This window comes from Cryphonectria parasitica, assembly GCF_011745365.1.
Source record: "Cryphonectria parasitica EP155 unplaced genomic scaffold M406scaffold_2, whole genome shotgun sequence".
NCBI classification, from domain to species: domain Eukaryota; kingdom Fungi; phylum Ascomycota; class Sordariomycetes; order Diaporthales; family Cryphonectriaceae; genus Cryphonectria; species Cryphonectria parasitica.
In genome coordinates this window covers 4,526,633-4,660,342 of record NW_024468910.1, presented here as the reverse complement: position 1 = coordinate 4,660,342, position 133,710 = coordinate 4,526,633, and the positions used below count along the sequence as shown (strand labels likewise).

Genomic DNA, 133,710 nt, shown 5'->3' with positions numbered 1-133,710 from the left:
CAAGATCCCTCAGTGCCTCAGGTTTCTCAAAGCCTCTCAAGATCTCTCAGTGCCTCAGGCTTCTCAAGGCCTCTCAAGGTCTCTCAGTGCCTCAGGCCTCTCAAGGCCTCTCAAGATCTCTCAGTGCCTCAGGTTCCTCAAGGCCTCTCAAGATCTCTCAGTGCTTCAGGCTTCTCAAGGCTTCTCAAGGTCTCTCAGTGCTTCAGGCTTCTCAAGGCTTCTCAAGATCTCTCAGTGCCTCAGGTTTCTCAAAGCCTTTCAAGATCTCTCAGTGCCTCAGGCTTCTCAAAGCCTCTCAAGGTTTCTCAGTGCCTCAGGCCTCTCAAGGCTTCTCAAGATCTCTCAGTGCCTCAGGTTTCTCAAGGCCTCTCAAGGTCTCTCAGTGCCTCAGGCCTCTCAAGGCTTCTCAAGATCTCTCAGTGCCTCAGGTTCCTCAAGGCCTCTCAAGATCTCTCAGTGCCTCAGGCCTCTCCACCATCTCCCTCCTTCTCTTCTGGCTTCATCCCTGAAGCCTGTGAAAAAAAAATCTCTTTTTAATCACATTCCAAACGTAAGTCTTCCGAGTACAATACCCGCGCTATATATGCTGCTTAGTTGCTACTCCCTTAGTGCTTTATCTAAGCACTCTTTAGAACTTAAAGCTGTTTGATATAGATTGCAAGCTTTCTACTAGAAACTTGGTTTGCAGCTAAGAAGCTTAGCATTCAGAATAGCATCTCTGCAGCTATAACAGATAATTACAGCTTTCCATCTTAAAAGTTACTCTCTAGCAACTCTGAAGCTATTACTATGCTTCGCTTTACTGCTAGATACAGAAGAATAATTAGTTTGCAATCTAATATTCAAGCAATTTCAGTTGCTAAGCAGATACTTTACTTCAGCTCTGCACTCTCGCTTGAATAATAAAGAATATACTCTCGAAAACAGAAAATACTCAGATCTACTGCTTGCTTACTCTGCTCTCTTGCTCGAATAGCAAAGAACATACTCTCGAAAACAGAAGATACTCAGATCTACTGCTTGCTCACTCTGCTCTCTCGCTCGAATAGCAAAGAATACACTTTCGAAAACAAAAGATACTCAGATCTACTACTTATTCACTCTGCTCTCTCGCTCGAATAGCAAAGAATATACTCTTGAAAACAGAAGATACTCAGATCTACTGCTTGCTTACTCTGCTCTCTTGCTTGAATAGCAAAGAGCATATTTTGTTTTAGCTTAGCAACTCGAATGCTCTAAATCTCTTCTAAATGCTTCTTGCATGCTGCTTATATACTGCTTGCTTGCTATTTGCTTTAGCTTAGCAACTCAAATGCTCTGAATCTCTTCTGAATGCTTCTTGCATACTGCTTGCATACTGCTTGCTTGCTATTTGCTTTAGCTTAGCAATTTGAATACTCTGAATCTCTTCTGAATGCTTCTTGCATGCTGCTTGCATACTGCTTGCTCGATACTGCTTGCTCGCTATATGCTCTAGCTTAGCAACTCGAATGCTCTGAATCTCTTCTGAATGCTTCTTGCATGCTGCTTGCATACTGCTTGCTCGCTGTTTGCTCTAGCTTAGCAACTCGAATGCTCTAAATCTCTTCTGAACGCTTCTCGCACGCTGCTTGCATACTGCTTGCTCGACACTGCTTGCTCGCTGTATTCAAAGCTCGAAAGCTCGAAAATCGAAGGCTCGAAGATCAAAGGCTCGAAGGTTAAAGGCTCGAAGGTTCGAAAAGGATAGTAGTCTGATCGTTTGCTCTGCTTCTGCTCAGTGTTAGCGCTGCTCCTAGGGAAAAAAAAAGATAGAAAGCCTCGCCGGATTGCTTCCTTTAAAAGGGCCAGGCCTCAAACTGTTAGGTGGAAAGGTTGCAAAGGCAATGTGGCGAGGTTTTTCTCTCTTTCAGGAGCATACAACCAGAATAACATTGAGGCCTAAGGAGCTAAGTTCTGCTCAGCAGTGCTGATGTGGCTAAAAAGCCGCTTTATAGCCGCATATTGCTTAGTCATCCGTAATCCAGCTGGCTTAGCTGGCCCTGAGCCTTGCTAGCACAATCGGCCCTGACAAAAAGCGTTTTTAGCATTATTCAGATATTCATACTAATAACTAAGAAGATATTATTTCTTATTCATATTTCTGATTATAATGCTTAGTATAAGTAATAAGAAATAATAAAGAATATTATTACTAAGCTCTTCTTTCAATACTTGAATGCTTTATTCCATAATACTAAAGCAATCTGAATTGCTGCTGCTTGTAGTTGTACTGAATGTATAATCTCATTCTGCTATTGCTATCTGCTTATAGTATTTAGATTTCTGAGAGAACTATTCTAAACCTTTTTTATTCGAGAGATATATTAAGCAGTTATTATTATAGCAGAATATTCAGCTAAAACTTCTGTAATCAATAGGATCTGATACTTGTTTCAAGAGAATATTTTTGCTTAGTTAATTGGATTTCTATTGCTAAGCAATATTTGCTTAGTATTCTTTTCAAACTAATTGCTATTTATCTTTTCAAAGTTAATAGTAGTTGCATATTATATATTTCTATTTATTGCAATTATAGCAAGTAATACTATTCTTTCTGCTATACTGCTTATTAGCTATATTAAGCTCTATAAAGCTAGCATGCATAATACTGCTTTAAGCTATACTGCTTTATTAATCGCTATTTTTATATTGGAATTTCTTGCTTATATTAGCTAGAAATTTTCAAATCTAGCTTTTCTCTTTCTTAAACTTCTCTACTTATTATTTATATAAATAATTATTAATGCAGATTGCTTGATTAGAAAACATTATAAAATCTTCTAGCTAATTCTGCTTAAAGATTTCATTCTTAATATCATTCTTGAATCTCTTATAATAATATTCTATAAGATTCTTATCTTCCTATGAAAGCTTTGTTGAAAATTATTTAAATCTGATTATATAAGCAGAAGCTGATTTGGTTTGTTTAAGGTTTATAAGTTGCTAAGCTGTAATGCATTCTTTATTAGAATTACTAAAGATTTCTTTAAGAGCTTTTTCGAAGCTTTTAAAAAAATTAAATATATTTTTGATATTCTAAGTATATACATCAGAATTATCTTAATGCTTCAAGTAGTTATGCAGAGAAAGCTTATACTAGATAAAAGTATTCTTTTCAAAATGGATTCCTATAAGAATAACTTTCTTAGATTTCATAGTAAACTGAGTTATATAGTATAAAAAGTATGCTTTGCAATAAGTAAGAAATCTATATAGTATCTTTTGATTGCTATTATATATAGCAAGCTTATTTATTTTGTATATTTTCTTAGTACTATTAGTAGTTGCAGAGATAGAGTATATCTGTTGAGTCTGTTGAGCTAGTTAAGCTTATTAATTAGCAATAGTAGCGCTTTAAGCTTGCTATTATTCGCACAGATTCTGGATATGCTGAGTAAGCTAATATATCTGATTAATTAGTTCTTTCTAAGTAGAAGCATACAAGAACAAAGGAGTTTCTGGAAAAGCTATTGTATTCTATATTACTCAAGGGATAATACTGAACTATTCTTAAACAAGAATTATCAAAATGTAATGAGCATTATAATAATCTGAAGATTTCAAAATATACAAAGAGGTTTATACTAATAAGAGCAGTATTAAAGTATCAAGTTCTTGAATACGGAACTATACAAGTTTCAGTAATCGATGCAAGTATTTACTGCCTTTGAGAGCTACTTAGTATAGAAGATTGAATATTTAGATTAATAACTAAAGAGCTGTATACTGAGTCTATTCAAGGATAAGAAACGTGTAGTTATATATTCAGCTCTTCGATATAGCTTATCCTAGCTTACTACTAATTCAGATGATCCGAGCTTACTGGATTATCTAATGATCTAGTAATCCATCTCTGTTGTAATCCTAACTCTGGGTTATGTAATCAATATTCTATTAGAACGTTAGGTTCTTGATACTTGGTTCTTATTGCTTATGATCTGTTTCGTGACTTGCATGTTGGATGAGTCATAACAATATTCATTACTATTAGATAGATTCAGTATATAGCTCTTCAGTTGTTAATCTAAGTATCAGTCTAAGTATTGGATTACTCTCTTACTCTGATAGCTTCAAAGGCAGTAAACACTTGCATAATTATCTCAGTTGTATTTCCGTATTCAAGGCTTATACTTAGCACTGCTCTTGTTAGCATAAACCCCTTGTGTACTTTGGAATCTTCGGATTGCTGCAGTGCTCATTACATATTGCTAATAGAGTAATAATGAACCAGAACTAGGGCGCCGTCGCCCTCGAAAGAAAAAGGGACAAACAGCTGCCGAAGCAATGGGCAAGGGCTCATGCAACCCAAGCGTGCCTGTACAGATGAGGACAGCAAACTAAGGCCACACGGGCGCAAGAACAGGGTGAAAAACCTGTCTTAGACCTGTCCAAAGGGTTCAAAATTGAAAGGAAGAGAAAGGATGCTTCTTTTTTTTTTTTTTTTTTGCTTATAGCTAAAGAATTTGAAAAGTGGGTGGTATCCTTTATATGTATGAGGACCCTTGACCCACTGTACTCCATGTCCCACGGACTACCACCCTGGCCACCACAACAATAATAGAACTGAGCATTATATTAAATCTGTTTCTGCTAAGCAGCAATGATTTCTTACTGCTGTAGCTGCTGTTGCTTAAGCTGTTCAATATATTTGTCAGGTGGAAAGGTTGCAAAGGCAATGTGGCGAGGTTTTTTCTCTCTTTCAGAGGCATACAACCAGAATAACATTGAGACCTAAGAAGCTAAATTCTGCTCAGCAGTGCTAACATAGCTAGAAAGCTGCTTTATAGCTGCATATTGCTTAATCATTTGTAATCCAGCTAGCTTAGCTAGCTCTAAGCCTTGCTAGCACAATCAGCCCTAATAGATTATTCCCTCTTATCAGGCCTTATCCTTAAGATCTTTGAAGCTTCTAAGCTTTTATTGCTTCTAGGCTTCCGTTGCTCCCAGGCTTCCGTTGCTTCCAGGCTTTCGCTGCTTCCTAGCTGCTTCTACGCCTTCTCAATGCTTTAGGCTCTTAAGATCTCTTAGTGCTTCAGGCTTCTTAAAGCTTCTCAAGATCTCTCAGTGCCTCAGATTTCTCAAAGCTTCTCAAGATCTCTCAGTGCCTCAGGCTTCTCAAAGCCTCTTAAGATCTCTCAGTACCTCAGGCTTCTAAGCTACTCAAGGTTTCTCAAGATCTCTCAGTGCCTCAGGCTTCTCAAGGCTTCTCAAGATCTCTCAGTGCTTCAGACTTCTCAAGGCTTCTCAAGATCTCTCAGTGCCTCAGGCTTCTAAGCTACTCAAGATCTCTTAAGATCTCTCAGTGCCTCAGGCTTCTCAAGGCTTCTCAAGATCTCTCAGTGCCTTAGGCTTCTTAAGGCTTCTCAAGATCTCTTAGTGCCTCAGGCTTCTAAGCTACTCAAGATCTCTCAAGATCTCTCAGTATCTTAAGCTTCTTAAAGCCTCTCAGAATCTCAAGCTTCTCAAAGCTTCTCAAGATCTCTTAATATCTCAGGCTTCTCAAAGCTTCTCAATCATCTCCTTTCTTCTCTTCTAGCTTCATCTCCAAAGCTTGTAAAAAAAAATCTCTTTTTAATTATATTTTAGATATAAGTCTTTCGAGTACAATATCTGCATTATATATGCTGCTCAGTTGCTGCTCTTTCAGTATTTTATCCAAGTATTCTTTAAAACTTAAAGCTATTTAATATAAATTGCAAGCTTTCTATTAGAAACTTGATTTGCAGCTAAGAAGCTTAGTATTCAGAATAGCATCTCTGTAGCTATAATAGATAATTACAGCTTTCCATCTTAAGAATTGCTTTCTAATAATTCTAAAGCTATTACTATACTTTGCTCTACTGCTAAGCATAAAAGAATAATTAGTTTACAATCTAATATCTAAGCAACTTTAGTTACTAAGCAGATATTTCGCTTTAGCTCTACATTCTTGCTTGAATAGCAAAGAGTATATTCTTGAAAACAGAAGATACTCAGATCTATTGCTTGCTTATTCTGCTCTTTTGCTTAAATAGCAAAGAATATACTCTTGAAAATAGAAGATACTTAGATTTACTGCTTGCTTATTCTACTCTCTTGCTTAAATAGCAAAGAATATACTCTTGAAAACAGAAAATACTCAGATCTACTGCTTGCTTATTCTACTCTCTTATTTAAATAGCAAAAGATATATTCTTGAAAACAAAAAATACTTAGATCTACTGCTTGCTTACTCTGCTTTCTTGCTTGAATAGCAAAGAGTATACTTTATTCTAGCTTAGCAACTCGAATATTCTAAATCTCTTCTAAATGCTTCTTATATGCTGCTTGCATATTACTTGCTTACTATTTGCTTTAGCTTAGCAATTCGAATACTCTGAATCTCTTTTAAATACTTCTTATATGCTGCTTATATATTGCTTGCTTATTATTTGCTTTAGCTTAGCAACTTAAATGCTCTAAATCTCTTCTAAATACTTCTTGCATGCTGCTTGCATACTGCTTGCTTGCTATTTGCTCTAGCTTAGCAACTCGAATATTTTAAATCTCTTCTGAATACTTCTTATATACTGCTTATATATTGCTTGCTTGCTATTTGCTCTAGCTTAGCAACTCGAATGCTCTAAATCTCTTCTGAATGCTTCTTGCATGCTGCTTGTATACTGCTTGCTCGCTATTTGCTCTAGCTTAGCAACTCAAGTATTTTAAATCTCTTCTAAATGCTTCTTGCATGCTGCTTATATACTGCTTGCTTGCTATTTTCAAGCTTGAAAGTTTGAAAATCGAAAGCTTAAAGATTAAAGATTCAAAGATCAAAAGCTTGAAGATTAAAAGCTTAAAGATCAAAAGCTCGAATGTAATGAGCACTGCAGCAATCCGAAGATTCCTAAGTACACGAAGGGATTTATGCTAACAAGAGCGGTATCAAAGTGTTAAGTCCTTGAATACGGAACTGTATAAATCCTAATAAGCAATGCAAGTATTCACTGCCTTTGAGGCTACTCAGTATATGAAACTGAATACTTAGATTGATAACTGAAGAGCTATGTACTGGGTCCCTCTAATGGTAATGAACGTGTTCTTATATATCCAGCTCTTCAGTTCCTGCTTACTGGTGATCACTCCGGATTACTACTGATTACTGAGCACTGGTGATCATAAGTAATCATTCTGTGATCTGATTGGCTGAGCTCTGTAGTTCTAATTCTGAATTATCTAATCGTTAATAGCTGTTCGATGTTGGATTGTAACATCTGATCTCTTATTGCCAGGATTTGTTTCGTAATCTGCATATTAAATAGGTTATAATATCATCTTCCTTCTATCAGTTATTATTCTTAATGATTCTCTATAAGTATTCTAGCAAGCTGTTTGTATGCATGATTATGCTTTTCTAATCGAGATGTTGAATAGAATCCTTAATTTCCGTATTGCAAAGAAATCTTTCTCTGCTTTTTCTGGTTTGTTGCAATCGCATTTTCATTGTTTCAAGCATTTTTCATATATCGAATCTACTGATTACGAGATCATGCTGTATTCTTTTTATTTAGAGAAAGAGGTGCAGTATAAGATGGTAGATGGAATAAAAAGCTGTTCTTAGTGCATGAAGCGAGGTTGTTCGTATGATGCTGGTTGGATTCCTGTTTCTTCCTGTAAGTTTCCCAACTGCTTTCTTTTCTTGCGCACTTTTCCTGATAGCACTTTCTCAGTATTCTGCATTACCGATGAGCTGGTTCGTCTGAATAGTAGGGAGGTAGAGGAAGAGAAGCATCTGCTGGAGTATCAATGAGAGTTAGCTGATGCTCAGATCCGTTTGTTGGAATCTTTGAGTTGCTTGTTCCATCTGAAGAAGCAATGATGCTTTCTTTAGGAAAAGGAGATAAAACTGGTAAATGAAGGTTTAGAAGAGGAGAAGTGCAAGCGTATATCTGCTGAGATTTGAGCTGTGATTTCCACGGAGCCTGTGATAGTTGAGGAATCAGCTGCAGTAGCTAGGAACTTTTTCTTCGAAGTTTTTGATTGGAATTCTGTAAACATGGGAAATAGTATAGTGGATTGGTCTGGGTTTTTGAATGAGATGGTAGGCTCTGAGCTTCTCTCCGGGCTGGAGCGGTTGTTTTAGGTGCTAGCTTTCCTTTTCCAATATTCAGCTATTTTTTTCTGAGCGTTTTCAATGTTTTTCTGTAGTTCTTATAAGTTTTTGCTTGCTAGGTAGCCTTTTCATTTGATGAGGTATTCTCTTGTGCTATCTGTATTTCTATGCTTGAGGATTTTTTCTATCTCATACTCTGATTTATTATTTTCTACTTCTGCTGTATTATCTGCTGATATTTTCTGTACTGCTAGTTTTAGCAATAAGATGTGAAAAACTGAATATATTCTTATCCTATAAGATAATGCTAATTTATAATTAACTAGAGAGATTTGTTGCAAGATTTTGAAAGAATCCAACTTTTTATGATTGAATTTATTACTGGATCTGATTATTTTGATATTTTTTCGAAGTAAGTAGATCTTATCTTCTTTCTGTAAGATTAGTTTCTCAATTCTTTTGGAGTTTGCATATTGCATTATTCGTTCTTGAATAAATTATAATTCTGATTGGAGTTCCTTCTAAATCTTCTTAATTTTTCTAATTCTTTTGTTTGCAGCTTCTGCATCTGCTTCTTGCAGTATCTCGTAATAAGCTATTGAATTATATTCATAGAGTATGAAGAATAATAACTTCTTTATTATGCTTATATCTGCGCTATTATAAGTAAACTGTATAAGGAGCAATAGATCAATCCAGTTGTTCTATTCCTAGTTAATATAGTATTGTAAGTATTATTTAATAACTTGATTTATTTTTTTCGTTTATTCATTTATTTGTAAATGAAATGCTGTAAATATTCTGTAATATGTTCTAAGCTGTTTCATAAATAAAGTTCAAAACTTTGAATTGAACTTTCTATCTCTATTAGAAATTACTTCTTCTAGTATATTATGATTAGCAATAATCATTCTGAGAAATGCATATACAAATTCCTCTGCTATACTGCTTTTCTTATAGAGAAGAAAATAAGCATACTTGCTCAGTTTGCAAATCACTACTAGAATGCTATTATATTGCATCTTAATTAAGAGTTCTCATAAGAGAAGTAGCTTAATAATAAAGTTTAGACTGATGGATTGCTAAATAATCATAAATACTAGTAAGAAGTATAGTAGTTTATAAAGCTTATATTTTTCTGCTTTATTCTTCTTGCAGCTATTGCATTATTATAAGATATTTTCAATCCTTTTCCTAAGATCTAATGAATTCTAATATCTTTTGATATATTTGTAAGTTGCTTTAACTTCTTGATATTCATATATTGGTATATCATATATATTCTTAATATAGTTATCTTATTCGTCTGAAATTATTAATTCTGGATTTCTTTCCGAGAATTCGATTCTAAGAGCAGTATTCAGTTCCCTGTATATATTAACGAGATTTCCTGATTTGTTTTGAGCGAAGATATTCTATATATCTAAAGAGTTTGCATTTTGATAATCTGATCTTCTGCTGAAAGCATTTGCTCATCCGTTTTCTAAGCTTTTGCAGTATATAATCTTGAAGTTGAACTGTAAAAGGAATTCTGCTTATCTAACTTATTGCTTGTTCAAAATCTTAGTTGTTATAAATATAGTCAGATTCTTGTAATCCGAATAAACTATGATTAAGTATTGTATACTAATAAGATAGTATTGCTACTTCTCGAAAGCTTTTATTATTGCTATAAGTTTCTAATCAGGGATTCTGTAGTTGATTTCCGAGCTATTCAACTTCTTTGAGAAGTTGCTTATAATTCTTAGATATTCTTAGTTATCTTGCTAACTAAGTTGTTCTCTGAGTATATATTCTGATATATTAGTCTTAATTTTAAAAGATTTATAGGAATCTGCTTTATATAGAATTAGCTCTGAGATAATATACTTAATAATCTTATTAAAAGCTTCTTATGCTTTGGAAATCTATTCAAAGAGTTGATTCTTTTTAGTAAGATTTGTAAGAGGATATGCAATCTAGCTATAATTCTTAATGAACTGCTTATAGAAGTTGATATATTTGAGAAAAAATCTAATATTTCTAATGTTTCTAGGAATTGGCTAATTTCTAATAGCTTCTATCTTATCTTTCTATAGCTTGATATATTCTAGCTTGATTGTAAATTCGAGATAGTTAACTTTCTGTATATAAAAGTAATTCTTTGCGAGCTTTATAAGAAGTTTTGTATCTTAGAGCATTTGCAATACTGTTTTCACATATTTCTTGTATTCTTCTAGTATTCGAGAGTAAATAAGAATGTTGTTGAGATAAGCAATAATGAACTGATTCAGATATTCGCATAGCATGTAATTAATCATTTTCTGAAATGAAGCTGGAGCGTTTATTAAGCTGAAGAGCATAATTAAATATTTGTAGTGCTTATAGCGTATTCTGAAAGCAGTTTTCCATTCTTTTTCTTCTTTTACTCTAATTAGATTATAAGCTTCTTTTAGATTCAAAACTATGAATTACTATACTTCTTGCAGCCTATCTCATAACTTCTTAATAAGTAGCAATAAATATTAATTCTTAATTATAATATTATTGAGTTGCTTATAATTAATATATAGCTTAAGCTTGCTATTTTTCTTGAATATAAACAGAATAGAGTATTCTGCTAGTAATTGCAATAATTATATATATTCTTTCTTAAGATTCTCATCGAAATACTCCCTAAGTGCCTCTAGCTATATCTTATCTAGTTTGTAGATAGGGAAGAATTTGAGCTGTTTCTCTTCTTGTAGCGGAATTTTGTGATTGTATGAACTGTATTCTGGCAATCCTGTATTCAATTCTTTCTAGAATAGTTTCTTGAACTTGTAATATTCTTGTAGTATGTTTGCGAGTATTGGTTCTGATTCTTGTGCTGTTTCTGCTTTCTGAAGGAATAGTAAATATTGTTGAGTATGCTTCTTTTCATTTGTTATTTTTAGTAATATTTTTGAGAGCCTTGAGCGTTCGCTCTGAGCTAAACTGAGCGCTTGAGAGCTTAGTTTCGAGGTTTTTTCTGTATAAGTTTACAATCTATATTCTGAAGCTTTTTCTTATTGCTCTGGAGCGGACTGATCTGCTAAGGATCTCGCTTCCATTATTTTGCTAACCTGTTAGCGCTCTAGCACTATTTGGGTTTGCTTATTACTAGATTCTTCTTCTTGAACTGCTAGCTCTGCTGATTTGAAGATATATAAGAAGTTGTATGAAGCTTCTTTTCCTGAGTATTCTTCAATCACTAGCTTCGATCCTACGCTATTAATTGCAATTATCTCTCTGGATATAGCTTATTCTTATGAAAGCTAGCTAGTAGTTCAATCAATTCGAGAATTGTGCTTCTTAAGCTATGAAAGCTTTATAATTAGCTTATATTGTGCTATATTCATAATATCAAAAGAAGCTCTGATTATACATTCTAGAATCAAGATAGATAGAGAATCAGTCTTCTTATTAATTACTTCTTAATTATATACAATAGATTGTTCTTTTATAGTGCTGAGAGTATATAAGCATCTTTTCTATCTCTATTGTAGTTATGCCTGATTAATGATATATGGAAATATAAAATTTCTCTAAGCGCTATTATTCAATAGTATGCTATATTTATATTCTTAAATATATATATTGAACTTGATATAAGTATAATCTATTCTGAAAGCTTTATATAGAAACTGTTCCAGTTTGATCATCTGCAGTCTCTTTACAAACGATTCTGTTCTTTTGAAATTATTGAAAACTGTTTATTCTTCTAAGCCTGCTTTGCTGCTTCTTAAGCAAGCTTTTTAGCTTGCTTTTATCTGTATCATTGTTGTTCCTAATCTTTCTTTTGTTAATGCTAGTTGCAAATCTTATTATTAATATGAATTGTACAGAGCATTGTTTTGCACTGCTACTACTTTATTTTCTTATCTATGCATTGCATGGAATAATCATTCAGTAGCTCAATATATGCATTATAGTATTGCTTGTTAAGAATCTTTCTAAAGCGGAATTCCTATTCTTCAACAGCTTGAAGAATTTGTTCTGATTTTCTAATAGAAAACTATTTGTATTGCACTTTGTTCGAAAAATGCGTTCTGCAGCTATGATAGATGTAGGAAATCCAAGCTAGTTCGTAATATAGGTTATAAAGTGGATTAATCCGAGGATTTTCATCTTGTTGTATCTTGATATCTTGCAAGGGGATATAGATGAAGAGCTTCTCTAATCCTATCTTATAAACGAGATATTCAATCTATATTATTTTCTTGTTCTATCTAATGCTGAAGGGGAACTTTCCTGTAAGCTTTTTGAGTTTATTGTTTATAGGAAATTCTAGTGAACTGTTGAATTGCTCATTCTAGCTTAATCTTTCTATTGCTTGAGAAGCGTTTTTGGTATTGTTTAGATATTTATACTAATAATCAAGAGGATATTATCTCTTATTCATGTTTCTGATTATAGTGCTTAGCGTAAGCAATGAAGAATATTGAAGGATATTGTTGCTAAGCTCTTCTTCCAATGCCTGAATGCTCTGTTCTATAATATCAGAGCAGTTCGAATTGTTACTTGTAGAAGTGCTGAGCATATACTCTCATTCTGCTATAGCTATTTATCTGCAGTGCTGAAGCTTCTGAGAAAATCATTCTAAACCTTTCTTATTCAAAAGGTATATTAAGCAGTTGTTATTATAGCAGAATATTCAGCTGAGATTTCTATAATTAATAGAATCCGATATTTGCTTCAAGGGAATGTTTTTGCTTAATTGATTGGATTTCTGTTATCAAGCAATATTTATCTAGCATTCTTTCTGAACTGGTTGCTATTTATTTTTTCGGAATTAATAGTAATTGCATGCAATATATTCTTGTTTGTTGCAGTTATAGCAAGTAATACTATTTCTCTTGCTATACTATTTATTAGCAGTATTGAGTTCTATAGAACTAGCATATATAGTGCTGCTCTAAGCTATACTGCTATATTAATCGCTATTCTTATTTTGGAGTTTCTTGCTTATATTAGCTAGAAACTTCCAAGTTTAGCTTTCTTCCTTTTTGAATTTCTTTATTCATTGCTTATACAGACAGTTATTGATATAGATTGCTTGATTAGAGAATATTGCAAAGTTCTCTAGCTAATTCTGCTTAAAGATTTCATTCTTAACATTATCCTTAAATCCCTTATAATAGTATTCCATAAGATTTTTATCTTTCTACAGAAGTTTTGCTAAGAGCTGCTTGAATCTAACTGTATAAGCAAAAGCTGATTTGGTTTGCTTAAGATTTATGAGCTGCTAAGCTGTAATACGTTCTTCGTTAGAATTATCAAAAGTCTCTTTAAGAGCTTTCTCAAAGCTCTTAAAGGAATCAAATATATTCTTGATATTCTAGATATATGCATTGGAGTTATTCTGATGCTCCAAGTAGTTGTATAGAAAAGGCTTATACTAAATAAGAGTATTCTTTTCAAAATGAGTTCCTATAAGAATAATCTTTTCAGATTTCATAGTAAACTGAGTTGCATAGTATAAGAAATACGCCCTGCAATAAGTGAGGAATCCATGCAGCGTTTTCTGATTGCTATTGTATATAGCAAGCTTGTTCATCTTATATATCTTTCCAGCGCTACTGATAGTTGCAGAAGTGAACTGCGCCTGCTAAGCTTGTTAAGCTAGCTAGACCTGCTAGTTAGCAATAGTAGCGCTCTAAGCCTGCTATTGTTTGCACAGATCCTGAATACGCTGAATGAGCTAGTATATCTGATTAACTAGTTCTTTCTAAATGGGAATGTACAAGAACGAAGAGATTTCTGGAGAAGCTATCGTATTCTGTATTGCTTAAGGAGATAATACTGAACCGTTCTTGAACAAGAATTATCAAAATGTAATAAGCACTGCAGCAATCCGAAGATTCCTAAGTATACGAAGGGGTTTATGCTAACAAGAGCGGTATCAAAGTATCAAGTTCTTGAATACGGAACCGTACAAATCCTAATAAGCAATACAAGTGTTTACTGCCTTTGGGGCTACTCAGTATATGAAACTGAATACTTAGATTAACAACTGAAGAGCTATATACTGGGTCCCTCTAATGGTAATGAATGTATCCTTATATATCCAGCTCTTCAGTTCCTGCTCACTGGTGATCACTCCGGATCACTACTGATCACTGAGCACCGGTAATTACAAGTGATCATCCTGTGATCTGATTGGCTGAGCCCTGTGGTCCTAACCCTGGATTACCTAATTGTTGATGGCTGTCCGACGTTGGGTCGTGACACCTGGTCCCTTGTTGCCGGGGTTTGTTTCGTGACCTGCATGTTGGATGGGTCATAACATCGAAGATTAAAAGCTTAAAGATTAAAAGCTTAAAGATTTGAAAAGAATAATAATCTAATTGTTTGCTCTGCTCCTGCTCAGTATTAGCGCTACTCCTAGAAGAAAAAAAAGATAGAAAGCCTCGCCAGATTGCTTCCTTTAAAAGAGCCAGGCCTCAAACTGTTAGATGGAAAGGTTGCAAAGGCAATGTAGCGAGGTCTTTTCTCTCTTTCAGAGGCATACAACCAGAATAACATTGAGGCTTAAGGAGCTAAGTTCTGCTCAGCAGTGCTGACGTAGCTAGAAAGCCGCTTTATAGCCGCATATTGCTTAGTTATTCGTAATCCAGCTGGCTTAGCTGGCTCTAAGCCTTGCTAGCACAATCGGCCCTGACAATATTCCTGCAGCTGAAGAAGCTGCTAAACTAGCTCATTCTGATGAGTGGATGAAGAAAGGGTTGCAGAAGCTATTATATTTCTGTATTATTTAAATAGTTAATACTGAACTGTTTCTGAATAAGAATCATCAAAATGTAATAAATGCACTGCAATATCTAAAGATCTGAAGTATACAAAGAGTTTATACTAACAAGAGCAGTATCAAAGTAGAATCTACTGAATACAGAACTATAACTGAGTAATTCGTATAAGTGCTAATCATTTGCTTTTGAAGCTATTCAAGTATGTAATAACTGAATACTTAGATTAATAATTGAAGAGCTATATCCTGGTGGTCTATCTAGTGGTAATGAACGTATTCTTATATATTCAGCTCTTCAGTATGAAATAGCCTGACTATGTTCCGATTCCTCATAGTTGTTTCCTGACTATGTTCATAGTCAATATAGTCACGCTAGTAACCCTAACCCTGGGTTGCGTAATCCTTCTTTCATCACATGGGTGAGTGCTGCGCTTTCCGTTCTGAGGGGTCCACTTTGGGTGGCCCTGGTGCTGTGCCGTTTCTTTGACCTGCACGTTGGATGGGTCATAACAGTAAGTCTTGCGACTGGTCTCGAAGACAGCGACTAGATGTAATATCTTGCTCATAATTAAGCACAGATGGTATTAAGTTGCTGCAAAACGATCAGATTCCAGTTTCTATAGAGGCCATCTCCGCCATCGTCTGCTGCACCACCTTCTTAGCATCATCTGATGGCTCCAAGTATGGCCTGCGCGGTTTCATCTTGTTGACTGCGTCCTCCACCCCGGCCTCCTTAGCAGAAAATATGGCAGCTGCATACTTGGTGGCAGCAATGCCGCTCTTGCAGGGCTGCTCGGCCAACGCGGCCTTTTGGTGCAGCTCGAGGGCCTCCTTCGTCTTGCCTTCCTCCCAAAGCCTGTAGATGTTTGAGAGAGACTTGGGGAATACATTGGCGAATGCTGCAATGCAGCCGGAAGAACCACTAGCGAGGCCTCCCAAAAGAAAGTCGGACTGGCCCCCAAAGGTCGCAAATTGATCGCGTGGCAGGACAGCAGCTAGACGCACGATCTTGGCCACAGACCCGCAAGTGAGTTTCACGCCAACGATATTGGAGTGTTTCTTGGCCAGCTGTGTGATGGTGGCAGAGTCCAGGTCGACGCCGTTGCAGACGCCAGGGAAGTTATAAATAACGATGGGTAAAGAACTACTGACAGCCACGTCGTCAAAGAAGCGGCTGATTACAGCAGGGGTGGTAGCCTTGCCAAAGTAGCCTGGGGGCAGACACAGAACATAGTTGGCTCCGGCAGCGGCTGCATCCTCAATGAACTCGAGCACCTGTTTGGTGGAATGTGCTCCAACACCAGCCATGATTGGGAAGTCTGGCCCGCAGGCAGAGCGGGCGGTCGCGATCAGGGCTAAACATCATTCGAACATCAGTAACTGGCCCAAGAAGGAGGGAGGGGCTTGTCTCGAGACAAGAGAGAGTCACATGCCCTTGCGCTCCTCTCGGGTCAAGAGAAAAGCCTCGGCGTTGGTGCCCAAGATGACAAGACCTGCCAGGCCAGATTTGGAGAGATAGGCGTAGTACTTGGCCTGGCTTTCGAGGTCCAGCGTATCGGTCTCGGGGTCAAACATTGTGACCGCAGGGCACCAGACGCCCGAAGGAGGGACTTTTGAGGGCGCCATCATGAAAGTTGGGAAGCGGGGTTGAGTAAGAGTCTCAATGACAGCCAGACAGCAAACAGGCGTAGGTGCTGAAAGTAGGTAAATATGTAGACTGAAGCTGTTGAGGGCGTAGACTTCACGCTTTGTGGAAAATGGGATTGTTCACACTTTGTAAGGACGACGTTGGCTGGGGGATGCCCGGCTGAGAGGGATGCTTGCCGGGCCGGGAGAAGCACCCGCGGGGGAAGTGCCGGGGAGCGAGCTCGATAGCGGATAACGGAACCGATCAGCCGATCTATCACCGAAACCGGATAGAAGCAGGCTGAGGGATACCTTTTATACAGTAATGTATGTATGTATATATGGCAGAAGGGATGGGTGCTCATACCTATCTGCTAATAACATGAGTAGCGCACCTACTATTTGTCCAGGTGCGAATGGCAGGATAACAACAACAATGCACGGCCGTTGGAGAGACCTAGGTCCAACAGTCTACTTTGAGCATAGGGCCTGTACAGCAAGCGGTGCGTGTAGCCTGCGCTATAGGCTCTAGCGTGTAACGAGGGCGGTGAACCCAATGCAGTACAGCGCAAGGGTCCTTCTTTAGAAGGCGGCTGGGTATACCACAGTGGAAGGCTAGCATGTGCTTTACGAGTGTTGCTTGACAGCCCCCCCCCCCCTTTGGCAAAAAAAAGTTGAATTCTGCCGTCTGTTTGACATGGAATCGTGCCATTAGCCTGACCTCATCAGCCCATCTTCCACCACCTTTTTGTCTTGGTTTCCTCCCTCTCTTTCTCTCTCTTCGTCGCCCTCTCTCGTGTGCCACTACCCAAATCGAACCAAACTTCTCCGGTTCATTGTCTTCCAGTACCGGGGGCTACTGTCCTGTATTTCAAAGCCATCCCTTCCTGCCAGACGCGCCCATCAATCGAGCCGGCCAACATGAAGCGTAAGGCAGACCGTCAGCCGGGATCCAAGAAGCCGCTCTCGAAACGCTCAAAGACTAGTCAGTCACCACTGTGCCTCAAGTCCTTGCATAATGTAGTATTCTTTCTCTGACAGCTTCTTGCTTCATTACAGCTCTCACGGACGAGGAGGCCAGAGCCAGGTTCCGCAAGGGCTTGTTCGACCAAGATGTGCTGGATACGTATACCACGGAATACTCAGAGTCCTTCCCCTACAAGCACAGCGTCATCAGCGGCCTGATCGACGACTCCTTACTACGCAACGTCCGCCGCGAGATCAGGGACAATGTCAGTTTCACACCCAAAGAGACCGACATATACAAAATCCACCAGTCAGGAGACCTGGCCAACCTGGACGGCCTGGATGACGAGGCTCTCGCCAAGCTCCCCAGCCTCCTGGCCCTTCGCGATGCTATCTACTCCCAGGCCTTTCGAGATTATGTCTCCCACATTACTGGCTGCGGAGCTCTGAGCGGCCGTAAGACCGATATGGCCATCAATGTGTACACGCCCGGTTGCTACCTCCTCTGCCACGACGACGTCATTGGCAGCCGGAAAGTCAGTTACATCCTTTATTTGACTGACCCGGACAAGCCATGGCAGCCCGAGTGGGGTGGTGCCCTGCGCCTCTTCCCCGTTCTCGATCGTAAGGGCAAGGATGGTGCCGTTGCCAAGACCCCAGGGCCTGATGTCGTCAAGGTCATTCCGCCCGCGTGGAACCAGCTCAGCTTCTTCGCTGTCCAGCCGGGCGAGAGCTTCCACGACGTCGAAGAGGTCTACCACGCAGGAACAAAGGAGCAGCTGGAGGCAGACGGCGGGCGTGTCCGCATGGCCGTTAGTGGGTGGTTCCATATCCCACAGGCCGGTGAGGATGGCTATGTCGAGGGTGCAGAGGAGGCTCAGGTCAAGAACAGTGGCCTGATGCAGCTTCAGGGCAACCCGGACCAGCACGACGAGCCTCAGGCCAGCACCGTCCGCGTCGAGCATCCAAAGTCATTCGAGGACTTCGAGGAGGCCGACGTCGAGTTTCTGCTCAAGTATCTCGCCCCGACCTACCTGACACCGGACACTCTCGAGCAGATGCAGGAGCACTTTGACGAAAACTCATCCATCACCGTGTCTAATATCCTCAATCGCAAGTTTTCAGCGAGGCTCCGAGACTACATTGCCAAGAAAGATGCGGGCGTGCTGCCAGAAAAGAGCGGGCAGATTGAGGCGGAGACAGCGTGGAAGGTCGCAAAGCCCCCACACAAACATCGCTTCCTGTACCTCCAACCTGGGCAGAAACACGAGGAGGAGTCGCCAATAAAGGAGCTCATCGAAGACCTTCTCCCTAGCCCACAGTTCAGGGCGTGGCTGGCCACCGCAACGGACTGTGTCATCGAAAGCCACGATGTACTCGCCCGTCGCTTCCGCCGAGGTCTGGACTACACGCTGGCAACTGGCTATGAAGGCAAGCCGCGTCTTGAGTTGAATCTAGGTCTCACTACGACTCCAGGCTGGGGCGATGACGAGGAGGAGGGTGAAGAAAGTGAGGGGGGTGCCACTGTCGAGCAAAATGGCAAGACAGACGGGACCAACGGGAGCCAATCCAAGTCCAAATCGAAGCGTAAGAGCAAGAGCAGAGCGTTGGACAGGGAAGAGAAGGAGAAACAAGAGCCAGAAGAGGTCGGAGGTCATGAGGTGTACATGGCTGGTGACGACGGAGATGATGAGGATGCTGCAATCTACAAATCTTCGGCTGACGACGACAACATCCTGTTTTTCCAGGCCGCAGCCTGGAACAAGTTGACTATCGTGCTGAGGGATAGTGGCACATTGCGTTTCGTGAAGTATGTGAGCAAAAAAGCCAAGGGGGACCGTTGGGACATATCAGCTACATTTGACATCGAGGAGCATGAGGACGAAGACGAGGACGGCGAAGGTGAGGAAGCAAATGGAGTCAATCTGGAAGAAGACACTGAGGAGGAGTTTCAAGGCTTCTCAGACGATGGGAACGACTCGGATTCCGATTAACGAGATTCATATGTACATGGCCATATCAGATGGACCTCTGCTGGGAATCAATTACTCAAAATGACACCAACCCGTTACAGCCCGTCATTCTTTCACTGCCTTCAATGTGATCCGCACTTTGCTTAACATGTATCTCAGTGAGCTCTGAATGACATTGTTTCTAGTTCTTACTGACCAAGGAGGGCGTGGCCCATATGGACTCTACAGGTATCCGAGCGCGTGCTATTATCAAAGACAGCATGATTGTTGTGCAAAGAGATGTCAATTCTCTGCCATGTATTTCTACTCAGAGCATGAAAGGGCGGGGATTTTGGTGTTGTTACCAGCAACAGCCAGTGTGGACTCCGGAGAGTACGGACCTAGTACTTCATCACCCTGTGTTCCAGCTGTCTCAACGTCCTTGTCTGTCGTGTCCACAATGTTCAACGTCAGTTTGGCCTGCGCAATCCGGTGCTTGATTTCCGTCAGCGTAGCAGATGTCTTTGCTATTTTCGCGCTGCAATCTTTGCAGCGTCCACCAACCTTGATTGAGGCGTAACTGTGCTGCCACAGCTTGCCGCACGGTACGTCTGTTTGACCGCATTCATAGGCAAGTTGGAGTGAGCATTTGCGTACTGGATCAGGGCCCAGAGTCTGCGAATGGGAGCAGGAATCGTAGACAATGCGCCTGAAGAAGCACATCTTCGCTAGGATGGGGTATGGCCGGCAAAATTGTTGCGAAGGAGTCTAGAGGGATTGTGAGGATGTCTTCGGAGAGTGGTCGAGAAATAGGAGTATGTCCAAAGTATCCAATGTGTGTACAATATATAATAATTTCATTTATCGGAAGGGATATAAACACAAGGACTCTTTGTAGAATTAGGGCTCCTATGACCGTTGTCTGCCAGATGTCTTATATGTAAAGGTTGAAGTCTGTCTAAGAAATCGGCTTTGTTCCACCGTGTAAGGCACTTGTTCACGGACAGAGGTCAAACAGGCACATGTGCCAACAACATGCTGTGCGGAGGACTCGCCTGGCTTTGTGCTGTCTGATAGAGCCCGGCACGAAATCTAGCGACCGGCCCCCACCACTAAATGAGTGCAATTATCTTCATTAGGAGACGTTTCACACCGAGCTGTTGGTCTGGTTGACAGTCCCTGCTTGCAGATGCTTTGGGGCCCAGGAGCGTGATTGAAGAATCTCGAGGAAATTGCGCGCCCAACATATCTGGTTTCCTGCGAGCGTTGATGTACATTCTGTGGTATGAGGTACACGATGACCGAGTCTTCGCAAGGCTCTCACAAGGCTGCCTCCTCCCTCAGAGTCCAGAACATAGCCCCCATACTCAATCAAACACTCAAGGTCGGTGGTAGAGTCCCCAAAATAGTATCTAATCGGGCCCGGTGGTTTCGTGGAAAGATGCTTCGTGATGGCCAGTTTGTCCTCAGATACTGTGAAAGCGCTCGAATCTTTGCCAAGGATTTGGGCCGAACAATCGAGTGCTGCGCTGATGTTCCCATCCGATTGGACTTCATTGGCGATGACGGAGGAGATATCTTGCAGCCAGGGCTGGAGCACGCCTTTGATGTAAGAGGCAGAGAAGTTTACCGAAACAATGTGAATGCTGGGTGCGGGATCGAAATCCTCCTTGAGGGTTTTGATCCATTCGGAAAAGCCTTGTCGAATCGTTGTCGCCTTTGTTTCCCTGTCCCGCTGCCCTGCCTCGTAGAGTTGCTCCTGTGCGGCTAGGCCTGTAAAGAAGTGCGACTCTCTGACGCGACGAAGAGAAGCCTCTTCCATAGCTCTGCGACCGCGCAGGTATGCCAATTCTTGCCCAACAGTCGTGCGCTGCTCCTCGGAGGGCTGCGAGTCATCATAGGCGGTTAAGCCTCGAATATAGCCGTCCACGATGCGCTGCCACTCTGCTGTAACGTCTGTCCCACCACCCTCAGGACTCCTCCGCCACTCTAACACAGCCCTCCCGATATTGTCAATGGTGTCGCGCTCAGTGATGGTGCCGTCGAAGTCCAGAATTACCTGAAAAGGCGTGCACCCTTGTGGAAGTATGCGGGAAGGCGAGTCCGTGGCTACCTGGGGCATGGTGAGCAATTGAGACACAGATGTGAAAACCCGCTTGTGACCTAATTAATGTAGCCTAGCCAGAGCTAACAAGGTAAGGAAGGAACACTGGATGTCGAAGATGTTCGTGACTCAACGAGAGCAGCAACAAGGTCGGCGCGAGCGATGGTCCCTTACTCCCCAACAAGGCGTCGCTGCCGAAACTGGCCCGGCGCGAACTGAGCAAAAGACAACGTCAGAATATGAAGATGCTAGCTCGTTTACGGAAGCATAGGTAAGTGAGGTATGTTGGCAGTAGGCGCGTCATTAAACTGGGTGAGTCGGACGTTTGGCAAGACCAAACATGTGCAGGAAGTTGGAAGGTTGTAAGAGGCAGCCTCGCTAGTACAATATTTTGGACCTGGCATTTTACACAACTTCCGATTGCCAAACTCAAAACCACCCAGGAAAACAAAATCACACAGGAAGGACAGAAAACCCCCAGAACACCACAACAAAACTTCTTCAGCATCAGTATTTCCACTGAAATGTGTCAGGCTGTCATTTACGAGAATCGGCGTTGTCGATGCCGATGGCTACAGATCCACAGCCAGTGCATGCCCAATGCTGGATTTAGCCAGTGCGAGCAATTTGGCAAGTCGGGTGTCAAATTCCACCCGGAGGAGTACGAGAGCCTCCAGTGTCCAGTACACGACCTGCATGGATGGTACGATAGGAACTTTGTCCGTGAGTATGCTGGAGTAGAAAAGACGAGCATCAACGGGTACTGCTCAGATTAGAACTTGCTGACGGCAGCTGCTGTAGGTATGATCACAAAAGAAACCAATGGCTTCCGAATTGGATATGGACCTAGCAAGAAAGACCCTGGCTTCGATGTGAAGTGCGTCGTTATGTGAGATTGTAGTATACGACGGCGAGAGAGCAACACAAAGGGTAAGTGCTACCGAAGCAGTTAAACAAACAAGAGGGATGCAGCAAGACGCTCATACTGACCGAAAGCTAACAGAGATGGCGGGAGGAGGATGTAACGAGTCGCTCTATATGCTGCTGGCTAATTTAAAGCATAAGGGGTTTTCGGTGATTTTCTTCTCTTTCTTTAGAGACAAAAAAAAGACTATCCTTGTGGTTTTGCCTTCATATCTTCCCCGATCTTTCGTCAACCTTCTTACGCAGAAGAGAAATCACCTCGGCTGGATCCTGGGCCCCGAAAACAGCGCTGCCGGCCACGATCACGTTCGCGCCGGCATCAGCGGCCTGATCGATGGTGCTGGGACCCAGTCCACCGTCCACCTCGATGTTTAGTTCCGGATACCGTTTCCTCAACTCCTGCACCTTGGGCAGCTCACTTGCCATGAACTTCTGGCCTCCGAAACCCGGCTCCACGGTCATGATTAGCACCATCTATGGAGAAAGTTAGCATCGCCCAGTACCATCCGGCCTATGACAGCCTATGATAAGAGCCAAGACTTACATCGGGCCTCTCTGCCTCGTTGGGGTTCTCCAAGATGTCCCACAGCACATCAACACCGGTCTTGGGCTTGATCGCAATGCCGGCCTGCAGGCCGCAATCGTGGATATACCGGATCAGATCCTTGGGGTTTGTCTTCTGGTCGGAGTGGCCGCTCGGGGATTCGGCGGCGGTGGAAAAAGCAGCCTCGTAATGGAAGCAGTACAGATCACAGCCGGCATTTTGGAATTCCTTGACCCATCGCCTGGGTTCGGCGATCATCATGTGACAGTCGAAGGTGCCGCGGCCGTGGCGAACGGTGGGTTTCTCGACGTGCGAGCGGATCTTGGCCACGATAGGGGCACCGAAGGTTATGTTTGGGACAAAGTGGCCATCCCTTAGAGAGAAAGTATGGTTAGCACGGGGGGAGAGAAAGGCGAGAAAGTTAGCTAGATGGCGACATACATGATATCAACATGGAGCCAGTCGGCGCCCTGGTCCATTGTCTTCGCACATTCTGCCCCCAGCTTGGCGAAGTCTGCCGATAGGATGGAGGGTGCAATGATCGCGCTCGGTGCCATTGTGATATCTCGGTTCTCTGGGGAGCCTGGGTTAGGTGTTTTGGTGTGTTCGCACAGCTGACTTGTTCTCAGGAGCACTGGTGCGTGGAATTGAAGATTTGCATCTGCAGCCTATATCATGTCATGCCTCACTGGCTATATAATAGCGGGTCGCGGGGGAGGAGCACAGGGGTGAACTTTCGGCCTGTGACGTCGATCCTTGGCTGTGGTACTGGTACAGTACTCTTCTGTCAGTCGCTACGTAAGTGTTTGGCGGGGTAATCGTCTGTATGTACTATGTAAGGGTAGCTAGCGGGCAGGCAATTCAAGGGAAGGTCAAGGGTCCAGTTAATTCAACAGAAAACCGTCGGCAAGAGCGAATTGCCGACCGTTTTCTTATTTTACCTTAATGGAAACCATCAGTTTCATCCAAGAGCTATTTAGGATCAATTTTCTGCTGCGAGTTAGGGTAAATGGATTAGATCCTGCTGCTTGCCGCCCTGATCTCGCTGCGATTCTCTGAGCGCGAAGCGACAGCGCGGACGTCCCGAGTTACCCAATTACCAAGTAAAGCGCCTAGTAGGTTCAACTGGTCTGATCTGAGAAGTGTTGGGACTCGAACTTGGTGCAAACCTCTTCACCACGTCAAGCACGTTTCCGACCTTCGTCTTCGAACAACGCCCCATTGGTCCTCCGTTGCAAGCTGACCTATGGTAGTATGCGCGCATGGTGATTGACACGATTACCACTGCTACATCACCACCATCAAACAACATACTACCACTCACGGTGGCAAATCCCCTCTGCTTCCCCTCTCCCCTCACCGAAAAAAAGAAAGAAAAAAGGGAGTTAGTCTTGCAATCTCTCACTTACTTACCTGATCATTTTCCAACCACCATGCTATCCTACATCTACGGCCGGCTGGTCGGATCGTCTGCCCACCAGGCCATCCACCTCGAACCCGTCAAAGTCCACACTATTGAGTCCAACCCAGACAAGCGCCCTCGAACCCTCAAGCACCTCCTCCGCGCCAATCATGTCAACCACTCCATTCTCTACCACTCGCTACATTATCACAACCATCTGCCACATATTCTCGGCTCTGCTTACATCCTCGGCGCCTCGATCCCCCAGCTCCACACTATATACGATCAAGAGTCCAAGGAACTTGAACCTTGGCCCGACAGCCCCGAGGAGATCACCGAGGACGATTGGAGGGACTTCCTGGGCCAGAGGAGCTATCAGAGAGCCTTCGTCGATTTCTTCGAAGACCAGTTGGCCACCAGAAAGGCAAATTACGAGTGGAAGAAAGTCGTTCAAGACTTCATGTTTGCTCCGCCCGACGGTGGCGCGCCCCTCATCAATAATGTCGTTGCCGGTCTAGGCCACCCTCTGATACATCTGGGCTATGCATACGAGATAGACAGCAAAGAGGTCGCCATTGAAGCTCTGGCCATGACCGCCACGCAGTACGATTTCATGCACAAGTATCTCGACAACTCAAAATACTCGCGCCCGCCACCAAAGGGAGCCTTCTCCTCCACCTCGCCTTCAGACATCCTTGAGAGGATCCGGAGTGACAGCAGATTCAATGGTCTATTCGATGGGCACGAGGACTCTGGCGATATCGAGAGTCTATTCAGTGAGCATGAGGAACTGGTGTTGGAATACTGGAATGCCTGGTGTGTCGGTCAAGACCCTGTCCGACGTTTCCAGGAGAGCCAGGAGGCTGCCACTGCCCTGCTCGTCGCCACTGTTCCTCCTGGAACACATTCATACAAATTCCGGATTGTCCACCTGCTCACCACAAGCCATGCCGTGCGCATTCTGCTGCCGTTCATTCCGACCGAGTTCCATGTTTCACTGGTGCGGCAATGGTGGTTGTTGACCCTGGCCGTCTACATTGCCGAGCTGAGACCCAAGATTGATCCAGACTACGTCCCGTGGCCGGAGGGATCCGCGGCCAAGACATGGTCATACGTTGAGGATAAGGCGCTGAACTCGGGGTGGGCCATAGATGCACACTTTGTGAAAGCGGTCAGGGCCATGAGGGAGGCTGCCAGCACATGGGGAGATGTCCATGAGCGTTACCTTGCCTCCGCCGTCCGATTCGTGGATGACTTTGAAGGATGGACATTCTCATAACGCAGCTATTTGGAGCCCGGAGGAACGTCTAGCATAATTCTGTCGTGGTGTCCGTTAGTGAAAATTCTTTCTTACCAAATTGCAAGCCAACGAGGATCGAAGTCAACTATTTTCAATCACCACTGGTCGTGTGCGTCTGAATCATTCGAGGCATCCAGAGTGTAAAGGCCCGCTCAGTCGGCACCATCAGCCAGCTCATCATCTCCTTCGCAAGTCACTACTCATGGCAGATATGAGATGGTGCAGAATTCTGCTGCAAAGAAGGAACGCCTACGGTGGGCACGTGGGTCAGAAAATCCCATTTGTGCGTGTAGCATTGGTCCTCGTTTATGCCATGCGCACGCAGTTGGGAAGAGCGCGCGTCGGCTCCCCTTTTTGTCCTCGGAACGGCCGCTGCGCCTCGGCAGACATAGTGCTTGGCTCTCCACCAAGTGCTCAACATCCACTGCATTTAGGCCCCCACCCCCGCCTTGTCATTTTGGCGCCAAAGTTGGCTGATGCTACCAGTTGCTAAGCTGCTAAATACCAATGATCGTCGTAGCAGCAGGCGGAGGGCGTTCTCAGCTGTCAACTGGAAAGAGACAGAGAATAAGTCAAGTTTCCGACAGTCATGCACACAGCCTTCCTCTCCCTTGTTGGCGAAGCTTATTTCTCAGCTACAAGGCGGCCAACAAACGCTGCGGAGGACGGCCCCTCCTGTTATCAGGCGACGGAATTCAAAGGCTATGATCCTTCTGAATAGCAGCGGCCAACTTCTTACTTCACGGCAAGAGCGAGAAAGTATACCATAGCTCGGGTCGTGTCCAGTCCTCATAATCAATGATTCCAGGTGGAGAGTGGTCATTGTCGCTTACTACAACTTGTTTTCTCCCTCATTCATCTAGTACTTACTGCTTCCTTGGGCAAGTATCGACCCGAGGTGGCGTTTACTGAGACTGAAAGGGCCCCTCGATATCTGCGAGCACTACACGCCACAAGCGATTGCGACCGTTACTGAGTCTTTCTCTAAGCCGATACGAGCATATATTCAACCTACCAGCCGAACATCTTGCACCATTTGACGCTGTATAGCCGCCGATCCCGGTGCTGCAGACCTTGTGCTGTGGTTCTACCTGTGTCTCGGACCGATTAGCAGGGCGACAGATCCGGATCACGGTCGCAAACATGGGGCTGCGAGACATTCTGAAAAAGAAGGACAGGATAGAAGAGGGTCATGGTACTAGGAGGGAAGATGTTGTGGATACGCTGCAGGCGCCCGAGTTCACATTTCTGCGGTCCGACACGCATACACAAGAGGTCATACACCCGCCAAGCTCGCCAGCCAGTATGAATGACGGTCACGGAGCTGACTACCTGAGCGCAAGCGACGCCCACTCACCCTCGGGCGGCTCTCGTACCCGGCGCCTCTCCGATGTGCTCCGTCCATCCCGGGGCTCTTCGGTGTCGAGCAGGAACAGCAGCAACACGCCGGACAGGCCCTCAGTCGGCCGGCGTCTTTCGCAGCGCCTGCATCTGTCGAGATCCCCAGCGAGTTCCGAGAACGTTCCGGTCGACCTCCCCGAGATCACCACGACCACGGCCGACCAGGGCGCCGACAGAGATATTACTGAGTTGCAGTGGGAGAAGCGTGCTACGATCCTCGCCAACACCGCCAACGAGAACGAGATGCTGCACCGAAGCGGTCCCCCCTCGCCGGCGGCTCGAATGAGCCCGGCTATTGAGAAGGATGGCTTTGCGAGTTTGCGTGCCGTCAATGATGGGACTGGGGCAGACCCGCAGAATGGTGTGGCCAGCACACCAGGCATCGATAAGAACATACAAGAGGCGATACGCCTGCACGAGGAGGGAGACTTGCGGCAGTCTACTAGATTGTTTGGTGTCCTGGCGGATCCTAATGGGGCAAATAATCCGCTGAGCCAGGTTCTTTATGGCCTTGCTTTGAGGTGGGTGACAAGAGCGTGGCCCCCCAAGGGCAAGCTGATTGCTGGCGTGTCTACTATCGGATGTTGTCTGTTTTTGATCATCGAGGATTGACAGCAGTTCGAAGAAGAAAGATGTAAATGCTGATGACAGCTTACTACAGGCATGGTTGGGGCTGTGAACCCGAGCCTGAAAGGGCAATCTTCTTCCTTTCAGCGGCTGCGAAGAATGCTGCTGATGTCGAGAGCCTGGCTTTGCAGGCTGGTTTGAAAAAGGGAGGTGCGGCAAAGGGAGAGCTGGTCCTGGCAATATTTGAATTGGCCAACTGCTTTCGTCACGGCTGGGGCATCGAAAAGGATCCCCTCGCTGCCAAGCAAGTGAGTCGGAACTTCTACAGGCGCAGGATCATACCCGTGGCTCAAGAACCCACACATTGGGCACAATTTCTGAGCGAACATGGAACATGGCTAACGACATTTCTTTACGGGACGATAGTACTACGAAACAGCCGCGAACCTGGGTGACACTGGTAAGTGCAGGCTCCCACTAGACATCAACAGCCCGTAACACTGAACATACGGGCGAGTTGAAGCTGATCCTTTCTACTCAAGACGCGATGAACGAGGTCGCCTGGTGCTATCTGGAGGGCTTCGGCTGCAAAAAAGACAAGGTGAGGCATTCCGCTCTCATTCCTCTGCAACACGATATCTTGAATCATTCCAAAAGGCTTCCTCTGGGCATACAAACAGTGAGAGGGAGACAAGCAATCGTCTTCTGATGGCTGCAGACTTGTAACCCGACAGGGGTGCTTGAGAGTGTGCATGCGATCGAGATCTGCCCAGCCTCAACATCGGGCATCAACGAAGAAGCACTACTTCTACCCACTCGCAGCTGCAGGATCCTTGACCAACTATTTTATAAGGCTAACATATTTCTGTCGCAGTATGCTGCAGCTAAGTACTACCGGTTGGCCGAGAAGAATGGAAACAAGACATTGGGCAATTCTTGGTAAGTCCCAGGGCGGTCTCTTCATCTCCGTGTCTGGATGGTTCTGCTGCCACCCCCTTGTGTTTGATGGATACCCGAGCAGGGCCGTTACGGGAACAGCCGCTCAATGGTGAGGTCAATGGGAATGACCGTGGCCCGTGTCAGTGGCAAGTGCTCTGGCTTCTGTCACTATTGACTTGAGCAACATTTGTCTCAATCGGCTGCCTCGTACGACCAATGATAGGGGTGGGACTTCTTTTACTGCTCCCCAGTCTACTCTCCATGCACCATGCACCATTCCCTCCTGTGTCGCCTCGTTTCGGCGTCGCTTACCCCTGCGGTCCTTGGTAGGGCTCGCAGCCTTCGAGAAATCATTTGGTGCTGCCCTTTTGTGCACTGGAGGAACTGCCACCCCAGTTTGTGCAGGTGTCTGCTTGTGCACGGGATGATACAACCTGAGCCACTTTCATTTCCCATCGTTAGAAAATTTGACCTGGCTCAAGCGGATGAGCACTGAATTCGATACTGACGCGATGATGCAGGATTTGGAAGGAGAAGTACGGCCCGGTCGAAGAAGAGCGCGGCAAGAAATAGGTACGAGCCAAGCTCATCGGCCCTTCGGTCTCCCATTATTCTTCACGTCTGCGGTGTCCTTCCGGTCGCCAATGCGCTCCTATGGTTTTGAGGACCTCTTGAACTTGCCACCTGCGAGCTGGGCACCCCGAAGGTCCGCAGATAATCGTTCTCGGGCGGGAGTGCGTACGTCGGGACACCCGGGGGTGGGGGGGGGGGGGGCTTGAGTCTCTGTTGACCACCGGCCATTTCTCGAACCCGCGTCTTTCTCGCTAACCTCGTTGACCTTGCTGGGCCTCTGCATCGACTGCGAGGCACTGGTGTGTCGAGAGGATCGGTCCAGCCACGCAATGTCCCTAGCTCAATCATGTGGACAGGGCTCCGTTCTGTCGTGTGACAGAAAGAAGGTCCCACCGCATTCGAAACAGTTCAGTCATGCATGCCATGGCCGATGTTTTTGGATGCCGACATGGCACAGATCACTGCACTTCCTACACCAGGATCGCGGGAAAGATGCCTTGGCTCGCTAGACCTTGGAACATGGGCAGGAGCCTGTCTCTAGAAGGGCGTCAGAATTACGATGGTACTGTAAATTGCAGTGAGAAGAGAATCATTACACTTGTATCATCTAGACGTTTGTACCATGCCGTCTGCCGAAAGCAAGGGAAACCGCAGGTATGAGGCACAACAACCTTGAGTGTTCATTACAAATATGTTGCAATTCTGACCACTTTGGCCTCATGTGCTCCGCAGCTGGCTGGGAGAATCCGACGTCAATGAGCCAGTGGCTTGCCCTTCTCATCCACACCAAATCTTGACTTTACTGAACGGGGCGTAATAAGACGGTTATGAATAAACTAGATCAGCTCCAGGAGAGAGTTGGGGTTTTGATTTTGGTGCATCTTACGAACAGTCCCTCTCAACCTGGCTCTTCCGAATCCCATCCCTCGGGTTTTTGGGGGGGGGGGGGGGATTTTTATTATTACACATGCAGCAAGCTTGACATGTAGAGCGTCGCCGGAAAAACATACTTGCGCTGTGGCTGCGGTCATTAAACAGCACTTTGGGTTGTAGTGCTTATTTCTTGATGGCTGCAACGTGCCGCCTCTCTCATGCGGGTGAGCTGTGGATATCCGAACCAAATGTGCGTCGTCAGTGCAGCAAAGGAAGCCCGAGAGTTCCGGTTCGAGGTGTACGATCGCGATCTCTGGTGTTGCGTTCTTACTCTGATGACATGCCCGCTGACTCGCTCCTTCCTTCGCCCACTCTATGGCTCATGACGAATCAAACAATCGGGCGGCACATCACAAGATGAGAGGGCGTGCTACAAGGCCGTCGTTCATTTCAATTTCCTCTCTTTCCTCTCCTTCAGATGAGGTCGCAATCTGGGGGCACTAATGTCAAAATGAACACCGCGTATAAAGAAAATGGAGATAGAGAGAGGGAGGGAAAATGATTGTTGTGGTGAGCAAGACATTTTACGATGCACGGAAAAATATTCTCCGAGTTTTCTCCTGCGTGCTATACTATTGGGAACCGAATGCCTGCTGGCGAATTCTGTTGCAAATCGGCCGTCACTATATAATTAGATACATTCTTTACTCCTTCGCTCCCATGTGAGGCTCAAGGCGGAACAATACAAAAAGCCTGACGTGTGATGGATGATTGTCGATCACCTCCGGGAAGTCTTTCCCTCATCTGACTCAAAAGGGACTTGGATGCCCAAAATTGTGCCATCAGGCCGGTCCGCGGGTCGGTTTTGACAGCAGAGAAAGAGAGAGCTGTTTAGCTTGGGCATCTGCCTAGGTCACCTGGTACCCCAGGAGGACCACTCGACGCCTCACAAGACATGACGATACCGCACCTGTCCAACGTATCGTAGGCCCGCGCCGCCCTCCCGACCCATTGGGATGTAACATGAACCATCCCTCCTCTTTCACACTGCATCATGGAGGGTCGGGTTGTGGCCACATATATGACGGATGAGGGGATGAGTGACCTGACAACAGGATGCGACGAAGCCAGAAGACCCAACCCACCATCACCGCATCCTAGTTTCTAGTGCCCTTCTCGAGATGGTGTGGTGGCTTGCCCAATCATACCCTGACCCCTCTCTGGAGCAAAGTCAATGTCATTCCTTGGTTCGTGCATGTCTAAGACATGTTATCTTCCCGAATCGGGATGAGGATAGTTGATGCTGACGATGGTGGTGATCGGAAACCGGGATAAGGGACTGAGACATGGCTGGGTCAAATCGTATTTTCCTTGATTCCCTCTCATTTTGGGTTATTTCTGGTGGGGAGGGCCTGCTCAGGCTACGCAAAGGATGATTGTCTGCCTGCGGCATATTACACAGCAAAGGTCATATGTCATGTGGTGGCCTTAGCAGGCGGCGACCGAATGGAAGCAGGAATAATTACAAACAACAAGAGACGAATTCCTCGCCCTGCACATACCCGAAACTGGACTGGGCTGATGGTAAAAGAAATGTTGAGGTTTTATGCGTCGTATTAGCTTTGAAATTCAGCTACAGAAGTTCATCATTGGACATGCATTCATCCCAGAGCGCAATTCCCAAGTCTAAACTGGAAACCCACCGACGTCTATAGTCTTGGGCTCGAAGCTTCCTCCCTGCGTATTCAGACGTCCACTTGTGAATCACACCTTGTCTCGTTCTCGGGCCTGAGTTCATGAGTCCAGAGCAGACTGATTAGATCCCCCTCATATCGTCACCATGTTCAGGCTCTCCCTCCGATTCCTCAACTTGAATGATGGTCGAAATTGGAAATCCTTGTACATAAGAAATTTGTGATTCAAAAGAGTGTGCTCTTGTCGTGAGACGATCGAGTGAGATCCTGTAAACTGACGATCCCCGCCCCGCCCTCTACCACTTTTGCTCATGAGAGCCGGTGTGGATAACCAAAGTGTTATCCTTCCTCTGCCCGCTCCTCCGTGTGCGGTTGCCGATGGCAAGGCAGACTGTTGTTGGTGTTGATGATGATGTTGATGGTGATGTTGTCATTCTTGTTGTAGTTGTTGTTTCCGAACAAAGTCCTAGATAGGACTCTCTGATGGGTTGCACCCGAATGTGCAAGAGGTTGACCTCTGGACGTGAACGGTCCAAGAGCTCTGGAGATCTGTCCTGTCGATGCCGTGACGAAATTCCCGAAACCAAACCAGCCCCATTGCAACAGGAATATCGGCGCACTGCCATTTCCAAGATGTAAGAATCCCTGGCCCTGACCCTCTCCCAGATCCCAATCCCGCTATGAAACACTATGAATAAGAAAACAAAAGTAAACCCAGAGAGTTTCCCACAAAGCATCGCTAGAAATCAAAACGCTCGCTGAAGTGCTGAAAAGGAAATTAACGAGAACCATAGAAAACCTTACGAGGGACCCGGAAAAGGTCAAGCTCGCCCACAAAATCACTGAGCGAAAACCCCAAATTCTCAAAAGGAAATAGATAGGAAAATAAAAGAAATAAAGGGGGAAAATAAGAAGAAAGAAAAGAAAAGAAAAGAGATAGGAAAGATCAGGAAGACAAGTTGACAATCTTCGGGGTGTGCGTGAGCACAGTATGTAATGGCTGCGCGGGAGCGCTTCGAAGAATTGTATGTACCGCACATTGCAGAGCTCAGAAAATGCTGTAAAACACGCTAATGTAGTGGAGATATCTGCAAAACAATCGAACTGATTTTGGGCGGTGCTTTGATGCAATATCATGTCGTAATTTCGTTGTCATTCATGTAGTGGCGGCAACGTGGGCGGTTTCGACGAAAATGTCACCGTCGGCGTCGGCGTCGGCGTCAGCATCAGCGTCGCCTTCCCGAGTATTGGACTCAATCACCATTTTTGCGAAAGTCCGGACAACGTCGCCAGGGATCTGGTCCCACAGGAGTGATCGTGTATATACCTCAGCCTTGCCGTTCGACTTCATGGACGCAAGGGCCTGGGCGAGATTCCGCCTGCCCGGGCCGGTAGGTTTCTCCGCAGGCGCGTTCTGCAGGAAATCCTGTGATTGCACAACATCGTACTGCGCTGCGGTGAGACCGAACAGTTGCTCGTTCTGCTGCTCCTGCGTCGGCCGAGTAAGGCTGTCGGACAGATCACCGAGCACAGAAGAGACACCACCGTCGAGACCACATCCGAGAGCGGGCACGGACGCAGTGGGAGCTGCGGCCCAGGTCGTGCCAGTAGGCTGAGAAGCTGTAGCGTCCAGGTTGGCGGAGGCAGGCTGGGAAACGCCAGCATCCTTGAGGACGTTCTCGAGCAGAGTAGCCGAAGCAGCGCGGACATCGTCGGAGACGCGAGGAATGCTAGGCTGCCTGTTGGACAGAACGAAGGCACCGACCAAGAATAGCATGAAGAGGAGTCCACCCTGGGCAGACGACTTCTCGGAATCAGCAGCGAGGGCGACCTCCTGCTTCTTGGCGGGGACGACTTGCATCTCCTGCTTGACCTCGGGCTCCTCCATGGGGAACTCGGCACCGAAAAGGCCAATGCTTTCCCAGGGGCCATCGGGACCGTCCATGGCAATGTCATCCATGTCGGTCTCAAAGTGGCCTCCGTTGGCGTAGGCCTGACTGGGTAGGCCGCCACCCTGAGACACGGCAGCACCTTCCAGGCTCTGCACGTGGCTCGTGAGGACGCTGACCTTCTTCCGCAGCTCGCCGGTCTCGATGGTGTGGGTGCGCACCATCTCCTCTTTCTCAAATTTGAGCTGTTCGACAATCTGAAGATCCTGTTGCCTCTCTCGGAACATCTGATCAAGCTGGCCGCGCAGCTGCTCGATTTCTGTCTCCATGTCGTTGATGATGCCCGTGAAATGTTTCTTCTCCTCCTCGAGGCGCTCCGTGTGCAGCTTCTTCCTCTGCCTAGAATCGAGACTATGGGACACGTCAGTAGGAAGAATAATATGGGCCATGAAGTGGATCGAGTATAACTTACGCGGCCTGTCGGTTGCGCAGTAGACGTTTCTGCTGCTTCAGCTCCTTGATCTCAGCCTCATCATTGGACTGGGCGATCAGGTGGTCAATGTTGTTCAGTGTTCGTTCGGCTGGGATGTCAAACCGAGCATTCTTCTTGCGGATCCCATCCCCTCGTCTGAGTTCATTGTGCGACCGGATCGTGGGGCTGTTGTGCTTGCCGTCTTTGACGGTCGACATCCAGCCGTCCTTGGAGGTCGACTGCTGCATGGGCTGACTGTTAATCGGAGGAGGAAACAAGGGGACGTGGTTGGCGGAGTTGATGAAAGCACCCTGCCCGTGCATCTGTGGGCGTTGCTGGAAGAGAGGAGCCCCGTTGGCGTCATATTCGGATGGGACGCCGTCGTACTGGACCATAGGTGTGCAGGCGCCTGGGCTGTGCATGGACCAAGGGTTGGTGGGCTGGGAGATGAAGGGCTGGGGCTGTTGCTGCTGGTCCAGGCGGAGGAACGGGTTATTGCTGTGGTTCTGTGGCTGGGGTTGGGACTGAGGGTGCTGATGCTCCATGAATGGGTTGTTGGACGGCACAGACTCCATCTCGACAGCAGACCAGGCCTCGGGCTTGGGTGAGAACATGGAGGTTGAGACCGCGAAAGATTCCCTTCTGCTGTCAACAAGGGTGGGTGACATCTCGAGGCTTGAGTCCATTGAGGTCTGATCCAGGACGTTGTCGTCTAGTACGCAGTCGTCGTCCTCAAACAGCCTTTGCGGAGTTTGTGCCGTATCCAGCGTTACTTCGGAATTGGAGTAATAGTTCTGCATCTGGACAGGAGACCCCATGACAGTCTCTCAAAGTGTAATGACACTGAGACGAACCGAAAACAAGGCGGATGGTCTGTGAGGGCAGGCGTGTGTTAGTCCCCTATAGGAGTGGGAGGTCGTCCGTGCCAGTGGTAGGTAGGGCGGTGAAGGACGGGGAGTCGCAGACAGCGTGTATCTTAATTTATGTCTTGTGACACATGCATGGAGATGTAGAGGAGTAAAACTCTTGAGACTATGGGGATATGGAGAGGTATATATGACTGCAGGGTAGATATGGTGCAAGATAGAGGTGGACCGGGTAGGCGGGCAGCTTAAAACGTTGCAAAGCAAATAGGAGTGATGAAAGGTGGAGAGGGGAGGGGGAGGAAGATAGATAAATAGGTGCACTGGAGAAAGTAGAGTGGGTACTGATCGTCCAAAGCAGGACCCTCATGCAAATGTTCTCATGGAAGGGGATTGTTGGGACAGCACCGAAGGGAAACGAGATGGGGTCCGCAAGATAAAAGGAAAAGGTTGCTCACTAGATCCGCTCTGTTCTCTTTCAGTAGGAGGATCCTCGTCGTTGAAGAAACCGATAGTGGTGAGTGTCCTGACGAGGACTGCTGTGAGTACTGTATCTGTTGCTGGTGTATGGAATGGTCTCGATCGGAAGCAAGAGAGCTCCAACCAATGCGCGCAGAGAAGACGAGAAGGGGGTGTGTATGTGAAAAAATGGTTGTCTCTGGGAATGAAGAATGGGGCGATATGGGAATCAGAAGGCGGTGGGTGATAAATATCGAGAGAGAAAAAAAACAATATCTAGGATGGACCAAAAAACAGACGAATGAGTAGGGGAACAACTCTTCCGATCGGTGGGAGAGGAAAGCAGATAATAAATCAACCAAAGGGGCTGACGGCGAAGATGGCTCTGATTGCCGCTACCTCTCAATACGGCAGAGGTAGAATGATGTGTTTGTGTGTGTGTGTATGTGCGAAAGATGATTTTTCTGGCTCGGATGCTGACGAGGGGAGAAGAGTCGGTGGAGGGGCAGCTGGGATTTGTAGCTCTTGAGAAAACAACCGCGGAACCGAGCGAGAGCGGGCGTTGGGTGTGTCTGTGGTGGGAAGCCGGACAGGCCACTGACCAGGGTCAAGGTTGGGTTGAGAAAAGACGAAGTGATGAGATCGGTACGTACTCCCCCCCCAATGGTACCCATACCTCCTTCCTTACCCCAGCCCAGCAGGGCCGCCACCACCACCACCACCACCACCACGACGAACGAGCACGTCCGTGGAGGAGCCCAGGGCCTCTTACCTCGACGAGTGGAGCAGCACTTGCCAAAACGAATGATTACATACGTACTGCTGTACCACTTGCATGTACTCTAGGTACGATTGTACCATAGTACGTATCGAAGCCGTACGTATTGTGGTACGGGTCCATTTGATAAGTCGACCCTTGGGTCCTCGGACGACGACGTACTTGATTGGGAAGTCCGTGCCTTGTCCCCAGCGATGGACCTCAAAGAGGACAAACAGGATCACTTCCCCACGGCCCGAGGTGGGGTCAGGAAACGCCTATTCCGCATCGCTTTTATTCCTGTAGCTGCTGGTACGTAGAAGTTGCACTTCAGGCGTGGGTGTTGATACTTGCGAGAACCCCGTATTGTGTATGTATGTGCTTCATACTGACAGACTTACCCTTCATGATTGCCCCAAGGTGCGCAGGATCTGTGTGTCTTTTCTTCCAGTGAGGTACATTGTTTACCATATACGTCATCTTTGGGCGGGTTGCTGTTGCTCTTACCTTGTGTGCCGTGGCCGTGATGGTAAGAGCTTTAACGACAGGCTGGGATCGTGTCAAGCACGAACCGTTTACGACCTACCTCCCAGAAGCGGATCTCAATACCCAATGGCAGCTACCCGACGGACGACTTGTGTGGGGAGGGGATATCGGTTTTAGATAGTGCAAGACCTGACTGACCTCTCAGGTGAGGCTGCATCAGCCTTCACTTCATAGTGACTGATGCCCGACGTCCACTGACCAAGCAGCATACATGAAACGACTCCCCAGTAAGCGGCAGCGGCAGCGACAGCCCTAGAATCTGGACGCAGCGGCTAGCAAGCCCCCCCCGTCTGCTCCCGGTATGGCCTGGCCGGTCAAGCATCAGAATTTGATCTTGGGATGCTGTAGGAAGCCAGGAGGGTGCGTTGCCCGTCTACCATTTGCCAAGCGCCTCGTGCGCTAGAGTATCCCCATGAGATGATGACCCTTGCTGCGACGTCCAGGCGATTTCAGTGCTGGTCAGACCAGGACCCCGTCGAGGCCACAGGGGGTGAGGAGGCGAGAGAAAGCTCAACCACCAGCTCGACATCTGGGGGTTCCTGAGCTCGACCCATGCACGGGTGCGCCTGGTGGTATCAAGGCTTGGTACCATGAAGGTTGTGCGAGATAGGTGTTGCCCAGTGTGGCGTCTTGTGCGGCGTCTTGACCTGGTGGCAGGCACCACAAACCAGCCTGCTCTGCGCAGGGACAACTGTGCTTGCAGCCGAATACTGACTGCCCCAGCGAAGACGAATCAGACCGTGGCCCAGCAGCAACGACCGCTGGTTGACCCGTGGGAAGCAGGGGGGCACATATCCTCTGTGGCTGTCTTGTCGGTGGATCCTGCCCCCGGGGCCTTTGGGAGCCTTTCCGATCCCAGATCGAATCACAGATCGCTGATGGGATCTGGGGGAGCAAGAGCGACCGTGCGCAAAGTCCCCCACACAAGGGTAGCCCTCGATAGCCGCCTTCTAGAATGTCCTGCGTAAAACGGGTGCGTCTTTTGCCCACAACCACTGACAAACAGCACACTGGCATTTGACGGGCGTGCCATTGCCACCCCCCCAAATAGAGAACAAAAACAAAATCGAGTTCAAAGTCCACAACAGTATTGGGAGCAACAAGGGTGAGTCGGCTAGGAGATCGGCCTTGTCTGCGTATCCGGTTCTGGTGAGGGAGAAGATTGTCCCACAAGGAGGCGGCAGGTGGACACCAAGAGTCCCATGAACAGTCCACTGGTTCCCACACAAACGGCGAGGGCTGGCTGAATGGGGTAGGGTTGACTGGCTGAGAAGCCGTCAACGTGCAGTAGATTGGGCATCAATACCTACGGCCCGCAAGGCCGTTTGTGCCCAAAAGGTCCGGAGCAGCCATACAGAGCGAGTCGATGGGTGGCATGTGGGCCAACTGGGGGCACCTCCTGTCGAGACACTGGCAGGCTAACAGGCAGGCTATTGGAGAGTTGCGAGAGCCAAACCCGGACAGGCAAGCCGCATAGCATGCCACGGGGCACGGGCCAGGGAGCACTGAATCCGTAAAGCTGTTCGCCGGCCAGGAGAGCTAGGCTGCTCCCGAGTCTAGAAGCTTGCCCCGTCCTGTCGAGGACGGCTGGCGCACATGTTTTCAATTCTTCTTTCTGTCTCCCGGCCACTAGGAAGCTCCGGGACATGGGCCTCCCAGCCTGCCAGGCTGTTCGTCTTGTTGTTTTTGCTTCTGCTACTCCTGGGTCGTGGCATGGCCTGTCCATCAGCCCGTGTGCGCCGTGTGCCGCACCGCAGGGTACGGAGTACGTCTGCCGCACAACGCCGGCCACAGAAAGAGAGCGAAGACCGGCAGACACTACGACGTGATGGAGCTGGAGGATCCGTCGTCGTCCAAATTCAGGACTGGACGCAAGCTTGGCAAGCCACTTTGGTCGCTGGTCCTGTTGTGTGAGCAGACAGTAACGAGATAGCCACATACCCTTTTCAAGGCTCTACCCATTAGACCTGCTAATGGTCACACCTGCTAAGGGTCAAACCCGATAACCCATGTATGAAGTCTGCATTGCCCGACAGATGTTGCGCTGTCGTTGGAGAGCCCAAAAGTAATAATCATCAAATCATGATAATGTGACGCTCCAGCGGAAAGGATCATGAACGCGATCGACAGGCAATATGCGACTCTTGATAGACGGGACGATGGCCAGGGGGCGCCCCGATGACTTCAGGGGGGTGGGGTGTGGTGGCTCACTCTTTCTCTTGGTTTTCACGCACATGGTACTATGTACTACGTATGGACTGGGCACCTGAGCCGTGTGACCTGGGCTGCCGACCCAAGTGCCAACCTACCAGCATCCATTATAGTACTATAACCAGAGCCACCAGCATATAGTACCACCAGCAGTAGTTGTTCCAGGTCTGATACGGGTGATAAGGTGACAAGGGAAAGTGGTTGGTACGGTTTAGGGTGAAAGGTTATTATGTAATCTGCAACCTCCCCAAAGCTCTGAGACACCCAGTTGCCAGAGAACCAGACTTACAAGCGGTAGTGTGGTCACCTGTCGCACCTGCCCAGTGCCCACAGCCTCTTGAGTGTGCAGGTGCGCTACCTCACCTTCCTACTTCCTTTCTCTTCCTTTCCCAAACACGGCGCCACCACCTACAGCAGCTCATGCCCCAAATCGCGCTGCCCACATACAGATACTCCTCACATGTATAACAGGCTGTGCACGGATCTCTTTGTGTCCTTCGCGTTTTCCTGATGCTGTCTAATTTTGTTCCTTCTCCATTTCCCGAGACGGCCTCTGATTTTCACCACGCTCTTCACGATACCCGACAACAACATCTTGCACTGGAGCACCCTTGCGTCGAACCACTGCGAATGGGCAACGGGAGAAAATTCCGGTGGCTGGACAGCCAGGACTTGCATGAACGACCCGCTCAAAGTCGACTGCACTAAGGGCAACCGCGCCTGTTGTATGGTCAGTCTTCTCGCACTCGAGACATCCAGAGCCCATCTGGCCGCATAGTATGCGGCCAGGTCGTGGAGACCCAACCCGCCCCTCCTCCTCCAACCAGCGCCCAGCCCGGCCAAGGTCGCCAGCCAGAGAACACGCCAGGATCGCCAGCGTAAAGTCGGTGTGTCCTTTCGTCCCGATCTCGTTCGCCCAATCGCCTTCTGACTTTGCCTCCTCTAGAGTTCTCAGGAGCACAGAGCCCCACCAACCCGGCGCGTTCAGCACTCCGTGCTGCCATCAATGGATTGTTGACCAGCTTCCAGCTCCTGCCGCTCATGACACGCGTTTCCCTCGCGTCAGGCCAAGACCCATCCGCAGTCTGCTCATTTGAGGTATCGCGCCTCAGTTCTCAGGTGTGCCTCGAACACTGGCACATCTGGGTGCTGTCTCTGACGCCATCCACCAGCGCCACCCAGCGCCGCTCTTGAGACCGGGTATCGCATCCTCGGGACACACTCTCCTGCCTGCCTACCACCCCTCAGATGTCCGTTTCCGACTCGCGCCACCGGCGTCCCGCTATTCCAATCGCCAAGCCCCTTCTCCCGGAGCACGGACGCCCTCCGGCTGGCACGGAGTACGCTCGCTAATGAAGCCAGAGCCAGGTGTGTGGACTCTCTATCCTCCAAGAGTGACCCTCATTGTAAGCAAGATCACGCTAGCTTCTTGAGACGTCGGCTAGGGCCAAGTTTGATAGCCTTCATCCCGGGTTGAGCCACTCCTGCACTGGAGATCTAACCTCTCTACGGGAAACAGTCGCTTTGTTCTAGTTGTCAGTGGTACCGCAAGTTCAGGCGGCGACACGGAATACTGCAGAGTTCATGTGTCCGGCACAGGCGCTATGGACCTGGGGATTTATCCAGAGCGAACTGTAAGGCCTCGACTCGCGCGTCATTGTGGCTGCAGATTTTTCTCTCGTCTTTTTCTCCTTTAATTCCCTTCTATTTAGAGTCCCTGCTACTTAGCTCTCGGTTCAAGCTGCAGCCATTCTAATGTCTCAAGGTTCGCCCCGAGCCATGGGCCCTCGAATGTCTATACCTGGCAGTCTTTCCTTCGTTGTCTGCTGCTGCTCTGAGTCTGGTCGAGTGGTCTCCCTCGGAACATCCAACGAGGTCTTGTTATTGTGAGGCCTCCAGAACTGTCTGATCCACTCTGACTACGACCGCGTTGGCCCAAAATGTGAGAGTTGATGAGTTGGATGACAGAGATTTTTGCATCTGGGTTGTTGAGTGCTTTGAGACGGCGCATACAGCGCTTCACGTCATTGTGTATACAAGATACACCGGGTACACCACGGCAGCTTGAAACTTCTGCACAGCTGAGTCGGAGAGGCCGTCTTGTGTCACCTCGCCTGCACGACTTGCATGGCCAACAAGCCGGCGGGAGACCCTGTTTTGTGCATCTGCATGTCCCCGCGTCTCAACAGATCGACTGATAGCTGTTCTGCATACGGCTCTGCAGGTGCTGAAACGGGTCCAGGCTACATGGACACCGTATCGCCCTAACGTTCAGGGTCTTCAATTCTGTGGGTCTACCACCATTGTTTCCGATGTTCCATGGGCTCTCCCTTGGATGGACTCTGTCTGTCGGTTCGCCCCTTGCACGATGCTTGGCCTTCGAAGGCGGCTCAGAGACTCTTCTTGTCTCCCACACAACAAACCACCACAAGACTTTGTCCTGACTGACGTTGGAACAAGGTGAGGTCAGTGTTCACAGGGCATCCTTGCGCAATCCACTCGACGGCCCACCAGCCCACAAGCCCACCAACTCGGCTGCTAACAAGCCTGTCGAAAATCCTCCGGCGGCTTGTCCGTGCTCTTTTGCGGGAGCCCCATTCTGGTCGAAGCTCAGAGTCGAAGGCTTGCTTCCGGTGTGTATGCTGAAAAGCTGGCACTGCCTACTACTATGGTACTATGTGGTCTGTTGTATGCCTGCAAAGATATGACCCACGACCGAGCTTGAAGGATACTCCGATGAAACTATCTCGATATCGTACTTTTGTGGACCAAAATTGGCTGGGTCCCTCTGCCTTTTCCGGCTGTTGATTGTTTACTCTCACGGGTGCTCTGCGCCGCGCGTATTTTGCAGCAGTGCCAGGCTGCGTACGGAATCACGCCGTTGGTCCCAAGTTGTGAAGGTCTAGCGGCTGCGATGAGTCTTGACGAAGCCATTGTCAAAAAGCTCTAGCCAATGACAGGAAACAAGAAAGAAGCGTTGGTGCAATACGCAAAGCATTTCTTGGACTTTTGTCTCCTTGTGCGTAGTACGTAGTACGTAGTACGAATTTGCTTTCCGCCGGCGTGGTCGCACTTACTCAGAGAGTTCCATCTTTAAGACCCCATCATCAACAATCCCGACCCCCGGCTTCCAGCTCCGGCCCCGATCCCCCCCAGTTGCTCGAATCGTCCAGAGAGTAGATGGAGACTTTGTGATATGGCGGTGAGGGCGGCTGGGCCCAAGCCAGCCCTGCTCCCGGACTCTATCGCCAAGAAGACAGATCTGGGAGGGGGGGGACTTGTTGGGATGTGCAAACATGGAGACATCTGTTTGCCAGATCGCTGGGCTGCGATTGTCCAAAACGGGGTCCGTGGTCCCAGACGTGCTGCAGGCTTCCTGCACTTGCCGTCTGCATGTGTAGGCAGATTCCCCGTACTATGAACATGGATCGCCGTCTTCCTCCGCGTAAGCGAGCCTTTGAAGCAGCCGACCCCGTCGTCGTTGTCGTGGGATTTGGCATACTTGTTCGCCACGTGAAAGGTGGATCAGCTGACTGCGCGCTCGACGAACCTCGAGCTTTGCTCGGGGGCGCCGCGCTTTGTTGGCTTCTGCATGCCAACTTTCCTTGACAACACATTGCGACGCTGCTCCTCACCTGGCAGGTAGACGGACATCCTCTATCTCGCTGATAGTATTGAGGTCCAGTGGCGCGTACTTGGCCCGCGCTGCCAGACGACGAGCTGCGCAGTATAGTAGTTCTGTAAACAGGCCAAGTACTCGGTATCTTAACGTGCCTATCAGTATACAGTATGGAAGGGATAATCAAAGGTGGAACAACTCGGGGCCCCTTGATCGAGTGTTCCGAGTGGCTGAAAAGATCAACCTTTCACACTCTGCATGGATGTCTGTCGGGCGTTGATGCGGTGAAGAGCATCCAGGAGCCACTGAATCTCATCTGGCTGGAGCATTGGACCTTGCAGCGACAAATCCTGTCATCCTTTGCGGTCCCCAAAGACTGGATCGGCAGAGTGATCATTAAGTCTCCCCTCGGGTGATCCTCCCGTACGCTCTCGCTTGTTCTATGTTTAGCATCAGGATTCGAACGCAGTCTGTTTTTGCTGCACTCCGTATTGTTTCGAAACCCAAGCTTTTCCCTTAGGCACTGGCCCAAAGACAAGCACTAGGCATCTGTGCTCAGCGCAATCCATTAGGCCAAAATGTCCTATTCCGCACCACACCCCCCTGTAGCTCGCAATTCTGGTTTGGGCTGATTCCATAGCTCGGTAGGTCTACCTCGGATCACTACGTTTTTGTAACTTGTACTATGTAGCAGCTTGTCTTTTCCAACGGACGAGGAGCTCAAGGCCTGCGGAGGCCGAATGCATTACGCGATTCCCACAGCAGCAGGCCCCTGCAGCCCGTGGGTCCCCGCCCAGGCGCCTCTCAATACCTAAACGACTCTCTCGGGTTGGTTGTTGGGGCCACGCGCACCTGAAACAACCCAGAGCACTTGTCACAACTGCAGCTACGAAAAAGCAGCCCCAGCGCTGCCAACCACGTAGTAGTGCCATGCAGTGTGATGGCTCTCCAGCAGCGCCTACACAGCCTGGGCAGCTGATGCTGCTTAGCACTTGGTGTCTCATACCAGAAAATACCCATGTAGAAGGTCCGATGTTTTGCCCGATGCGAGGACTACCTGGATCTTCAAGTCCAAGTTGTGGTGAGGCATGTACACCGAAGAGAGCTTTTGAGCTGTTTATCAGGCATTGCTGAGGTCTTGTGCTCGGTGCTTTTCGGAGAGGGAAAAATCCCCCGATAACATGGCCATTGTGCATAGAAAAGGAGAAGCAATACGTTTGAGTCTCTCACGGGACAGGTCAAGTCAAGCAAAAGTAGTATAGCATGAGTTGCAAAATCATATCCATTCTTCTTTTTAGGATGTGTCAGGGTATCAAAAATCTGTGTATTCATTCTGCCATTGATGTTCCTCTCTACTGGAACTCCCAGAGTTTGACCAACAAGCCATCCTCAACCCCCGAACCTGCATCCTGAGGCAGGAACATCCTCTTCGGGATCTGGAACTCGACGACCGGAGCTTTCTTGACGTTCTTGGTCATTTCGGCTTCTATGAGACTCCCATATGAATGATCAAGGAAATCTTCCAGCTGGTAGAACTGCTTGGTGAACTGCTCCGAGATGATCTTGGCAATAGTTGCCACGTTGGGGTGGTAGTGTGACTGAAGCTGCACGATCTCCCAGATGCAGCTGTCGATAGCGCGAGTCTCCATCGGATCCTCCTCATCTTGCAAGAAGGGGTCCTGCATGCCCTCGTCAGCAAGCCTCTCCTTCTCTTCGTCCGTCCTCGGTATCCTGTGCATCATGAAGGTACAAGTTGGGTGCTTTTTGAACAGGTTGTACATCCAAGGCACGATGGTCACTATCGCGCTCGGCGGGGCATTCAGACTGAGCCTGGCGAGACGCTTGATGAAGCTTGCGACCAGTGCTGCCGGCAGATGTGATGAGGCTAGAAAGGTGTCGAGCAGGCGGAAGAATCTCGAGCGATATCTTGAGTGTAGTATGTCGGCATCGAGCAAGGAGTAGAGTTTGGTGTAGAATGCCGGATAGTCGAGGTTCCTCTCCTGGATGAGGTAGAAGACCCCAGAAAGGGCGAGCAGAGACATTGAGCCGCCGGTGTTGTAGCAGTCGGTAAGGAAGTCCATGAGGAGCTCGGGCTTGATAAACCAGGGTGCGACGACCCTCGACACGACATCCAGCAGCCGTTTCCTCTGGTCCTTGTCCATCTCAAGCCTCATCAGCGCAAGCCATGCCTCTTGTGCCTGTTTCTTGTGTTTTGCTATAGAAAACAGCTCGTGGCCCTTCTTCTTCTCCGGTGGGTCAACATAGAAGTCCTCGAGCTCTTCAGACGACTCCGGCACGCCTTCGATCGACGAGAGGAGCTCAAAGAGAATGTCAAAGGTTGAGTCCGGTGACGACGCTGCGCTTTGCTCCCCGATGATGTCGTGGACTGCCTTAAAAGTGTAGAGCCGCACATCCTCAAACTCATCGACGAAGTTGCTGACGAATTCCGCCCGCACGGCTGGGTCGACCAGAGACTGACACAGCGCACCAACAATATCCTTGAGGAACGACTTCGGAAAGCAGTAGGCATCCCTTTCACTCTGTGGGTACTGGCCCTCCGTCTTCAAGAGTCGCATGGACAGTGTGAGGATAGTCATTGCGTAGTCCTCGAGAGAAAACATGGATAAGAGGATCTCGTGGTACTCGGCGAGACGATCCCTGAGCCAGTGCACGACAACGACATCCTTTTCGGGCATGCTCTTCTTCCTAAGCAGAGCGCCGGCGGCTAGAAGTCGAACGAAGACCCTGCACAGGGCAATGACAGCAAGGAGCGCCGTATCCTCATCCTCTTCCAGGCTCCTTGCGGTGTCGAGAAGGACCGTGATGTTGTTGTAATTCTTCTTAGACTCGAGTATAGCGGTCTCGAGGGAGAGAATGTCGACCTCGGAGTTATCGACATGGTCGTCGTCTTGGCCTGCTCGTGGGCGCTTCTTTGGCAGGTCTTTCGTGGCAGGACGCTTGCGCTTCGTCGTAGGCTCCGTCACTATGGCCGGCATCTTGCTGCTTCGGATCGTCGCCCTGCTCGGCGTACAAAATCGTAAAAAGTCTCTCCCCGCAGGCCTGCTCTCTTTCGCACCTCAATGCAGCGCCTGCACGAAATTTCAGGCACCGTAGAGAATTGAAAAGTTGACGCTGGCCAATCACAAGCCTTGGCGCTAGTACTAAGATCTTCTCACTTTTGCGTCTGCTAAATTTGCTGGTGGGCGGAGCTAACTCTGTTAGCACGATCCCGGAACCTCCCCAAGCTGGTTCGGGAGCAAACCTCTCAATCAAACAACTCTCAAGCGTAAGGCCTCGGAAAGTGTCTCAAAGCCTCCAAGCTCAACCACCACAACCCACCACCACACGACCACCGCACATCACGACACAATGGCGTCCCGCCTAGCTAGAACCGCTCTCGGTGGGTAAAGTGTATTTGGGCTACTTATGGCCCTGGCTCTCTGTTCAATTGACGAGACTGACGTGACGTAGGGGCTGCCCGTGTGCGGCCATCGATTTGTCCCCGAACTCTTCCGGCCATCACCAGCCTCGCCACTACTGGCTCTCGCAACTCCTCCAACGTTCCCGCCGAGGACCCCAAGAAGAAGGCTCAGTCTATCATCGACGCCCTGCCCGGCAACTCTCTCGTCTCCAAGACCGCCATCCTGTCCTCCGCCGCCGGTCTGTCAATCTACGCTCTCAGCAACGAGTACTACGTCGTCAACGAGGAGACCGTTGTGGCCTTCTGCCTGCTGAGTGTCTGGGGTGCTGTCATCAAATACGCCGGCCCTATGTACAAGGAGTGGGCCGAGGGACAGAACAAGAAGATTGCTGGGATCCTGAATGCCGCCCGTGCCGACCACACCCAGGCCGTCAAGTCCCGCATTGAGAACGTCCAGCAGATGAGCGGCGTCGTCGACATCACTAAGGGTCTTTTTGAGGTTTCCAAGGTACGAGATATACATGTTGGCCCAAGAGGAGATGCCATAACTTACTGCTCGCATGTGCTGATGGTTTATTTTCTCCTTTTTCACAGGAGACCGCCAAGCTCGAGGCTGAGGCCTACGAGCTGGAGCAGAAGACCGCTCTGGCTGCCGAGGCCAAGGCTGTTCTGGACTCTTGGGTTCGCTACGAGGGCCAGGTCAAGCAGCGCCAGCAGAAGGAGCTCGCCGAGAGCATCATCGCCAAGGTGCAGAAGGAGCTGGAGAGCCCCAAGGTGTTGCAACAGATCCTTGCCCAGAGCGTGGCAGATGTTGAGAGTGCGTTACTCGTTCTCCTTCTCCCGGCTCGTTTCATTTTTATCATACCTGACTGACACCCTGCTGCAGAGATTGTCTCTTCTAAGGCTCAATAGACAACCCGATAGATATCCATGAACGCATGCCTGCCTACCTTTTCTTATGTATTATGTAAAAAGTCTAGAGCGTTGGATGCGCTGTGCAATAGTCAACTCATGATGCTCGGGAGAGGCTACCGATCGCCTGTGGGCAGCGGAACTGAGGAGGAGTAGGGGGAAGAGGGAGGACTCTGGTCGTTGCGTCATCCATAGACAAGAGAAATCCTGTCACAACTGTTCAGTGTCTTTTCGTACGTGCTTGCTTCTTTCCCTGCTACTACGCTCCTTAGACCTCTTCGTGTATCTGTGGGGTGTCAAGGCTCCTGGCATGCACGACATTCTGCTGCAGTCTACGCGTGGGCACTGATTTAAGTAAGTAACTCTTGTCTTCGATTCTATGAACCTGGTCAAATTCCTAATATGACCAGGGCCGAGCCTTGTAGCGTGGGTTGTCCTCTGGTTTACCGTCCTTGGGCCAGTCCACCTCGTCGGGGTTGATGTACCATGATGGATCGCCATCCGTCTGTGTCACGCTCCAGCCATTGCCCAACCACCGCAGGCTGTTTCCTGTTGGGTCGGAGCTCTCAAAGATGAAGTCCTCCCAGCGAGGCGACCTTAGCGCTTCCAGGGCGTGCAGTGTACTGCCAGGCCAGAGACCAATGATCCAGTTGCCCTGGCCTCCCTCGCTCCGATACCAAGATTTGCACGTGTCCATATACACCGTCTTGGCAAAGTAGGCGCCAATGTACTGCTGAAAGTCCCTGACCCGCTCCGGCCTGGGCTCGATGGTAGCGTAGTCCTCCTTCTGCATCTTTCGAAGGATCTTGACACAGTAATCGCACTCATTCTCCAGGATCTTGGTCAGGCTGCCAAATCCAATGGCGCTGTTGGGCCCAAACATCATCAGGTAGTTGGGGAAACCATCCACCATCAGGCTCATGTAGCTCTCGGGATGGGGATCCCACCTCTGCGCAAGGGTCAGCCCGTTCTTACCGACGACCTCGAAGTTGGGTGGCGCGGACGTCTTGAAGCCGGTGGCGCAGGCCAAGGCGTCCACCTCAACCATGCGTCCGCTTGCTAGCTTGACGCTCGTCTCGGTGATCTCGACGATCGTCTCGTTGGTCACGTCGACATTGTCCTCCATCAGCGCTTCGAGATAGCCTTTCCCAGGTGTCAGCCTCCGGCACCCTGGTGCGAACGTCGGGATGATGGCGTCCAAGAGCTCAGGCCGCTTGGCCAGTCGTTGTTTCATCGACAATGTGAAGTCGCTGACAAACTGCTTCTGCATCTCGGTCCCTCGGATGGTCGAGTCGTGGATAAGGTTTCCGCCATCCTCAATTACCTTCCTCATCCTGAGATATTCCTGGGGGTCACGAGCGAGGGCCTCCCGCTGCTCTGGGGTGACTTGGCACGTCTTTTTGTCAGCTTCTGCGAGCGCTTCTCAAGTCAATCTTGAACTCGGTACTCACACTCGATGTCACCTGGATCCAAGCCGAGTGCCTTCATTGCGGCATCACCGAAAGCGCCGGAAATCCACGTCTTTTGACCAGGAATTCAAAAATCATACATGTTAGTGACGACCGGGATTTTGGCAACAGTAAAGGGGTTGTTAAATGCCTACCGGCGAGCGCATGAAGACTGTCATCTTGATACCCTCGAGAGGTTGCAGGCTGGGGACAATCTGGATGGAACTCGAACCATTTCCAACAACGCCCACGCGTTTGTGTCGAAAATCGTATCTTTACTTCACATCAGCTCGCTTCTAAGGGCAAAAGATCACGCGTGCATAAAGTCAAGAGGCAGCAAGATATGAATGACCAAAAAGGGGTCCGAAAAGACGGAAGAAGACTCACCCATCATCCCATTCTCCTGAGTGAAGAAGTTTTCCTTGGAATTTGTCCAAACCAGGCACATTGGGCCACGATGGATCATTGAGCATTCCCCTGGCAGTTATAAGCACATCCACGTCATCTTCTTCAAAGATCTCACCCGAGGCGGTCCTCTGAACCCTGATCATCCACTTCCTACGCTCCGGGTTCCAGACGCTTCGCAGGAGCTTGTGCTGCGTCTTGATGAATCTCGTGGCCCCAAATTTGTCTGCCACATTCTGCAGATATCTCTGGATTTCTGGGCCAGGGGCATAGAGAGAAGACCAATGAGGATTCGGAGCAAATGTATACTGGTAAGAATGAGCTGCAGTCTGTTAGATGAGTATTGGAAGAGTGGGCTGCAAGTAGACGTACAAGGGATATCACAGGCCAACCCTTTAGCAATTTCGGATTAGCATCAATACAATCCACCACTGAGAGGTGGAGAGGGCATTTGATCCATACCTGGGTATTTGTTCAACCACCTTCCTCGATGTCAACGTCGCGAGTCTTGCCGGTGTAGATATCAGGGCCTACTTACCATACTCCACCCACAGCCTCGTTTTTCTCGTACACAGTCAGGTCTATATTCCTCAGACGCTCTGGAATCCTGAAACTTGGTGTTAGATGAGCGTATATGTATGGTGTGAGCGACATCCCCTCCCCTCCGCTCTTACCTGATGGCAGCTAAAATTCCCGAGTATCCTGCTCCAATCACCCTGACCTTGAGACGCCGCAAGTTCTCCAAGGGTTCATCCTTCAATGTGAACAACTTGTCTCCATTGGCATTGTTGTTGATATGAGCCATCTCTATTTTGTTCTGTGTGGCAGCAATATAGGTCTTCAATAAAGATATTGGGTAGGCACTCGTGCGAATCAGTCAGGAAGACCGTTGCTAAGCTTTTGCCAGGAATCGAGCAATCACTTAACGCTGTAATGGACAAGGCAAGTTGTTCCTGCGTGTAAGCTCCACGGATTTTGAATTATATATAGTAATCGAGCGAGGTAGCCTATGAAATGAACCTATATCCCCCAAAACGTCCCGCCTTGGAGAACCGACAATTTAGTGGTGCCTCATGTGTACCCGGAAACCCCTCTTTAGCAATTCGCTTCGCTTACTGATGACCAAAATTAAGGAGGGCGACGAGCTTTTGGGGGTCATGGCATTAAAGTTGACCCGAATTGGTGGTGACCAGGACGTCGACTACCATAACGCGGGGAAGTGTGGAGATCGGCAAATCCTGCGTCGGGTCCTGCACCTGGCGCCAGGCTTGACTTTGATCCTACTTGAAAGCCCTCTACTTATACAGGCTTACCCTAAGAAGTTTCTCAGAATAGCAGGCGGTCGGCCACTCGATGGGATTCCGTCCATGGATCGCGGACTGGGCCCTTGAGGTGCGGGGCTAGGAAGGTGAAATTGGTTTTCTGATGTAGAAGTCTACCTTCATGAGACTTGGATGAAAGCTCGTTTCTTGACACCACGGCTGTCATCTTCCTCGGCCTCCCAATTTTCGTCCACATAGTCCTTGATACTCTTTTCTTGGATCTGCATCCCCACAACTTTCAAGGCCGCAATGTTATATCCCATCTCATCCTTCTGTTTTCTCAACGCCTGTCTCAAGTTGGTCCGTATGCTGTCCAACATAGCCCGCATCGTCTTGCTAGCGACGATCTGTTTGTGGTGTGTCTTGAGCATGAAGAACAGTATCCGACAGGTCAGGGGGATATTCATCGATCGCAAGGCGAAGATGTCGAGGAACGTGAAGAGAAGTGGGACGGTCGAAAATGGCAGGACGAGTAAGGCATCGTGGAGCGCGGAGGCCTTGATGCGCTGGAGAGTGTTCATAACATAGACCTCTGCACTGATACCTCCCAAAGCCATGAATATCGGATCGCGCTGTGGCGGCGCGACGTTTGGGTTGCTCAATTTAGCTTCTTCCCAGTCTCGAACCACGCCGAGATCGACCATACCGAGTTCCAGCGACTCCACGATCCTCTCTCCTGCCATGAGGGTCTCCACCGTCTGTTTACTGGCAGCTGCTACTTCACCGTTCTGGTCTTGCATGTCTGCACCATCCTCGAGTGTCGTAGCTAGCGTCGTCTCGTACAGCTCCTCGATCTCCTTCTCCCGCTCCTCTTCAAGGAAGATCTGCTCGTCTGTCTCCTCCCAGACGCGGATGCTCTTATCATGGCTCGCACTGATCATGAATGTTCCGCTGTGGCCCATGGCGAGAGCCCATATCTCGCCGTGGTGGCCATCGATCCTTTGGATCTGCTCGAACTTGTCGGCATCCCAGTACTTGATCGTACGATCCTTACTGGTGCTGAAAAAATGATGACCGTTCCCGTCCGAGTTGTGAGGCACGAAACCCACTTGCAAGATGCTGTCCTGGTGTGCGAATAGTGCCTTGTGACAGTCTCCGAAATCCAAGCCCCATATCCTGACGTTCTTGTCTGCCGAGCTTGTGACAATAAGTTTGCTATCGTAGGAAATATCCATACTCAAGACCGGAAGCTTGTGACCGTAAAGATTCAAATAGAGCTTGAGCGAGTCGGTGAAAAAGACCTTGACGGTATTGTCGAGCAATGCCACAGCTAAGAGTTTCGCATCCGGAGAGAACTTCAAGCTCAAAACATCATCCGACACCTTGAGCGCCCTCGACTGCACAAGCTTGAGCTTTGGCGTCGTTCTTGTGGTGCCGAGGACTTGTTCCTGGACAATCTTGAAATCCCAGAACTTGGCTGTCTTATCAGCACTGCCCGTGACAACCGACCGCCCATCAGGATGCACTTGAAGAGACCAGATCGCTCCTTCATGAGCTGATATGCTGTCGATGAGAGAGGCCGATGTAACATCGAACAACTCCAATTCACCGCTCTTGGTTCCCACGATGACCACTTGTTCACCTGGCAGAAATGAGCAGCAGAGCGCATACCCACACTCGAATGTTCGGACACAAGCCTGGGTCCTTACATTCCAGATCTTCAGGCTGCCATTGGCCGCGGAGGCAAGCATCTTATCGTCTGAGCTAAGCGACAGGGCTCGAATATCTGCCCTGTGCCCAGGAAGCTCCACCGACAAGGACTTTGCATAGTCTGGCACATCCTCCTTTTTTGACTTGCTCGTCTTCTCCTTCGTTGCAATGTCGTACAGCTCGAGCTGGTTGTTTGCCGTCGCGACAAGTAGCTGTAACTGCTTGTGCCCATGACTGACTGCCCAATCGACTGATCGAACTTTACCCGTCGTTCTCACGATGACATGCTGTCCAAAGACATCTGTAATGTCCGCCTGGACACCAACGGCCTCTTCATCAGCCTCGGTCTCGACATCCACCATATCAACATCCCTGTCTGCCTTGTCTTTCTTGGAAGACGCAGACTTTTCCCGCCTTCTTCTCCGTTTTCGGGCCAGACTTTTTTTGACTTCGGCGTCGCTCCGAATCCGCCAGATCTCGACGGCCTTCTCCACGCCGTGGACGGCAAAGTAGTCTCGCCGCGGGTGAAAGGATACCTCAACTGCTCTGTCCTTGCTCTGCCGGTGTAGAGTCCCACGATCCTGAAGAAAATGTGTTGTCTGCGGTGTGTCGACTTGGTGGGTAGCAGCGGAAAGACCAGCGGCATTGAGAGCCCACACCTTCAGCTCCCCATCGTTGCCGGCCGTGACACAGCCACTCAAGTCAGGTGAGACACCGAGAGCCCAGCATTCTCCGTTGGTCTGCGCGACATGCGTCTCGATACAGTGTCGCGAAGAGAGATCCCATAGCTTGATGAGCGAGTCTTTACCCGTTGTTAGAAGATAGCCGTCCCCTGCGCCTTGGCCATCCAGTGCCATTAGCTGCTGTGTCTCCTCATCTTCTGCTTGCGTGTCCGGCTCAACGAATTGCAGGCCCGTCACCTGATCCTTGTGTCCACGCAGTTTGTACTGGCCAACCTCAGCCACAAGATCCCATATTATTACGTCGGTGTCTTTGGAACCACTGGCGAGACGGACGCCTGACTTGTCGAAAACAAGGGTAGTGATTGCGGATCTGTGACCATTGAAATTGAGGATGACGGTTGCGATTTTGCTGTCCCATAACCGAATAGTGCCGTCCTCGTAGCCGACAGCGAAGACGTCCTTGTCGGTCTTGCTCTGGGCAATGGCAGTGACCTGCGCCTTGCAGTTCTCATCCCGCCAGCGAGCCAGAAGCTCGCCCTTCTTTATGTCCCAGCATAATACCTCTTCGTTAGCTGCGACGACAGCCTGACCTGCTCCGGCAGTGGTCTTGTCTCGAGAGGACCAGACGATGTTGGACGAGCTGGACGTAATTAAGCCGAACGATTTGCAGTGCTCATATTTCCTGTGTGCGACAATTGTGAGTAGGCTTCAAAAATCAGTAGGATGGAGCGTATGGCGAGAGACATACAGGTATGATTTGACCATGATTGCAAGGCCGCGAATTCTACTGTCAAAGAGCTTCGAATGCGCTGGTCGGCAGTAGCATTCGAAATTCTGAATAAATCAACTTTTTTATTTTATTTTAAATGATACGATAACGATAAGAGTTTTGAGGGAAGGGGGGTCGTACTGTAGCTTAGTACCAAGTTCTAGGACCGTCCGCAGTCCAGGGGTGCCTAGCTCCAGTTTGGCATCATCAGCCCCACCATCTGGGCACGACCGCAGGTCATCACTTGCCATACAGCACCTTCTTGATACCCTTGCCAGCACTGACCGCAACCCATCGACCCCCTCCAACCCCCTTCACTCTCTCAGCTTTGCACACAACAAACCAGCAGCATCGAGGCGGAGGAGTCACCATCACGATGCTTCTTCTCGACTACCAGAATGTGCTGATTCAATCAGTGCTGACTGAGAGGTTCTCCGGGTAAGCGGCTGGAACCCTACCTCTTGTCAACCGCGGCGGGCCACTGACGTTGACCTCCTGAACTGCCAGCTCCCCTCCCGTCTCCATCGACCAGACCGTATCCGACTTCGACGGCGTCATCTTCCATATCTCCACACCAGAGGTCAAGACGAAGATTCTTGTATCAATTCAAATAAAATGCTACCGAGATCTTGTCAAGTACGGCGCGGAGCAGGTCCTCAACCGCGAGTATGGCGAATACGTAGTGCCCCCGGAGCCAGGCTACGACTTCTCCATCTTGATTGATCTCGAGAACCTCCCCGCTGATAAGGGTATGTCGAGAAGGATGGTCTCACAGGGGTTAGAATGGAGAGCTAATTTACTCTGTGCAGAAGCCCGTGACGAGCTTGTCAAGAAGGTCTCCCTGCTCAAGCGCAACGCTATGGCCGCACCATTTGAGCATGCCTACGAGGAACATTACAAGCTGAAGGAGGCTGCGTCCAAGTACACGTCCGAGGAAGCCCCACAGGGTGTGCGGGAGGGCGGAGAGGTCATGGCCATCCACTATCGAGAGGAGGAGGCTATATATGTCAAGTCAAGCCACGATAGGGTCACTGTGATCTTCAGCACCATCTTCAGAGAAGAGACGGATCGAGTGTTTGGCAAGGTCTTTATACAGGAATTCGTGGATGCTAGGCGGCGGGCTATTCAGAATGCACCTCAGGTGCTATTCCGGACCGATCCGCCTCTGGAATTGCAGGGCGTACCAGGGGTGCAGGACACTGGCACGGGTGAGGTGGGCTACGTGACATTTGGTAAGATTATTCTTGTATTGAGGTTGACTCTTGCAACGCCTTGCTGACCAATTTCCAGTCTTGTTCCCTCGGCATCTGACGCCTCAACGGATGCCCGATGTCATCTCACACATTCAGACTTTCCGAGACTACTTCCACTACCACATTAAAGCCTCAAAGGTGAGCGATACATCTTTCAGGACGAATTGGGTTGCCCAAAGCTGACTTGTGCCAGGCGTACATCCATTCGCGAATGAGACGGCGCACAGCGGATTTCCTCCAAGGTAAGCTAGATGCTCTCGACTCTGGATCAATATATTGCTAACCATAGACAGTTCTCCGCAGAGCCAGGCCAGACAGCGAGGAGAAGGAGCGCAAGACCGCCAGCGGGCGGACGTTCAAGGTCCAAGGCGCATGAGTGCTAGGTCGATCGACTCTTATTAGCTAGATCTTACTGCAGTATTCAAACTCAAGTGTGCGTAGTCGAGGATTTGAAGGGAGCTGAGAAGGGGATGTCAGTGCTATAGATAAGATTACGTGCAAAGTCGATGGTGCGACTGCTAATGGAGAAAAGCAACGCTCGTACTTTTTTTGAACATCGCAGTCAATCGTCCTTTTGTGTTGTGTGACCTCGCTCCCATTCTACTCTCAGTCAGGAGGGCACTTAAATCTCGGGCGACCCCGAGCTGGTCTTTAGCCGTTTTATCCAGACCCACTTCCTTTCTCATCTCAGCCCCTGTCCCTCTCCTCCCCCAGACCCCACGGCCACCACATCTCCACCAACCCACATGATGCGTGTCGACCGCCAGCCTCCATTGTGACCATTCGTCACGACGACAAAATGCCATGGCCATGGCAATCGGGGTCAGCCTTCGTTTCCCCGAATGGCGCAAGATATGAGAAGGCTTCCTTACTGCCGTCCTCGAATTCATCAAACAAGACGAAGGAACCGGTCAGCTGGAATGATTCGCTGAACGTGGTACACTTCAAAGACCCTCGCTCCTGGATCCCGGCCTTTGCCATCACAACAGTTCTCTTTGGTGGCCTCAAGTTCTATAGGACCTATTTGCGCCGCATTCCCAGCATCGAATACGTCCTTCCACACTATTATCGCAAAAGGCGGTTGTTTGGCAAAGTGACCAGCGTCGGTGATGGCGATGGCTTCCACCTTTTCCATACTCCTGGAGGACGCTGGGCGGGCTGGGGCTGGTTAAGGAAGGTGCCGACAGAGAGGAAAGCTCTGAAAGGAAATACTGTAAGTTCCATCCACTTACAGTAATGCGCTCTTGGGGCGCCAGGGGGGCTGCACTCGCCATGTCTCTGCTTGTGCATGATGAAGCTTGCTGACCACCTCCACCCAACGCTTCAGATACCTATCCGCCTAGCCGGTGTAGATGCGCCAGAAGGCGCGCATTTTGGCCGAACAGCTCAGCCTTACGCCACAGAGTCTCTAGAGTGGCTACAGAACCGGGTTCTGAACCGCCGCGTCCGAGCTGTCATTTGGAGACGGGATCAATACGACCGTGCGGTCGCTACCGTCTACATTCGCCGCCTGTTCTTCTTCCGCAGCGACGTCGGCCTCGAGATGATCCACCAAGGGCTCGCGACAAGCTACGAGGCCAAGACCGGTGCCGAATTCGGCGGGGAAGCGATGGAAAAAAAGTATAAGGCTGCGGAGGCTGAAGCCAAAAGAAAGAAAATTGGCCTCTGGAGTGCGCTGGGCGGCAAGAACAAGAGCTGGTTCGGGCTCGGGACGACAAAGACACCCAAAGAGCCGTTCGAGACGCCTAGGGAGTACAAGGACCGGATGAGGGAGGCTGAGAGGGCAGAGAAGGGTTAGTCCAATCAATATTTTGTAAGCCGCCGTGGCTTTACGAGGCGACGAAGTCTCTACGATATAATGTGCTCATGCAACAGCCACCATGCTGGTTAACACGGTCTGGACTTGGCCTCAGAATTACTAGAGACCTGTCAACGGTATGTAGGTGCTGAATACTACGAAGAGAATGAGGCCGTGGGTAAAACAGTGGATGCGCGTTTGATCGTGAAAGAAGGGGAGCAGAATAAAAAATAGCAAAGCATTGAAATGACTGTAAAGGCTTTGCAGATGCCAGAGCCTGGATGCTTTCCCTTTTCTTCTTCTTTTTTTTTTTTTTTTTTTTTTTTTTTTGTTCTTGAACGTCAAGTGTGTGTGTGTATGTGTGACGCCTCAAGACCACTCATCTCCCCTCTTGCTGGAAGTACGGCCGTAATACTACATATTAGCAGCCGCTCTGGGTACTGACAACAGAATAGTCACAGATCGCCAGGCCGTCGGAGAGCAGTGGCAGTTGTGCAAGGAGGATACAGCCATCGGTAGCCAATGTTCCGGACGCACACAGGATGCCGACGCATGAGAACACAAACGGATACGGAAGTGTACCCTGAGCGACTGGAAGGTTGTAGATTGTGTGTTTTTGCGAGCGCGTTGGGCAGTCTATCTGGGTCAAGTGGAGCTGAAAGCTAACTGCAGGAATCATTCTGATCTTGCTTGTAGAGGAGATGATGTCCTTCGTCGCTTGGATCCTGTTTCAACCCTATAGATGACACTCTCACCGTGCCGTCTAGTCCGTGATTGGTCCAAAGAGGAGGCAAGTAGACATGTGTTGGTGGCCTATGAGGCTGGCCGTAAGGTATACATGAGTTCTATCTACGGAACTTCGGACCCGTGCCTGCCACGATTGGCTCCATATGTCAGGCTGGAATGCCGGGCTAGACGGGATTCATCAGTGACGCGGAACCCTGGTGATTGATGTTGAATAAGTGCTACGAATCGCTCCAGACAGCCTAAACCTCTACATGAAACCCCCCACCCCCTCCTTTTGCGGTTTACTACTACAAGGTATAAGTAGGCGGAGGGCATCCCATTACCTTCCGAGTAGAGGTTGGATATAGACGCGCAAATGGGTCCTGAGAAGGGGCGGAAAGAAGCAAAGAAGAGAAGAGAAGAAAAAAACACTAGCTTTGATAGCCAATGCCCGTCAATTGACAGGCGCTAATTTGCGTTGCACGTCTCAAAATCCGGAGGCCTAATGGCATTCATCGGTATCGCAAGCCCCTTGACTACCGGGCGGGTGTATGATCATGTAGCACTGCATATATTGAGTATGTGCCACGCCTTGCAGCCAAGTGGGAAGGCGCAGAAACAAAAGGGGCGCAGTAATATCCAGATGCCTTGCCTCTTTCGTCTTTAGGAGTGGCTGGAAAGTCACCGTCACAACCCGTAGCAGCAAAGCACCACGCAGTCAACCGTTCAGCGGTTTCTCGGGATTCCATAGCACGTGCATGGCTACAGGAGAAAGTTTTAGTTGCCCCTCGCTGGAGGGATTCGGCCCTCTGGGTCATACTCTTGTTTTATATTTCGGGCGCTTTGTGCTACACGGTACGACTGACGAGGGGATTACCTTCTACTAAGACCAATGCTGGCGGTGATCGCTAGACAAATCCCGATGCACATGCACAGGGCTGCATGGCAACCTGGTTCTAATTTTCTGAAGAGACCCTGATCCTTGAGGGGGTAGGGGGAAGGCAAGGCGATTGGGCATGCTACTGGGGCGATTGGACAACCAGATTCTGACATTCAGACACTGGGAGACGCATACAATTCTGGGGGAAAAACGATACTGCTGCTTATGAGGTCGACAATGTCAGTATGTGCCACTCGTGATTCGTAGCAGCACCGTCAATCTCGTCATTATGCTCGTTCCTGGAGCTCAAAATTCTCTGACACACTCTCTCTGGCAGTGTTGTATCAATCTACGTAGTACGCAAGTGCAACCTGAGACCACAACCAAAGGCCCCCTGCAGGCCTGCCCGATAGGCCAAGCGCCGTAGGCCCAGCATCGTTAGACCATCGTATTTCTATGATACATGGTAGTACGTTGTACGATGGGATCCTCTCCAAGGTTGTCCCTGCACAAGAGTCTAGCAGTCCAGAGACGGGATGGCGTATTCGGACGGTGGGGATGGATAGTCAGGAACATGAGCCACATTAGAGACGGGGGCTCCACTCAGTGCAATTTCGCTCATTTGAGAGCCAGGTCAGAACAGGACCAAACATCTCAATGGAAAATGATACCAAGGCTGCTCTCATCTGCGCTCACTCAGACTCATGCCCACTCTGCCTTCCTGAATCGGCAAACGTAATTGAACTCTCACCTTCTCTCTCTCCCTCTCTCTCTCTCTCTCTCTCTCTCTCGCTCTCATCGTTGTTGCGGTCGTCTTCTTCAATAGCTTGGTTGACGTTTGACCGCTGATTAGTAACGGGAACCTCCTAATCACCGCCACGACTGCAAGTGCGGGTTCACCCTTCATTTCTCCTGAAAAAGGCACCACGGTGCCAGGCCTGCAAGGGGTCCCACCAGCGAAACCCAGTCGACACCACCCAATTTGGTGACTGCCAACTCGAACCTCACGATTGAATCACCTGGTTATCCATCCACCACGTCACGCCCTCGGAAATCTTTTCATCGTTTGCCCAAGCGAGTCTCGTGGGGGTTTATCCGCCACTTGCCCCGACTGTCTCGACCTCTCTGAACTCTACTGCACACAGCCGTTGCGACGGGATCAGATTGGAAAACCTACAGGTTCTACGTCTTTTCTCAGACGCGGGGAGGAGAAGGAGGAGGCACGGCTCATTAGCAACACCATCATTACCGATATTTCACTCCTACTCGATATCGTCTATCTTTCCTTCGTTTGTCCTTTTTGTTTTCCCCTGTTTACATCACGCTCGCTTTGGCATTCCATCATTCGACGCCTCCCGCTCGACCACAACCCGCGATCGATCGACTCACCGCAGACCCAAACGATACCGACCCCCACCGACTTCGACGCGTTTGACATGGAGTGCGCATAGAATTCTTTGTTCTCCATCCTCTATATCCACGATAATCCGACCTACCGTTGCCTCCAGCTGGTGACCGCGGCCCATGTGGATGATTGACACCATGGGACACCACCCTCAATCGCGACGCCGAGTCGCCCGTCGACGGAGGCATCCTTCTCCTCTAATCGGTCCTCTTGTCGCCATTTCCTTGGCCGCATCCTTTCCTACGTCACAAGCCGTCAATTTTACCGCCGCCCCCGCCGCCCATCTTGATTTGTCGGGCCTTGGACAGGTCGGCATCGCTGGTGACTTTGCAGGCATATCTCTCTATCAATACGAGGGCCAGGATGAGAGCTCCTTCGTTACCAACGGCAGCGAAGCACTGCTAGCTCGCCTGCCCAACGGCGTCCTGGCCTCCGTCGCCCAGGCCGACGCGTCTGTCGAGTCCATGTGTTCCTTCGTTGCGGACGGGGCTGCACAGGGTGTCATAATAGGCGGGAACTTCACGAGTCTGGGTGGCAAGGAGTCTGCGGGCATTGCCCTTTTCAACCCAAACACCACCGAGGTTACGCCCCTCCCAGGTCTGCAAGGATCTGTCAACGCTGTTCTTTGCGACAATGATACGGTCTACATTGGAGGCAACTTCATAGGCGTCGACAACTCCACCAATGCCGTGTCTTACATTTCTGGCTCGGGCTTCAAGGCGTTACCCTTTGCCGGCTTCAACGGACCTGTTTCCTCTATCGCCCGGGCATCCAACGGCCACATCATCTTTGGTGGGTCCTTCACTGGCTTGGGCAATACGAGCACGCCCAGTGAGCCTGACCAGCAGGTCATCAACTTGTCTACCGCAAATATCACCGCTACTGGTTCTACCACCACGAGCGGATTCAGCAGCCCCAGCAACATCATCTGCAAGACGGGCGATGTGGATGCTTCGGGCAGCACCTGGCTGCTCGCCGATGATACGCAAGGATCCTGGGAGGCCAAGATGGGTTTTGGCTACCGGCCGACGAAATTACGCCTCTACAACACGCACCAGGATGGGCGTGGTACCAAGACGTGGCGATTTACGGCCCTGCCCATCAATGGTATCATGAATTTCACCTATATCGACCCGTCTACGAATGAGAACACCACCTGCACCAGCCAATGTTCCCTGAGCAGTAACTCCAGCATTACGTATCAGGACTTCCATTTCGTCAACGTGATAGGCATGAACGGCTTTCGGATCGACATTTCGGATTTCTACGGCAGCGGCGGCGGCCTCGACGGCATCGAACTCTATCAAGACGACATTTTTGCCTATGCCGTTAGCAATTTCGACGAGCCGGCCTGTGCTAGCATCTCTACAGCATCCAATGCTACCTCGACCGGTCCTTGGACCGTCTCACCGTCCCTGAATAGCAACTCAGAGTACCTGACTGCATCTCTGAGCAGTCCAATCACAAATGACTCGGCAACAGTCGTCTTCTATCCAGACATTCGGGAGGCAGGCTACTATACTGTGAACATGTATACGCCGGGCTGCCTACAGGACTCTTCATGCGACTCTCGTGGCCAGGTCCAGCTTTCTGGCACCTTGTCGCCTACGAAGGGTGCTAATGGCACAATCAGTGCGTCTTTGTACCAGACCAACGACTACGATAAGTACGATCCCATCTATTACGGCTACGTCGAGGCCACGTCGAGCTCATTTAGGCCCGCTGTTACACTTGCGCCTCTAAACGGCCAGCCCCTCACTCAACAGACAATCGTGGCACAGAAGGTTGGTTTCGTCATATACAATACCACCAGTGGGCTCAATGGGCTGTTCGAGTATGATCCCGCCGTCACTACCTATAATTCCACTACTTTCTCAGACTCCGTCTTCGACAGCCTGGGCATGAACTTCACCAGTGGGTCCACCGTCAATGCTCTGGCAGCATCTGGCGACATTACGTATATCGGTGGCAACTTCAGCACGACAAGCTCAAGCAACGTCGTGTCAGTCAATAGCCAGAGCTCAACAGTACAAACCCTCGCCGGCGGCCTGAATGGTTTGGTTTCCTCGCTCTACGTCAACGACACCAACCTATGGGTCGGGGGCTCTTTCGACAATCTCGAAGCCGGAGGCGTTACTGGTCTCGCCAATGTGGCGCTTTACGACATACCATCAAGCTCGTGGAGCGCTCTTGGTGCTGGAGTCAACGGGCCCGTGTCGGCGGTGGTACCGCTGACCATGAACATTTCTAGTACGACGCCTGAGCTTGTCATTAGCTTGACGGGCAACTTTAGCCAAGTCAACGCATTCGGAAGCAGTTCAGCCATTTCTACCAATGGCTTTGGTGTCTGGGTACCGTCCCAGAACAACTGGCTTGGCAACCTCGATCTTCCCGTGGAGTACCTGGACGGTGTGCTGACCACATCTCTCCTCGATGTCACGGGCAGCGACCCTCTGTATGCCGGTGCGGTTCTTTCGGCGGAGCTTGCGGCGGTCGGTGGGGCCAGTCTGGACGAGCTGAGCTCCAATGCTCTTGTCCTCGGCGAATACTCAAACGCTGTCCTGAGTGACTCTTTGAACACGACTGCATCTGTGGCAACTCTAGATACACTCGACAACGGCAGTGCCACCGGTGTATTTGCTGGGGCGTTCCTCAACTCCAACGGCCTCAACCTGACCGTCTTGACAGGCCATTTCACCGGCACAGGAAGCAACGGCTCCACTATTAACAATGTCGCCGTCGTAGAGAATTCGAATAGCTCCGTCTCGGGGTTTGTCTCTGGTGTCTCGCAAGACTCGATATTCACCGCCGTTGCCATCCAGGGCTCCACTTTGTTTGCTGGAGGAAACGTGAGCGGAACTATTGATGGCAACAGTGTCCGCGGTCTGGTCTCATTTGACCTCGAGACCAGTGACTATGGCTCACAGCCACCAGCCCTTGCTGGTGACGATAGCATCGTCCATTCGATAGCCGTCAGGCCAAACTCTGGTGACGTCTACGTCGGTGGTTCCTTCACATCAGCTGGCTCCCTTGGATGTCCTGCGGTCTGCCTCTACAGCACTACCTCATCGCAATGGAACCGGCCTGGCAACAACTTGATGGGCGAGGCTAGAAGCTTGCTGTGGGTATCCAACAAAAACCTTGTTGCTGGCGGGAATGTCACCGTCAATTCGTCGACAATATTTCTCGCATCCTACACTGCCGGCGATGAAACGTGGGACGCTTACTCTGGTGCGGCTGACCTGCCCGGTCCCGTCGATATCATAACAATGGGGTCCTCAGACGGCAGTCAAATTTGGGTGGCCGGCACTGCTTCGAACGGGTCCCTCTATGTGATGAAGTATGATGGTACCAACTGGAAGTCGCCCGGTCAGATACTCGGGTCTGGCACAGACCTCCTCTCCATGCAGATTTTCTCTCTCACTGAGGCCCATGATTCATCTGACCTGCTGGAGGAGAAGATGTCGCTCATGCTGACCGGACGAATCGTTATTCCGGGCTTCGGCACAGCGAGCGCCGCATTGTTTAACGGCACCGCGTTGACCCCATTCGCCCTCACGACAAACTCGGGTAACAAGGCAGGGACCATCTCTCGAATCTTTACCGAGAAGACGGACTTCTTCAGTGGCGAGAGCAGCGGTGGCCTCCCCATATACGCCGTCGTTCTGATAGGATTGGCCATCGCTCTCGGCCTGACTTTACTCATTGTGGTCGCCGGCATGGCAATGGAGCGTCTGCGCAAGAAGAGAGAAGGATACGTGCCTGCCCCAACATCAACATTTGACAGAGGAAGCGGCATGCAGCGAATACCACCACAAGAGTTACTCGAGTCTCTAGGCAAGGGACGACCAGGAGCACCCACCATTTAAAGAAATTTCGGAAGGAGAAGGATATACCCCGGAGGAACCAAGACGAAAGAAACTGGAAGCATTTACCCTGGCGTTGTTTTTCTTTTCTTTTTCTTTTCTAAGGCTGAATTCCTGGTGCTATGTGGGATCAAACGGGGAGCAACGGCGTCAAGGAAAACTGGTTTTTCACATTTCACATCATGTGCTTTCCAGCGTCTGATGGCCAAAGAGGTTCGATTTCTTGCAGCCATCGCGTCTCAACAATCAAGGCCGGGCTGTGGCTCCGGCGCTCTGGAATGGATGGCTGTCACACCGCAGTGCAAAGAGTGGAAGCCAGACGGCAGGTGAGGCACCAGCTCAACATTGTGGCTGTGGCAAGCCGGTTATTAATAGTGGCAAGAGGCCACGAAGCATCCCTCATCCGTTCCGCCACAACGCATCACATTCTTGATTCCACGGACTCACGATGATATTATTTGATAATGTCTATGCCTCTGTGTTTCTTTATTCAAACCCACCAATCCTTTTCCCTCTCCTTTCCCACTACCGTTCTTGTTCTGCTCTTTGGCGAACGTGGCGGCCACCATCGGGATGGGCTGAGTTGTACAATAGGTGCATGACAATATTTTTTCTTTCGTGAAGGGAACCTCGCCGACCCAATCATGCCAAGTGGAGGCGGGTCAGGTTCCTGTAGGGATAAATTCAGGGGATGATCAGACAATAATAATTTTTTTTGAGTCACAAATCAGTGCCCAGGACATAAGCTCAGTTTGTAATACTTGTTTGACCTGCCGATTTCATGCGTGAGGTCGCTTGGTAATGAAGGGCTTGCCTGGATAGATGCCAGTATCAGGGACAGAGAGGTAAGGCACAGACAATGCGTAAAGTGAAACGAATGGTAGACAGCCCCAGAGTGCAGACGCCTTGCCCACAGATGCTGCACATTGTTGCTGATCCCCACAGATAAACACAGCTGGTTACAGCATAGAGCAGGTGGCAGGTGGCAGGGCAGGGCGGACAAGTAATACGGGTCTTCCCGCTGCTTTGACGCCAGTGTTTTTTTGGGAGTGGGTTGGTGGTTCTGTTGGCCAAGGGGCATCGACCCCTTGCAAAACCCTGGCATTGTTGCGTCATCTGAGTCTATCATAGTACACAGACAGTAGTGCGTCCCCACAGGCTCTAAACACTTGATAACTACATAGTAACCCCAAGTGCTACGGAACGGGAACTTGGACGGTCTAACACTGATCTTGGTATGATAAGGAAATTGAAGCAAGCACATGCTTCGTACTTTTCTATTTCTAGGCTTAAAGCACGTCACATCAGATCTCTCCTAGACCTACCTTTCGCTATTACTGGCACCTCTGACTTGGCTGATACCATTTCTATGTCCCTGGTAGAGCAATAGGTAGGGAGGAGGAGACGCAGGCCTTCGAGACCGGGACTGGACAGGAGCATCAAGCCCTCAAAGACCCAAGCTGGGGAATTAGAGACACAAGATGGCAGACGAGGGTTCGGAGCATGATCACGGATACGATCAGGGCCAAAACCCTAGCCCACGCCAGAACCACAGCGCCTACTCGCGCGGACACCTGCATTTCGAAGAACCAGAGCGCAGACCTCTGCTGAGGAGGCACATCAGCCATGACTTGCAACAAGAGCCAGTCTTCTCGTGCTCCGTCAACGCTCACTCACACCTCCCCGTCTATACCAACATACACCGCATCAGGAGGGATGTCATATCCATAGTCGAGGATTATATGACGCTAGAGCAGCTGAGGGATCTACGCATCAACATCTCAGTCATCCGGCCGCTGGTGGACAAGTTGTATGAGCTCGACGACATCTCAATTGGTGACCTTTCTTTTCCCCGCACGTCACACGTAGCTCAACGTTGGATACTAATTAGCAGATAGTCTACTGTCTCCTTGTCAACCGCGCGCATTTCCTGCACGAACAATCGCATTTAAACAACAGGCAAAATGTCAACTTCACTCGTGCCACACTGTGTGAGCTAGTTGCTACCCGCATATTGCGGCGCTTCAATGAGGACAATGAAGGTCCTGAGGGCCTTCTTATCTTGGCCCATATCCTCGTCGCTGGGTTTGAGCCCTTCCAAAATGCCCCCGAGGACATCCGCCAGGAAGCTTCGTCGACCAGCTCCTGGAGCTACCACCAGACGCTGCCCGCCCTCGAAGTCGCCATTCTGAGCGAGAGCAAGCTGTTCCTGAGCTCCACATCCTGCCAGAAGGTGATCGACGCCATCTACGAAGGCCAGGTCATCTACACCCCCTCAAGCTTCATGGACATCATCCCAGACCGCTACAAGCAAAAGCCTATCTCGCTCTACGATCCCCGAGCGGCTTCCTTGCTCAATCAGTACCGACTGATCGTTCCCAGGACCAGAAACCTTCTAGAAATTTTCCAATTCTGTGTTCTCCTGTTCTTGTATCTCGTGTTCATGGCGGAACGAGATTCCAGCAAATTCAGCATTCTCGAGATTGCCTTTTCGATATATGCCTTTGGATGGGTGTTGGACCAATTTGCTACGATGTTGGAGCATGGATGGTAAGGGTGATCTTCCGTTGTATATGGGCATTGTTGAATTGGTGTTGGCTGACTGACGTACCCGGCGTAGGCACGTCTACACGCAAAACTTATGGTCCTTTCTGGATGTGACATTCAGCGTCATCTTTTGGATCTATCTTATTCTCCGTATACACGGGTGGCGCTCGGGACACGAGAACGCAGGCCAGCAAGCATTGGATGTTCTCGCCATGGGCGCACCAGTGCTCATCCCTCGCCTTGCCTTCAACCTGCTCTCTAACAACCTGCTATTCGTCTGCCTGCGGGCGATGGTGGTAGATTTCACGCTGCTGACGGCCCTCGCTGCCTGGTGTTTTGGTGGCTTCTTACTCTCGCTTGTATGGCTTGGAGATGCCGGTCACTCAACCATTACTGTAAGCAAGTGGATGCTTTGGATCTGGTTCGGCCTCGACGGGACTGGTATCCAGAAAGCGCCCGACTTTCACTGGATCTTGGGACCTTGCCTCATGGTCACATTTGCGTTCCTAGGTGGGTATCTGCGCCTCGGAGCGGACGGATCGATTGAGTTGTATTTTGCTGATCAAAAGTTTTCAAGGAAACACCCTCTTCCTGACTATCCTCGTGTCCATGCTCTCCAATACCTTCAGCACCATTGTGTCAAACGCCACAGCCGAGATCCAATACCGTCACGCAGTCCAGACGCTTGAGGGCGTCAAGAGCGATGCCATCTTCGCCTACCAGCCACCCTTCAACATTCTAGCTCTTTTCGTCCTCGTGCCCCTCCGGTGGTTCATCAGCCCCCGCTGGTTTCATAAGATCCACGTCTTCTTCGTGCGACTGCTCAACCTTCCCCTATTGCTCATCATCGCAGCTGCCGAGCGACGTCTCCTGTGGCCCATATCCTTCCCCTCGAGCGCCGGTGCGGCGACCAGCGGCAACGAGACGCGGTCGCAGTGGTTTTGGGAGAAGTGGCGCATAACGACGCACGGCGACATCCACGCTGTCTTCGACTTACCGCCGCCGGACGAGATGGAGGATGCCATTTCGATGGATGACGAGCTGACGCACCATATGATTCGGCGGCATTTCCAGCGGAGCTCAACGGCGGACTCGGCAAACCTTGAGAATATCCTACGGAGACGAAAGAAGCAGCAGCAGCCGCCGACGCCCAAGGCCCAGAGTGATGGCAATAGCGATGCGAGAAGTGACCAGGCGCAACCGCCCAAGTCTCCCGGCGTGGGCAGGACAATCAGCAGACGGGACAGCATGGCACCATTTCCAGGGCTCAGGCAGGAACTACAGGGCATTCTCGACGATTCCCCCGAAATGTCATCCATGACGGCCCGGCTGGACGCACTAGAGGAGAGCAATGCGAGGATCGAGTCGATGCTGGCGAGGCTGGTGAATGACCTGGATGATAGCACGAGCGCTGACGAGGAGGCAGCAGCTGGGAGGACAGGGACGTTAAGGGATCTGGATCATACAGGTGATGACCAGTAACACAAGGGCAACCGAATCTCTGACACACAAATTTGAGATAGCCAGAGTAGCCGCTCACGAAGGAGAAAGCAGGGACGTATAAATATAGTCTCGAAACCCTCTATTGTTTTCTTCCAGTCTTGAGTAATCTTCATTGAACCCAAATTGACTACGAAAACCTCCGCAATAGGGTATCATCTTTCAATGTGGAAGACACTCCTGCACAGTAGATGAAAGTATCTCGGTCCCCGGAACGCCGATGCATAGAAAGAAGAAACGTATTGGAGCCGCCATGTGACGCCGTAACCTTATGCTTGGACTTATGTGGCTCTTCAGGCCACGTCCTCCATCTTCACGTCGTCCTCGTCGTCCTCGTCTTCATCCTCGACAGCGACGTCGGGGGCGGCTTCGGCGTTTGCTCTGAAGCCATCTCTAAGGCTCCACTGGTTGGCAAATCGCCCGGTCTTGTTCAGGTTCGCGACCTTCTCGAGCGTAGATCGTAGGTAGACCTCGGGCTGCGGGATGGCAGCCTTGAGAGCCTTCATGCTCCAATAGTTGTACTGGCCAAAGCATTGGAAGATTCTGTCGAGCAGCTCGTTCTCGGGAATACGAGCAGTCTTTGCATCGGCCTTGGCCTGTTTCGTCTTCTTCTTGGTCTCTTTCTGTAGCCACGGATTAGCACAAGCGGAGTCCCATCGTGAGGGTCTGCGTAAGAGCTTACAATGAAAGTGCCAAACGCCTCTGTTGCCTGCCGTGTTCCGGCCTGGACAACGTTATTTGTGACGGTCAGGCGATCGATAATTTGGGTGGTGTTCTTCGGCTGTATCTGCTCTTGCGCACGAACAGCCATGAGGTATGCGGTCTCGGGGTTGTCGATGGGGTTCATGTTGTACTCCTGCCTGACACGTCCATAAACGGCCGTCTTCTCTACATTCGGGGTTCAGCACAGTAAATCAGGCCAAGGGGCGTTTCAGGAGATACGAGACAGTAGTAGAGAACGTACTAGGGATGACCTGGCGGAACGTGTCCTTCCTCGCACCACGGCGGCCGCCACGATGGTTCTGCTGCGGAGGTTTCTCGACCTTGGGTCGCAAGAGATAGGTAGGAATGTTCTGATCGGCCGCCTCCCTGCGGGCCTTGTTCTTGTTCTTGAAGGCCTCGAGATCTGACTCGGTAAAAACGAAGGTATTCTTGACGCTCTGGTCCGTGTCGACAAGATCGTACTCGCGAGGCAGCCCTTGGTGCGCAGGGACATTTGTCTTGAGCAGCAGCCGCATCTTTTGCTAGAATTGGAACGGCTTGTCAGCTCCAGTGCCCCCAGAAAAAGACGTCGCCTCCTCTGCAGCAATACCTTCTTGACCTGAGGGTGCTTCTTGTCGGGCTCAGACCACATGCGAAGCTTTCCTATCTCGATGGGGGTGTCGTCGTCAATCTTGTCCCAGGCGGCCCAGACGTAGGTGGGGACACGAGCCATGAGGAGGCTGTCCTGTGGGGTGGGCATGCCGTTTCCATCGGTGGTGTTGTAGAACTCAAGGTCGAGCTCCTCGTAGGGGTCATCATCAACGGCCATGGGGGACCCGTCCTCCATCTTCATGTCCTCCGGGTCGGGCTTGATGGGCATCGAGTCGGCCATGGTGAATGTAGGCTGAGCAGCAGCACGTGGCGACCAGCGAGGGCGGGAATTGGAAAGACTGGAAGGTGAAGAGGCGGTGCGCAGGTAGTCAGTCAGTACGTCCGACGCGCGAGTGGACTGTCGAAGGCGATAGATTGCTCGTCCAATCCAACGTTGTCTGGAGGTTCAGTTGCTAGTTGAGGCTGCCGGATGTCCTTACGTAACCCACCTAGAAGAAGCACAAGTACTCTGACTCTTGGACTTCCACAGCACTCTAAGACAACTTCTAGGATGGGTGCATGTCGAAGATATTAAGCAGCTGATTCTTGGGTGAAATTTAGACAAAGAAAACTAAGAACAAAGACAACAGTCCAACCTGCACTGCACTGGTCAGGATGTCTATGCGGTGAAGTTGAGCCAAAAGTGACAAAGTACTACAGTAGGTGCTGGAATATTAGAGTGCTTTAATGACGACATGGGCCTGTTTGCTTATATCAGCAGCCAACTCTCCATCACCTGTTGATCTTCCGTAACTATTTCTTGCCGCCATTTCAGAAAAAGCAACCCATCCGCCACCACCACCATCACCACCCCTTTCTACACCCTACCAGCAAAATTCCTCTAAAGACTTGACAGATTGCACCTCCTACCGACAAACAACACAACATGTCTGATGAGGACCAGAAATTGATGGAGCAGATCAGCCTCCTAGCAGGTGAGATACACAGCATATACAGGCTTGCCTAACGCTGCTGCACCCCCCCCCCCCTTCTTTATCCCCTCAACGACCCAGATCTAATTTTTTTCTTCGTCATCGCAGGCCAGATCAATCGTGCCAAGAACCAGCAAGCTGGTCCTGTCTCCGCTCCAGCACCGCAAAACCATGGTCCCTCCCGCGGTATGCTTAACTCACCCCAATATCCGCCCTATGCTCACGGACTTTCGACTGATAATACTCCTTGCTACCCATCAGTATATGGCAGGGGCGGCTATTATCATGGCCACCACCCCTACTCTCCCCGCGGAGGATATCGAGTCGGCAAGCCTCCAGTTCATCGTAACCGAACACTTGTTCTCAACGGCGCTTCGGGTCCAAAGACCACCAGCAGCGATGCAAGCTCAGCCTCCGATGCCGCGTCGCCTTCCTGGGTCACCAAGACTGATCGACACATGCAATTGATCAACTCCAACATCTATCAGGAACAGACCGAGGCCCGCGCTAAGGCCATCGAGCAGACCCGCCTGCAGAAACTGCGGCGGAAGGAGAATATGGAGCGGTCGCAGATCATGAGCCACCTCAGGCGGACTGCCAACCCCTCTGTCGTCTCTGCTAACTCTACCACAGCCCCGCTTTACGAGATTACCGTTGATGGCATCAAATTTTCCGTCGTTATGAATGGCAGTAAACTCGTCAAACTTCCCGGTATGTCTTCTAATCCGATCCCGACCATCTCGTACCTCTGCTCACATATTTCCAGGAGACTCGAATGTCCCGAAAGCCACCCCAAAGGTTGCCATCGTCGGAGGCGTCAAGTTCTACCGCACCAAAAATGGGAATATGTACCGACAGGCGGTTGTCAAGGCCCAGCGGTATGTCGCCCTTCCAGGCGACGGGCATATACTGACGAGACCACCCCACAGTCGATCCGGCGCCGTAAACAAGGTCAACGTTCCTTGCAAGAACTTCTCAACCACCGGTACCTCCTTTCAAGAAACCCCCATGTCTTCTTTCCTGGCGTTTTCGCAACATGATGGACCAGCAGTACTAACTGTGGCATCTTTTCCTATAGGATCCTGCCCCAAGGGGCCTATGTGCCGCTACATACATGACCATTCCAAGGTCGCTGCCTGCAAGGAGTACCTACAGAAGGGTGCTTGTGTCTACGGAGACCAGTGTGATTTGTCGCACGAACTAAATGCCGAGCGCACTCCCCATTGTGTGCACTATGCCAAGGGCAACTGTTCCAAGCCCGATTGTCCGTATACTCACCGCGTACTGCCTCCAGGTGCTCTGGTCTGTCGCGACTTTGGCTTCTATGGCTACTGCGACAAGGGCATCAGCTGTCCCAATCGCCACTCCTTCGAGTGTCCCGATTTCAGCAACGACGGTGTCTGTAAGGCTAAAGGCTGTAAGCTTCCCCACCGCGAGAGGGCAAGCGTCCTTCGCAAGGCCAGTGCTGCTCGTCAGCAGGCCGCCGATCAGGGTGATGATGGCGATGATCCATCTAGTGACGACGATGGCGATTCGGTCGGCTCTGATGAGGTGGACTCTGACGAGGTCGATGAGTTCGTCGGAGAAGATGGCTCTGTGGATTTCGAGCAGCAGGATTTCATCAGCTTGTAGAGCATTGCGTCTGCATTTTTGCACGTCATCTTCTCGCTCGATGAAGCATAGCACGGTGTTCAGGAACATTTATACGCTATTGGTGGTCGGCTGACCATTGATCGAATGAAAAGGGGAGAAAACGAAGAGGAAGAAAGAGGAAAGAAAAGAAAAAAACAAAGGAAAAGTCAAGAAAGACCAAGAAGAAGAAAGAAAGAAAAAGGGTTGCATACTCCAGAAGCATAGGACATTAATAAGAGAGATAAGAATGAAAGACGAAGAATTATGTGACTTATTAGGATCTTATGAAATGTGCGGTGTCACTTCTCGACCTTACAGAATCTCAGCGAATTAGCCCTGGAGGCTACTGCTGCCCGGTGATCAACATTTTCGAATCAATCATCTCGTAGACCGCCGCCCTCTGCACCGATCAAGCCATGGGTCCATATGTTCATCCCGATCTTGGTGCCTTCTAGCAGCGGCTGCCCGGCATGAATAGTTTCGTGGATTCCAGTTCCATCCTCCCTGAAATTGACCCAGAACAATGCGTTGCCCTTGATGGGTCTCACGGCAACTCCGTCGCCCTCAAAGTCGCAGTCCGTCCACCGACACCAAGGACGCCCAAACCTCTTGGAGTTTCCCCAAGCTGGCCTCACGAGTGGAAAGTATGTGGACCCGCCCGTGCAATTGTCCGACTCTAACGTCGCGAAGAAGGACGTACGTCTGTCTACATCTTTCTTGCGGTCCGTGTCCCAGTCGTGATGCATCCCGAAACGACCGCCGGGCTTGTACCGGACGGCAGCAAGAGCGTCCATCGTCCCGTTGGCAGGAGCATAGCCCTCGAACTCGGCGGCCCTCTCGCGCACGCAAGAGACGACGGGGTCCTCGGAGGGGAGCCATGCTGTATCACTTTTGCGGTGGTTTCTGTCGATGTTGACTGTCTTGGAGCCATCATCTTCATACTTGCGCACTTCGGACTCCTCGTAGAGGGGGTTGCTGCGAAAACTGTCAGCTCCCTCACTGTCATACACGCCTCATGATTCGAGAACTAACGCGAGTTGTTTGAGATAATCAGACTCGAACTCAGTCAGGAAGCCTTCGATGTAGACCATGATTGGGTCATAAGCGAGGAATTTGGGCCGCATCTGTGCCGGGTGCTGGCACGCATACCCTTTGGTATCCAGTATCTGATTCTCTTTGAGGTACAGCCGGTCGTGCCATTGTTGGTATCTCTCTAGTATATTCTCAAAGGAGAATCCAGTACCATATAGATATGCTGCAGGTATGGCAGCAATATTGAATATGAGCTGGAAGGAAGACGAATGCATCTTAGAGAAGGCCGAAGTGTTACCTATTCTTCCAGAATCTTGAAGAAAGACAAAATTACAGAATGTTTGCAATCCTCTCATCTAAGCTAGGTCACGACTTCAGATTATTATATGATGCCCAGGTGAGAAGCTCTAGGAATGTGAGGTTTCTTAGCGCCCTTAGGGGTTGGGAATTGTTTCAACTCAAAGCTGAAGCAGGTGGTCACGTATGTTGTTCCAGGGTCTTGAAACACTTGTCAGATAATGTCCACGGTGATCTGATCGCCAGAACTGGTGTTTCAATGACCACGTAATTAATACTACTTCAATGCTTGAAAGGAAACGCTAGACGTCCTCCTAGAAACGTCCGATGCCCTCATTACACTTGGAATCATTACCTCGACCCTCTATTAGACTACCGATATCTTTTGCGAGTATTTTCAAGGACAATTATAAAAGCACTAAATATCTAAACTTTGTTTGGGAACACCAGAATGCTTGACCTTCTGCTCAATACAAGTCAAATTAAAAGCGATCCCACTCAATTTCTTCTTCAGACCGCCTTCTGGTTCGCGACCACCTTCTAGTTCGACGTGCTTTCAGGCTGACCAAACTTACAGAAAGTGTCCACAAACAACCACCATCTTTCTCGTCCACGTAGCGGTAAACTACAGCTCTTGTGTGTAGGATGTAAACCGCACTCACTCCTAGGCATTCTATTTGTCGTTCTCGTCCCCCTGGCCTTCCTTCTGGTTAAAGTACTTGACTGGATACCTTTCTCAGCAGTACATAGTAAAAAGACGGTGGGTGTATGCCGAGCAAGCATTTGAACTCTTCGTGGCTTCAAAGATTGGGTCGCTAAATGAAAAACACTCCGAATCGCGTTCAGCCGTATATTGAAGTCTCCACTTCCTCGGCAGTTCATGTATCAGAGGCCATATGGCTGGCCAAGAATGCTTGGTGAAGGGGTTATGTTGACGACTATCACAGAAGGATTTATCAAGTCTGTGCGAGACCATTCCTTGGGATTTAGACGGACGAATTTCAGTAAGCGTTTTGGCCAATCGGGGACCGCTGAAGTCACCGACAGCCAATTATTCAGAGGACGTATATCCTCGATAGTAGACAAAGGGCTTTTCGCTATTGAGTCTGAAGAGACAATTCAGAACCAGAATATTACGTGTTGAGGTTGGTTCAGGTAAGTCGAACTTCTAAGATGAAGGCTCTCCAGGTTGACGGCTGGGTTCGCAAAAGTGGCTGAAAAGTCAACACGTTTTGACATGAGTACTGGAGCTGAATCCTTCCCCCATAATGTACGTCAAATACCTCAAGACCGCTAAACAAAGTAGGTGGACTGTCACGTCTCGAAACTGTACTTGTGCTGTCACGGCACGGGAGTATTCTACCTCTGATATTATCTATCTTTTGTGGTTTGATGCCTGCTGCAAGACCTGTGCACGTGAACGAGGAAATCATGTCCTGTTTCTGGTAGAAACTTGACGACTCTCTTGATTGCTATGTCACTAAGTGCCCTGAGTCTTGCTGTGAGATCTGTTTCGACAGATAATTACTTATTCATGAATGTCTACCTCTACAACATCACCAGACCTACTGCCTCCTTTATTGCCGACATCGCTTGAGAATGCGTCAGCCGGTGATGAGTATCATGACTTTTTGAGTCTCAACCCCACGAAGGACTGACCCTTGACTACCATCCTCAGCCAGCACAAAGTGATTGTGGCTTGATTAAACAAGATCACATCTGATTCGCCGGTCACAAACACCTCGAACCCGTGGACATGAATGACTGGTTCCGAAAGAGTATGAAGGGGGTACGATACTATATCACTTGTCCATTGTGACTGTCGCCGGCGGGATTTTGGCGGAACTATCTGGCTAACTTGGGCCGTGATGTTTTTATCCGAAAGGATCCTCGCCATGAATAGCATGGAAAAGTAAATCGGCGTAATATGCGCACAGTGACTGCCAACCAACGAAGTAGCCACCGAATATTATCAAATGTAACCAGAGGCATGGCTGGCCGGTCACAAGTTTATTCACACCGGAAGAGGAGCTACCGTCTAATATATAAAATGATAAGTATCTCGGCATTTGAATTCGAGTTGAACGGAGGACGTGGCGGGCTCTTGCTCATAGTTTGCTGTCACTCTGACAGAAATACTCTCTCTTCATCCGTAGGTTCCTCGCAGCTCCTTTGATGGCTTTTCTGCGACCCTCTTCTCCACGGCCAACTTACTGTGTTATCATACTGCATCACGAAATCGACTACCAGGCAAAAATGAAGTTCATCAGTCTCGCGGCAACGGCGCTGTTCGCGCGTGGCATCATGTCCCAGAACATGCTACGTTTTGCCTGTTCTCAGCTCGTCGTGGAGCGAAGTGACCCCATTGTGTTTCCTGGTGAGATTTTCACACCTCATCTTCACCAGATTGTTGGTGGTAACTCGTTCAACACCACCATGGACCCGACGACTCATGATCCATCGACCTTGTCCACCTGCACAAGCTGCAACTTTGCCCAGGACAGGAGCAACTACTGGACTGCTGTGATGTTCTTCAAGGCTCGCAACGGATCCTACCATCGTGTCCCTCAAGTCGGCAACGGAGGGCCTCAAGGCACTCTGGTAAGGTTGATGATCCCACGAAAGAGGACATGGTGATGAGAACTGCATGGCTGACTCGAGAGGTTCCAGGCTCAGAATGGCGGCCTTGACGTGTACTATATTCCGAGTGGCCAGACCACCGCTTTCGCAAAGGTAATGTCCCGAAGAAGAATTAGGTCGGCAGAATTTGATGATGTAATGAGGATGATGAGACGACGACAAGACTGACTCAAAGTCAAGGGCTTCCGAATGATCGCTGGCAACGCGACCAACAAGGACACAAGCCAGGTGAATGGGGCCAATATCTGTCACAGATGTTGGACGAGCACGAACGAAGACAACTTCGTCGGCGGAGCGCCCTGCACGGGCTCCGATACCGTTGAGATCCCGGATGCAGCAGATTGTCAGATGATCCGACAGACGATCATATTCCCAGCGTGCGCAGCCCCCTCATACCCTCCGCTCCTTGAGATGATAGCTGACGTCTTTGTTTGTACTAGCTGTTGGGACGGTGTGAATCTTGATAGTGCCAACCACCAAGACCATGTCGCCTACAGCGGGACTGGGGCGACAGGAGGCGGCGCTTGCTCGGGTACTCACCCGGTCAAGCTGCCTCAGGTCATGTATGAGATTATGTGGAATGTCTCCATGTTCCAGCAGGAACGGGACAGCATCTGGCCGACAGATGGTTCGAATCCATTCGTATACAGCACGGGTATCGGGTGAGTGGCACAACAGTCCACCTTCTTCTTGAGGAGACGACAAGGAGAGTTCAAGCTGACACCAGACGATGACAACTACCACCAGAGGGGCATCTGCTCATGGGGATTACCTCTTCGGATGGGAGAATAACACGCTGCAGCTGGCCATGAACAACGGCTGCAACCTCGACCAGAGCTGTAGCGCGGCAGGTATCACAGCGCAGTCGCCCAGCGTTTATGAGGCGTGCACAAACCCACAGCAGGCCAAGGAATTGGTCGACGGATGTGAGCCGTCCAACACCTCGCCATGATATTCTTCGAGCTTCCTCATGCTGACCATAATAGGGCTTCCTGCGCTCCCCAAGGGCAACATGACCATGGCCACAGAAGATTGAGCAGGATGTCGCCATCTGGTGATGCATTTCTCTTGCTGTACTCATGTCAGATCGTTGGTATTGCTCGAGGAGGATTGTTTTGTCTTATGTTTGAATGTGTCTTCTTTGTATATTAACTTGAGAGTTTGTTCTGTCATTTGAAACGTATTTGAAGGTATACGTTGGGAAATGGAGGAGCCATGACCAACAATCAGTTTCCGATGATCGAGAGAATAAGTAAACTTGTGTCTCCTCTCTGGACGAGGGACCGCCTTGAGCATTCGAATTTCCAAAGTCGTGACATATGTCCTTCATGCCTTAGCTGTTCGTCTATGCTCTGGTGATGTGATATTGTGTGCGTGTAAACAGTTTCCCTGAGCGGGGTCGTGATTTTGAGCCACGTATTTTGCGCCTTGCGACTGCACAAGTGTTGAAGATGAAAGGGATGATATCCTTATCCTACGCTGGGGGGTCTGCGTTCAGCGCACTAACAGTGCTCGCAGGTAGGCTGGTACCTACGTATTATGGCACTGCAATGTAAGTTACTAGTGACGAGTACCAGAGTGCAGCACCTCAGTACGTACTCCAATGCGCACCGCGGCAGGCGCTCTGATGCGGCAGGCGGGAAGCTACTACTGTACTATGGTACATGCCTTGATATTGCAGTAGTAGTGCGGTGGGCCCAAAGAGACCTGGCAACCTTAGTGTGCCAGAGCACCGCTGCTGTGGACGAACCCCTCCCTACGTAGGCACCCCCCCTCCTCCTCCACAGGCCTGATGGCCCCTCGCCGCCGCCGCCGTCACCACACCTCTTTCCAACCCAACTCTCCGTCCAGACGACCAGACAGATAACGTTGGGCATGAAGACAAGGGGACGGGCGTCTACTGTACGGGCTCTCATACAAATTCTGTCACCACCAGCGCTTGTTTGACTCATGTTATCACTGAGTGTGTGGGTGGCATCTACAGGCGCGTCATCATCTGGCCAAACCTACTTTACATAGTAGACCAGACCTCCGAAAGGTAAGCAGTCCCCGCCGAGCGGTCGTTTCTACTTGATTTTTCTTACCCACGCGCTATCAACATACGTGTCCTCCACCATCCAGTCTGTCTCTTTTTATGCGCGGTAAAGTTCCAGACAGACATCATCGATCGTGTCACTGACGTTGCAACTCGGGCAGCGCAGCATCCGTCTACCGCATTTCCTCAGCAGCCGTTGACTTCTTAAACCTGCCGCGTTTACCCGCCGTCACTATCACCCGCTCTCAACGTGTCGCATCAAATCCCAAAAGACAACATGTCGCAATTTTTCCAGGACCTGTGGGAGTCCATCTTCACCCCCGGTCCCACGCCGTCCCTCCTTATCGCCACCAACGCTACCTTTGCCGCCCTGCAGCTTGTCCTAGGCGCCTTGCTGCTCGCCACCTACAGCATCCACTTCGTTATCCTGTCCTTCCTATGCGCTGCCCTATGGTGGGCCATCAACTGGTTCGCCCGCGAGCTACAAGCCAGCCACGACCAGGAACTGAAGGAAAAGGCCAGTGCCGCGCGCAAGACTGCAGCGAGGGCCCGAACCATACAGACGTCAGAGAGCGAGACCGAGGTCGAGACCTTCCCGGACAAGGCAACGACACAAGGCCAGCCGGCTGTGGCAGCCAGCCAGGAGGTGGAGGTTAGGGCATCCCCTGCTGTTGGCGAGCTGAAGCAGCGCATTCCCCCGGCGTCGCAAGGGAGCAAATCCAGTGCCAGTACCGAGGATGAGTGGGAGAAGGTGTCCGAGTACGAGAGTGAGAAGACCAAGTAGACGACCGCTGTTGGGGGGGAGGGGGGGGGAGGAGTCAAGGTGCTCAATACACTCAAGGAGATTTTGCGAGAGGGCAACGGCCTGGTATATTCATATCTAGTCTTGGTGTGATGGTGTAGCCTTCCACGGCAGAAGCGCTGTTGTAAATACTAGTGTTGCCAACTCTTTCGCAGCTGGCCTGGTTAAATGTATACATGCCTTATTCCTACTCAGAATACCTGATACCCATGATACCGAGCACACTTTTAGAATAGCATTCTGCCCAGTGGTCCTGATGTGACCGCGTACCAAAAGTATAGAAGATGCTTGCGTGATACTGCGCATTTACCTTAAAGGTGAACATTTGCTGAGCCCAGGTACCTGAGTATTGATGACGTAAGCGGGTGCAGCCATGTGATTCGTCCGACTAGCTTTTGAGCGCGTCTGCTTCTCTATTGCCAACCTGAGCGAGGCACACGCTCCATCCCATCAAATCATTCTCAATCCGCGCAATATCACCACATCATACTTTTTTTCTTTCTGTCTTATCCCAGTCACACTTAATTGGCAAAAACTTCCTATCTCTTCCTCGCCGCCAAGATGAAGCTCGTCAGGTAAGGACACCTCCCCCCCCCCCCCCCCAAGGCAGTACACTGCCGCCATGCTCGTCTGTCTGCACTGTTTGCGCTGAACCAGCTCTTCTTCTATTTCAAGGCTGCCGGTGCCCGACGATGAACCTAGAGGCTAATGATGGGTCCTTGTCAGGTTCCTAATGAAGTGTGCCAACGAGACGGTCACGATTGAGCTCAAGAATGGTGCGTTCAAAAACTGAGATCCCCTGCCTTCGACCCTCCTCATCTGGTTCAAGGCGTAAACGATGCTGACCACGGCGGCGCGCAGGCACCATCGTGCACGGCACCATAACCTCTGTCTCCCCTCAGATGAACACCTCCCTGCGCAATGTCAAGATGACCCCCAAGGGTCAGGACCCGGTGCAGCTCGACGCCATGAACATTCGGGGCTCCACTGTCCGCTATTTCATCCTGCCTGACTCCCTCCCCCTCGATACCCTCCTGATCGACGATGCACCGAAACCAAAGAACAAGGCTCGGAAGGAGGTTGCGGACCGTGGTGGGCGCGGCGGTCGCGGCGGAAGAGGAGGGCGCGGGAGAGGAGGTGGTCGTGGTCGTGGCCGTGGCCGGTAAATGCTCCCACAAGGGAGGGCGATATGTGTGTGTGTGTGTGTGTGTGTGTGTGGGTGTGTGTGGGATATTGGAACAAGACATACCCGTTACTCTATGGACAGCTCAGGCAGGGTGCGCTCAGAGGAGACACGAGAGAGAAAGAGAGACAGTAGCTGGTCGTTGTGGAGGACAAGCACTGGGTCACTACATTTGCTGGCTGGATATGGACTTTCTATGGCTTTGAAAGAGGGATCTTTATATCGAGGCGTTGGGGGACACAAAGAAAGGACAAAATCGAGTTTGTGGAGGCACTGGATGGCAAGGAGACTGACTGTCGTCTCGGGGACATCAAAATCTGCTTAGAGATATGCTTTGAATGACACAAAGGCATCTACTCGTGTGTGCGTCCCCGATCCCTGATCCCCTGTCACCTCTTTTCCATATGCACACATACTATCATGATGATATCCTCCAAGAGTCATCTCTCCATACCCTGATGATCTGTAGCTTCTCCCAGCCAGCCTGCTTACCGCTGTCACCCACCGTCAACACGCGCCACTCAGGCCCGAACTCTTGGATCCTCGTCTTGACCTCGTCGGGCTTGTTCCCCGCGCAAAGCAATATGTACGCGATCCCACGCGCTGACAGTGCCTCTGGCAGAGCATCGATGAGCCGGTCTGTGATCTCCATCCCATCCTTGCCTCCGGCGTACGACAGCGACAGCAGGTATGAGTCCCTGTCAAACCTGGCGCTGGAGGTCAGCGCGGCCTCGCCCTCGCCCTCTCCCCCCACAGCCAGCCGCTCGTCCTGCACCGGCACCTCCTCTGTCGGCACATATGGCGGGTTGAATATCAGCACGTCCACCAGCCCGCTCCTCAGTGGACTCAGTAGGTCTCCGCTCAGCGCACCTAGGAAATGGCCCCGCGTGTCTGGGGTCTCGGCCGTCGCCGCCGCCGCCTTCCTGACCGTCGCCTCCGTAGCGCTGCACGCGAACCTGTTGACATCGACACCGGCTGTGAGGATGCTGGTTCCGAAGATGGTATGGGCGTGTGCGTTCACAAAGCCGATCACCACGCCCGAGCCGGGGCCGACTTCGACTACCAGTGGTGTTGTTATGCTGGTTGTTGTGCTGTTGGATACCCCAAATTGCTGCTTCAGAAAAGCTGTCTCGCTGGACGATGAGATGGTGTCGAGGAGCAGGAAGGAATCCTCGGCGGGTTCGTACACCCGCGAATACGAAACATGTGATGTGTCGGGCGTGGGAAGCATGCTGCGTTGGGTTGTTGAGGGTGACAAGTGCTGTGAGACTTTGATGATGAAGCATGTGAGTCGAGAGAGGAAGAGGGGAAAGACTGAAGAGAAGGGGGGGGGGGGGAGAAAAAGTTTTCATGGACACGTGACGAGCCCGTTCTAGACTTGGCGCCTGTGGTAGAGAGTTCCCCTCTTAAATCCTAATTTGGAACTGGTGATGCACACCTTGGAGGTTAGTTAGATGGGCCTGGCTGGCTTTCCATCGCACACCTGGTTTCACTTTTTTTCAAGTTCCGTTGCTCATCACCATCTTGTTCCACTTTATGTGCTTGTTGTCTCTAGTCTACTGGCACACTACTATTGCCTTTATACATTCCTCTGTTGTTGAATCCACACCAACTGAGAAGTCTCCCTTGTTTTGGCCCGCTGTTCCTTGCACCCACAAGCTTACAGTTCAAACTTGGTCCTTTGCGAGGGATATCAAGTGTCTTTATTCTGGGACAGTGTTCTGTCTAGCGCGGTAATGAACACCTTCACCTCCTCGACTGCATCACCACAACATTAGCATCTTGTGTTTCTTTCTCCAAGTATAGACCTAGTGGGATATTCGTCAGACTTCATAATAGAATGAGAAAAAAAACTCACGTGTATTGTAGTGCACGAGGCTGACCCTCACAACACCACTCTTGTCCAAGCCCAAGAAGTCATGCACCAATCTGTTGGAATAGAAAGCGCCCCACCTGAAGGCAAACGGCGTGCCCTTCTCAACAGCCTCGACAAGCTCTTTCGAGTCCCATCCCTCCACGGTGAAGCTCACCGTCGGCACCCTCACCTCTCCGTCAGCACTCCGTTCCCCATGGACCTTGACGTCTGGCCTCCCGTTGAGATACTCTAGCAGAGTCCGCTGCAGCTCGGCCTCCTGCTTCATGATGGATGCCCAGCCCACGGACTCGATATACTCCGTCACGGCCGGGATCCCGCTCATCAGCTCGTAGCTTCCCCCCGCAAGACCCAGCTTGTTCTCGAGCGTCTCGTGGGGGTTAAAGAAGTGGCCCAGGCTCCGCATCTGCTTCTGTGCAGTATCACGCCTCGCGTAGAGCATGGCGATGTGCGGGCCATAGACCTTGTAGAAGCTGAAGGAATACAGATCTACGCCCGTCTCCTGGACGTCGAGCTTCCTATGTGGCGCGTACGCCACGGCGTCGGCACACACGAGAGCGCTCGGCGCGGCGGCGTGGATAGTAGTCGAGATGGCCTTTAGATCGTGGATGGTGCCCAGAACATTGGAGGCGTGGGTGCATGTCACCAGGCGGGTTTTGGAGGAGAGCAAGGGCCCGAGGTCTGCCGCAGTAAGCCTGGGCTGGTCTCTGGAGCTAGGCTTCCACCATTTGATAATCAGGCTCTGCCGCTCGGCGAGGTCCACCCACGGCGCAATGTTGGCCTCGTGGTCGATGCCCGAGAGGATGAGTTCGTCGCCTGGTTGGAACGTGAGGGTGGCGGAGGTATTGCGGAATAGCTGGGTCGTCGAGGACCCCAGGACTGTGCTGGGAGGTTAGCTGTGTTCATTGATCCTTCCCCCCCCCCCCCCCCTTCTCTCTTTCCAAACAACACCTTGTCGTTCTAGCTCCCCCCTCGTACGGTATAGTGTGGTACAGAAGGTCGTACTCTTGGGGGGTTGGGGGGGGGGGAATCAATCTATACTATACCCACCTATCTCGTCCCGAGAGGCATTGATGTACTTCGCTGCGGCTTGGTATGCATTCTCGTATCGCTATAATTGTTTTATTTTTTATTCATTAATATAAATTCCCTCCTTAGTCAGGGCATGCGCAATACAGAACAGCAAGTCATATCCTGCCACGCACGCACCGTGTTTGCTGTCTTCCCGGTATGGTACGTTGCGCCCAACTGTACGTTACTGTTCACATAGTAATCCCGTATGCTGTAGTAGTTCGCGAGACAAAGTGGTCAGCCGCTATGATTGCCGTCCTCTCGCGTCCCATCAACTTCGGGAAGGGTTTTTTCCTTCTTCTCTTGCTGGTCCTTTCTCCTCACTTGCTTACGAGTCGATCACGGTTCCTAGGATCTGGCTGCCTCCAGCGTTGTCGAAGAAGACCTGTTTTTCGCCCAGCGCCGGGAAGCTGCCCCGGACATCCATCGTGTTGTGTGTGTGTATGTGTGTGTGTGAGGAAAGAGAAAAAGGAGTTCTACGTGTGTACAACTGCGAGATCCGGGCTGAGGTCGACGTCGTATGCTTGAGTACTTCGATGTGGTAGAGCCAGGTAAGAAAGGCCACAAGCTTTCACGGCGTGGATATGAGGTCAATCCTCGTTTGTCCACAGAACCTAGATCGCGGGGTTACTGTACAGACAGCAACTGCTGCCCCCCCCCCCACACCTTCCCCCCGATCACGCTGCTGCGGCATTTCGGCTCCGGTTGGGGACCATTACCGGCTCTTTGTGGCCCGCAGCGCGTACATTACTGTACATAATGTACTACTACTACTACTACTGCCACCACCACCACCATTCGCTGTACATATTGGAAGAATAGTTTTCCAACCAGTGCAGGTAGCGAGAGTAAGACATATACATATCACACTGCAGTATGACTATGTAGACGGACAAGACAACTCACATTGGAGGGGGGTGTGACCTCCCGGATGCAGTATAGCCTCTTGTGCCGTCTCATGAGCAATCTGTTGCGAGCAGTCAACACGAGATCTGAGGCATTGCTAGCATCTCTGGTTCCCACTAGTAATCGATATACATACAGCACTTGCACAAAGTTCAGGCAGTCAAGTGTTAATCCTCACTGGACCCGGACTCAGCATGGCAAATTTCTGTCCCAAGTGCTAGCATAGACCAACGAGACTTTGCTGAACCGGATGGGCATTAGAGCTGCGCTGGCTTTGCAGCAGCCCAAGGCTTGATTGACATCTGCCGGGCCATGATTCCACACCCAGCGACATGCAATCCCCCTCCGCCCCCCCCCCCTCCTCTCTCAGTATTGGAACTCGCACTCCATTCTCTTCTTACTGGCTCAAACGCATATGCAAAGGTCGAAAGAGAACATGAATCCGTCACGCGTTCAATGTGAATCAATCAGGTAAAGGCTACGATGGAAGACTCCCCGTGACTTTTATAGGAATGGGCCCCCGACGGGGTGGTCCCTTCACATGTTGGATAGGCAAGCGGTGTAGCAGCAGTGGGCGCTGTCGGCATGTCGATCATGGAATCCGCGGGCTGAGCTTTAGTAGGTGGTCCCTGGGAGCTGGACTGCAAAGTTTAGAGTAGTGGCGAACGGGCCTGTCAGCTAGGTGCCGATTACCGCTGCTGCGGAATCTGTGGCTGGCGTTTCAATAACAGCCATATCGGGCGAGGTTCTCTTTGAGGATTTTTTTTGTACAAAAAGATGATGAAAAAGGAGCATTGTTTCCGCAGATGTAGCGAAAACAGGGGTGATTCAAGGCCCTGGTTGCCGTGATCTGGGCGGCCGAGATGGTCTCTCCCTCTCATGTGCGTAGCCGTGTGGCGAGGATGGGAAGACGGAGGCAACCGGGTATAGAGTGCCATCAGTATAGGGGAGGAGGTGTGGAAGGAAGAAAGTCTAGACATGAGACGTGGCGGACGGGCTGGGCCCAAAGCAGCAACCCATGACATGATGAGGAGGGCCCGGTCGAGAGCTGCATTGCCTGGTCTCCTGGTGGTTGCTGGAGGTTGGCGATCTGCTAGCACGCAGACCCAAGCGTCTTGGGTCGTACAACACACAGCAAGGGCGAAAACATTCTTGTTCCGTTGGTGGGACACAAGACGCCAACGGCAAAGGGTGAGGCCACTGATTCCCGGGCGGAAGCGGAGGAGCGAGAGATTGGGAGGAGTAGAAGAGAGGTACTGGTAGGTACAGTAACATGAGGTATTCGCAGCAGACGTGCAGGCTGGACCGCTTAGCACTGGTCGATAGTTCCTGCTTGGTATCTGGGCGGGGTGTGTGAAGGAGGATCAAGACGGCCCAAATTTTCCGGCGATTCGGATAAAATACAGGAATGGCTGGGTGCTGGCAGCGAATATGGGTGTCTCCCCCTTCTCTGTTTTCCTTGCCTCGTCCTGCATTTATACTATTGTACTAAAGTAGTCCAGTCCAGGCTGGGCAGTGCGTTCAGGTCCAGCCATCTGCGCCATGACACGGGGACCTTGTGTTGTCTGGCTAAGTACTGTCGTACAGAGGTCCACCGCCAGTGCGGCCTGCTTGACTAGCAGGGCAGGGGCCTTTGCTGAGCGGCACCATGAAAAGAGAAGGGATCGAGCGGTGGAGGATGAATCCCCTTGACACAATTAACTCTGATCCGACCGGCGAGGTGTGAAGGGAGGGGTCGAGGTGAGGTGAGGTGAGGTAAGATGAGGCGAGGACGCGAAGTGAATAAGGACTGAGCCCTTCCGCCGATAATAAGGAACGGGGGCTGCATAAAAAGAACCCGGGGGGGGGGTAGGCGGAAACCGACAGCGGACGCACCCGTTGAGTGAGACAACAGGTTGTAGACTCTGACAAGTCAGCCTCGTCTGGTTTTTTTTTTTCCCTTCCCCTTTCCGGGTCGCGTGAGATGACTCTCTCCCCACCCGGGTAACAAGTTCGTCCTTGGAGAAGGGTTTTATCCTTGGCTCTGGTTCACTCTGGCTGTCGGTGCCCGTTCTGATCCAGGTGGGAAAGAGAGGGTAGAGAAGCTTTGGGCGTCATAATGACCGTCCTGTATGTACAAGGCAAGACCAAGCAAGACATACAAACCTGGAGAGGAGGGGCAGTTCTTCAGCCTGCCAGCGCCATGATCGGTTTGCCCTTTTTTACTAGCACTCTTCACCTGTCTCGAGCCCATACTATGGTACCATAGTACAACCATAGAGATAGCAGGGAGGGTGGACGGCAGCCGAGGAAGAGTGGATGCAGAGTCGGCTTTGTGGACTTGTGGAGGAGTGGGTGTCGAGATAAGGCAGGGATTTTAATTGATTTTCTGGGACCCCAGTTGCGTAGCATGCCTAGGTACCTTTACGACTACCATTACTCAGGTGCTGTGGTAGGTATTTTACCTGTCTCAGCCAAAAATGGCCCGCTCAAAAAACAAAGGAATTACCATTTCAGGGCGGGAGGGACGCCACGACTGGGACCAAGATCCGAGCGAACCCAGCCAGTGAAGCGGGCCCACTATTGGATGCGAACGACAGGCTACTACAGCGCCTACACTGGGTGCAGCAATGCCTAATAGAAGAGAGCAAGCAGGTGCCAGCTGGGTACTGCCATGCAGGTCCCTTCCTCACAGCAGATCCTGACCTGACCTGACCTGACCTGACCTGACCTGACCTGACCTGGGACAACGGGCCCCATGAATGATGGATGCAACGACACCTGGCTGTCGAGGTGATTATCCCGCTCATGATTGCATCACATCGCATCGCAGCGCATTCTCGTCTCAATACCCTCCCTGAATGATACCTGCCCGGCCTCGAGACGCGCTAGCCGGTGGAGTAACCCTTGAGCTGGTACGCACCAAGAAGAGCGTCAAGGAACTACAGCCTGCCAAGTACGTACTTTGGTAGTGGGCAGGTGTCCGCCAAGCAAGCAAAGCAAAGAAGCAGCGACAGGCAAGCTCACTAGAGCTAACCTCAAAGCTACTGATTCAATTTGTCTGTCCCTCCCCTCCAACAGAAAAACCACACCAACTTTCTCACTCTAACGCCAGACAGGCCAGGCGCCCTTCATCACCTGCTGCAGTGTTAAAGTGATTGATTGAGTGTGCGTGCATTGACAGCTCTGGTCCCAGTGACCCCCTCCCTTCCACCCCAGCCAGCAGCGAGCGAGAGCCAGTAGGCCAGGTACCCCAGCAGGAGCACCATCCATGGGCTGGATGATACGGATCTGGAACGGACACGAACAAGAGCCTACCACCTTAAGCCTGGACCGTCGAGTCCCCAAAGTCCCAAAGTCCGCCCTGCGGTATTCATAATCATCGTCATCATCAATAATCATCATCAAATTGTCGTGTGGACTTCCCATCCTTGTCGTCTTGACCAAATCCCTCCCTCATCTCCCCCCTGCGAACCCCCCCCCCCGTTATCGTATCCTATCATATCCTATGGTTAATCCACTCGCATCGCAAACCACTGCAGAATAGCACTCTGCTTGGGCGTTTGCTGTATTGTATTTTAGCAAGAGGTACCAACGCACCAACTTTATTGTATTGCACCGTTGGGCACGCAGGACGCAGGACAGGGGGCTGGCTGCAGCCAGTGCGCGCGCTACTCATTGTCGCTCTCACACCCCCGCCCCTGGGAGTTGAGAAGCCAAGGGGAGTCAAGGGAAGCGAACGGAAGGGGAAGAAGAGCAAGGGCAGGTGTCCCAGAGCCAACTGACTAACACACACACACCCACCCACCCGGCACAGCGCGGCACGGCATCACATCGCATCCAGTATCCGTCCAGCACAGCAGCACAGCTCACCTGAACGCAGGGATCCAAGAGACGCTCTCTGGAAAGTGCAACAGCGAACGGGCATAACCTTGGTTGGCCCCTCCTCTGGGCCTTCTAACCTCCTCCCCCTCCCCCCATGTAAGTCGCTTCACATAATCACGCCTCACAAGTCAGTCAGTCAGTTAGGCTGTCTGTCTGCTTGCTGGTTGTCTCTTGTCTGCCTCTTCTTTCAGCCTTTGCTACTTGTCGCTTTTGACCCTTCCCGTCCGCCCGCCCGCCCCGTCTCCATTCAGACCCTCTCCTCGGCTTGACTTGTACTTCGATAATGTAGCTGTACTCCGTAAGTAGCCTCCTCGTCTCTTTTCCACATCCACATGACTTCCACATACACTGACACAGCGCCACCTGCCTCCGTCCCTTGCTCTCCCTGCCTGACTTCATCTTCCCCTCTTCTTCTTCTCTTTTTTCCTGTCCTTCCTTCCTTCTTCTCCTCCTCCCCCTTCCCTCCCCCACTTCCCATTGCCCATCGTCACTTATCGCCTTCGATGCTGTGAGTATTCCCCTTCTTCCTCCCGTTCACAAACTAATGCATCAGTCTGTACGCCTGAAAATGCCTAGAGTGAATTATCAGGCTGATAAAATATGCCAGCAAACGCACCAGGGCCAAACCCAGCCATTGCCGAGACCGATAGGCCCACTGCTCGACGAACACGTCTGCCCACCTCGGTCATTGTCGACTCAAGAACTCTCAGTGCCTGCACCTGCTGTCCCTTAAAATTTCCTAGAAAAGAGATCACCGTGGAACCTATTTGAGGACGTGGTTCCTTTTATTTTTCGTTTTTTAACCTTCCTCTTTCTTTTCCAGCACGCCGAGGTTCCGTTCCCTGGGGAACTTGGGTCTGGTTCCTCCTGCATTACCAGCCTTACGCTCGGGTCACAAGTTCTCACCAACAAAATACTGCCATTTCGGCTTGCCTGGGGAAAAGATGGACGCTGGTGCGTCGACGGGGTTTGGATACGCACATGGGTCACAGAATTATCAGCCGCACATCAGTCCACTTTGGCCTGACCCTCTGCGCTCGGCGAGGAGCCGTTGTCCCGCGATCGGGAACTGGGCCGTCGCCCGACAGGATTGGCCCGACTACCACCGGCCTTGGAACCCTCACCAGCATGTCCCTGCCGGCTTCAACCCCGAAAACCAGCCCGGCTACGTTTTACCACAACAGAGGGCTTTTTACTGGACAACAGACCGTGGCGGGGAGCCGCCGCCGTCTAGACCTGCCGAGTCGAGTCACCAAGAAGAAGCCGTCTTCCACCCGCCGCCAACGACAGCAGTTGCATACTACCCTGCCTTTCCCCCGCTATCCGGCCAGGGCTCTGTCCCTCCCCATGCTGCTCGGGCACAGGGGCCTCCTTCTCCTCCCTCTTCAGACCCGACACCAGCGCACACGAGGCAATCTCCCCCCGCACAACATGGGCAGGCTCCCCCAGCTTCTTCGAATAGTCCGTCCCTCAGCCCTCCCGCAACCCTCAGCCCTCTGTCAAATGGCGAGACGCCTGGCTGGGGACGTCTGTCAGACTCGCCCACACAACCCTTTGCCAGGGGCAGGCTGCCTGCGCCCTCCGAACCTCGCACCGGGCAGAGGCCCTCATCATACCAGCCTAACAGGGCTGCCGTTCACGGAGGGTTGCTTGGCGGGTCTGCTCGCACCAGCGGTGATGATTTTGCCAGTGTTGCTGCCGCCCCCACCGCCGCCTCGCTCAGCTCCAGCCCGGACGATGACAGCGACACTGGTGCTGCAGTCTCGCGAACCGTGACCATGATGAATCACTTGCACAGCAATCGCCAGTCGCAGATCCTACGAGGTCAGATGAGCAACAAGAGGGTGGCGTCCAAAAAGGCCATCCAGTCTCTGAAGGAGGTGGACATGGACAGTCTGCCGGACAATGAGAAGAGTATGTGTTCCGATCGCTCCATCGTGTGCGTGTCATGTTGATAAGACGTGGTCGGGTTGCTAACCTCGCCTGTTTCTTGCAAAGCTTGCGTGATCTGCTATAACGACTTCGGCGTCGCCAGCCCTGAGGGCACGGTGGAGATCCCTCTGCAGCTGCCCAAGTGCAAGCACGTCTTTGGGAACAAGTGCATTCTGAAGTGGTTGGAGGACTCCTTCAGCTGTCCGTACTGCCGGGACAAGCTGGACTCGGAGTTGGCCAGACCAAGCGAGACCCTGATCCGGAGGATGGTCGAGGCTGCTCGCGGCGACCCGGACTTATTGGCCCAGCCGTCGACCCTCCGCAGGCTGATAGCACTGACCCACCATCACTCTGTCGGGCCAGGCTCCGCCTCAGAGAGGGCTTTTGTTGCCTGGCGTCGACAACGCGACCACGAGGCCGCCAACCGAGAAAGCGCGACGAGAGGAGAGCGGAGGGGGGTTCCTTTTCCGGATGCAAACGACGTGGAGCGGAGGATACGACCTCGCCATGAAACCTTTCACCCGTCTCGAACCACATCCTTTGAGCCGCCTCACAATACTGTTGGGAACACGCTCAGTCCTCATCCCTCCAGCGTGGTCCGGCCCGAGAGCCCACCACCCATTCCGTTGCCGGGTTATAGGCCGGCCCCCGTGTGGCAAGCACCGCAGCCCTTCTTGACACACCAGGTAGCGCCCTCGCCGCCTTATATGCTCCACATGCCTACCAGCGGTGCTCAGCAGCCGTCGGCACCACCAAGCCATCCGTCCAACTTTTCCCCCTTGCCGCCGCCGACTGCCATGTCAACGTCCAACAACTCCACGCCCCCATTCCTACACCAAGTCCCCGCGACCCAGAATTATCACATGCCGCCACTGTTGCCCAACGGGGATTATTATGGCGGACCATATGTGCATGGGTACAGCGGTATGGGACCTGCCGCGCCTCCTGGCCCGGAATCGACGTATGCCTCTGTGCACATGTCACCCCCGTCCTCGCAATTACCAGGATTCCCCGATTTTATGAATCAGCTCCCCCGTGAGATCAGCTTTCAGCCCGATTCCTACACAGCATCTCGACCTCCTCCGAATTAGGCACGGCTCGCTCGGAGCAATGGCGACATGAGCGGGATATAGTTTTCGTTGCTTAGTGCTTCTACCTAAGCATGTGATTTCCAGGGGGGTTCAGCTTCCGCTCGTGAAAGAACAAGGCAGGCGAGGAGCTGCGCTGCATGTCAAGAAATACGGCAGCCCGAGCTCGGCCTGCCTACTGACTGACTACCTGACAGCCATCATAGCATCAAGCATAGGATTTTCTTCTTCTTACTGATTTCCTGTGGCAAACGATTTGATTTCCGGAGGAGCGTTTCGCAGCATCTTCATACGTATTCTCATATGGTCACAGGCGTTATTGTATGCATTTGGCATTCATTTGACCGGAACAAGAGTTTGAGCACCACATGGAACATGGCTTAGCAGCAGGAGGGCTTTTGGACTTTCCCCTCCCCCCTTTTCTTCTTCCTTTTTGTTGACGTCGACTGCTAGCATTTTACAGACATAAAACAGCCATAAAAACGATGAAAAAAAAGTCTACAATCCCAAAAAGAGAAGGGACCTCTGTCCCACCCCTGAAGTCTCGGACCTATGAAGCTGCTATTTTGAGCCGGCCAGAAGTGGTGCCCCTGCGTCTCGAGCTAGAGAGCGCCGGCTTCCAGTGATTGACCATGGTGTGTTGTTTCTCCAGGGTGGAGGGGGTAAATGATAATGGAGGGAAAGGAAACGGAAAAGAGGAAAAGAAATCTATCTATTCCACTGCCCCAACTCTAAACAGCGACTTTGGTCCAGTTCATAGGAAGTCATGTATCTCGCAAAGCTTCTCAGTCGCCACGATGTGGGTTCGGTGAGCTACGGGACCAATTCAGGCTGTTGCTACTTGTCAAGCTGAGATCTCCTTGTCAGACTTTTCGCTACACTAGGGGTGACGGTGAACAGCACTTAGCACTCCTGCGTGTAAGCGGGCGCGCTCTCTGCGCCTCTATTTGCTGTATCTGTGTTAACACTGTATGACTGCGAGAACAGCAGCAAAGCAAAAACTCAATAACGCCTAGCTACCGTGCCAGCAGAAAAGACAACAAGAAAAAAAAATAAGCTCCAAGCAGATTTTGGACTGAAGAATTACAACCCAGCATGCAATGCGTGTTTCTCGTACCGTCGGGATCTCCACTGACAGAACAGGTCCCAAAAAGAGATGATCAGCCAGATACAGCGCACAATCCATCCCCATGTTTCTCCAGCTTTCCCCACACCCCTCTTCCTCTTGTGAGGGGGCTAGTTGCTCATCTTCTCAACGTCCTTCGGCGAAGGGTCGCATATTCCCTCCTCGCTGATGGCGAATAGGCAGTCACTTTCGGGCAGACAAGGGGAGTCGTAAATTTTGGCAATTCTGGTCTCGCCGCGACCCTTTTTTAGACTGATACGGGTAGTCGAGGCGTGAGCAATGATGTTGCCTCCGATAGGCTTCTTCGGGTCGGGATTGAACATGGTGGAGGGTCCACCATCGACCTGAGCGACCACCTGGTTGGTGATGACCACAGCAATGCCAAACTCGTCGGCGAGTCGCTGTAGGGTGCGCATAAACTTGGCGAGGTGGGTTTGCCGGTTGCTGAGCTCCCCCCGGCCCAGAAAATCTGTCCGGTAAAGCGCGGTGGCGGAGTCAACAACGAGTAGGGAGAATCGGGTCTCACACATCATGGCGGCGGCCTGATTGAGGAGCTGCAGCTGGTGATCCGAATTGTAGGCCCGCGCATAGGCCACATTATCGAGAACTTCCTCGCCAGAAAGCCCGAAGCGGTTGGCGACGGACAGCAGACGGACGGGCCGGAACGTGCCCTCGGTGTCGATGTATAGGCACTTGCCCTCGCCGCCACCCATGTCGAAGGGAAGCTGGCAGGTTACGGCAAGTGTATGGCAAATTTGGGACTTGCCGGTGCGGAACTCTCCAAAGATTTCAGTGACGCTGCCAGTTTCGATACCGCCGGCGAGCAGAGTGTCGAGGTTCTTGGAGCCCGTGCTGATAGAAATTAACTCGCTGCGGCGCTGGTGCATCTCGGTGGCTGTGGTGAAGCCCATGGGAACGAGCTTGGAGGCTAGGTAGACACAATAGTATGAGCTAGCGAGCGAAGGCGGAGGGCGAGGCAAGCCGCGGGGAGGGGGAGTTTGGGAGGAAGTGGTGGGGGGAAGGGGCCACCTGTACCTTCAGCTAAAAACTTTCCAGCCTTCTGCTCCGAGATGCCCTTGATCTGCTCAAGGACCCTGCGTGGAGTGTAGGCAACAGACTCGACAGTGTTGAAGCCGCCATCGACAATCAGCTGGATGTCGCGCTTGGTGAGACCAGCCACGCCCTATATCAATCGGGGCAGGTCAGTTACTCAGAAGACACAAGGTAGACACAGAGAAAGAGGGGTATGATCAAGTACTCACCTCAAGAGCCTGCAGCGGTGTCGGTGCACCAGGTCCTGTCATGCTCTCATCGCCATTTTGAGGCTCGTCGTACTCCTCCGTCTGGGTCATTGTCACGCGTTTTTTGAACCAGGTGATTGAGTGGTGACGAGAGGGCGAGAAAAACCAAAAGAGAAGAAATGGGCAAGAATGACTGCTTGAAATTTTGCTCGGGAAGTTGAGGAGCTCGGTGGCGATAAGAATCGTTGGGCTGGCGGATGCAGAGAAGACATCTATGGAGTTGTTATTGACTATCTATCTCGACGCGCTCTTGGTGAGCAACGCGCTCGGGGAGGCAACCGCGACCCAACAACGCCAGGTCACATGCTTCAAGGGTCCTGAGCCGCTAGGTTCCATGGGCTTAGGCTTAGGTACCACAGTACTCTCGCAGTCGCGTGGCCAGTGCCTGCGTCATCCCTGCTAGCTGCGCTGATGGGCTCCAGTGGACACCCTCCAACTCCACCACGGACCACAGCGCCGGACTCCCATGGCTGTGGTAGTTGTGCTGCTGTATCTGCCCTGCTCACTACTCCAGATTATGTACATATTTCAAGAGTATGTCATGTAACTGATACGTCCAGAGGCTTGTTATCTTCTCCACTCTCCGACAAATGCTGTGCCAGCAACCCGATCCGGCTCGTCCACCTCAAGATGGCGCCGCCGCCTGCAAAACGTCGCAAGCGGAATGTTGTCAACGACGACGACGACGATCAGGATGAGAGATCGACTCCGGCGAAGAAGAACAGCCTGAACTACTATTTCTCGTCGCCAGATGCTAAGAGCAAGTCCGGTCGCCCCGAGAATGACGACTTCTCTGTTCCCAAGTCTCCCAGCGCTTTGCGCAATACCACACGATCATCTCGTGCGACTTCTGCTCAGACTGCGCCTGCTGTGTCGACTCGCTCAAGCCAATTCAGGCCGCCGCCGCCGTCCAAGAGCCCCAGCCAAAGTCCGACAAAAGCCAGAAAGCCCATCGATGAGAAGGGGAAGTCTGCCAACATCAGAACCCTCTTCTCCAAGCAGTCCCAGAAGGCCAAGACAGAGCTAAAGTCCCATGGGCGCCCGGGCAACAAGCCCGAGGCCCAAACACTCGACATAACCAGCGACCCGCTTTCCGAAGACGATGACGAAGACATAGGCGTCCACAGGGCTTCAGGTACAAGTCTGGTGGGGAAGAAGGCACAAAAAAGGTCGAGGGATCACCCGGAGCCGGATCAAGCTTTGGCTGCAGCGAATACTAGTGCCAACCAGAGATTCCTGCGACCTTCACAGAACCCCTCGTCTGCCGACGGCATCGACCAGCGGCCCTGGTCTGAGCGATTCAATCCCGAGAACCTGGACGAGCTCGTCGTCCACAAAAAAAAGGTGGCAGATGTGCGGCGGTGGCTGGAAGATGTCCTGGGCGGTCGCATGCGCCAGCGTTTGTTGGTCCTGAAAGGCTCCGCGGGCACGGGGAAGACCACCACGATGCGGCTCCTCTCCAGAGACATGGGCTTCGAAATTCTTGAGTGGAGAAATCCTGATGGTGCTTCTGGCTTGACTTTAGGGACACAGTCCTCCTCGTCAGCACAGTTTGAAGAGTTCGTGGGCCGAGGACGTAAGTTTGGGCAGCTAGAATTCGACGTGGAAGACTTCGGCCAGCTGTCAGACAAGACAGACAAGACATCCCGAGATGGCCCTGGTGACGATCGCAGAAGGGTCATATTGATTGAAGAGTTTCCGAACACGTTCTTGCGATCTGGAAATGCCCTCACGTCTTTTCGGAGAACCGTGCTGCAGTTCCTTGCGACGAACACACCGTCTCTGGCGGTTCTCGGCCAGAATACGGCGGCAGAACCCGTCATACCGGTAGTGATGATCATCTCCGAGACGCTTCTGACCACAACTTCGGCCTCTGCAGACAGCTTCACAGCGCACCGTCTTCTGGGGGCTGAGATTCTCCGCCACCCGGGTACTGGTGTCATTGAGTTCAACGATATTGCGCCAACCTTGTTGGCCAAGGCTCTCGAGCTTGTGGTCAAGAAGGAGGCAAGAGTGTCTGGACGGCGACGGACCCCTGGGCCACAGGTGTTGAAGAGGCTCGGCGAGATAGGAGACATCAGGAACGCCGTCTCGTCACTTGAATTCCTTTGCCTCAAGGGCGATGATGATGCAGACTGGGGCTCCAAGGTCACATTCACCAAGACCAAGAAGGCCAGCAAGGACCAGGCCCTGACCAGGGGGGAGCAGCAGAGCCTCGAGCTGATCTCGCAGCGCGAGTCTAGCCTTGGAATATTTCACGCTGTCGGTAAAGTTGTTTACAACAAGCGAGACGAGCAGCCTTTTGCCCCAGGGTCAGAAGAAGCGATAGCAGAAGCCCTACCGCCACATCTGACTCACATGAGTCGGAATAAACGGTCTCAGGTCGCGGTGGACGCCCTGATCGACGAGACCGGCACGGATACTTCTACTTTCATATCAGCTTTACACGAAAACTACGTTCTATCTTGCGACCGGACGAGTGCCGCTGATGCAGGCTCATCAATAGACTATATTAACGGCTGTATAGACTACCTGTCCGAAAGCGATCTCCTGAATCCGTCCTGGGACATCTTCTTTGGAGGCAAGGGCTTTTCTGGCAGTGGGAGGGACCAGGGTAGTCACATTCTTCGCCAGGACGAGATGGCATTCGAAGTGGCAGTACGTGGGCTGCTCTTTTCCCTGCCTTGCCCGGTGAGGCGCAAGAACGCCTCGACCAATAGAGGTGGCGATACATTCAAGATGTTTTACCCAACGAGCATCAAGCTCTGGAGGATGAAAGAGGAGCTGGAAGGCCTTGTGGATCTCTGGGCATCCACGATGCTGAAGAGGGACGATCACGCCTCGGCCTCGACTCCGCAGTACATCGACCAGAGCGTTTCGAATGGTGCTTCTAATTTCCGCAAGAGCAAGGCAGGAAGTGTCGGTGACTGGGTAGGCAATCGCGGCGAACAAAAGTATGCAGTTAAGATCCAATCCAAGGCCGCCGCGGACCACTCAGGGGAAGAGGCGGCGCCGCTGCTGTCTCTGGGCACTTCAGCACGCCAGGAGATGATACTGGAGCGACTGCCATACATGGCACAAATGATGCGACACCGCCGAACGTCATTCTATTCACTGGGACTCCGTGATCTAGAGAAGGTAGTGTCATTCCAGGGCATAGGCGCACCGGTGGATGAAGAATTGGACGAGGAAGCTGAAGAGGCCACTGACCCTACCGGAGAGAGCTGGGCTACAGACAAATCCACAGAGGATAAAACACCTAGAAAGAGATGGACCACAGCGATCAAGTCACGAAGCGAGCAGAGCGAGGGCTCCATGATCAGCAGTCTTCAGGTCCACAAGCTGGTCCTCAGCGATGATGACATTGAGGACGACGATGAAGGTTGACGATGGCGACACTTTGCTGTCCAAGAGTAATGAATCAGCTTGGCAAATGAGCCAGAAGAAAGAGAAGAGCAAGAAAAGGCTACGCGGGTGCCGTCTACGGCAAATGGAAGCGGTCCAATGGGTGCGGCCGCTTTGTGAACGCTCGCACCCTTTCACAGACCTGAGAAGGGGGGGAGAGATGTAGAAAATAGTTGCACTCAGCTTACAGATATACAGTCCGAAAAACAGGTATATTTCCAAGACTTTGGCACGTGGCTTTTGGGTGGCTGGGTATCAAGGGATTGGACCTTGACCCGCCAAGTGGTGGTCAAGAGAGTACGTACAAGAACCGCCACTGTGTATTGCGACGGATTCTAGGGGACGTTAGTGTTTCCCTCTAATCGCTTAGAAAGTTCGTATATCCAAGGGGGGCAACGAAATACCAGAAACCTATAGCAGATAGATTTTTTGATACGGACTGAGCTCACCGAGGCAGAGAGGCTTTCCATGTTCTGTGCTCGCGGTACATGCGGATCATTGATGTTCTGTACTTACAAGTACTCTACCAATCCAGTACATAGTACGGTGGTTTCCAGGGCCCCGCTCAGTCCTAGTAACAGGGCTATGCCTGGCAAACTTTGGCGCCAAACCTAAGTATACTGAAAGCTCTAGTGGGTTCTTGCCCATCTATAGCGCTGGCTGGCTGGCCCGTCCTAGCCCCTCTTAGGAGTTCGGCCAACCACGGCTCGAGACGTCAGTTGAAAGTCCAAACTCCATCCCAGCCCACCGTAACGACTTCACCTGACTTCTGTTGCCGCTGCTCGAACCCCGTTGGACTACTCGTTTCTCCTTCAACCTGCGCAACTCTACTTTCTTTTTACTGTAGCCTCTTTGGTCCTGCATATTCTTTCTGACTTTTGAAATTTTGTGACATACTCGTCTGTCCTCTAATAATTATTACAAGCGACTACCATACTTGGGGATTGACACTATCACCCAAGACATTGGACTGTATTGCAACGCGGCCCACATACACAGCAGAGACGGAAGCACGCGGATTCCTCGACGTTTTGTTTGGGATTCTGGTCGCAAAGATCACACTGCATCGAGCTGGTGTGGCGAGAGGTTGGAATCATGGATCAAAGCCATCACTTGAACGACCCATTCGAAGATTACCCACTGCATTCCCCGGAAGACCACGAGGAGTACGACGAGTCAGATGACCACGGCGACGAGGATGAGGACGATGCCTATGATTCAGACATCCACGCCGGCCAGCGCGAGCTCGACCACCAGCACGGCAATAGCCACATGGACTACGAGCCACCCTCGCCTTCTTACCCTTATCCCGATACTCACCAGCCTCAAGACTCAGGACGGCCCCTCGAGCAAGTGGACGAGCGTCTTGACCTGAATACAAATCCTAGACATATCTCTGAAATCTACTCTCACGATGCTATATCTGGAGCCGAGCTCGGCCAGGACAACTCCATCATCTCCGAGTACCTGAGGAGTAGGGACCCTGCCTGGGACCAGCTGACTCCGCGTACTGCACCGCTGACCCTCCTCGAGCTGCCTGTTGACGTCCTTCGTTTGGTTGTGAAGGAGGTGCGCGTCTTCTCTTGCTGTCCTGCCCACGGCTACGGCCCTGACTGTTCGCTCGTTCCCCGCTAACTAAAGCCTATACAGATCACACATACCAACGACCTCACCTCTCTGGCGCTGACCAACTCAACCCTTCACAACCTCGCCATTCCCCACATCTACTCTCGCTTTGACATCGTCTGGCCTGATGCCCTCACCACCACGACCGAGGTGAAAAGTGTCGACGCCCTTACGTACGGCCTATCGACTCTGTGCCTCGGCAGTCCGTTTGCACGCACTACGAGGCGGCTCCGGAAGGATGGAAACATGCCTCCTGGGTCGCTAGCCAAGTTCGCCGGCAACGACTACGCAAAATATACCCGCAAGTTCTCCTTGGGCAACGGCCCGAACGACTGGGTCTCCGAATATGCTATTAATAAAGAGAGTGGCAAGATGCTGGGGACCTTGGTTGCCTTGGCAGTATCCAGGATGGTGAACCTCGAGACCTTCATATGGGATATGCCTACTGGGGTTCTGTCGGACATTTTCATGGCACTGGCTTCTCTGCCCGACAGCTCGGAAAATGGGCAGTGTATGCTGGAGCGTGTCTGGATTCGATGGCATGACAATTCGGATACAGGCTCCACGTCTTCGTCGGCATCAAGTCCCAGTCCGGCCACGGCACCCGCCGCCGTGGTACCCGCTGGCAGTACCCTGACTCCCATTGGCATCTCGCTACCTTCAACCGCCTCCCATCCGGCGCCCAAACCTGCCATCACCTATGGAGAGAATCACGTCGAGTACCCCACCTTCAGCGTCCTCCCGCCTCTCAAGAGCCTCACCGTGCTGGATATCGATGAGCTGGCCTATCTGGATGAGATGTCTGTGCTGATAGAGCGGTCTGTGGAGAGCCTCCAGGAGCTCAGGGTGGGCATCTCGAACAAAGCTATACATCACGATTTCGTGCAGACCTGGGACGGTCCAGAGCTTGAGCAGGTGGACCACAACGCTCGCTGGCCAGGTGAGAGCAGGATTGGTGAGAGACGACTGGGGGGTGTTCTTGGCGTGCTCGTCGGCCGCATATACGACATCCGGCGGAAGCCTTCTAGGCCAAAGTCTGAACGTCCCGCAGCGCCACCAGATGATTTGGCCAGCCCACAAACTCCGCCCGCTGCATCCCCTGAGGTACCTCCTACTACTTCGGGAGACGTTCCGCTATTTGTCGTGGAAGATGAGACGAATTCCCCGATTTCCGAGCCAAACGTGACCCCTACAAAAGATGCCCAGGTGGCATTGGGGGCTTCGTCAACGGCTGATCCCACATGCCCTGCGTCGTCGGAATGTCCGGTGAGGGACAGACTGGACGGCAAACTCGGGCTTACGACGTTGGAGCTCGAGAGGGTGCCCCTGTCTATGCAGGTGTGCAACAAGGCGTTTGACTGGGCAGTATTGACCAACTTGACCATTCTAGAGTGTGCCCAACACGAGAATCTGTGGAAGCTGCTGAAAAAGCAATTCCAGCCTCAGCCCCGAGTCCACGGCTATGGAATCTCACCAACGTCCAGCAAGCCGATGCCCAACGCTCCTCTACAGTACGCTCTCAATTTAAAACGCCTCCATACGGATGTCACATCGCCAGCCCTTATCACCTTCATCCGTGCGACTTTGGCACCTAATTCCCTAGAAACACTGTTTCTGCAGGATCGCAGGCGGTCCGGCAGCAACACTGGCAACAGCCCGCCTCCTGTTACGATTGATACTGTCTTCAGGGGTGCCATCAAACGTCATCGGTCCAGCTTACGAAGATTGCTTTTGGACAGCTCAGCCAAGATCAATACCAGCGCATCTAATTCTAAGAGCACCAGGTGGCGCTCATGGTGTCTACCAACCGAGGTCTTGCTGTATATCACCAGCGGGCGGATGTCAAACTTGCGGGAGCTGGCCGTGGCAATTGAATATAATGACTGGGTAAGTCTGGTTGCTTAGTGCGTGCCATGAAGATTACTGGTCATTATGACTGACACCGGTGCACAGCATACCTTCCTACAACGTTTACCCAATATCCCTCAGCTTCGTTCGCTTCACATTCCTTTCCTGGCAGACCACGTGATTGGCAATGCCGAACCCAAGGAGCTGGTCATGCAGATGACGGACATCATCACCCTGCGGCCAGAGATACAGCTCTGCTACGTGGGCATCTCAAACAAGTGCTTCGAGATTCTGGAAAACCGGCCGTCTGACAATTTGACCAATACTCAGCTGAGCGGAGACAGCGGCCCGGTGAATTTGGTCCACGGCGATGCTGTTATGAACCATGCGGCGGCTGTAGTTGAAGATGCCACCGACGAGGACGATACAGAGGACGAGGATCATGATGACGAGGAGTCGCAGGACGAGGGCACTCCGACGAGCCCGACCGAGCCTGAGGACACACAGTCGGAGCACTCATACGACGACTCGGACGATGACTCCTTCGTGGAGCCAGCACCCAAGGCTCGCTTGCGACTGCGGGAGATTCTCTTTTATGATGATAAAGTTGCTATATTCAAGGCTCGACATGGGCGGCTCTAGATGTGACGCTCCCAAGTAACTGGGACGTAGACCTGGTGTTACGCCAAAGAGAAGTGGTACCCTTCATAACACTCCATACTGAGTCCTCAGCATAAAGATCAAAGCTTACCAAGCGGCCGGGCCATGATGGAAAAAGAATGACTAGATGATGGATGCACGGGCTATACCCATGGGCGTTTTGTATTTCATGCTCAAAGCAGCGCAGTCCTCTGGGAGGTCTCTAGAGCTAACTAACATCAAGCTGCCTAATACGATATCTGAATAGCATCTCCACGTTCTTTCAAGCATTCTGTGCACGGCTGTGTCTACGGCAGATAGTGCCGTGAAAATTCCAACGCAGCTCACAGTCTTGGCACAAGCTCTTTTCCAACAGCCCCCGCTACTTTTACTACTAGCTCGGATCGAGGCATCGAGCACCTCACTAGGCTTAAGCACATTGGTTTGCTGAGGGTATATAATAAGATGCTGGGCCGACAATGGAAGAAGGAGCAAGGAAGAAAGAAGAAAGGGGGAGGGAAGGGGTTTTGATCAAGCAAGACTGCATAGGAGGCCATCCTACTGCTGGCTCTAGGGCATCGGACCATCTCCTGATGTCAATGTGTATTATTTCATAACAAAGCCAGATCGGATAGCATACAACTGAAGAATATGATTGTTGAAAGGTAAACACTGATTCCGTCATTGATGATTCTGCATGTGTGTTGCCTATGTCTAGACATATATCGGACCCATCCACCTCGCGAACCACCACCCTTACAGTAGAAGCCCAAGATTGCTCAGATCCAAAAAGTGTGAATATCTGCTAACGATCCGAAAAAAAAAAAGGCAAGCATCACAACAAGGACCATCACCTGGTGATTATGGATCTTGTCATAATTTGGTCTTTCCCGCTTGCCCTTCTTCACTTTTCATTCACAGGGACTGAAAATACCAGGGGTCGAGGTTGAGAAAGCCAAATTGACTGGATGGCTCAGAAAAAAAAAATACTTGAAAGTCGCTTGCTATCCATCCAGCCATAATTATACCCTCTTTCTAAATGCAGAGGGCCCCGACGAGGCGCTATATATGTGTATGTGTGAGGACCAACATTATGCCTGTCCAAGGTTCCCATTACGCCGTCCATGCAATATATGTTATGCACATCATTTCTCATGATTTCCTGCCCATTCCTTGTCCTGGCTAGGAGAATTGTTCCTCCAATTGTTCGTCATCAACTGTGCTTATGAAAGCGTGCTTCAGGAAATGGAGCCACGTCTTGTTGAGTTTCTTGGCCTTCTTCTTCTTCTTCTTTTTCTTCTTCTTGTCGCTCTTCTTCTTCTGAGCATCTATGCCATCGTCTGCAAGCTCCTCAACATCATTTTCGTCGTCTGTGAAAACTTCGCTCTCGTTGAGTATCTCTGGATTTTGCCCCTCGACCTGGTCGACTTGGACAAGGTCGTCAACGGTGTCCGTACGCTGCAGAAACAAGTCTGCAGTCTTGCTCTTGGCTGTCTGGCCCATCTTGTACGCCAGGTCCACGAAGTTGCGGACTGTCAAGTCGCTGAGATTGTAAAGCTTATCGTCGTGTGTGGCATACTCAAGCTCGAATTCGAATGTCCTGGGCTTCGGTGTACTGTTCTTTGGCTTCTTATCGTGGTGCTTGCCTTCCCGCCATTTTTCGGGCCCTACCGCTTCGTGCTCTTCAGGGGCAATATCGTTGTTGATGTAGGTCAAGTTTGCAAAGTACTGCGTGTAGCCGAGAAGTGTCAAGGGTTGCGAGGAGTAGGCTGGTCCTGGCGGCGAGGACTTCGCTGGTGGCTTCGGTACAACCAAGTTTGGATCCTTGGGCTTCTTGTCTCCCTTTCCCTTCTTCTTCTTTTTCTTCTTCTTGGCTGTTTCAGCATCGTGTGAGTTGCGCAGCTCCAGCTCGGGCTGCACAAAACCCTCCTCATCGTCTTCACCATATCGAAGGCTATCGATGGTCGGCAGTACTTCGGTATTCTCTGCCCACGTCACTGCGTCTTCGATGCCAGTGATGTTGTATTCGAAAACGCGGAGCGTAGGGAAGTAGTTGGGCACGACACTCGGGCCTACAAAAGACAATTGGTAGCGCTCTGCCCATTTGCCACCCAACTTCTTCTTGCTCTTGTCCTTCTTCTTCTTCTTTTTCTTGCTCTTCTGCTCGGATTCGTCATTCAACTTCACCTTGGGCAATTTGGCCCAACCGTCGCGCAGCTCCTCGAGGTAGTCCGTGGCAGACTGGATCGTCAGCTCGTCATCCAGATCTTGACGGTGGCTGAAGTCGAGATCCACATCTTCGGCTTCGGTGGAGTCTATGGTGATCTCCTTGGCGTCTGACAGCAGAAAATGATCAATGTTCATATGTCCGTAAAGTCCGGTGATGACGACGTCGCGGTACTGCCTGAGCCAGAGCGTGTACTTTTGCCAACACGTCTCGTCCCACAGCGTCTTGCTGTCCGTCCTAGCCGGGGGCACATGGCCCATGAGGATGGCCTTCATGCCTCGATCTCGCATGAACTGAAGCTGGACCCTCAACCACTCGAGGTGCTTGAATCCGGGCTCTGAGGGTTTGACACAGTCGTCGATGGCGGCATTCCGGTCAAAGAAGTAGAGCGTGTTCAGACTGAAGACGGCCAGCTTGTTGGGAATGACCTCGACATAGAACCACCCGCCAAACTCGAAACTGTGACGCTGGGCCTCGGGGATGTAGTCTCTCCAGATGTCGGCATAGTATGCGAGCCATTTATTGGGGCCCGGCAGCAGGATGTTGTGCGGCAGGATGTCGTTGTTACCAAATGTTGGAATCACCGGTATGGTGAGCCCGTTGGCATCTGAGAATGTGTCTGCGAACTTACTGGCGAGAAGGCGGTTCGTGCCGAGGACCTGGTCTGCTGAGCGCGGGATGCTCTCATCGGAGTCGTGCCGGGCATTGTCCCCTGTCCATACGACGAAGTCGATCTCGTCACGGATGTTGGCGCTAATCCAGTCAAAGGTCGCGTTGATGAGTGAGATGGGCGTGTCGCAGTCTGACGTCTCGGCGCCGTAGGTACCTGCCGTACCCTTCCCGCTGTGGCAGGCGTGGTCTGCTGCTGTGGAGCTATGGGCCTTGTAGAATTCATCGGGATGGAAGTCTTTTATTTTCAACGGGCGACGCAGGTCAGCTTCGGTGCAGCGACATGTGGCATGAAGAATATGAGGCTCGCCCTCAGGGTAGGTAGTGGCAGTAGGATCATGGGATCTGGCTCTCTCACTCACCTGTGACATGGAGAAATCTGCCGTGTAATTTTCTCGACTGCTGTGAGCCTACAACAGGGATGGTTGGGGCAGACGGCGCGAGTGATGGTGTGTCGTCGACGTCGAGAGAGGCAAGGACCTGCTGAGCTGCTGGTTGTGGTGCAGCAGTGACACCACGGCATACTATATGTGACAGCGACAGGCCTGCCGCCAACAAGAAGGCGCTGGCAGCCATCTTCTGTCCACCTTGCCCCTGCTGGGGGGGTCGCGGGGTGTCGTCTTGTCTGTATGAATCGTCTCAAGGCAGATCTGTCGGTCTACGCATGTTCGCCGGATACCACTCTGTGTGTATATGTGGGTGCGTGCGTGCGTGTGTGTGTTTTGCAAGAAGCAAAGTGACAAGAATGATCTCGTGGCGCGTGGGAGGATTGCAGGTTTCTTTATATTTACGTCAGTCTTGTCGCTCGCGGCCGAAAGTCAGGCCAGCTCAGCCCTGCAAGTCCAGCTGGTCGGGCTCTGGGACCCACTCGAAAGAAGGGGTCCTCTAGATTTTTTTTGATAGGTTGTGGCTGCTCCTGACCATACAAATCTAGTTGCTTGGCCTGATGTGGAAGGAGATTTCGTGTGGGAAGGATGATGGTGAGATACTCGCCCACCTTCTTGGGCAGGAGTGTGTCAATTGTGAACATGTTGTATTTATCTGCAAGCAGAATGGATGCAGGGGAGCTGGTTGTATGTACAAGTACATAATGAAAGCCCTAGTCTGTACCCGTGGACCGTTTTAGTGAGTCTGGTGCTGAGGCTAGGACAGTAGTCACGTTTCGCGCGGATGCGAGGCTGACGAAAGTTTAATACCACAGGCCAGTCACAAACTTGGCTCTCCTTGGTTATGTCACCGCAAATCAACAGGGTCGTAGCCAACACGTGGGCCAGAGACGCGCAGAATCATCCCCTGCCACGACAGGCTGAGCAGCCCACAGCAACCCAGAGGGCACATGAACTTGGTCTAGTGGTCTGCAGCGGTGCATCTCGATTGGGTCGATATTGTGTCGAGGTCGTGTGCCCTCATCGCATGCTGCTCGTGCCTGTGCCACCCCGTGATGGCGTCCTGATCCGGAAGGAGACCTTTGTCTTTTCTCTTCTTCTCCCTTCCTCAGGCAAGGTGAGTTGGGCCTTGACTCGAGCAGAGCAGATGATCGACCAACAGCAGCGCCGCCATGTCGTCAGAACCAAAGTAGTTGCATACTTCACACTACACATAGCGGACAAATTGAAGTAGGAGATAGTACTATCATGTACGATGTACCATAGTAGAGTGTTTGATGCTCAGTGGTTGCAGCCTAACCACAAGTGTGTGGTGGTGGTCTGTGCGTGCTTCAGGCGCTGCGCTGCGCAACAAAATTCCGCTGTCAGAAAATTTTGGGCGGGCTCTTTTTCTTGGACTCTTCAACATTCGAACGCAACACAACAAAACACCCTGGCCTGTCTTCCGCGGACTTGGTGTCTTGCCCTTCCATTGAGGGGATTTGTTGCAAGAAGGACTTATTGCCGTACGTTTGAGGGATTCCAGAGCCCATTTCATGGGCGAGGATGGTTTCTCATGGTTTTCACTGGCTACATGACAATAAATAAATAAATAAAACAGTAGAGGGGGTTTGGAGGGGTAAAAGGTGGAACAATATCGTGATTTCAAGATTGCCCTGCCCTCATCCAGCCCAGCAGTGCTACATTTATCATTTTAATATCCATCTTGAAAGAGCTCAAAGAGTCAATCAGTCTTTGTACACGCGATAGTACCTTGGAAGGTATGCTGGTGTTCTGCTTTGTGACGTGCAAAAGCAGGTTGTAGAGCACAGACCAAAAAAGAGCTGGCTGCCTTTCAGGGATCAGCAGCCTTAGCTAGAGCCCTACAGCTGGCACCCCCCGGCAGCTAGACTGACTGCATGCAACTGAAAGCTGAACTGTACCTTGCAAAACCGCCTCCCGCCAGAACGCGTCTGGTGTGGCGCAACCGCGATATCAACCTCATTTCATACCCTGGAGCTTTGCAACTCTGCCTGCTGCGCTCCGTCCTCTGCTCTCTTCCAGTCGCCCAGTCCAAACCACCACCACTGCTACCATCGCTCAGCAGCTAGCCCCTCGCTCGACACCTCCCCCCTCCTTCTCGACCCGGACCTCTCCCCTCCCTCTGCCAACCCGAGGGGGCAGCAGCCAAGTCGAGATGGATGTCGATCCGCGGATCGCCCACAAGGAGACTCGAGTCAATCTTGAGCCGGCCTCTGCTGCCTCTCTCGTCCACATCCGCCTCCCGTCCCCTACCACTGGCAGATCAAGGGACCGCCGCCTGAACGGGGCAGATAAGTATGGCGACGAGGAGAGGTTGTACCGCTCTAAGAACCTGGCCACCGCTGCCTCTATCTACCACAGAAAACACCACCAGTTCCCCCGCTCCTTCCTGTGGAGGGTACTCGAGGACGACTACGTCCTGAACCTCCGCGCTGCCGACATCTGCAAGACAGCCAACGCCGACGATGCCAACCTCATCCTCCACCTGCGCTTTCCTAACCCTATACGGCCCTCGTGTGTCGCGCTCGCCGACGCCCCAGAGCACGACGCCCTCAGCGTCTTCGTTCTTGACCAGAGCAATTATCTCTACACCGTTACCCTGCGGCCCGACCACTTTCGCAAGCCATCAGCGACCGAGAATGGCCTCGGCGATGCCTGCAAGGCTCACCTCGCCGGCACCTTCAGTTTCAAGCACCCGCATCGCCTCGTCGCTGTAAGCGCATACCAGGTTATAGTCACCTTTCACGATGGAGGCATCATCAGATTTGACAGGAGCAAGTCCCATGACGGTACGCATACTCCTTTGCATCTTTTCTGCCTCGTTTAAATCACTAATTGGGGGGGATCTGGGCAGCCGCTGGTCATATGTGGAAAGAAACAAACTTTAGTGCACAGGGTTGGGCCAAGGGCCTCCGAAGTCTCGTCCCTTTCTCATTTCAGGGGGGCCAGACTGTCAGGCACGGCAAGGCAAACATGGAGCTGACCGCGGCCACTTCGGTGGCGTCTGACTCTCTCGGGGTCGAAGGTGCCGATTTCCTCTTCACCGTTTGCCTTGACCATCGTCTGCGGATCTGGAACGTGCGGACTGGCGCCATCCTGTACACGGCAGATATGTTGGGCGTGGAGCGCAATCCGCAGGAGCTGGGCAAGTGGATCATCGATCCGGTACGGGACAACCTGGTCCGCATCGTCGGACGGGTCGAAGGCAGGCGGACGCTGGTGGCATACTCTCCGGTCGAGAACGAGTTCAAGTTCTGGAAGGTCGAGGCCAAGGACGACAGTACCATATACGTCCACGATATGTTCCCAGATCAGCACCTTATCCCGCCCGCCCCATCCTCTGGAGACGTCTGGACATTGGCCGATTTTGGCGTGGCCCAGCCCACGGGCGCCACCATTCATCTGTGGGTGCTGTGGAAGAACAACCTGGCCTACAGAGCCCAGAGGGTAGAACTGAGCTCCTCGAAGCCCTCAGATACGGCGGCCGAGTGGGACAGTAGCAAGTGGTCAAGCGTCGAGATAGACAATGTCGCTACACATGTAGACGCTGCAAGCTCCGGAGATCCGACTGACTCGACCGAGAAGTGGCTCCAGGCCATCTTCTATCCTGGAAGGTTCTCCAAGGCGACACTGGAGGCGGCGCTCGCCATGTATGAGCGTGGTCTAGGATCCAAAGAGACTTCTGCCAGGAACGGCAGGGGCTTGGTGGAATCCATCTGCTCCGTGCTCGGCTCTACAGTCACCCTCGGCAAGCTCTCTGCTGGAGAGATGGATCACGAGCAGTTCAGAGCCCACGGTGAGGTCCAGTGGCGCCGGTTCCACCGGCTCATCATGGAGCTGGATAAACAGAGAGGGGAGGCGCTCTCTCTGGCCCTCGACCACAACTCGGGCGTGGCCTGGGTCCTGTGTGCTGATCTCGTCGCCATCATGCACCGATGCTCAGACCTGGAACAGATTTATTACAACCCGCATACAGACGAGGACGATGCAGACAATGTTACGTCTCTGATTACTGCCGGCCTCGGGCTGGTCGAGAACTTCTCGGACACTATCATGCAGCAGAGCAGTGTTGCTCTGCGGGTAGAGCTGTTTGAGGAACCGGCAAAGACAGACATGGAGCGGATACAACGCTTCTTCGACGAGTCTGGGTGCTGGCGAGGCATCTCGGAAGAGGATGCAGCCCAGGTCATCCAGACACTAGGAAGCGACTTCAGAATCGTCACGCCAGCCCTGTATCAAGGGCTGATCGAGCTGTTCGAGACGGACGAGGATGCTGGTGGATCAGAGGATCCGCACCCCCTGACTGAATTCGGAAGGAAACTCGTTGTGAAGTTGGTGCAAGAGACTGCGGCCATGCAGTGGCAGGTCTTGCTGAGCCAGCTTCTTCTTCTGGTGCACATGGAATATGAATATGATGAGGACAACGAGGACAGCGCGCTCCATGCAAGATTCGACATCGGACAAGTCTATCGCCAGATCATCGAGGCTCTTCGAAGGCTCGAATTAGTGAGGTGGCTGGTCAAGACACAGATCACCGTCCCGCTTCTCAAGTCTGAGCGCTCGTCAGGATCGTCGCCCAACGCTTCGAAACGACCCGAAGAGACGCGAACCATCACTGCTTTTGAGGCGTTCATCAGCCACCTGCTGGGCCTGGAGGATGTGGATGGAGAGCCCTTGGCGTCGAGTCTGACTGACGTGGTCATCGACGTTTGTGCACCCAACAGTAGCATCGAGCTGTCCCCGGTACTGATCCAGTGTTCACTGCTCAAAAGGGACCAGCCACACTTGGCATTGGAGCTCAGTCCGTTCTGTAACCAAGATCCATTTTCGGTATATATTCAGGGACGCGTGTTTTTGTCTTTGAAAGACTACACCTCGGCTGCTGGCTATTTCAAGAAAGCAGCAGTTGGCATGAGTAAGTGAACTTGATCGCTTCGGAGCGACCCCCCAACTTCACAGGCAACATACTGACAGCTTCCATCAGGTGTTCCAATGAAGAACGCCGACCTTCGTACGGGCGGCCTACTTGACGAGATGGAGAAGAGACTACTCAACAGTGGTCCTGCTAATTACTATGCCCACATCGTCTCCCTGTACGATCGTCACAAGGCTTTTTCCTACGTCATTGATTTTGCCCGGCTTTCACTCCAGTTCGCCCGTGCCGACGATGCCTTGATTATGAGAAGGGAGATGTCCAGCCGGCTTTTCGCTGCCTCGACATCTATCTCCCGCTTTGAGATGGCCCATGCGACCCTCCTCTCGATGGAAGACAGGGCACTAAAACACTCTTGCCTGAAGAGGCTCGTGGAGAGGATGTGTGAGACGAGCCAGACAGCAGAGCTCATCGCGCTGCCCTTCTCAGGACTCCAGGAGGAGGTTGATGATATACTGTTCCAAAGGTGCAAGAGCACAAAGGAAGTGGTCCGCGGGACACCCTATCACAAGATCCTTTACGCGTGGCGCATCACGCACAACGACTACCGAGGCGCCGCGGCGGTACTGCATGACAGGCTGCAGAAGCTACGGCAGGCCGGCGACGGGGACAACCTCTCCGGGGGGGACGTGCTGGATACATCTGTCACGAAGCAATTCCTGATGCTCATCAACGCGCTGAGCTGTGTTGATCCGAAGCAGGCATGGATCACCATCGAGGAGGCGTCCGAAAGCGGCGGCGTGCCAGGGAAGGCCGCCAAGAGGAGGGTAGTCACGCTGGCAGAGCTGAGGAGGCAATACCAGGCCGAGCTGGATCGGATTGCCGCTATACAAAATAATCAGTTCGGGCTGGCGGCGGAGGACGATGATGCGATGGTCCTCGACCAGTAAGGAGCAGAGGAGTCTTGAGAGAGGCACAGACGGCCCCAATGTTTTTGTACGAGTCACGGACCAAGATACTCTTGCGCCTTGGATGATGATACCACTTTGAGATGAAAGGCAGATAGGACATTGAAAAATTGGTGGAAAAAAAATATATAGGGTTCCAGTGGCCCTGATTCATAAAATTGGATGAGCATGAACGGCAAATAAGCGGGTATATGACCGCACCGCTCGTATTTGTCTCATCATCATTGTTTGCTCTTGATCATACAATCCCGCGCAGGGCGTTTTCGCCGTGAATTTGACTGCCTATCTAGCCGCCCGGACCAATGGCAGAAATCGTTGCTACGGCGCCACCAAGCAATGCAAGGCATTCATTATGACATGGCGACCTAGTCCTGCGCGCACGAAACTGCAATGAACACAGAAAACCCCCCCCCCCTCTCCTTTTCTCTCATATGACAGTCCAGACTTCAATCCGAGCCAGTATGACGATCGGCAGGGCAGGTTGTCAAATACTGGCATCCTTCAGCATCGTCAAGACCTCGTCAGCGGTCAGATCCTCCAGCAAGCCCTCATCCTCAAGGTCCTCCAGATGCTGCGCGATCTTCTCGGCCCTCTCGAACACTTTCTCGTCCAAGGTCTGGCCGCCGGGGAAGAGGAGTCGACGGATATTCTGTAGAGCCTGTAAGGCGGCGGCCTTGGTCGGTCCGGCGTCGATCTCGGCCTGAGTGAAGGGGCGGCCAGGGCCGTCGAGCTCGGGGAGTCCCATGAACGGCGCGAGGTCAGAGGCAAGCTGTTTGTTCAGAGACTTGACACGGCGGAGGACCGCCGCCTTTCGGTCCCGGTACTGCTGCAGCTTGCGCCCCTGCACTTTGGCGTTCTCCATCAGGCCAGGCAAGGTGAGGCGCTCGAGTTTCTTGAGCTCTACCGTGGTCTAGACGAACTGTTACATAAAGAAAACGGAAAAAGTTTCATAGCCTCTGAGTGGGAACAAGAGGGATAATAGGAGAGAAGTGGCAGCTTCTCAGGACCTCAGGACGCGCTCTCGCCCTCAATAATAGCCCTTCACTCCCAAATGGAAGGGGGAGGGGTGTTGTACAGATTGGGAGGATGGTATAATGGGGACATTTTGGCGGGTGAATAAACTCACCATCATAGTACCACCGGTGCCCTCGAGGTTGACGTAGACGGCGTGGCGAAACAGGTGCATATCCAACTGTGAAGGCTCGCCACGCAGTAAGACAGGAGAGGTACAGCCAGGATGGAAGCAGATCAGGGCAAGTCCTGGGTGCTTGTGGTGGTTTTCTTGGTTGTGCCGCGCCCAGTCCCTGCAGACGTTGGTCTGGCACGCGTCGCACCAGACAACCTGCTTGTTGCCCTCGACAGAGCGGCTGCACATATAGTCAGTATCTTCAAGTCGATACTGATGAATAGCTGAGAGATGAATAGAGCGTAGATTATTCGCAGTGTGAGAAGGGGGGGGGGGGGGAGAAAATAGGGCGACGGGGGAAACGCGCGCGGGGCGAAACTTTCGCGTCAATCGCGAATATTGATAAACACCACACAGGAGAGTTGAAACGACTTACTCGCCGGGCTCGACATACTGGCCAGGCTTCAGCTTGGCACGAATGAGCAAGACGGCAAGAGAGCCTTGCTGGTACTTTGTGTAAAGATCCTCTCCCAGCTTGATACGAGCTATCTTGTCGTAGGTGACAGCAAACTCTTGGAGGGAGGGGTAGTCCTTCACCAGAGCCTTCATCTCGTCAGTCATGTAGTCGTCGACAAAGGCCCTTTGCTCAGGGCTCAGGGCGTCGAGTTTCTCCAAGAAGGACTCATTGAAGTCCTCCTCGTCGTCACTCATCTCCTGTCCCTGGTCACGCGAGATTGGACCTCTGGGGAGCTTCTCTGGATTTCCCTGACCACTGCCAGAGCCAGCTTGAATGTTCTGTGAGGTACTCATTTTGTTGCTTCTGCTGTTGCTGTTGTTGTTGTCAGTTGTGATGTTGGTGTTGGTGGGGATAGGGATGGGGATGAAGATGGCGACGGGATTTGTTGTGGTAGGTTGGGTGGCAGAGAGAGATTCAATCGACAAGGTCAAATATTGCCAGGCTCCAGCTATTTGTGTTTGGTGCCTGAAACAATGTCAACTACAACACAACACTATCAGCAAATAACCTAACCAGAGATAGGAATACAGCTGGTGCTACAGTTATGTTGGTGATGTAAAGAACAGCCACAGTGACAATCAACAACGCCCTTGTGTTGTGATGCAGCTGGTGTCTCCTCCAACATGTAAACATTGCCCATCATCCAAGGTTTAATTATATATCAATAGACAAAGATGCTGCCCACACATCTAAGTAATCCCCTAGAAGACTTGATCTCTACAGAGATCCTGAATGTCACTGCACATTTTCTCTGTTCGCTAATATCTTTACTGAAGAATTGTGAAAGTTGATCAGTAACCACTTGTCAAAAGAAATGTTGCCTGTTCCTAATACTTTTTATGTATTGATATTTTTGTGATACACAATGAAATGCTAGTTGACAATTTCTGGAAAGATTGTGTAAACACCTTTTGATCATGATTGAGAGGATTTGAAGCATTGCCAGTGGATCGTCTGGTCAGGGATGGGATTCTAACTGTGGTTAAAGGGGTACGCACCATGCTCATGGATGGCACTGAGTAACAGGATTAAATTGATAGCTCTCAGCTGTGGCAGAAAATCTACAGGCCTGGGGAGCGATGATATCCACCTTGAGGTGTTCTCAAGAGAAGGCTATACACTGGATGCAGATATAGCACATTTCCCTAGCTCCTACATGCAGCAAGATGATTGATGATGAAGAGTTGGGTGAAACCTCCAGATTTTGATATAGGACAATGTTGGATGCTCCAGTGCTCAACCAGGCATACGAACGTCAGCAGAAATAGGACTGCCACCTATAAAAGCATGATCACATCACGCCATGGTGGTACAGAGAAATAGTCGGGTGCATGCTGATAGAAATCTTGAAAATGATGAACTCACAAGTCATCTTAGGCCAACACTCGCTTGAGAGGAAGCCATGAGAAGTAAGAAAGGAAAGAGGGGGGGGGGGCAGAGAGAGAAGCTCCCATTCAAGTCCAGGGGATGCAAGTCACTTTTTGGAATGGAACCAAGTTAATGGAGGGCCGAAACCAGATGGAAATATCCTTCCTTTTCAGAAAACATTATAGTTTTATTGCATTAACATAAGCCATCTTAAAGAAGAGCTAGGACCTTAAAACGCCGAAACAATGCTAAAGTATGGATAGGACTGATGGGAATAAGCCCTCAAGTGGCACATGAGGTATCATGGGGAGACTGCACGAGGCAACTCGAAACAAGCTGCAAGAGATCGAAACTGCATTTACTACCTTTCTGCCGGGACCGTCGTTATCTTGTCCTCGGGTGGTGCAGGTAGTCCATCCGGGCCAGCTCCGTTGGCAAGCTCGGGAGCCTGGCGGTATAGTATAATCTCAGACTGTTTGAAGTATCTCCGAGCATCTGCAGCACGTGTCAGGTGGCGGCACACTTGCATAGTTTAGCACACAAGTCCAAGGACAGACTTACCTTCGTCAATCAGCACCAGGCTCAAGTAGTACCTCGTAGAGAACTTCTTGTTGACATCGCGGAATGTGGGTGTCAGGTCGAAGCCTCCCAAGAACAACCGGATGGGAATGGTCTCTCCTCTTGACGGTGAACCGTCCATGATCTGTACAGAGCATGTGATATCAGCACACAGAACCCAGTCGCAAGATGGCGAGGGTCCCCCCCCCCCCCACAAAACAAAACAAAACAAGGCTTGACCGGCATCACTGACCTCAAACCGCACCAAAGTCTCGCTCTCGTTGTACTGGTTTGGCGCCGCACCGGTCGTCTCCCTCCGGATGATGCTCAACTCCATGTGCTTGATCTTGAGCCTCACCAAAAGGAAGTAAATCCTACCCACGATGACATCCTTGAGATGGTACTTGCTCTTGGAGTACTCAAATTCGATATGCAGACAGTCCTCGATGCCGACGTCCATCTTGATTGAAGAGTTCATCTCGGGCGGAATGCGGTAGCTGTAGACCCAGATGTCCTTCTCGCGTACGACGTCGGCCATGCGGCGGGAGACGGTGACACGCACAAAGTAGCGCAGCTTGACGTTGATGCCGTTGTATGATTCGTACTGCTTCTCGACATTCTTGAAGTTGAAGTCGAAGGTCTGGGGGTGCTGCAGCTCACCAGGGGCCGCAAGCTCCTGGACGAGGGAGAGGAACTCGTAATGGTTGCCGCGGTCAAAGAACATTTCTGCGGAGAAACAGCATCAGCACCAGTATTGGCATCGGCAGGAACCCTCCCTGCCCAAGTATCCCCACCCGCTCCCTCCTCCCTCCTCCCTCCCCTTCATGTGGCGCCTAGCAGGCGGTGGGTGGTGGACGAGTAAGTACCTATCGTGCCGATGAACTGGACCTTGATGCCGGTGTGCTCGAGACGCTTGCCATCCTTTGGGCGGACGGTGACGGCGCCCTTGACGGACTCGCCATCCATGTACAGGGAAGCCTTCTCGCGTCTGTTCTTGTCGAGCTTGACGTCGACCATGGAGCGCTCGTCGGCATCCTCGAGGACGATGTCGATGTCGAGGGGGTGCGCAAAGAAGTACGACATATTGCCGGCGCTCTGCGAGCTTGCTGGTCACGTTGGTCGTTAGGCTGCGCCTGGTCCACGAAGCAAAGAGTCAGTTGGTTGACTTGCTATCGGGTGTTATTGTGTCGGCCAATCGCCAGTGATCGCGGTTGGAAATGTCGTTCGTCGTGGAAGCGTGGGGTGGAAACGCGTGAGCTGTGGTAATATTGTAGAAGAGGAATCGCATCGCGGGCCCGGGCAGGGCTGGCGGGCGATGTCACTGCTGGCCCAGCAGCAGCCCAAGCTCCTGCCCCCCCCCCTTAGTATTGGAGCATTGACAGGGGTAAGCAATTAGTGTACATAGTAATTCACGACAACGTACTGAGACCCACTAAAAGGAGGCATGCCTCAAAAGCCCTCATTTGGAGATGACATTCGAATTTCTGGGTAAGGAATCATACATGCATTAGAGCTTCTTGAATCGACAATGCTCTACAGCCCAACTGGGTGGACTGTTCTGAACTCGAGAAAGAGCCACACTCAGGGCCCAGAAAACAATACCTGGACACATATCTAGGAGGCTTATCTTGAACGATTCCCTTAACCTAGAGGGACAAGAGACCTGCAACAACCACATGCATCATCCCTCAGAGAACATGTCTGTCCCCAAGTGCATGATCATCTTGGACCCCCATATTTGCAAGATACCAGTAGCTCAGGGCATGCAAATGTTGGATTTTGTTGCAAGTACCTGCACAATATATTCACGGTATAGTGCAGAACTCTTGAAAGTGCACACCTCTTCGAATTTGTGCTATTATATTTCAAGACTGGATGCTGTGCCAAGAACAACTTGCCAAGAAATTGGAAATACAGGGTTAGGGTCCAGGAGTGAAGGCTATCGGTCCGGCTGGCTTATCCAGAATGGCGCTAATCATAAGTCACGTGGTCCACCCAGAATTGGGGACCAGAATTTTCGCAGGGCTTGCTGCCCACCAGTCCAGTCAAGCCTTGGTCTTTTGAGAGGTCTTGTTGAAGACAACCAGCCAACCCACCGACAACGCCAAACTCCATCTCGCCCCACGACAACCCAGAATCGCCAGGCAAGATGAAGTACATCCACTCGGAGGAGACGCTGGAGATTCCAGCTGGAGGTATGATTAATTGATTGCTTGAATGATTGACTATTGTCCGACTCCACTAGCCCTCGATGCGCCCCGAGCAAACCGCCAGCCGCCACCAAGCCAGGAAAGAGGAGGGATTGTATACGATCGAAGGACTGCGGGGGAGGAAGATTATGTACAGGGAGAATTGCAGAGCAAAACGATCGATCGATCATCGCGAAACCTGTCCATGTTGCGGACGGCACGATGTCCGTTCACAGTGGGACTCGGGCGCACGAGAACTCAACACCACAATGCATCTCCCGAGGCGGGAATACTGCGAAACATGGCTTGGCTGGCGGATATAGCACTGGGTGGCTGGAGAAAGGCCGGTTGAGCACGTTTCTTTGTGTCAGATGCTGACAGTGTCTTCTACGAACAGTCAAGATGCACATCAAGGCTCGCCAGATCACCGTCGAGGGCCCCCGCGGCAAGCTGGTCAAGGATCTATCCCACATCGCCGTCAGCTTCACCAAGCCCAAGGCCAACGTTATCGCCATCCACATCCACCACGGTGTTCGCAAGAACGTCGCTGCTCTCCGTACCGTCCGCACCATCCTTAACAACCTGATCATCGGTGTCACCAAGGGCTTCAAGTACAAGATGCGCTACGTCTACGCCCATTTTCCCATCAACGTCAACCTGGACAAGAACTCTGAGGGCGTCTACGAGGTCGAGATCCGGTAGGTTTTAGGCGAAGCAGATATTCTCACGAAACCCGCTGGGGAAGGGGGTTTCATCTCTGGAAGGAGGCTTGCTAGACTGGCTAGAACAGGAAGGCTGACGCGTCTCCTACGTGTAGAAACTTCATCGGCGAGAAGCTTGTGCGTCGGGTCGTCATGCAGCAGGGTGTTGATGTCGAGGTCTCCAAGGCCCAGAAGGACGAGCTGGTCCTGACCGGCAACTCCCTCGAGGCTGTGTCTCAGAGCGCAGCAGACATCCAGCAGATCTGCAGAGTGCGGAACAAGGATATCCGAAAGGTACGAAACAACTCATCATCGAGTCCTTCGTCGCAACAGATGAGCCCGAATTTTGTGTGGCAGCTTGCTGACAAGTAAATTTAGTTCCTGGACGGTATGTACGTGTCGGAGAAGGGCAACATCGTCGAGGAGGCGTAAAGAAAGGCAGCCACCAGGCCTTCGATTTCTTTGTGCTTTTCTGGGTTCACTGGAGTGGCAGGGGGTTCATCAATTGGGACTTGCATGTCAAGTAGCAAGACGCTACGGGATTCTTTAAAAAAAAATCGGAACTTTGACGAATCAATCAATCGCTCCTCGGAGTCACAGAACTGGCGCCCGAATGTACCTCTGCACGAACGTGAGCGGTTGACACAAGGCGGAGCAGTTACTGCTACATGCATGGAGATCCCAGGGCATGCTGCGGCGTGTTCTTGGGAAGTCTGCTAAACCAATCACAATACCACACAAGCCGTTTGATAACAGACATGACAGCAATCTGGTGTAAAATCTAGCTGGAAAAGGTCCATCATGCTTGGCTTGCCTTGGTGAAATATGTCTTGTCGTTCCCAACAGGATGCGCGACTCACAACCGACACGCAGTAAGGCTCATTTGTTTCCTTGGGGCATCGGGCATCATGACACAGAGAAAGGGGGACGAGAGAGATGGATGTTGTCGCGGAAGGAGAATTGTCGAGGACGGAATGTTGAGGCCAGCTGCTGAACGGCCGGGCAGAACGCCGCTGACAGATTGGCCCTGGGCTCCGGGGTTCGGGCCGGGCATGCTCCCACCCAACCCCTGCTTTACCATCCCTGTCGACTTGAGATGGGGCGTTTGGTGACAGGGCACACTACTGTACAGAGTGCAGGCAGGCTGCGTGCTCTGCCTGATGTCCAATTGCTACATCGTAGATTCACAGCCTTGCCTACCCATCCCAACTACATCAGCATCCTACAAATCTGAGATGTGTCTTCTTCATTTCTTTCTTTTCTCAACACAGTAGAAGAACCTGGTAAAAATGTCAATGTGTTGTTGAGCTGTTGACGTCGATTGTGGCTCGTGGATGGATACAATGATACCTAACCCCAGATGACAGCACACACAAATACGTCAACGGGGCGGTGATGTATTCAGCATGGGCAAGCTTATCCTGAATTGACTTCTGAGGAGTTGGCTAGTGAGCGAATTCTTTTTTTACAAGAGAGCAAGACAGGAAAAAAAAAAAATCTAAATAAAAAAGGGACCAGGGTCACAAGTTCCTCAGGTACAGGTCTGACGAAATAGGCATCTGGGTGGAATAGAGGGTGGTTGGGGAAGCTCGTCTCCCAGCCACCAAAGCCCACCCAGCACTTTTTGCCTGTGGGCTGAGTATCGCACCCTGCATCCCACCAAGACAAGCTTGGCCCGTACAAGGTGGATTTAAAGGGACTATCCTATGGCAGTAGGGCATGCTTGCGCTCTAGGATCTGGGGGAAAAAGTGACAAGAGTAGTTTCGATGATTATCACCATCCAGCCATCGGATTAAGCCAGGCGACCAATCTGGCGTCACATCCCAACAGGGACACTGAACAAACAACCTACAGCTCATCACCCCATCCTACCCAGCCTTTAGTTTCTTTTCGTCTTTTCCTCTCTCTCCCTCCTCCCCAATCGCGTTTCTCTACTTCATCTGAATCCTGTCGTGTCTCTGTCAACTCCCTTCTTCATACCTCTTCAAACCTCAATTCTCATCTGTCCGCCTGTTGCGATTGAGACCTCATCAGTCCATATTTGCAAGGGTTCGGGTACCATTCACACAAGTACAGCACGCCAGCCAGCAGCAACTAGGGCAGGTTACACAGCTCACGCGTTCTGTGTGCAACTCTGCCAGCCTACTACCATCTTTTCGCTATTTCTACATTCCAGTCTATTCCAGACCCGACTTGCCTGGACTTTTTTTGTCCTCCTTTTTTATTTTACTTTAGAGTTGAGACACGGAACGGCTCGAAGCGCCCCGGTTGGGTCCTGGTCATTCCTGTCCTTCTTCTCACCACAGGCTCTCAAGATTACCCCGCGCGCAACCGCTCCAGCCTGCAGGTTCGTTGTTGCAAGACTAGACCAGAGAGGGTGTTGGTGGTGGTGCCAGTGAGGAGGGGCACACACCTGCTGCAGCTCCAACTTCTCTTTCTGGCTGTTTCCCACCTGGACAGACAGCTCATCGCTGGACAAAAATCACGGCAAGAGAGTGAAGAGGGCCAGCCCTGACGACAACTCACTCCCTTCTCATCCCAACTTTCTCCTCCGTCGCAAACCTTGTTGTGGATTGTTGAACACATTCATCATTACCATGCGCCCATCCAGTCAATCGCAGCACTGCCTGCGCCCTGCAGCGACAACAGCCATGATATCCACAGTTTTCCTCTCTCTTTCCACCCTCCTGATACAGCCTGTACTCGCTGGTCCATTTCCCAAAGACGATCTACACGATACTCTCAGCTACGGATTCATACAAGATCGAAGCTGCGCATCGTACTGCGGCGTCGAGAACGAGCACTGCTGCTCCGACGGCGAGGTCTGCACCACGTCAGACAATGTTGCTGGCTGCACCGCGGCGGCTCCTCTGTTGGTCAGGGATGGCTCTAGCTGGGCTGTCTACACCACGACATGGACCGAGACCGAGACCTTTACGAGCACCATCTCCAGCGCCTGGGCTGCGTCAACTGCGGCCGCCGGTGGCACCTGCACGCCCCCAGCCGGCTCGGGCGAGATAGCCTGTGGTTCCATCTGCTGCGCCAACTGGCAGTACTGTGCTTATGACGGTCAGTGCAGCTCTAACCCGGGTGCTACTGCTGCGACCACCTCATACTCAGTCTACTCCACGACCGTGACCACCAGTGGAAGCACCATCACCACTCAATACAGCGCGCCTTATCGGGTCACGGGCACCGGATCCGCCAGCACCAGCACGGCGACGGCCCTCAGCGCTTCCACAACAGGCTCCGGAAACGGCACGGCTCTGGCTACCACGGGCGGCTCCAGCCTCAGCGGCGGTGCCATCGCTGGCATCGTCATTGGCGTGCTGGCTGGTGTGGTCATCCTGCTGGGCATCTGCGCCTGTTGCATAATGCGCGGGCTGTGGCATGGCCTCCTCGCCCTATTGGGCCTGGGCCCTAGGAAGGACAAGCGTGATCGCTCTCGCGAGACGGTCATTGTCGAGGAGGAGCGCTATAGCCGCCACGGAGCGGCGCCCGTCAGGACCTCGAGTCATGTGGACCGGGATCGCCACAGCTCTTGGTTCGCAAACCGTCCGGCCCGCTCGGCTGCTGGGGAGAGCAGGCGCATTTCCGAGAAGAAGGAGTCGAACCAGACCAGCTGGTGGACGGCAGGTGCCCTGGGCACACTGCTAGTGTTGCTGGGTCTGCGGCGGGACAAGAAGCGGCGACAGTCGACGGCAAAACGCTCCTCCCGCGCGGCGAGGAGCGAGGTCAGCTCGAGCTACTTCTCGGACTCGTACACAGCCAGCAGCCCAAGTGAGTTCTCCTCCGATTACACGTACTCCTCTGTTTATACGCCGGCGCAGTCGCACCACCCCCGCGATCCTCGCACCGCGTCCGTTGTGCGCTCGCACAGCGTCCGCTCCGCGTCGGCCGCTGGGGGTCGGTACAGGGATGATTATGATCACCCCAAGTCTAACCTCCCACCCGATTATGCAGGCTCCGCGAGCTCTGGTGGTAGGACAAGAGATACGCGTCGCAGCCACAGAACAGAGACGACGCGCATATCACGCGCGGCGTCGCGGCGATGAGCATAACATAAGTGGCTGGCCTTCTTAAAGGCCGTCCCCTTTTTGTTCATTCTTCCCACCACCAATAACAACACAACACGAAGAATCACAATACCAAACAAACACTACCTGCATCACCTTCCCCCCCATGTCTTTCTTCAAGAGCCATCCCAAGAAGCTTTGCTTCTCCGACCTTCCGTCCGTCTCCTCCTCCCGAGGGCGACCCGAACCTCTTCCGCTGAGGGGAAAAGAAGATCAAGAGCTCTTATCTGGACACCGCCACGAGAAAACCTCAACCTTCAACATTCAGCAAGAGTTGATAATGTCAGTCGTGTGATCAGACTGTGCTCAGGCCTCATGGGATATGGGGCTTGGGACTTGCAGTCATTTCTGTCTGTCAGGTACCAAACCCAGTTGCGCGTTACACCTCAGTACTTGCGAATTCTATCCACAACTTTTGTTCTCTTTTGGGGTCGCCTTCTTGGTACCTAAAGATGATTCTGGCGTCCAAGAATGGATTTCATTTGGGGTGCGCATGACTAGAAGACCTGCTTGCGAGAGACTCTCATTTGAGGCGCAAGGCGAGGAAGGAAGATGGAGACATCATGAGCATACAGCCGAGACCTTGACGAGTCAGACGCAAGACAGTGGTGTCAATGAAAAAATTGACCATCTGGCGGGAGGCAAAGGGGGTGGGGTGGTTCTCATCAAACTCTCTGTACTGTTACATAGGAAAGGGCTTCTCGTCTGGGCGTTTAAGGGATGAGTTCCAGGCCTCAGGCCACGTTAGGTATTCGTGCCATGATGAAAATGAAGAGCATAATAAAGCAATGAGCTCGAAAAGAGGAGCTTCACAAGCCACGGTCGGCAAGAGGCCATATCTCCCATGCGCACTCGCAAACATGTTTCTCTCGAGAAAAATCATGGTGAGGGAGTCTATGAAAGTCCACGACCAGGGGGTCGCTCAGATGGCTTGTAGCAAGACTTGGAGCAGAATCGAATTGGACGGTGCTCAGATATCCGGAACTGTCTGTCTACAGTACCCATCTGGTAGTAACGAAATAGGGTAGGTAGAATGGGCGAGAAAACGAAGGCGTTACAATGCTTAGGGGAAGTACTTAGTGGCTGGTGGCCTGCTACAAGCCCAAAATTGTTAGCGGCTTGGGGGAGCTCCCCCCCCCCCCCCAAAACAGGCGCCGCTATTCTTGGAACCATTTCGTAATCGTGCTCTCCGGCGGCTTATCCCCAGGCTAACCTCAAGCTTGCCATTCCAACCCAGTGACGAGTCCAACGAAAACATACTACCGACAGTTACTTGTTCCACGCCCAGGATAACCAGAATCCCTACTCTGGCCACAGACGACTGACTGTGCTTAACAACTCCCGTACCGTCAGATGAGATAACCAGAGAACATCAGCAGATACAACAAGAGCTAAGAAACAGCTATGTCTCTGGATCCGCCAACTTATCTCGCATCGCTGCAGAATAACATCCGGCAGAGACCGATTCCTTGGGACGGTCAAGTGCGCGCGGGCACCCTGACCGAGGACCAGCTGGCCAGGATCAAGGCTGTTGAGCGGGCCAAGAAGGATGCCCGCAGGGAAATCGTCGAAGGAGACCTCGACGGATACCGGATACTCTTCGTCAGCGAGGAGGGAAAGCCCAGCGTCCTGGAGCTGGCCAGCAAGAGGACCGAGGTCGTCCAGTACATCTTGGTCCTCCTGAAGGACTTGCTCGATGGTAAGCTCTATTCCCGTCTCTTCTTCTCGGTATTGGCAGTGGAGGACAAGCTTAGCTGACCGGCGTGTCTTTTGTGTGGCCAAAAAAAATAGGCGTGCCCTCCCTCCCAAAAGCCCTCTTCAAAAATGGAGACCCGTACAAACACTTCCTCCCGCTTCTGGCACACTCCTCTAGCCCTGAAGATCCGATACCCCTCCTCACATCCACCGTGCTTGCCAGCCTTATGGCAAGCTCGCGGGACGAATCCGCAGCGACTGTCAAGAAGGCCCTCCCCCACCTCTACAGCTACCTCTCCTCCCTGACCAAGAACTCCGATGCCGGCCTGCAGGATATTGGCGTGCTCGAGTACTCGTCCCTGCTCTATGGCAGTGTTTCCCGGCAGCAGTTCTGGGCACAGCGCAGTGAGACCGTCGAGCCGCTGATACACATCTTGAAGACAGCATGTGGTGTTGCCAATGGGGACTCGAGCGCGAGCCTGTGGAGCGGGACGACGGGCGTGAGCAAGGGCTTGGACGGCTCCCTGGGTGGTGGCGTGGGTCTGCAGCTGCTTTATCACGTCCTTCTTGTCATGTGGCAGCTGAGTTTCGAGGCCGAGGAGGTGGGCGATGAGCTGAACGAGTGAGTAGGCGTCGAAATCACACACTGCGGTGTGTGTGCGTGTGTGTGTGTGTCTGAAGCTCTTGTGGTTGGGTGCTGACTTGGTTTCCTTCTTAGCGAGTACGACATCATTCCTCTGTACACCCAGCTCCTCCGCCTCTCTCCCAAGGAGAAGACGACCCGGCTCCTGGTATCGACGCTCTACAACCTCCTGCGCACCAACCAGAAGACACTCCTACCCCAGGCCGTGCTCGTCCGCCTACCCGCCCTCCTTCAGAACCTCAGCACGCGCCAGTTCACCGACCCCGACCTCCAGGAGGAGCTGGCCGCCCTCAAGGACATGCTCGAGGAGTACACAAAAACAAAGACGACCTTTGACGAGTATGTGGCCGAGGTGCAGTCAGGCCACCTACGATGGTCACCACCCCACAGAAGCACGGTATTCTGGGCCGAGAATGCCCGGAAGATCATCGACTACGAGAACGGCGAGGTTCTCAAGAAGCTGGCCGAGATCATGTCGAAGCCCTGGGACAATGACAAGGCCGTGCTGGCCATCGCGTGCAATGACGTCGGCGCCCTGGTCAAGGAAGTGCCAGAGAAGAGGGGCACGCTTGAGAAGCTGGGCCTCAAGACGAGGGTGATGCAGTTGATGGCCGAGGCGGATGAGAACGTGAGGTGGGAGAGCTTGAGGGCGCTGGGCGGGTGGCTGAAGTACAGTTTTGAGAATAATGACAAGTAAGCCGGGGCGACGGTGAGGCGGGCACCGAAGGGGGCATTCTGTTTTATCAAGAGCGCCTCGGGATGTAGGAGTATTGCATGCATATATATCCATGGCACCATTCGGCCTTTCTTGAGCATTTGATTCGCGCATTACCGCTGACAGGAGATATATGTAAAAATTGTGTCAACATGGTTCTTGGAGATTATATAGGCCTCAAGTCTGCAACGCAAGAGTCTGGAGGTGTGGTTCCGCTGGCAAGTCTCCGTTAGTGGTTTGAACTACCTTGGCTATTCCCATGAGCCTTTTGTGTACTGTTGTTGAACACAAGGGGCCATTGAGCCTTTTTTTGGCCATGCCTGTCCTGGATTGCTGTTCTCACAACGTGTCTGTTGAGAGAGAGCGAGATGTGCAACCCCCCCCCCCCCTTCCTCCTCCTCTCTTGATTGAATTTTCGAACCCTGGTATTCTTTCCAGCTTATTTCCGCTCCAAGAATCCCCTTCCCCCAACTTTACAATCATGCAGGAGCCGTTCCCTTCCAATACTTGGTGGGAACGAATGGCATCTTGGACACAACGGCCTTGCGGTTTCTCCCCCTCACCACAACGTCCACCTCGGTCCCGGACTTGTGGAAACCATCCTTGATATAGCCCATGGCAATGTTCTTGCCCAGGGTCGGGCTGGGACAGCCACTGGTGATGTTGCCAATCTTTTCTCCGTCCTTGCTGACCACCTCGGCGCCCTCTCTCGCGGGGGCGCCTTGGACCACGAAGCCAACCCTCCTCCTCTCGACACCGGCGCCGCCCTTGGCCTTGGGCACGAGCTGCTTGGCGAGGACCTCGGCGCCGTGGAACCCTGCGTCCGCGCCCCTCCTGTCCTTGGGGATGATCCAGCTCAGCCCGCCCTCGACGGGGGTCGTGGCGTCGTCCAGATCGTGGCCGTACAGACACATGCCGGCCTCGAGGCGCAGGCTGTCTCGGGCGCCGAGGCCTGCCAGCTGCAGCCTCTCGGGCCCTGCGGAGGCCAGCAGCGTCTCGGTGACGGCGACCGTCTCCTCGGCACTCGGGATCGAGATCTCAAAGCCGTCCTCGCCCGTGTACCCGCCACGGCTAATCAGCACGGGCGCGGAGACGGCCCCGCCGGCGAGGGCGATCCTGGCGGTGGTGCATGTGCCGAAAAACACCTTGGTCAGGTCGGCAGGGCTGTCAGGCCCGGCGGCGAGCACAGAGGCCAGGATGTCGGCGCTCAGGGGTCCCTGCAGGGCGATGAGGCCCTTGTGGTCCTGCTTCTCGTGGCGCACGGCGGGGCCGTCCCAGGCAGACAGCTGCTCGGCAAAGTAGGCGTCGTCCTTGGCGCGGCAGGCGGCGTTGGTGACGACGTAGAACTCGTCATCGGCCAGCTTGGTGATGACGGTGTCGTCCACGATGCCGCCGGTGCCCGGGTGCAGGAGAGCAGAGAGAGTGCTGCTGTTGACGGGCAGGGCAGCCAGGCCGGCGGGGGTCACGCGCTGCAGGAAGGCGGCGGCGCCTGGGCCAGAGAAAATGCGCTGGACCATGTGGCTGACGTCGAAGAGGGAGGCGTGGGTCCGGGTGAATACGTGCGAGGCCGAGACGGAGAGAGAAGCGTACTGCACTGGCATGTGGAAACCGCCAAAGGGGACCATCTTGCCGCCGTGTGAGACGTGAAGGTCATAGAGGGCTGTCTTTTGGAGAGGTTCATCGCTGCTGGAGGAGGCGTATCTCCTCGCGCCGGAGGGAGGGACACGGGCTGCTGCTGCTGCTGCCGCCCGCCATGAGATGCTTGAGACCGCAGCCGACTTAGCCTCGACCTGTGAGGGGACTCGTGAGGAGGAGAGAAGTGACCGAGCTGGCGAGATGATGCTGCTGCTGCTGCTGCTGCTGCTGCTGCTCAAGGCACGGGTGCCAGAAGCGGCCCTCACGCAGGAGGACTGCAGGCGTGAAGCAGACCGTATGAGCCTCATCTTCTCGAGCAATGAGTGTGTAGGTTGTTGTGTTGGGGAGGGTGATTGCGTTGTAGATTTCCCTCAAATGAGCATTGACAAGAAACTACACGCACATCACCGACGACGACAACGACAACGACGACTCTGTGCCTTTTTCTATCACGGCAATCGCAGGCCGGAGTCTTCTCTGTTAGTCAGGGATATTGCGTACCCGGGTTGGTATACTCGGCGACTTTGACCGATAACGGTGGACCTGAGCCCGAGTCAAGGCGTCCAGTTCCACCTACCACTGTTTACTACCAAGAAGGTCGGGCGGCACTGAACTGAGCGGTGCTCGGCCTCCAGATAAGATAAGCTTATTTCGACTCCAGCAGACTGGCGGACGGGGAAGGACTGACCCGACGTGTTGTCCGGCTTACCTTCTCTCCTCCCGACCATGAACACGACGACGACAATGAATGTGGACCACGTTCATCCACTTGCAAGAGGTGGTTCCTTCTTGCCCTGTTTTTTCAATGACAAGAGATGCTTATATCGACCAGCTCTCAAGTGTGCTAGCACCGTATCACCGTATCGCAGAGGGCAGCGGTTATGATGTCACTGCTAACAATCTTGGAAGGGCGTCCTCTCACCGAGTACTGAGTACGAAGAATGTTGAGCCAGAAAGTCAAGTGTTCGGAAGTCCGTCCATAAGACCAAGAGCGGTGCATACGGGCTTTCATGAATTTCAGAGCCACCTTGTCTTCTCGGAAATCCCTTGGTGTGCCTCCCTCTCCTCGGTCAGGTTTCCAAAGAGCAGGCGTCATCACAACAGCACAGGTGAAGGCACGCTTGACAGAGGTGCTTCTTCTTCTTCTTCTCGCAAGTGTGAGCACAAGGACCATAGAGACAACTACAGAAGAGAGAGGAGAGAGCTTGTAACAGGGCGAAATCTCTCAACGAAGGTCCTTCTAGCGGAATCATCGCGGGCCGCCTGGGCGATAGTCAGAGCGAGCTGCGTCTCCCCGATCGAGGCAGCTTCAACGGGAGGAAATTTCATTTCCAGCCCTATTCCACATGTGATGTGAGGCAGCCATGATGTTTATGCTGCTTTTCCTCAACGGGTTTATCTCAGTGGCTCTGTCCGAGTCGTGCCGGAGTTACTTTTGCGCCAGGTTGGGGCGCAGGCTTGCCACCATTTCTGTTCTCGTTGGTATCCCTGTCTTGCTCTTCTCTTTATGCACTGTCCAATTGGTTGAGAGCTCATCGGAGTTGTGTCAACCATCTCATGGCACTTGGTTCTAGATGGATATAGATCCAGGCTCTCGCCTTGTGTGTGTGTGAGGGTGAGAGAGAGAGAGAGAGAGAGAAAGAGGAGGGTCTCGGCGGCCGTCTACATCTCGTTCGAAAATTTCTGCAACCGACCGAGCTCAAGTTTGTCATGAGTCTGGGACCAGCTACTCTGCCAATTGCTTTTCTCTTGTCGACTCATTGAACCCCCCCCCCCCCAAATCTCCACAGACCACTGCTCAGGGCCTGTGACCACGATAGTTTGATTTTTTTTTTCCTTTTGTTTTCTTCAGTCCTCACGAATCCCGCAGAATTGTCTGGCCCAAGCGTCAAGAGCGTTCAAATCTAAATGATTGGTTCGGTTCGCGGCGATCTATTGGACCAAGATACATTTCGCTCGACGTTACGATTCAGAAATTCGATCGCCGGCCCGCCCCTTACAGGACAAGAGCAGACAAACTGAACACGCAAGATTGGACGCAGAATGGTCCAATTCAAGACACTGTGTCTGAAAACCTGGCGTTGAGTTCATTCAGTGCCGAGGACCGCCAGCATGAGGTTTTGGGCATCCTCGTGATCGAGAGAAGACGCTTGACAATGCTGGTTCGAGACTGCTATCTGGCGCTTTCCCAGGGAAAACAGGAGTTCGTGATTTCCTCAGAGATTGGTAGTTTGCACAATGGCGTACTCTAGTGGTTCTATGTGAGTCATGGACGAGCTTCACATGCTCAGAAGTATGACCTCGATGCATCAAATTGGCACCATTGGTGGCTTGTGTCGTTGGATGATCAGGAGGGTCCTCAAACATATCTGCACCAACGATGGGATGTCCAAATTGTATAGAGACTCGCGCAAAACTAATGACTTGGTGACAGGTTTATATACCTGGCCATTCTGAACGCCTCGAAGAAGGGGCACATGTCTTGCCTGCTAGATACCATGGCTCACGATATCGCATACTCAAGCAGCATGTATGGTAAGTTTGAATTCGAAGACCGGGACCATCAAACAGAGACTGAGCTTTGACTTCCAGACTGGATCACAGGCTACAGGAGCCTGCCAAGAGTGTGTAAATGGTATAGGGAATGCATTGGAACATTTTGCAAATTTTTCTGACGACAGTCGTCTAGTGATCGTGACAGCATAGCTTTCAAGGCACGTCTACCACTACGGCTTTGGCTTCGTTGCGTCAACTTCGATACTAACTCTACGTATTCTCCTCAAACTCGATCATCTCCGCTTGATCCTCTGTGGCTGGAACACCAGAATGACCAACAGGACTCACACACGGCATACACAGCAACGTCTACACGCAAATGGGCTCTGTATGCTAGAGGGCAACAAAATCGTGTCTAATGTAATCGATACAGCACCCCAAACCAGCAATCATTCGTCACCTTTGGATTTCGTTCCAGCGACGGGCTCAATCTACGAATCACTACCATCAATCCGTGGGGCCATTTTCGGAGCTCGGCTGGCAGTCTGAGCAATCACGTCCTGTCTTTCTATCTCCAACGAATCCTCGCGGAAGATCGGCAAAAGAGCAGTCATTTCAAGTATACCCGGTGCCTTCTAAAATAGCATACTGGATGTTCTTCTATCAGACCTAAAAAAGAAAGGTGAGACCGCCGAAACAGAGCCGACGTCTCTATTACCGTACTCCATCTCCATCCACACCATGAATAGGATCAAAATCGGAACGCGGCAAGTGCTGGGGCCTTTTGTCGACAGTGTACCACAATGTGTGGGCGCTGATGCTCGCCAGCAACTGGGTGAGCAGTTGGTGCCCCCCTCCCCTGGATCGGTCTCACGTTTGTGAAGCCGCAATTCGTGTGACCCGATGGTCCAGAATCACCCAAGTCGATTGTTTCGAGATGTATCTCCGCCGCCACCACGTCCTGTGTCTCTTTTCGATGTCTATTCTGATATTACAGTGGCTGCCGTATTCAGCAAGCCGTGCATGGCTGTGTTGAGTGTTACCATCCCGCCCCGCCCCCCCCCCCCTGCATTACCCACAACCACCTGCGACACTCAAGCGCGGATAGGCGCTTTCATTCGGCTGCCTAGAGATATCGTGCGGCGGCAAATCCTATCAGCCTCGTCTGAAGTCATCTTGAGCAAGGCGCGGTCAATCAACCTGAAGAACAGGACCTGCAAACGGCTTTGATGCCCAGTGGCGAGATATCCAACAGCTCAAGGGACCCATTAGGCCGCTCAGACGGCCAACGGACCAAAGTGTCAAAATCCACCAACATTCATGTCACTCCATACTTCCGTATGTTGACATCGGCCTTGGTGGGTCCTCTATTCTGGCTGCTAGTTGCGCCAGATGCTCTCCACTCCAGAGAGATTGCGGATGTCAGCAGCGGTGATGGAAATAATGTGATGACACAGCTCAAAGCACGCAGAACGTGACAACTGATTGCCGACGGGGTATGATTCTCCGACGGGCACGAGATCCTGTGATGGGAGGACCCGTTCTGTCGAGGGTTAGAGTGCTCGAAGGATTCGGCAGCTATTCTTAGCACAACCGGCACGGGCGGGTGTGGCGATCATGGATCAGATGCTGTTGGTGTCGACGACGAGATGAACGATCAATGGCGCACACACACGCACGCGCAAATCACGCGAAGGATTGGAGCAGAAAACGTGGTGCCGTGGACAGTTGAGCAGGCATCTCGCTCCTGTTGTTTGATGTTCCCACATGTCGCCGCCGGACTGCGGCCGGGCTTACACGCATCTGGACACTCGAGCTCGAGCGAAGGATCTAAGGTTGTAAGGATCATAGACGCGAACCCGGAAGGCGACGTCTTCTACAGGCGCAATTTGTGATCGAGGCCTTCCTCTCTCTCCGTACCTGCCAAGCCTTTTTCGCTATGCAGGGCACACAAGTCCTCCGCAACGTCTCGGAGGACTGGGCTGGCGATAGTCCGCGGCGGATGGCTGCGGGTGTTTCGGAACCGATCCTATCATGCAGTTTGGGCTCTCCCATGTATCGCAAATTGCAACGGCGACCGGTCTGCTGCAGGGGGAAATCATGTGTGCATGGTCATGGCGTGGAGGAGATTTCGCTTGACAGACCATCAGGCAGAGCATTGAGAGAGGCGGGGGTGGCATGTTCCCCTGTCTCCAGATGTCCCATGGCCCATCTGGTTTGTACCCTCACGAATGTACACCGTGGGCATCTTTGGAGCCTCACTGGGTTGTCTGCAGGGGTTGTTTTGCCCATCGAGGCGTCTGACAAGGCGTGAAGCCTCGTCCCTTCAAACATGGCGAGTACATGGCACAGGGGCCAGGATGTCGCGAGGACTTCCTCGTGGCAAGGAGGTGGACTCGGGTGGGGATTTGGCCACCTCGTCTGGCATCGCGTAGGGAAAGCTGCCTACGCACGTAAAGATGACAAATGACCATTTGACGAGGGGGCACGCAGAGCCACCAGAGAGGCCAGTCACGGTGGAGGTACCTTGGCCGATGTTGGGAGGGGGGGGGGGTTCAAGGAGTGCGGTGATCAGGACGGCGACTGGATGAGCTTCCGTCCCACCTTCAGCACACGTCTCAAGATCAGGAGAGTCGGGACCGACGAGGTGCGCAAAATTACTAACAGAGATCGCAAAGAATTACCCCGACTTGCAGGTTGCGGAGGAGATGGTCCTGTTGGCAACCCCGTTCTAGAGTCGTCGAGTCCACTCGAGACTGTTCTAGCTATCTGGACGGGACGTTTCATGCCTGTGATAAATCTGTCAAAGGGGGGGGGGGGGGGGAAAGCGAGATTCAGCTTTCTCTAGCCCACGCCTGTTGGCTCTCATGATACAGGACGAGTCGGTGTGCATAACAATTTGCCCAGCAGGTTCATGAGCTTCTGGGGACCTATCAATATCCTGCTAGGCTCGCGGGCAGGTACGAACGTCGCGATGTCAAGTGCGTCACGAGGAGCGTCGGCTGTGCCGCGAGCAAACAGCGCACTTCGCATACTTGGACCGGCGACAAGTGGCCCGTCACGAGTCCCCACGACACGTCAACGTCCGACCGGGGGATAATGCACCCGGAGCGGTCAACGGGCGTCAGGCAGACAAAAACCGCCTGACTGCTTGATAACAAAACAACGAGAGCCCCCCTTTTCGGTTATCTCTCTTTCTTTTTCTCGACAGGCAGAGACGAACCTCAGCAGGGCACGTGGTGAGGCCCGGGCTTCGGCCCATTTTCCACGCCCGAACCCCCAATCCAATGTTGTTGTTGACGCTTGGACGAGGCTGAGCAAGGCTGAGAAGTAGAAGAGGGGTAAGTCAGATCGCTGAGATTACGACTTACCTAAACACCCCTTTTTTTCACCTTTGTCTCCCTCGTCTGTCAACCAACCTCGTGGGTCAGAAAGGGCAAAATTCATATCCTCATTTTCTGAATCAGACAAGCTCTAGATGATTTATTTTTACTCTCTCTCTCTCTCTGTGTGTGTCTCTGAGAGCAAGACAGACACTACAAGACCGATGGTACCCTTTTTCGTCTGGGCAAAGAGGGGGCCACGGGCGCAAATTGTCGCGGTGCTAAGAGCTGGGAGCCACTTTCGGGGTGCGCGGAGTAGCACATACTATAGTACATACATGATAGCTGGGGCCATTGTGAGCAGGTACTTGTTTTTGAGGTTCTCATACAGTAAGTAATATGTGAGCTATGATATTTCTTTGGTCATCTCTACCAGGTGAAGATGAGATTTGAGGAGAAAGTGAGAGTGAGTGAGAGAGGGTGTGTGTGACACAAATAAGGTTCTTTTTGGGACCGGCGTTTGCCTGTACACTCTACCCCTCAGCCTCAGCACACATGCTTCTTCTTCTCTCTTATGCAATTTATATTTTCTCATTCTCACCCATATCTACTTTTGACATGCTGAACCGGAGTGCCAAGATGCCGAAGCAAATAATGACCCCATCACCACCACCACCATCATCGATAAAACCCGACATATGAAAGGGAATCGTTGAGTGGAGGTCGTCAGCAGTAAACCAAGAAAGAAGAAAAAAGAAAGAGGGTGGTGTGCGTAAGTAGCACCACCACTGACGGTTCTGACCCCCCTTTTTTTTCTTATTCCTTTCTCCATCTATCTTTCTTCTGTCCTGCAGTCATCTGGAGCATCGTAAGGCTGAAGGAAGAGCGCTGTACCACCGTCATCTTTGCCTTTGGTGCGACGACACAAGCACCCACCACTCTCTGCCCCCCTCCCTCTCCAAGATTTCGCGTGCTTGCACGTGTATTACCGTAAGCTGGGCCTGCCGCTGCTGCTGCTGCTGCTACTGCTGATGGCTGCTGCAATCTTCGGTTTGACACACGCACACACACACACAAGTACACGTGGATACATGCAAGCCATTGAAACCAAGATATGTTCTATTTCCCCCAAGTCTACACCCTACCAAGTACATTCAATATCCCCAAAAGGACACCCGAAACTCTCACCCACTCCTCTTTTCATCTACTCACTTCACCACTCAAAACGGCACTCTGCACACCACAAGGCTTAGGTCGCCGCCCACTTGGTCTGCATCGTGCCCAGCCAAGACCCGTAAGGGTGGGGGCCGGGGGCCGGGGGAAGGAGGAGGCAAGTTCAAGTATCTAGGCTTCTGAGTACTATGTGAATGTGTAAATTGTCCCAAGAACAGGAAAGCAAGTACTGCGACAAGCCCAAGACGGGTGAATGGATATCACGAAGCAATAATTAAACAAAAATGAAGAATCAAATAAGTCTCCGGTGGTGATTGTGGTGGCGGCGGCGGGAGTGGCAGGTCATACTCGGACACGGTTCGGATAATTATCTGGGTCTGGTCCCTAGTGTTCGGGTCCGAGAAGGAGGAGGGGACGAGGAAAAAGAGAGAGAAGAGTTGGGAGGGGGGTAACAAACAAAACAATGGCATACCTTTGATACACAACACGAAAAGAGAGACAGAGATAGAGAGAGAGAGAGAGAACGAGGAAGGAAGAGCGAGGTAGTAAGCCAGCACGTACAGAGAGCCGCCACGCAGCGCTCATCATTGTGGAGTGTTTCTCCTCCTCGTACGGCGGCGGGGCGGCAAGAGCATGCACGTGTGTGTCACAGCAAGTCGAGGAATACTTTCAAAACTCACGAGACACAGAGACACACACACACAGAGAGAGAGAGAGAGAGAGGAGATTGGGGGCCAAGCTCGAGAATTGGCGAATAGCATGCGCTGCACACCGTCCTTCTCTCTTTTTTAGGAATACTTTGGAGGGAACCACAGCTTAGGGCGTTCATCTGCGCCGGAGCCTATGCATCTAAGAACAGACAGGCACACCTCCCCCCCCCCCCCCAAACACTTCTCGCCTCAAAGACAAGCTGCATGAGGGCCAAATTAGAGGCCACAAGTGGTGTGGTCTGCCTGCCCTTTGCCTGCCAACCAACCAACACCCACTCACTCACTCACTAACCATTACATACATACCGCTAGATCATAGCTGATCGGTCCTATGGAGACCCGATACGGTCATATCTTTTGATACGCGTATCTTTTCTGACGTCTGGTAAGCAAGAAAACAAATACAAGTGGGGAAGAGGGGGTTTTCCGTCAGCCCTGCTGCTTCTTGGTACATTGTAAAAACCAAGGTAATAGGGGGAGGGGGGTTTCTGACATCAGGGTACATACAGTGTGCTCTCTATGTCTCTCTCTCTCTGTACGTGTATGGTGTGCATTGCCCCCCCCCCCCCCGTATTCTCACAAGCGAACACATCGGCTCGGAAAGAATTGCTGTTGGCCCCGTCATCCCCTTGACGCATTGGGCCCCCGAAAAAGGTCTCATCTCACACACAAGGTCTAAGCCAAAGTACAGTGGCAACGACTAATGGTAGATGATGCGCTTCTGTTGATGACGATCATGACGGTTACGGTGACTGAGTGACTGACAAGTCAGTACAGCCAGGCTCTGCCCCTGCTGGCGGCTCCTACACACTGCGGTGGGACCCTTGATGATACCATAGTAGTTGGTAGTGGTTCGACTGAAATACATAGTACACAAGTATGCAGTCAGTATATGTCAGCAGGCGGGCTCATTGGCTGGCTCTGCTGGCTCGTGGCTTTTTCCTGTTCTGCCTGCATATCTGCATTCATGCATGTTCTCGAAGAAAACAACAACAAGCCTGCCGGGCCAGAAGGAAAGGATCCCCAGACTTGTAGCACAGCCCTACAAGTAAGTCTCTAGCCTTGAGACAAGAAGTGACAAGGCCAAAGCTCAGCAGAAAGAGAAGAGAAAAAATAAACAAAAGCCAAGTAGGGACACTTACAGAGAGAAGGACATTTCCCATATCGGCACGGGTGGTCGTCGAACCTCAAAAGTGCGGTCGATCACTTTTGCTTCAAGGGCTCCGCCGCGGTTCACACGTCCCATCCTCCCCAAGTTTTGATTCGCAGGGTCCAGGGGTCTACAAAAGAACCCAGTCAGCGTAACATGCGATCATAGTAATGATTGTAACTGTGGGCTTTGGCAGTACCACAGTACATACGTTGTCCATTGCGTAAGTATGAATTAAAGGTAAAAAAAGTTAAAAAAGAGGCAGAGACAAGAGCTAGGCCAGGATGTCATGGCCTTCACAAGCAAAGAGGCCCTCGTCTCAGTGGTTGCGGTTGGACCCTAAAAACCAGAGGACCATAGTATCTGGTACAACAGTGCATAGAACCCAAGAGACTCCCCCTTATTTCCACCCTCTATGGCGGGACATGGGCGAGACAGGGCACACCACATACACACACACACACACAGAGAGAGAGAGAGAGAGAGAGCGAGATAGACATTCTAAGTATCTCCTGTCAAGCTTCTTTTCAGGCCTTGCAGCATTCGCCAAGCAGCCACAATACGTAGGAGGCGTTTAGTCCTGTTCCGCGCACAAGTCGGCAGAGACACGGCATCTGCACACCATCTCATCACTCTTTCCACACACACACAAACATAGACGCAGTTCTTGTTGTCGAGGGATGTGGTACTCATAGGGCTGGAACTCGCCAGATGTCCGTGCAGCATGGTGTGGGACGACATTGAAAGGGAGGGGGGGGGGGAGAAGAGGGTGGCCCCCCTCCAAAAAACTGCGGGGAGG

The 133,710-nt window shown here is 51.5% G+C and overlaps 38 protein-coding genes across 38 annotated transcripts; 21 read left to right on the top strand and 17 right to left on the bottom strand.

Annotated features, from left to right (window-relative positions):
- Positions 1–15,443: 15,443 nt before the first annotated feature.
- On the bottom strand, positions 15,444–16,466 carry M406DRAFT_337476 (aldolase; the record flags this gene model as incomplete). The annotated part of the gene is made up of 2 exons (XM_040921258.1): positions 15,444–16,195; positions 16,274–16,466. The coding sequence occupies 2 exons, from the start codon at positions 16,464–16,466 to the stop codon at positions 15,444–15,446; spliced, it is 945 nt and encodes a 314-aa protein (XP_040780171.1).
- Positions 16,467–17,387: 921 nt separating this feature from the next.
- On the top strand, positions 17,388–19,426 carry M406DRAFT_337475 (uncharacterized protein; the record flags this gene model as incomplete). Its single annotated transcript, XM_040921257.1, has 2 exons — positions 17,388–17,451; positions 17,526–19,426. The coding sequence occupies 2 exons, from the start codon at positions 17,388–17,390 to the stop codon at positions 19,424–19,426; spliced, it is 1,965 nt and encodes a 654-aa protein (XP_040780170.1).
- A 1,105-nt stretch (positions 19,427–20,531) lies between these two features.
- M406DRAFT_249122 (uncharacterized protein) lies at positions 20,532–21,506 on the bottom strand (the record flags this gene model as incomplete). The annotated part of the gene is made up of 1 exon (XM_040916588.1): positions 20,532–21,506. The coding sequence occupies one exon, from the start codon at positions 21,504–21,506 to the stop codon at positions 20,532–20,534; it is 975 nt and encodes a 324-aa protein (XP_040780169.1).
- Positions 21,507–22,012: 506 nt separating this feature from the next.
- M406DRAFT_251096 (uncharacterized protein) lies at positions 22,013–22,264 on the top strand (the record flags this gene model as incomplete). The annotated part of the gene is made up of 1 exon (XM_040916744.1): positions 22,013–22,264. The coding sequence occupies one exon, from the start codon at positions 22,013–22,015 to the stop codon at positions 22,262–22,264; it is 252 nt and encodes an 83-aa protein (XP_040780168.1).
- Positions 22,265–22,495: 231 nt separating this feature from the next.
- M406DRAFT_107760 (uncharacterized protein) lies at positions 22,496–23,575 on the bottom strand. The gene is made up of 3 exons (XM_040915265.1): positions 23,398–23,575; positions 22,957–23,329; positions 22,496–22,886 (listed from the first exon to the last, which is right to left on the bottom strand). Exons 1-3 carry the CDS (start codon positions 23,511–23,513, stop codon positions 22,620–22,622), a joined length of 756 nt encoding a protein of 251 aa, XP_040780167.1. The 5' UTR covers positions 23,514–23,575; the 3' UTR covers positions 22,496–22,619.
- An 814-nt stretch (positions 23,576–24,389) lies between these two features.
- On the top strand, positions 24,390–25,637 carry M406DRAFT_327606 (uncharacterized protein; the record flags this gene model as incomplete). The annotated part of the gene is made up of 1 exon (XM_040920234.1): positions 24,390–25,637. One exon carries the CDS (start codon positions 24,390–24,392, stop codon positions 25,635–25,637), a length of 1,248 nt encoding a protein of 415 aa, XP_040780166.1.
- Positions 25,638–26,882: 1,245 nt separating this feature from the next.
- M406DRAFT_220124 (HCP-like protein) lies at positions 26,883–29,111 on the top strand (the record flags this gene model as incomplete). Its single annotated transcript, XM_040915559.1, has 6 exons — positions 26,883–27,580; positions 27,721–27,934; positions 28,053–28,086; positions 28,169–28,227; positions 28,501–28,565; positions 29,087–29,111. Coding segments are annotated over 6 exons (1,095 nt in total), but the record flags the coding sequence as incomplete, so codon positions are not given.
- A 2,483-nt stretch (positions 29,112–31,594) lies between these two features.
- M406DRAFT_103037 (uncharacterized protein) lies at positions 31,595–32,627 on the bottom strand. Its single transcript, XM_040915038.1, has one exon. The coding sequence runs from the start codon at positions 32,440–32,442 to the stop codon at positions 32,002–32,004; it is 441 nt and encodes a 146-aa protein (XP_040780164.1). The 5' UTR covers positions 32,443–32,627; the 3' UTR covers positions 31,595–32,001.
- A 234-nt stretch (positions 32,628–32,861) lies between these two features.
- On the bottom strand, positions 32,862–34,884 carry M406DRAFT_72144 (uncharacterized protein; the record flags this gene model as incomplete). Its single annotated transcript, XM_040925520.1, has 2 exons — positions 32,862–34,005; positions 34,067–34,884. 2 exons carry the CDS (start codon positions 34,882–34,884, stop codon positions 32,862–32,864), a joined length of 1,962 nt encoding a protein of 653 aa, XP_040780163.1.
- Positions 34,885–43,789: 8,905 nt separating this feature from the next.
- On the bottom strand, positions 43,790–45,523 carry M406DRAFT_273803 (CBF-domain-containing protein). The gene has a single exon (XM_040918197.1). The coding sequence runs from the start codon at positions 45,515–45,517 to the stop codon at positions 43,874–43,876; it is 1,644 nt and encodes a 547-aa protein (XP_040780162.1). The 5' UTR covers positions 45,518–45,523; the 3' UTR covers positions 43,790–43,873.
- Positions 45,524–45,890: 367 nt separating this feature from the next.
- On the top strand, positions 45,891–47,089 carry M406DRAFT_107757 (uncharacterized protein; the record flags this gene model as incomplete). The annotated part of the gene is made up of 4 exons (XM_040915264.1): positions 45,891–45,921; positions 45,993–46,450; positions 46,537–46,759; positions 46,829–47,089. The coding sequence occupies 4 exons, from the start codon at positions 45,891–45,893 to the stop codon at positions 46,852–46,854; spliced, it is 738 nt and encodes a 245-aa protein (XP_040780161.1). The 3' UTR covers positions 46,855–47,089.
- A 162-nt stretch (positions 47,090–47,251) lies between these two features.
- M406DRAFT_250570 (FAD/NAD(P)-binding domain-containing protein) lies at positions 47,252–49,512 on the bottom strand (the record flags this gene model as incomplete). Its single annotated transcript, XM_040916704.1, has 8 exons — positions 47,252–48,240; positions 48,306–48,375; positions 48,458–48,575; positions 48,690–49,029; positions 49,080–49,100; positions 49,170–49,189; positions 49,246–49,314; positions 49,382–49,512. 8 exons carry the CDS (start codon positions 49,510–49,512, stop codon positions 47,252–47,254), a joined length of 1,758 nt encoding a protein of 585 aa, XP_040780160.1.
- A 636-nt stretch (positions 49,513–50,148) lies between these two features.
- On the bottom strand, positions 50,149–53,127 carry M406DRAFT_327600 (WD40 repeat-like protein; the record flags this gene model as incomplete). The annotated part of the gene is made up of 3 exons (XM_040920233.1): positions 50,149–51,611; positions 51,645–53,044; positions 53,111–53,127. The coding sequence occupies 3 exons, from the start codon at positions 53,125–53,127 to the stop codon at positions 50,149–50,151; spliced, it is 2,880 nt and encodes a 959-aa protein (XP_040780159.1).
- A 380-nt stretch (positions 53,128–53,507) lies between these two features.
- M406DRAFT_350099 (P34-Arc-domain-containing protein) lies at positions 53,508–54,922 on the top strand (the record flags this gene model as incomplete). Its single annotated transcript, XM_040922523.1, has 6 exons — positions 53,508–53,569; positions 53,639–53,880; positions 53,941–54,363; positions 54,422–54,522; positions 54,578–54,626; positions 54,678–54,922. The coding sequence occupies 6 exons, from the start codon at positions 53,508–53,510 to the stop codon at positions 54,758–54,760; spliced, it is 960 nt and encodes a 319-aa protein (XP_040780158.1). The 3' UTR covers positions 54,761–54,922.
- Positions 54,923–55,183: 261 nt separating this feature from the next.
- M406DRAFT_337465 (SNase-domain-containing protein) lies at positions 55,184–56,182 on the top strand (the record flags this gene model as incomplete). Its single annotated transcript, XM_040921256.1, has 4 exons — positions 55,184–55,206; positions 55,300–55,597; positions 55,712–56,054; positions 56,115–56,182. The coding sequence occupies 4 exons, from the start codon at positions 55,184–55,186 to the stop codon at positions 56,180–56,182; spliced, it is 732 nt and encodes a 243-aa protein (XP_040780157.1).
- Positions 56,183–59,330: 3,148 nt separating this feature from the next.
- M406DRAFT_337464 (uncharacterized protein) lies at positions 59,331–63,062 on the top strand (the record flags this gene model as incomplete). Its single annotated transcript, XM_040921255.1, has 3 exons — positions 59,331–59,397; positions 59,446–61,689; positions 61,798–63,062. The coding sequence occupies 3 exons, from the start codon at positions 59,331–59,333 to the stop codon at positions 63,060–63,062; spliced, it is 3,576 nt and encodes a 1,191-aa protein (XP_040780156.1).
- An 819-nt stretch (positions 63,063–63,881) lies between these two features.
- Positions 63,882–67,088, top strand: M406DRAFT_337463 (uncharacterized protein; the record flags this gene model as incomplete). The annotated part of the gene is made up of 5 exons (XM_040921254.1): positions 63,882–63,904; positions 64,660–64,895; positions 64,958–65,609; positions 65,680–66,116; positions 66,184–67,088. 5 exons carry the CDS (start codon positions 63,882–63,884, stop codon positions 67,086–67,088), a joined length of 2,253 nt encoding a protein of 750 aa, XP_040780155.1.
- Positions 67,089–67,405: 317 nt separating this feature from the next.
- M406DRAFT_221321 (uncharacterized protein) lies at positions 67,406–68,700 on the bottom strand (the record flags this gene model as incomplete). Its single annotated transcript, XM_040915590.1, has 4 exons — positions 67,406–67,729; positions 67,789–67,989; positions 68,081–68,350; positions 68,428–68,700. Coding segments are annotated over 4 exons (1,068 nt in total), but the record flags the coding sequence as incomplete, so codon positions are not given.
- Positions 68,701–69,345: 645 nt separating this feature from the next.
- M406DRAFT_327594 (uncharacterized protein) lies at positions 69,346–71,023 on the top strand (the record flags this gene model as incomplete). The annotated part of the gene is made up of 6 exons (XM_040920231.1): positions 69,346–69,394; positions 69,500–69,577; positions 69,653–70,102; positions 70,158–70,269; positions 70,321–70,376; positions 70,470–71,023. The coding sequence occupies 6 exons, from the start codon at positions 69,346–69,348 to the stop codon at positions 71,021–71,023; spliced, it is 1,299 nt and encodes a 432-aa protein (XP_040780153.1).
- Positions 71,024–71,397: 374 nt separating this feature from the next.
- On the bottom strand, positions 71,398–72,114 carry M406DRAFT_327593 (uncharacterized protein; the record flags this gene model as incomplete). Its single annotated transcript, XM_040920230.1, has 3 exons — positions 71,398–71,648; positions 71,724–71,998; positions 72,056–72,114. The coding sequence occupies 3 exons, from the start codon at positions 72,112–72,114 to the stop codon at positions 71,398–71,400; spliced, it is 585 nt and encodes a 194-aa protein (XP_040780152.1).
- Positions 72,115–74,608: 2,494 nt separating this feature from the next.
- On the top strand, positions 74,609–76,028 carry M406DRAFT_337460 (uncharacterized protein; the record flags this gene model as incomplete). Its single annotated transcript, XM_040921253.1, has 6 exons — positions 74,609–74,953; positions 75,023–75,085; positions 75,173–75,369; positions 75,433–75,654; positions 75,740–75,918; positions 75,979–76,028. The coding sequence occupies 6 exons, from the start codon at positions 74,609–74,611 to the stop codon at positions 76,026–76,028; spliced, it is 1,056 nt and encodes a 351-aa protein (XP_040780151.1).
- A 795-nt stretch (positions 76,029–76,823) lies between these two features.
- M406DRAFT_355212 (Pkr1-domain-containing protein) lies at positions 76,824–78,022 on the top strand. The gene is made up of 2 exons (XM_040923112.1): positions 76,824–77,030; positions 77,189–78,022. The coding sequence occupies exon 2, from the start codon at positions 77,305–77,307 to the stop codon at positions 77,809–77,811; it is 507 nt and encodes a 168-aa protein (XP_040780150.1). The 5' UTR covers positions 76,824–77,030; positions 77,189–77,304; the 3' UTR covers positions 77,812–78,022.
- A 368-nt stretch (positions 78,023–78,390) lies between these two features.
- M406DRAFT_350095 (Sm-like ribonucleoprotein) lies at positions 78,391–79,369 on the top strand (the record flags this gene model as incomplete). The annotated part of the gene is made up of 3 exons (XM_040922522.1): positions 78,391–78,404; positions 78,556–78,605; positions 78,691–79,369. 3 exons carry the CDS (start codon positions 78,391–78,393, stop codon positions 78,993–78,995), a joined length of 369 nt encoding a protein of 122 aa, XP_040780149.1. The 3' UTR covers positions 78,996–79,369.
- A 61-nt stretch (positions 79,370–79,430) lies between these two features.
- Positions 79,431–80,243, bottom strand: M406DRAFT_327589 (uncharacterized protein; the record flags this gene model as incomplete). The annotated part of the gene is made up of 1 exon (XM_040920229.1): positions 79,431–80,243. The coding sequence occupies one exon, from the start codon at positions 80,241–80,243 to the stop codon at positions 79,431–79,433; it is 813 nt and encodes a 270-aa protein (XP_040780148.1).
- Positions 80,244–80,705: 462 nt separating this feature from the next.
- M406DRAFT_92499 (uncharacterized protein) lies at positions 80,706–82,383 on the bottom strand (the record flags this gene model as incomplete). The annotated part of the gene is made up of 5 exons (XM_040926229.1): positions 80,706–80,770; positions 80,871–81,764; positions 81,936–81,996; positions 82,095–82,167; positions 82,289–82,383. The coding sequence occupies 5 exons, from the start codon at positions 82,381–82,383 to the stop codon at positions 80,706–80,708; spliced, it is 1,188 nt and encodes a 395-aa protein (XP_040780147.1).
- Positions 82,384–89,539: 7,156 nt separating this feature from the next.
- M406DRAFT_355210 (uncharacterized protein) lies at positions 89,540–90,254 on the top strand. Its single transcript, XM_040923111.1, has one exon. It carries the CDS (start codon positions 89,585–89,587, stop codon positions 89,747–89,749), a length of 165 nt encoding a protein of 54 aa, XP_040780146.1. The 5' UTR covers positions 89,540–89,584; the 3' UTR covers positions 89,750–90,254.
- A 728-nt stretch (positions 90,255–90,982) lies between these two features.
- On the bottom strand, positions 90,983–91,195 carry M406DRAFT_249287 (uncharacterized protein; the record flags this gene model as incomplete). Its single annotated transcript, XM_040916599.1, has 1 exon — positions 90,983–91,195. The coding sequence occupies one exon, from the start codon at positions 91,193–91,195 to the stop codon at positions 90,983–90,985; it is 213 nt and encodes a 70-aa protein (XP_040780145.1).
- A 1,617-nt stretch (positions 91,196–92,812) lies between these two features.
- Positions 92,813–95,545, top strand: M406DRAFT_236550 (uncharacterized protein; the record flags this gene model as incomplete). The annotated part of the gene is made up of 2 exons (XM_040916038.1): positions 92,813–92,937; positions 92,986–95,545. Coding segments are annotated over 2 exons (2,685 nt in total), but the record flags the coding sequence as incomplete, so codon positions are not given.
- A 1,305-nt stretch (positions 95,546–96,850) lies between these two features.
- M406DRAFT_287289 (uncharacterized protein) lies at positions 96,851–99,966 on the top strand (the record flags this gene model as incomplete). Its single annotated transcript, XM_040918729.1, has 3 exons — positions 96,851–97,153; positions 97,229–99,091; positions 99,158–99,966. 3 exons carry the CDS (start codon positions 96,851–96,853, stop codon positions 99,692–99,694), a joined length of 2,703 nt encoding a protein of 900 aa, XP_040780143.1. The 3' UTR covers positions 99,695–99,966.
- Positions 99,967–100,885: 919 nt separating this feature from the next.
- M406DRAFT_236933 (Endopolyphosphatase) lies at positions 100,886–103,007 on the bottom strand (the record flags this gene model as incomplete). The annotated part of the gene is made up of 2 exons (XM_040916050.1): positions 100,886–102,825; positions 102,950–103,007. Coding segments are annotated over 2 exons (1,998 nt in total), but the record flags the coding sequence as incomplete, so codon positions are not given.
- A 2,142-nt stretch (positions 103,008–105,149) lies between these two features.
- M406DRAFT_287283 (uncharacterized protein) lies at positions 105,150–108,989 on the top strand (the record flags this gene model as incomplete). Its single annotated transcript, XM_040918728.1, has 3 exons — positions 105,150–105,783; positions 105,849–107,909; positions 107,979–108,989. The coding sequence occupies 3 exons, from the start codon at positions 105,150–105,152 to the stop codon at positions 108,815–108,817; spliced, it is 3,534 nt and encodes a 1,177-aa protein (XP_040780141.1). The 3' UTR covers positions 108,818–108,989.
- A 330-nt stretch (positions 108,990–109,319) lies between these two features.
- On the bottom strand, positions 109,320–110,771 carry M406DRAFT_327582 (uncharacterized protein; the record flags this gene model as incomplete). Its single annotated transcript, XM_040920228.1, has 3 exons — positions 109,320–109,745; positions 109,962–110,202; positions 110,398–110,771. The coding sequence occupies 3 exons, from the start codon at positions 110,769–110,771 to the stop codon at positions 109,320–109,322; spliced, it is 1,041 nt and encodes a 346-aa protein (XP_040780140.1).
- Positions 110,772–112,016: 1,245 nt separating this feature from the next.
- On the bottom strand, positions 112,017–113,656 carry M406DRAFT_355207 (vacuolar protein sorting-associated protein 26). The gene is made up of 4 exons (XM_040923110.1): positions 113,271–113,656; positions 112,658–113,130; positions 112,408–112,549; positions 112,017–112,341 (listed from the first exon to the last, which is right to left on the bottom strand). The coding sequence occupies exons 1-4, from the start codon at positions 113,485–113,487 to the stop codon at positions 112,208–112,210; spliced, it is 966 nt and encodes a 321-aa protein (XP_040780139.1). The 5' UTR covers positions 113,488–113,656; the 3' UTR covers positions 112,017–112,207.
- An 821-nt stretch (positions 113,657–114,477) lies between these two features.
- M406DRAFT_355205 (ribosomal protein L6) lies at positions 114,478–116,068 on the top strand. The gene is made up of 4 exons (XM_040923109.1): positions 114,478–114,599; positions 114,991–115,291; positions 115,411–115,588; positions 115,673–116,068. The coding sequence occupies exons 1-4, from the start codon at positions 114,554–114,556 to the stop codon at positions 115,724–115,726; spliced, it is 579 nt and encodes a 192-aa protein (XP_040780138.1). The 5' UTR covers positions 114,478–114,553; the 3' UTR covers positions 115,727–116,068.
- A 1,878-nt stretch (positions 116,069–117,946) lies between these two features.
- Positions 117,947–120,189, top strand: M406DRAFT_345000 (uncharacterized protein; the record flags this gene model as incomplete). The annotated part of the gene is made up of 3 exons (XM_040922028.1): positions 117,947–118,368; positions 118,504–119,097; positions 119,259–120,189. The coding sequence occupies 3 exons, from the start codon at positions 117,947–117,949 to the stop codon at positions 119,278–119,280; spliced, it is 1,038 nt and encodes a 345-aa protein (XP_040780137.1). The 3' UTR covers positions 119,281–120,189.
- Positions 120,190–120,590: 401 nt separating this feature from the next.
- M406DRAFT_287275 (ARM repeat-containing protein) lies at positions 120,591–122,406 on the top strand (the record flags this gene model as incomplete). The annotated part of the gene is made up of 3 exons (XM_040918727.1): positions 120,591–121,070; positions 121,163–121,688; positions 121,785–122,406. The coding sequence occupies exons 1-3, from the start codon at positions 120,776–120,778 to the stop codon at positions 122,404–122,406; spliced, it is 1,443 nt and encodes a 480-aa protein (XP_040780136.1). The 5' UTR covers positions 120,591–120,775.
- A 497-nt stretch (positions 122,407–122,903) lies between these two features.
- M406DRAFT_337446 (glycine cleavage system T protein) lies at positions 122,904–124,367 on the bottom strand (the record flags this gene model as incomplete). Its single annotated transcript, XM_040921252.1, has 2 exons — positions 122,904–124,128; positions 124,249–124,367. The coding sequence occupies 2 exons, from the start codon at positions 124,365–124,367 to the stop codon at positions 122,904–122,906; spliced, it is 1,344 nt and encodes a 447-aa protein (XP_040780135.1).
- A 1,930-nt stretch (positions 124,368–126,297) lies between these two features.
- M406DRAFT_327576 (uncharacterized protein) lies at positions 126,298–127,199 on the top strand (the record flags this gene model as incomplete). The annotated part of the gene is made up of 4 exons (XM_040920227.1): positions 126,298–126,320; positions 126,494–126,594; positions 126,897–126,943; positions 127,002–127,199. The coding sequence occupies 4 exons, from the start codon at positions 126,298–126,300 to the stop codon at positions 127,197–127,199; spliced, it is 369 nt and encodes a 122-aa protein (XP_040780134.1).
- Positions 127,200–133,710: the final 6,511 nt, after the last annotated feature.

Bases quoted from the DNA above. Each gene is read 5' to 3' on its own strand.
- M406DRAFT_107760 (XM_040915265.1), bottom strand. From the start codon at position 23,513: ATGGCACCGAGCGCGATCATTGCACCCTCCATCCTATCGGCAGACTTC. The intron at 23,330-23,397 runs GTATGTCGCCAT...TTTCTCTCTAAG, and splicing joins TGGCTCCATGTTGATATCAT to GGATGGCCACTTTGTCCCAA. The intron at 22,887-22,956 runs GTAAGTCTTGGC...CTTTCTCCATAG, and splicing joins ACGAGGCAGAGAGGCCCGAT to ATGGTGCTAATCATGACCGT.
- M406DRAFT_103037 (XM_040915038.1), bottom strand. From the start codon at position 32,442: ATGCTTTGTGGGAAACTCTCTGGGTTTACTTTTGTTTTCTTATTCATA.
- M406DRAFT_273803 (XM_040918197.1), bottom strand. From the start codon at position 45,517: ATGCCGGCCATAGTGACGGAGCCTACGACGAAGCGCAAGCGTCCTGCC.
- M406DRAFT_355212 (XM_040923112.1), top strand. From the start codon at position 77,305: ATGTCGCAATTTTTCCAGGACCTGTGGGAGTCCATCTTCACCCCCGGT.
- M406DRAFT_355210 (XM_040923111.1), top strand. From the start codon at position 89,585: ATGGGACCTGCCGCGCCTCCTGGCCCGGAATCGACGTATGCCTCTGTG.
- M406DRAFT_355207 (XM_040923110.1), bottom strand. From the start codon at position 113,487: ATGTCGTACTTCTTTGCGCACCCCCTCGACATCGACATCGTCCTCGAG. The intron at 113,131-113,270 runs GTACTTACTCGT...GTTTCTCCGCAG, and splicing joins CCAGTTCATCGGCACGATAG to AAATGTTCTTTGACCGCGGC. The intron at 112,550-112,657 runs GTCAGTGATGCC...TGCTCTGTACAG, and splicing joins AGACTTTGGTGCGGTTTGAG to ATCATGGACGGTTCACCGTC.
- M406DRAFT_355205 (XM_040923109.1), top strand. From the start codon at position 114,554: ATGAAGTACATCCACTCGGAGGAGACGCTGGAGATTCCAGCTGGAG. The intron at 114,600-114,990 runs GTATGATTAATT...TTCTACGAACAG, and splicing joins GCTGGAGATTCCAGCTGGAG to TCAAGATGCACATCAAGGCT. The intron at 115,589-115,672 runs GTACGAAACAAC...AAGTAAATTTAG, and splicing joins GGAACAAGGATATCCGAAAG to TTCCTGGACGGTATGTACGT.